The following is a 144,179-nucleotide window of genomic DNA, read 5'->3' as shown; positions in this document are numbered from 1 at the left end:
TTTTTTTTTTGGATTCTCTAACTTAACCTCCTTAATGTAAGTTTTCTAGGGGAACTTTCCAAAACTCTGTAGTTGAAGGACAAAATTTTCATTATGATACCACTCATTGGTCATTCACAACTCTAAGTGCCTTAGTGATTGATAACTCTCTACCAAGAACCATCTCCTCTTTTGGTAGTTTATATAGCTTTATCTATGGTTGCTTTCCTATCATGAGATTTGGATCCCATGGAGGAGAGGAAAATTTGACTAAGACCACCCATCTAGTCATCGAAAAAAGGAAATATATTCCTATATCTTAGATTATATAGTACCTCTCCACCCTCAAGGTCTAAAACAAAACCAAAAAAAATAGAGGCTTTCGGAGATGGAAGAGACATCGACGAGGAGGGGGCCAAACAATTGACCTAAGAAAAATGACCTTAGGATATAGATTGCATAACTTCATACCACAAAACCCCAGAATAAAAAACCCAATCATTTCCCAAAATTGAGAAGTAATTTGTAAGTATAGTAACAAAAGGAAGGGGAATAAGAGAACCTAGAGAAGGAGAGGCCATAGCAATCCTATCTTCAAATTCCTAGGGAAAGCATCGAACATTGACAACCTCCTCACAAGAGTGACTCCTTACATCCACTTGGCATGACCTAGTTGAATCAACTACCGTATTTACATGCTCCATGAGGCCTCCAACTCCATCCTTCAAGCACAATCCCATATCCAATAGGGGATCAACTTTCATTTTTTTTTTTTTCGTACCTCCCCCCTCACAAAACTTTTCTTGAAGGGAAGATCACAATGACTTGAAATATGGCCATATTTGTGACTCTTTTTATAATGGAACAATATACCTTCATAGTCAAGCACTTGATGCCACTTGTAGAAATTTCACCTGTAGAACAATCCGATATATGCAATGTGCTAAAGCATAATACTTGTTCTACTTCTACAAAACATTAAGCGGAAGCATAATTGAATTCATGAGAAACATCAAGTAGAAACATGCATAATTGATCAAGAGAAATAATCACACATAACACAAGATATATCCAGGGGAAAGCACCAACATAAAACCCCAACCATGTATTATCAATCGAGTGGAGATCCTCAACAACATACAAAAAGAATAAGCTCAATAGCTATCCCGCTCTCTCTGTAATCAAAAGATCCTGATGATCTTCAATCAGAAGATATGAAGATATATCTCATGAACCAACCAAGCCCTGTATATAAAGGCTTTACCTATGGTCCAATCCCTATTTCCTTGCGTAGTTTGCTTAGGAAATAATAGCAAAATCATATGCAATTAATTCCAAACATACCAAGTTAACCAATGGTCCAACTACGCAATCCTTGAGGACACTAGTTCCTCAACTATGCAAAAACTACTTACTAGAAATAGTCAAGCATCTGATAGTACAATGTCCCACATCTGATCTCAACTGGGTCTCTGACAGAACTAACATGCAACAGTTATCCATGAGTGAATCCTTAGTTATCTAAAATAACATTTGTCACATGCATGCAAGCATTAACAAACTATATTTAATTATTTTAACAACTTGTTAAAATAATCTAACTGGACTTGACTAGTTAGAACTAAGTCAACTGATTCTCTCATTATAGAACTCATACTTATTCCCTCAATCAGTGGAGGAAATTAAGGATAAATTCTTCAATCAGTGGGACAACTCATGTGCATGCTCACAAAGACTTCAAATTCGAATTTCCTTAACTAATTAACTCAACTGAATTAATTAATTAATATTTCCAACTGCTATTAAGACCAAAATTAATTTTACTTCTTGTAGATAGACTAGGGACTGCTATAAATAGGAAGGGGCCTAGAAATGCTATTTTTAGAACTTTCTATTTTTAGCAATTTCACCTCTCATCCAATGTGGCCAATGACCTCACTGGCCAAATTTCTATTTTTAGACACGATATTTTTAGAATTTCTTGCTGCACACTTTTCAACTTTCCCTCTCAACAAGAAAGGCTTCCTCTCAAATCCGATCCTATAACTTTGGAATGTTCTGCATGCAACACATCTACTCAGTCCACTTGCTCCAGCAACACTTGGAGCAAAAACACTCCCAATTGATGACTCTGTTGGGCTAGGAACATACTCTGATGCTGAAGCTCTACCTGCTACAGAAAAGTGCTCCCTCTCTGACATCTGCGCTACTGAAAAATCTCCATGCATCTCACACCATTGCACACCTCTCTGTGCCACCTAGAACTGTGCAAAACACTTGTGCCTCTTGCATTGCTACAGCCTGTTAGCTATGCGCTATCCTGGGATTCCCTGCACTGTCGCTCTCTCTGTCCTCCATCCGCATCTGTCTCTACCTAATCAATCAATTCCTCCTACTCCACATCGAGGCTCCTGTAGCAAGGTCTCATCCAAGAGGTTGGGTACCTCAAGGATCCTGCCCCTCCTCCTTGGGACGATCACTCTATATTGCCCCAGCTCCTACCTAGAGGTATGGCTGCATGTGATCCCTCAACCCACCTGGCTCGAAGTTTCCCCCTATTGGAGGTCTTTGCATGAGTAGATGTCTCTACTCGATCTCCACTCAGCTTCCCCTGTTATGGTTGCTCCACAACCTCCTGAAGTTGCTGCACCAATCGTGGCTCCTCCACAATCATTTGAGACTTCTTCTGGCTCTGCATGTTGAGAGGTAATATACCCTCCCTCTCAACCACCAAGTCTCCATCAGTTGCCTTACTGCTCAAGGCTTTGCATGCATCTTGAACCTCAAGAGCATATAGGTTCTTGACCCGTGAACCAATTTGCTTCACCTGTCTAGTGATGATGTGTCTAAGGAAAACCTTTCCCTTACTGAAGACTACATCATAGCATCTGTCTTCCAGCATCGCGATCGAAACCAAGTTTCTCTTCAGTCTTGGTACATACTTGACATCGGTCAAGGTAATGCGAGCTCCATGCACCTTCTGAAAAATAACCGTACCTACACCTGAGACACTATACTTCTCATCATTACCCATGGCTATGAGTATCTGGAGATATTTCTCCTCCAAAGTACTGAACAAAATCTTGTCGACGGTCATGTGGAAAGAAGCTCCACTGTCAAGAAACCAACCACTTCCCACCATGATGAAACCATGCATGCGAAGAGTGTGAAATCCAACTCAAACTGTGAAGCAAGTGCCTCACCTTCAAATCCTTCCCCTGATCCCTTCTTGGATTTCTTTCGTGGACAATTTGCAGCATAATGGCCTTTCTCATGACAACGAAAGCATCAAACTTTCGATTTGTCAACCTTCTTCCCAACATTGGAAGAACTGGATTCAGAAAGAGAAAAATTCTCCTTCCATGTCTTTGCCTTACTTGCTAAGGCACAATTCTCCTCATCATGCATGGTTGAAGAACTGTCTCTGGTGCTCCGTTTGATCTCCTCCTGCATCAAATCCGACCATAGTTCTTCCCAATCTGGCAATTTCTCCCTTCCATTCACTGAGTCCTCGTAGCTATGCTAACTCTTAGGAAGGCCAAGGAGTGCTAGACTCACCATATCCTCATTCGATGTCATGACCCCTACACTTGCAAGCTCATCCCTACATGTGATGAGCTTGGTCAGATACATAGAGATCGTCTCATCCCTTTCATAATTGGTCTTTTGAAGTTTTTCCTTCAATGCCAGCTTCCTCTGATCACTACTATTCTAATATAAATCTTTCAATGTTTTCCACATTGCATGCGGAGTCTCCTTCCCATGGAGGCTCGAGACAATATGATCTCGCACTCCCTCCAAGAGAATTCTCCTAGCTCTAGCCACACACTTCCTCCATTCCACCTGCTTAGTCTTGTCAGTAGGCTTAGGGATTTCTATATCAATGAAATACTTAAGGCCATTATCTTCCAAAACTACCTCCATGCGATCCTTCCAAGCTATATAGTTTGAGCTGCCATCAAGGGCATACTCAAGCCTCAAACCATAGAACGCCATTGATGAAATAGATGTGATAAGAACTTAAGATCTATATCCCGAATAATAAACTTCGAATTTCTCCTGCTAGTATATTGTTCTTGCTTGATCACCTGTGCTCCGATACCATGTAGAAATTTCACCTGTAGAACAAACCGATATATGCAATGTGCTAAAGCATAATACTTGTTCTACTTCTACAAAACATTAAGTAGAAGCATAATTGAATTCATGAGAAACATCAAGTAGAAACATGCATAACTGATCAAGATAAATAATCACACATAACACAAGATATATCCAAGGGAAAGCACCAGCATAAAACCCCAACCATGTATTATCAATCAAGTGGAGATCCTCAACAACATACAAAAAGAATCAGCTCAATAGCTATCCTGCTCTCTCTGTAATCAAAAGATCCTGATGATCTTCAATCAGAAGATATGAAGGTATATCTCATGAACCAACCAAGACCTGTATATAAAGGCTTTACCTATTGTCCAATACCTATTTTCTTGCGCAGTTTGCTTAGGAAATAATAGCAAAATCATATGCAATTAATTCCAAACATACCAAGTTAACCAATGGTCCAACTACGCAATCCTTGAGGACACTAGTTCCTCAACCATGCAAAAACTACTTACTAGAAATAGTCAAGCATCTGATAGTACACTGTCCCACATCTGATCTCAACTGGGTCTCTAACATAGCTGACATGCAACAATTATCCATGAGTGAATCCTCAGTTATCTAAAATAATAGTTGTCACATGCATGCAAGCATTAACAAACTATATTTAATTATTTTAACAACTTGTTAAAATAATCTAACTGGACTTGCTAGTTAGAATTAAGTCAACTGATTCTCTCACTATAGAACTCATACTTATTCCCTCAATCAGTGGAGGAAATTAAGGATAAATTCCTCAATCAGTGGGACAACTCAAGTGCATGCTCACAAAGACTTCAAATTCGAATTTCCTTAACTAATTAACTCAAATGAATTAATTAATTAATATTTCCAACTATTGTTAAGACCAAAATTAATTTTACTTCCTATAGATAGACTAGGGACTACTATAAATAGGAAGGGACCCAGAAATGTTATTTTTAGAACTTTTTATTTTTAGTAGTTTCACCTCTCACCCAATGTGGCCAATGACCTCATTGGCCAAACTACTATTTTTAGACATGCTATTTTTAGAATTTCTTGTTGCACACTTTTCAACACCACTCAAACCCCCTTCCAATTTTTATTGTTTGATACAATGAGACAATATAATTCTTGCCATTGACATATGCCTTATTTCCCTAAAAGAGTAATCCGCTTGAAGAAAAGTCCTAATGATATTGCCAAGGCATTTGAAGCTCTTATCATTCCATATGTGGGATAGGAGGTCAGGAAACCAAACCTAGGTTGGGACAACATCAAGCCTCTCATGGCTAAAATCAAATAATAGGCTCAGAAATTTAAAACTGACCGACATAGAATCAATGGAACAAACACAATTTGCAATGAGGGTAGCCTAGTAATCTGTAATGAAGGATATTAGTATCCAACCCTTATCCAACCTAAACATTTCTGGGAGGTGTTGAACCTTTTAGATATTTCTACCATAAGCAACTCTTAGAGAGTTCCTAGGCTAAATTTTTTACCCCTTGCCCTTCAAACCAAGGACTAAGTCACTAAGGATTTTGCCTATTCCATTTCAACACCATCACCAAAAATCATGTTGTATGGAGCATGGTTTTTTTTCAAATTTTGAAACCATATTCTTTCTTGGTTTCTATTTTGAGCCTAATGAGCCTTTCACTAGAGAATGAAAGGCTTCCTCCCCTCCCCCTTACTTAACCTATTCTCCCCTATCTAGAAACCCTAATCCCTGTACATCTCCATCCCTAGCCACCATGAACGAGTTCAAAAGTTTTCTTGTGGCTGGCTAGAACTCTTCCACCACCCGCTCAACAGATGAATTTTTTCCCAATACCACTACTATGTGCCCCCTACCACTACCAAGAAAGGTAAAGACCCTTCACCCCTTCCCTCCCCCCTCCAAAAAAAAATCCCAAGGGTTGACAAACCCTTCTTCTCGAAAACAACCCAATGTAACTTTTGGTGTTAAAAATCTAAACCCAATAAGGAATGAAGCTTCCAAAATATTAATACCTACATATGTCACTTTAGCTTAAACACCTCCTTTTACCAAGGGAGAAACACCTAAGGAATTTACCCCTTGATCTCCAACCACCTAACCCGCAAAAAGGATCACCTCCGAAGAAAAACCTCTTGTATTTACCATAACCTCAATCGAGTAATTGCCTACCTCAAATGAGGAATTTATGCAAACTCTACTTGGTTACGCTGAAAGAAAAAAATAACATGAAAAAATGAATATAAAATATTACACTTTATAATCCACATGACACTGACAGTCTCAAAGAGACTCTATGCTCTGATAGAGGTAATCCATAGTTCAAGTTCTATAGGCCAAGGGTTTTAATATTCCCAAAGTAATCTCTACATACCTAAATAATTAAGGCCTAGTCTTTTTTTGCTAAGCCCTACGAGTTGTTATAGAAGCCCTACACTGAAAGAAACAATAACGGAATGATAAAATGGATACCTCCTAACCTAGAATATAAGAATATTTAGCATTAGTTCTTCAATAGCCTCCAAGAATGAGATAACCAATACTAACTAGGAAATGAATAAGAGAAATTATTAAAAATTGATTTGATCCAGAGAAAGAAGAAACACTGAAATTTTAAGGGAAACAAATAGGGTTTGATGCATTGTTTATTTACCTAGATAAAAAAACAACAAAAGATGAATTTCCAATTTTGTAAATAGAGGAATACCTTATTAGTAGAAGAGGATTATGTATAGATAAATAAACTTGGAAAAACATAAAGAAAAAATTTGTAAGAAATCAAGATTTCAACTAGAGGCAAACACATGTAGCTACATATGATACCACTAAAAACCAAATATTTCAAATCCTAAGAAGGAATGATGGGTTAACCCTCTACTGTAAGGCAACTAGAACTAGATGAAGAGGTTTCATATCATAAGGTTTAGAAAAACCCCAAGTGAGAGAGGCCATGTACAATATATCTCTCAAAGTACTATAAACCTAGCGTCCAACCAACCTTGAACCTGCAACATAGCAGGGGAAATATAATTATCCCTTCTGAGTGAGAATGTTAATAGTAAGTAACAAATATATAAATGAAAATAAAACCATGAAGTAAGAAATCATAACTCGTAGAAAAGGGTTATCAATTGACCATACATGCGGGACAAGCTACAGTGTTGTCACCATGGAAAAAACCCCTTTCAAAACTACTTGGTAGCGATAGGAAAAGGAAAGGTATGTAAACTCCTTCTGCGACCAAAGAGTCGAGGGAAGAGAAAACGCTCAAAAATCCTTGAATGATGTAGATCCCGGAATACCAAACTCACGCAATGAAAATGTAAATGGAGTTGAGAGGGGAGGGTAAGGAGAGGCTAGTTACCTTAACCACCCATTGAGGATATCTCACCCTCAAAACCATCATATTTTCTCTAACACATTCAAACACTGACATGGCACATGGCCCAAAACATGTGGAATGCAAACCTTGATAGGCCACATGGCCTAGAACATGTGGAATGCTAGAAGCACACCACACATTCATAGCCAAAACCATATCAACTGTCACCAAGGATGTATTTGTGAAAGTGTCATGGAAATTTTATCACATCATGGTGTCAATCTATGGGAAGAGGTCATTATTATAAAGAAAATACACACACAAACACACACACACACATATTTGGTGAACTAAGAAGTGATGATAATGCTTATTTGAAACCCTTATTTTTAAGTTGTGAATATGACTTTAGCTTAGGCGGGGAAGCCTCAAGAGCTTAGAAGAAAATAACATGTAACTTAGGAAAAAAGATACTTATTCTAGGTAACTTAACAAAGACTTCTATAAATCCTTAGTCAATGTTGAACATATGCATACATAGAGTTGGGAATGGGTGTTTATCATTTAAGTACCTTTGTGAATTGTGGGGGAATTTGTAATGTTATTGTTTTCTCAAGAAACAAAGAGGTAATTATGAATTTTGTGAATAAAATATACTATATTGTTTTTATTTTTTAATTTGAGGAATCTATTAAAATTTATTTTGATAGATTTAGGTACATGACATATAGTATTGGAGAAATAGTTTACAAAACTATGGTGTATGAACCCAATCACAATTTTTGTTTAAAAAAATATATTCTTTGTTTTACACGAAGAGGAAAAGTAAAGAGAAGAAGGAGAATGAGTGATGGTGGAGCCAATTGCAAGAACACATATAGGAAAAGAGTAGATTTGGGTACATTTGGGAGAAAAAACACCATTTCCTACAATAGAATTACTGAACATGTTAGATATTTGAGGATGGAGTTAGATAGTCTTCATGCAAATAATGAAAAGTTGCTAAAGGCCAAATGCTAGACAAGAAAAGCTTATTAAAAATTTAATAGATAGATCTAAGCCAAAAACTGTGGAACCAATAATGGAAGAGGAAGACAAGGGAGAAAGCTTGAAAGGAAAGAACCCTAATAATGTAGATGAGAGTAAAGATGATAAATTTGAAGATGTGAAGGAATGTAATTGAGCTAAAGTTCTTTTTAATCATGGGAAGAAACCAGAAGTATAGTTGCAAGGGGAATTCAAGAAAATTAGGTCCCCAACTTATGACAAAGAGTCAAAGGAAGCAACAGAGGCATGGTTACTCAACATTAACTGATATTTACAAGTTTATGTTTATCCCAGTAATTTGAGGGCTAAATTAGCTACATATTAGCTACAGGGAAAATCATCTTTTTGGTAGGAAGAAGTCAAGATTGTACATAATTTGGAAGATAAGGGTTTTAATTGGCAATAATTTCAAATATTCTTCAAGGAAAAACATTTAACTAAAAGATATTATGACAATAAGGAAGAAGTATTCCACGGATTAAGACTTGGTCAAATGAACATGGAAAAATTGGTGACAAAATTTACTCACCTTTTGAAGTATGTGCTTATATTCATGAAGAAAAATCTAAGGTGCAATGATTTATCATTTGCCTTCCTCTCTCCTTTAAAGAGAAAATTGAATATGATAATCCAAAAATAATGGATGAAGCCATACAAAGGGTAAGAATCTATTATCAACAAGATAAACAAAGGAATGAAAATCTAAAATATTGGCCCAGTAAAAAGAGAGAGATTTTCACAAGGAGGAAAAGGGGTTAGATATGCCTCTTTTAAAAAATTTGGTAAGGGTCACCAGAGTCGGAATTTCAACAGAAATGGTAATTAGTCACAAAAGGCTCAAACTCAGATTGGAACTAGACATAGAAATCTAAATAGTAAAAGTTTTAATAGGAAGGAATGAGAATCACTAAAGTGTTGGGGTTGTGGGGAGCCTCACCTCCTACGCAATTGCCCTTACAATGTGAAATATGTTCAAAATTTGAAAAATATGTAAGAGGTTTCCATCATGAACGATGTGGCTAGAAGTGTTCACATAATTAATATGGAATTAGAAGAGTGTCGAGCTAAGAACAAATCCATAATGATTGAGATAGAAGGTACTCTATTTAACCAACCTATTTTTGTGTATATAGATCCAAGTGCCCATTTGAGTTACATTAGTCCCTGAATAGTGGAATAAATGTAAATAAAATTAGGAAAAGTAAAAAAACTCTTGGCTGGTCCAATTTTCTATGGGATTTGGTAGCTTGGGAGGTACTCCAAGCCCTAGGGTTTAGGGTTTGGATGTTGGAGAGATGCAAAAGAATTTTGTGGGCTTGGAACCCAAGATGTGGGCTTTGCACCCAAGCTTATGGGTGTGAAACCATGACGATGTTTTGACATGTGATGATTTAAAGTGATATAAGACCTCGATAGGAGAGAGAGGTAATGAAAATCACTCAAATCCAAGTTGTAGAACTTGGGATATTAATTTTTGAAGCTTATGTGTGGGCATGGTGGCACACTATTAAGTCAAATTGGTGTTTAGAGGCCTTATGACAGAATGTCAAGCCCAAAAGTGAAATTTGTAGGAGCCACTTGACATCATATAAATATAGGTCATCAAATCACATCCAAAGTAGCATCAAACATGGAAATACATATTCTGAAGATGGCCATAGAGCCTAGGATCTAAATGAAGGAGGAAAAGGAGTTCTTTTTTGTCTTTTCTATGACTATTTGGGAGAAATGAGTATAAGGAGAGGAAGGTTGGAGATTCAATGAGGAATTTTGGGTTGTTTTGGAAGGATTTGTGTGATTGTTTTCATATTTGATTAGGGTCGTAGGACTTTTATTCATATTGCAGCGAGATCGAGCCCTTTTAGGGCAACCTAAAGAGGGTTGTGACCCTTGTTTGAAGGAGAAAACTACCCACATTTGTTAAAGGATGTCAGCCACAATTTTTAGAGGGCTAGTTGGACAGTTTGCAAGGGCTAAACAAGGACTGTTGACTACCCTAACAAGTCTTCCATAGCTACAACAATTTATAGCAACCAAGGAAGTCTCAAAGGTATGTTGCATTGATTTATTTATGCTTTTTTATTCTAGTAATTGGGATCCTAGTATGGATAAGATTGGATGGTCCTAGTTTGGACATTGGTATTGGGAATTGAAGGTATATTAGAGGGTAGCGTGAGAGTGCCCAAGTCTGAGACGTAAGTACAACACCTTGATTAACAAAGGTGGTTGCTAGTAGTGACAATTTGGAGGAGCTCAAGGTTTGGACAACTATGAGCAGTTGTTGATAACCAATGTTCATTGTTGGAGAAGTGATATTCAATGATGATAGGTGGAAACCATGATGTCCTATGTTAGTCTTTATTGGAGTAGCACAAGAAGACTATAGTGGGAAGAAAATTCCCAAAAGAGCTAAGGGGCAACAATGGGTAGAAGTCTTAAAGTGTTGTTTCCTTGAAGGATGAAGGAGAAACTAGTGAGTGTGAATACCCTATGTGTTGGTTGTAGATAGAATTATGATCAACTAGAGGGAATATTGGATAGATGAGTTCAGTGGCCTAAAATAGTTGCTGCATTGATAGAGGTAGGTGCTGCAAAATGAAAGTGAAGGACTCAGTGTATATGATATGAAAAAGTAGTTTTGATTGTGCACTACATTATCTAGATCTTCAATGTATCTTCTATTTTGTATTCTTGTACTTGTGGATATTTGAGGGCCATTATCCCAAGTATGCGAGCCCTAGACTATTTCATTATTAGTTTGATTAATATAATGAAGCTGGCTTGTTGTATAAAATTGTAAAAGGTTGTGTGTATTTTGTGCACTAGTAGATTTATTGTTATTTATTGTTCTATTGTGCAGTGTAGACTTGTTGTGATAATTGGATTGGTAGCATCCGTGATTTAATGTTCTATCCTAGACTCCAATATCGTGGAAAACCAACATTTTCTACTAACATAAAGAGGAAGGTTACCACTTAGGTAAATGCTTGTCAAATTGAATGAAATTGGAATAAAACAACCATAAATATGAGTATTTTACTTATGATATATTGGTGGGGATGGATTGGAAGGAAAGTCATAAAGCAATAGTTAACTATTTATACAAACTTGTCAGCTATACTATGGATGAAGGAGAGGTACATATCATAAAAGTTATAACTATACCCATTTCTATCATACATAATTTCACCTACCAATTAAAAAGGTGTGCTAGAAAAGGGTGTGAGTTGTTTATTATTAAAGTAGAGGATCATTCACAAGAAATTAAAACAAGAACCTTAAATGACTTGGAAGTGATATGGGAATTCAAGGGATCTGTTTCCATATTAGATTCTCAGATTTCCAAAGAAGAGACACATTGACTTCTCAATTGAGCTAATACTGGGGGCCACATCAGTGTCTAAAGCGCCTTATAAAATGAGTGTGCTAATGTTAATAGAGTTAAAATAGAGTTAATCTGATCGTGTGCTTCATAACAGGAAGCACTAGTTTTGATTGTGAAAAAAAGGATGGTACATTCAGATTATGTATTCACTACATGTAGTTGAATAAGTTAACAATTAAAAATAAATATAGACTGCCTATAGTCAATGACTTATTTGATCAAGTGAGAGGGGCCATTAAATTCTCTAAAATATATTGAAGGATTGAATGCCACCAATTAAGTATTTAAAATGAAGATATTCCTAAAACAACTTTTAGAACTAGATATGGGCACTATGAGTTTATTGTGCTTCAGTTTGGACTTATGAATGCACTATATATTTTTATGGGCTTGATGAATAGTGTCTCAAGTCAATATTTGGATAAATTTGTGCTGATATTTATCTATGATATTTTAATTTACTCAAGGACACCAGAAGAACATAAACAACACTTAAAAATAATGCTGCAAACACTTAAGGAACATCAAATTTACACTAAGTTCAATAAGTGTGAGCTCTAGAAGTATCAAATACAATACTTGGGGCATGTAATTTCCAAGGGTGCGATATTTATGGATCCTGAAAAAGTTAAAACTAGTCTTAACTGGCCGGTACCTAATGATGTGGAAATTGTTTGACCGTTTATGGGCATTATGTGATATTATTGTATATTCATCAAGGTATTATGTAAATTGGCTCACCCCGTAAATTCCTTATACCAAACGAGGGTTAAATTTGAATGCACACAAAAATTTCAAGAGATTTTTTAATAGTTGAAGCATCTGCTCATTGTTGCACCTATTCTTAAAATAATTGACCCAAAAAAAGATTTCATAGTTTGTATTGATGCTTGTTTAGAAGGCTTAGGAGGAGCACTAATGTAGGAAAATCATGTGGTAGCCTACAAGCCTAGAAATTTAAAATACCATGAAAGGAATTATGAAATATATGATTTGGAATTGGCTATAGTCATACATTCACTAAAAATGTGGAGTCATTATTTAATCAATCAGAAATTCACATTATTCACTGATCATATTAGTTTAAAATACTTTTTTCAGTCATCCTAACTTGAATGTTAGACAAGTCAGATGGATGGCCTTCTTAAGCGAGTATAATTTTGACATTAAACATATTAAGGGGAAGGAAAATAAAGTGGTTGATGCACTAAGTCATAGTTTGAAGTAGGTTGTGAGGTATCCATAAGTTGTGCTAAAACAAATTTCATAGAACAAATACAAATAATAAGCTTTGGAAGATAAAGTTATGATCACATTTGGGAAAGAATGAAATTGACATTAATCAATTAGAAAATATAGAATATGTAATTAATGATAATGACCTGTTAACCTTTAAGGATAGAATTTATGTCCCTAATGTGCTCAGGCTTAAACAATTAATTCTTGATGAACACTATAAAAAGCCTTTCTTGACTCCACCAGGTTGTCAAAAAAAATATTTCAGCGCTTTAAAAATAATTATTCTGGCCCGGAATGAAAACATAGGTAGCTTTGTATTTAGCAAAATTCTGGAAGTTCCAAAAGGTAAAGGTAGAACATTAACATTTTGTAGGTTTTTTGAATCCTTTTCCTTTACCAAAATGGAAATGGGAAAAATTTCATTAGATCTTATCACTAGATTACCTAGGAATAAAAGACAACATGACTTGATTATGGTTGTAGAAGATAAATTGAAAAAACCTTCTCATTTTACACCTTTTCAATCAACTTATAAAATGGTTCATGTGGTAGAAATTTTTATGAAAGAAAAATTTCAGATTACATGAATTACTGAAATTTTTTATTTGTGACAGGGATGCAAAGTTTTCTTCCAAATTTTGGAGTACGCTAAACTTTAGCACTGCATACCATCGAGAAACAAATGGAAAACCCAAAAGGATCAATCATATTCTCGAAGACATGCTACACATGTATGTAATAAATCAACTCACTAATTGGGAGGATTATTTTCACTTGGTTGAGTTTTCTCATAACAACAGTTATTAGACATCCATCAAAATGAATCCTTTTGAATTCCTATATGGATGCAAGTGTCATACTCCCTTGAGTTGGAGTCAGCCCGAAGACAAACTTATTTTAGAATCAAATATTTTATAGGAAATGGAACAATCTATGAAAAAAGTAAAACAAAACTTAAAGGTTGACAAGGACAAGAAAAAAATTTATGGTGACTTAAAAAGTACATACAAAAAATTCCATGTAGAAGAACACATGTATATTAAAGTCAAACAAAAAAAGATTACTCTAAACTTAGGAAATTGTGCTAAATTAGCACCTTGATTTTGTGGAGTGTTTGAAATACTAGCAAGAATATGATCGGTGGCCTACTAGCTAAAATTACTAGCTCACATTAAGGTTTGCACTATTTTTCATGTGTCTCTTTTGAAAAAGTATAATCATGATCCAACTCATGTTCTTGATTAAGATGTTGTACAGGGTGAACCAGAAGGAAAATTCCAGGATGAGCCTTTGCAAATCTTATACCAAAGGGAAATGATACTCTAGAATCAAGCCAATGCCTAGGTTAAAGTGTAATGGAAGCACTTTGGGCCTGATGCAGCCACCTAGGAGATGGAGGAAGAAATGAAAGAGGCATTTCCTATGATTTTCCAAAAGGCATGAATATAAAAAAATACTGAGGATGGTGCTCCCTTTAAGGAGAGGGAGATGTAGTGCCCTTAATAAAAATAATTCTTATTAGAATTTTATGATTTTATTTTGATAAATATGGATGATGGTGATGAGGCTAAAAATTAAAGTTGAACATTTTTATGAGAATGTAAATATTTATTGTTATTAATGAAATTTTATTTTTTTTACTTATTGTTATTTTGAGAATAAAAGAAGAGCCACCACATGAGTAGTAAGGCTCCCAATTGTTAGGAAGCTGTTAAAAATTAGTTGTAGTCCAAGAGAAGATAACTGACACAAAAGAAAGAAAAATCCTCCATCTTTGGGGGGATTTTCCCTACCACCATAATTAACTCTATGGGAGGAAAAGGTCATGGGTGGATGAAGAAATATTGTAGGAGAAAAAGGAAATCAAAATAGTGAGGTTTCAGTGGGTGCGAAAAATTGAACCTACACAAAATAAATTACAACCCAGATTTAGTAGGACGTTGTTAGGGTTTGAGGAGGTAAAACTGTGAAAATTACTGGCTAGTTTCTTGACAAAAAAGGAGCCTGGAGATCAAGGGGAATTATTGAGACAACTATTCATCAGTTGGGGGGAGCATGGTACTTCCTATTATATTTTTAGAAGAAACAATAAGTACCTGGGTTGTTTTGTTATGATTTGTTAAGAAGTTAAATTCTAATATTTGCTTATGTCTCTATGTAGGGAGAAGGAATGAATGCAAGTACTAATGAGTACATGGTCTCTTGTTAATAAGGTTGTATTTTCTATTATAATTGAATCTAGGAAACAGGTTGTTTGTTTATGTTAAAGAAAATGTTTATTTTAAATTTTGGAAAGGATTCTGTATTGGAAAACATGAACCCTATGGGAGACTATCTTAGATGTGTTTTCTTAAAAAGTTTACACACACAGAGTCACAAACACAAACACACACACAAACATATGTGACGGCGTTAGCATGGTCATGAGTTAACACTAATAAAAGGATCTTGGATCATCCCTCAACCAATATGCAATCCCCGTCAAGTGACAAAATCATTTAGAATAATAGAAGTCTAGAAATTCAAAACATGAGAGTAATGTACTATAATATATATACAAAAGGACATATATATGTGTAAAATTGATCAATATGACCAGGCGAATAGTATTTTGTATTTAACATTCAATGAATTATGCACAAATTTAACAATTAGGAATAAAAGTTTCATGTTATAACTTGTGATGAATATATCGGGAAGACAAATACTCAACAAAAACTACGAAAGGCATGGAAGCCTCATCAAATTTCAAAAATATCGATATATTTGGAACATGTTATTTATACATGGTAAAAGAAAAATATTTCTAGAAAAAAATCAGTTAGAAAGCATATAGCCTCGGTTCTCCTTTCATAAAGATGAAAAGAAGTAACACCTTACATATAGAACAAAGAGTATATTCGATGTTGAACTCTGCTGGGTTATGCCAAGAGAAAAAATAGTGTTACAAAATAAATATAAAAGATTACACTTTATAATCCATATAATGTTGATAGTCTCAAAGAGAATCTGTGCTCGAATAGAGGTAATCCACAAGTCAATTTCAACAGGCCAAGCATTTTAATATTCCCAAAATAATATCTACGTATATAATAAAGGCCTGATCATTTTTGGCCTAAGCCCTATGAGTTGTTATAGAAACCCTACACTAGAAGAGACAAGAACATAATAAGAAAGTGGGTACATGGTAATCCAAAACGTAAGAATATTTAGCATCATCCCTTTGATAGCCTCTAAAAGGATACAACGTGTACTAACCTGGAAACTAATGGGAGAAATTATTAAAAACCGATTCCATCGAGAAATTTAGAAATGTTGAAAATTTTAAGGGAAAGAACTAGGGTTTGATGTGTTTATTTTTCTATAAAAAGAAAGTGGTGAAAGATCAATTTCCAGTCCATCAAATAGAGGAAAACCTTATTACTAGAAGAGGATTATCTCTGGTTAAATAAATTTAGAAAAATATAAAGAAATAATTTTGTAAGAAATCAAGATTTTGACTAAAAGCAAACACTTATAGCTACGTATGATGCTACTAGAAACCATAGATTCCGAACCGTAAGAAAGGATGAGTAGTTAACCCTTTGTTGTAAGCTAACCATAATCAAATGAAGAGTTTATTATCATAACTTTGAGAAAAACCCTCAAAACCTTGAGAGAGAGAGGCCATGCATAGTATAGATCTCAGAGTAATGTAAACCCAACCTCATGCCAACCTTGAACCTGTAACCATAATAGGAGAAAGATTATTTACCCTTCTAAGCAAGAAGGTTAAGAGTAAATAAAAAATAGATAAATGAAAACAAAAACACTAAAACAAGAACTCATAACTCGTGGAAAAGGGTTATCAAACTTACTTTGTGACAATAGGCAAAGAAAAGGTCTGTAAACTCCTTCTACGACCAAAGAGTCAAGGGAAGGGTAAACCCTTGAAAACACTCAAATAGTGCAGAGCTCAGATCATCAAACTCACCCGACACAAATGGTATCAGAGTTCAGAGGGGGGGGGGGGGGGGGGGGTGCGGCGGCCAGGGAGAGGTTAGTTATGCTAACTACCTCTTGAGGAGATACTCATCCTCAAAACCATCATATTTTATCTAAGCCATTAAAACCCTGACAAGCCACATGGGCTAGATCATGTGGAATGTAAAACTTGACAAGCCCCATGACCCAAAACATATGAAATGTTAGAAATGCACCATGCATGGTCAAATAAATTCACTGAGAATGGGATTCTTTTTCGTAGCCAAAACCATGTTGGTTGACACCAAGGATGTATTGGTGAAATTGTTGTGGAACCTTTATCATGTCATGTTGTCGAGCTATGGGAAGAGATCGTTATTATAAAGCGTGTGCACACACACAAAGAGATATATTTTCGGTGAACCAAGAAGTGATGATAATGCTTATTAGAAACCCTTATTTTTAAGTTATGGATATGACCTAGGTTTAGGTGGGGAAGCCTCAAGCGTTTAGGAGAAAAGAACACGAAACTTAGGAAAAATAATATTTATTCTAGGTAACCAACCAAAACTTCTATAAAAAATTAACTGATGATGAACACATGTATATATAGAGTTGGGAATGAGTGTTTATCATTTAAGTATCATTGTGAATTGTGGGGGAAAGGGAAGCTAGAATGTTAATGTTTACTCAACAAAACAAAGAAGTAATTATGCATTTGGTGAATTAAATATAATATATTATTTTTTGGCAAATTTAATATCGTAACTAAATAAAATTTAATTTTAAAATGCATTAATGATGTGTGGACCAATTGTTTTGTGTGAGATTTAGTCTCCAACAAATCACATGTTCAAATTCAGTATTGGGACTAACCCTTACCTAATTTGGAAATTAAGAATAATAAATATTTTTTGAGAAGGATGTATTAATTATTCAATACTAAATATAAAGTTGAAACATGGGATCTAAAAAAATATTCATAATAAATAGGTGTTTTCATTTTCATATATATTAAAGAAATAAATCCATTTTTATTACCTTATTTATTTTAATAAGAGTAAAGATAAAATATGGAATCAAAATATTTAAATAAGAAAATAAAATGTAAATATTAGGCATGTTTTATTAATGGTAAATAATTATAAATAGAAAGAAAAGTGTTTAAATCATAAATAATTGATATGTGGTATATATATTGATTATCATGATTTATAATTTATTTATTTATTTTTTAATTTAAAAAAATGACTTTTTTTTTAATTAAGATTAATTAATTGTAAATATTTATTATAAAATTATTATTAATAACATATTGAAAGGAGTTTTCTAATCCAATATGGAAGATATGTTGTAATATTATGTTACGTAATCATTTTCACTGAGTCAAATTAAGTAACAATAAGAATAAGAATAAGAATAAAATACAATTAAAAAAATAAATAAAATATAAATATAATTATTAATTAAAACATTTTGAATATGCAAAATAAAATAAAATAAAATAAATAATTATAATTATCAATTATTAATAATTAAACTAACCCCGGATGCGGGTGATGGCATGTCACACAGGGACGAGCCACATGCCCAGCATGTGCCGCCCCGTGCCAACGACGCAGAGTAATGGCTCACCGCCGCCGAGGTATAACATTCAGCAGCCCGAGCTATGGGCATTCAATGCTGAGCAGAGTGAAGCGACGGGGAGGCAGGAAGCAGTTATGGAGGGCTCTGTTCGAGGGAATGTTGAGAGATATTACAGGGAAGTCGGATCATTGCAGATGCATTGGCTTGTTAAGGTCTGGGTGGTGCAGGCTCGGAAAATCTCCGGACGGGTGGGCGCTTTCCTCCCTCAAAACGCAGTCACTGCAACCTGGTATTGTGAATTTGGTGAATGGCTCAGAAAGGAGCGGAACTCCAAGAGCAATTGGAGCGAATTTGAGGCGGAAATTGAGGTCTCTCGCTCGGGCAAAGTTTGCTCCAGGTTTGCTACTTCTGTGCGTGGTCTTTGGGCAGTGGAGTTCCGCCCTGCATCATCTTGGGTACTGTTATCCTTTGGCGGTCACAGCGGGGACTTCAAACCCACGCGCTCGGTCCTGGAACCAGCTGAAGAAGACGTGGAATCTATGGCTCGATTGCGGGAGAGACAACCGAGCAGAAGGGGACCAGGGCGAGGTGCTTCTTCTCGCCCCCCTGCAGCAGATGTGCACCATCACTGCTGCTGCTGCTACTGCCACAGGAGAGCGAAAGCCACCCCAATTCAAGCCAACCAGTTCATGGAGGTCGGCAGCTCCAGTGGAGGGGAGCCTGTGCTTCCAGCATTTGGCTCAGTCGTTTTCACCTTGGGCAGCTCGAAGGATAGTGCAGGCATCAGTGCACATATCTCAGTCCTCTTTACCAAGGTTCCTGAGGAGAATGAAGATGGAAAGCCACCAGTTTCGGCTGAGCTACTTCCAGAAGGCAATCGTGAGGAGAGTCCAGTGCTGCAGCCATCAATTGAAGAAGGAACTTCAGGGAAAGAGCCCAAGCAAGCCCCTCCCCAACTTCCAGAGCAGGAACCTCTGGCCACTGCAAAGGATCCAATGGCAATGTGGGCAGGAGTCCCTGAAGGCCAAGGATGGTGCTACGTCGTGGAGGAAGAGCCTGAAGATTGATCCCCAGAAGCACTCTCCAGCCCTCTCTTCTCTCTCTCGGCTATGGTCTACCTCAAAGGTCTCTCTCGGCTACGTTACTGTGTCTGTTTATTTTCAGTTCTTAATTATGTCTTGTATTCTGCGGTCATGCGTCTGGGCAAGGATTCACGTGAAGTTTTTTGAATGGAAGCCCCTGCGTGGGCCGTATCGCTACTGTCTAAGCTCAATTCTGTTTCATGTTCTGTTTCTTGTTCTGGTATAGCCGTGTCATTACTGTCTTTGTTTTGGTCTGTTTTGGAAGTGTTTTGGTATATTCAGGAGGTGCTGCCCCTGCGAGGGAGCATTTTGGTGTCAAGCTAAGTCATCCAAGGTGCCACAGTTGGCCCTGGACAGCCTGTCTCTCTGCATGTAAAGTTTACTTGTAAATATAATATAATAGATTAGCTAGTTTTACCGAGAGAAAAAAAATTATTAATAATTAAACCAACTCAGATCTATTCTTCATTCTGAATCTACCAAGTGCCGAGGGGGATCAAATTTCTTGAAGTGCAAACCAATTTTAGAGTTAAAAGAGATTTGGTCACTCTCAACGCTATGTAGATTTAGAATTAAAATAGATCTAAACTGATAAATATATCTATATCTATATATATATATATATATATATATATATATATATATATATATATATATATATATATTAAAAATGTTTAAATCAAAATTAATTAATCATAAATACTTATTTTAAAATTATTAGTTAGTTATAACAACATAAATTTAAAATTCAATGTAATGACTAGTTTTCTTTTTGTAAGTCAATCTTCTATTAATTTCGGAGAAGGGAGTACATAGCACTGGAAGAAGGTTCTTGTGGATTATACTCACCTGAAATCTGAGAAGGTTCTTGTGGATTATACTCACCTGAAATCTGAGAAGGTTCTTATGGATTCTTCTCACCTGAAATTTGAGAAGGTTCTTGTGGAATCTTCTTACCTAAAATATGCATGATAGTGTTAATACCAAGTATTTTACAATTTGATTCAACCAGAAGTTTAGCTAAGCCTCGTCCTTTCACCAACTTAGTAGGTTTGATGTCTAGATCAAACTCAAGTATCTTAGAAATCCATCTTCCCCTCTTTCCATCTGTATCAGGTTGAGTTAGAATTGTTTTTACTGCATTGTTGGGAACATAAGCAATTATAGGAGAATGTAAGACATAAATCCTAAATGCTTTCAAAGCTTGCACCAAGGCATAAGCTTGTTTCTCTATGATGTCATATCTTAGTTCAACATCTCTCATAACCTTACTGAAAAAGGCAATTGGTTTCTCATATTGATCATCATTTCTTTGTAGTAAAACAACTGTTATGGTAGTATCTGAGGCAAAGGAGAAGATACTAAAAAGTTTTGTGTAATCTGGACTAGCTAGTACTGGGGCTTCTGAAATTGCCTTCTTGATCTGTGAAAAAGAATATCTAGCATGTACTGTCCATTTAACTTCATGATCATTTTTAAGAATATTAGTAATATCTTTCACAATCTCAACATAATTAGGTATAAATCTTCTCAAGAAATTTACTTTTCCTAAAAATGACTAAATTGCATTTTTGTTTCTACGCAAATTGATTACCTGAATTGTTGAAATTATTTTTGGATCAATAACAACTCCTTCCTTTGAAATTATATGTCCCAAAATCTTTTTTTCTTTGATTGTGAAAAGTGAATTTTTGGGAATAAGAGAAATGCCATATTTCCTACATCTTTCAAAAACTTTCCTCAAATGTTTCAAGTGTTTATCATCAGAATTAGAAAACACAGTTAAATCATCAAGATAAAATACAAAAAATTTATTTATCTTACCAACAAATTCCATATCCATTTCTCTTTGAAATGTTGTTCCAATGTTGGTTAAACTAAATTGCATCTTGAAATACATAAATGTACCCCGTGGAGTTGTAAATGTTGTATTTTCTCTATCTTCTTGACTAACTAGAAACTGGTTATATCTAGAAAATGATCTAACATTGAAATCATGTTAGAACCTAATAGTATGTGAAGTAATTGGTCCATCTTTGGTAATGGATAATTATCCTTTAAAGAAAATTTGTTCAGATTCCTAAAGTCAACACATAGTCTTATTTCTCCATTTTTCTTCCTAACAGGTACTAGATTGGCTATTCATTCTGAATATCTTAAGGGAAAAATTATTTTTTCATCCAATAGCTTCTTTACTTCTTTCTCAATGATTGGAAGCAAGAATAGATTTATTCTTCTTAATTTCTGTTGAAATGGTTTAGCTTTTGGTTTGAGAGGAATTTTATGCTCAATAATGGCTATGTGATAGGTTTTAAATTATTCGTAGGACAATGCAAATACATCTCTGTAATGTTTAAAAATATTGATATATTTTTCTTTGATTTTTTGAGGTAAATATGCTAAAATTTTAACATCTCTAATTTCTTCAGAAGTACTAATATTACAGTCCTAAACATCTTGTTGTGAATTTAGCACACAGTCTTGAACATCTTGTTGTGAATTTGGCAGTGAAGTTTTTGAGACATCATTATGATAAAAAAATAAAATCAAGGGGAACTAACCCCTTTGGGATTTAATTATTTGATAATTTAATGATATCAATTTTCTATTTTAAATGTGAATATGGATCATCCTCATTTGATTTGATTTCATCAATGTCTTATTCTTCAAATTGCAAAACAGAAAGTTCATCAATTGCTTGTAATTTTTTTTTTTTAAAATTTCTCATCATATTCAAAAACTTTCTAGTGTTTTAGATTATCAGGAATGGAAGATCTGCATTTTACTTCAATTTGATAATGTAATTGTAGAGGATCAGGAATTAGCATCAACATGAATATTTTCTTCTCTTGGGATTAATATGATATTGAAGGCTTGAAAATAATTTTATACATGATCCCGAACTTCGTTTCTATAAGCTTTGGCCCTAGGATGCTTAGTTTGACAAAGATTTCTGATTTTTTTTACAATTAACTCTGAATCACCATATACTGAAAAGTTATGAAATTTCAAACTCTTCTCTAACTCTAATCCTAGAATTAGTGCTTCATATTCTACCATGTTGTTCGTGACTTCAAAATATAATTTACAATATTGGGTTATATTTTCTCATCATGAGAGATGAGTACAATTCCAACCCCAGACATGAAAACCTAGTCGAGGGAGCAGAGTGACGATTTTTGAGCTAGGGTTACAGGCTTGCAGAGTTTTTTCTCCATGGAAGGATGTAAAGGAGGGAGCTCCACTCCCTCCTACAAGCAGGCAGTGGCCAACAGAGGTAAAAAACCAATAGAAGATGATAGAGGTCCTTCAGATGGAAGGCAAAGAAACAGGGAAGAGGAGCAGGAGGGCTCTAAATCTAGGGAGAATAACAACACTAAAGAAAGCGAGGAAGCGAACAAGAAACAGGGAACAAAAGACAAAGCACAAAAGGGACCATGCAAGCCCAAAACTACAATCATGCCCAGAGTAGTTTTGAATGATCCTGCTCTGCAGGCGCATAGGGACCACATGCAGACATATGCAATCATTTGTAAATTCATGGGCTTATGGCCCACCGAAAAAGCTTTACAAACATGGATTAAATACCACTAGAAACCAAAAGGAAGCATAGAACTACATCTTGGGTCAAAGGGATTCTTTACTGTAGTCTTTGCAAATATTGAAGATAAGGATAGAGTGTTTGAAGGAGGGCCCTACTTTTATGCAGCTGCAGGCCTGTATATGTGACCATGGGTTATGAATTTTGTCCCAAAATGAGAAACATTTACCTCGGTCCCGATTTTGGTTAGACTCTACTCTCTACCTTTGGATTATTGGCAACTGGAATCCTTATCTACCATAGGAAATAAGTTAGGGTGTTTTTTCAAAGCTTCTGAGGCCACCAGAAGGGGAAAATACACATCCTTTGCAAGAATATGTGTGGAGATGGATCTTTCTAGAGCTCTACCGGATGAGGTAATCTTGGAAGTGTTTGACGAAGAATGGGTGCAAACAGTGGATTATGAAAACATTCCATTCGGATGTCGCAAATTCCATGAGCATGGGCACCTATTCAAAGATTGCCCTCTCAGTAAAATAGAAAACAATAGTAAAACTAATACCATGAAAGACACTGAAAGATTTAATAAAGTGGTCCGAAAGGAAAAGGAAGCAAAAGGGGATCGAAGCCACTTCAAACAGAAAAGCAACTGGCCAGTCAAAATAGGTTTCAAGCACTAAAAGAGGAAGAGGTGATAACAAAAGTAGATCAGGCCAAGGGAGGTAGTCTAGTGGAGGAGGAGAATAGAGATAATGATGAGCAAACACAAAACATCAATAAACAGAAAGAAGAAATGATGAGTGACACAGAACTAGAGATGGACTAGGAAATGACCTAGAGTGAGATGGAAATGGAAGACCACGAACTTCAGGAGATTCTTGAGAATGCGAATCTAGATCTAGAAGGATTCTTGAAACAAGGAACCAGGGAGGGAGTGGATTCGTTACCTCCAGAGGAGTTCAATAGAGTTCAATAGCTGTTCATATGGAAAACTCAGACCATAGGGCTGGAAAAGCAAGGGAAAAATGAAAGATAGGGCAGCGAAGGTGTGAAAGCTATGAAAACCACACTAGGATTAGCACCCCGGAACCTAGGAAAGAAAAGAGGTAGGAAAAAACAGAACGAGCTTTTGATGGAATGTGGAATGTTAATGATAGACTCATGTAAGATGAAAGACCTATCTAGTTACTCCTTTACAATCTTTAATAATGAAGTTCACTTCTTGGAATATTAGGGGTCTAGGCAATAAAAGAAAACAAAGATTACTTAGTAATAGGATGAAACAAGAAGCACCAGATGTGATCTTCATCCAGGAAACTAAATGTTCCATTCAAAAAATAAAAGAGATTCACAAAAAATGGCTCAATAGATTTGAGTTTCTGGAAGTCAAAGCAGAGAATAAAGCAGGAGGCATTCTCATGCTTTGGAACCCCCAAAAAATTGACATTATAGATGTAGATGCATCTAGGGATTATCTTTCAGTGGTCATTCAACCAATGGGAGATAAGGAAATTTACCTGGTCACGAATGTGGCCCCCAAATAATAGATGGTAAACTCAAGCTTCTAGATTCCCTACAGGATCTCAGGGAAAGACATGCAAGAATCCCTTGGATCTTAGAGGGTGATTTCAATATGATCAAGTCGCTGTCGGAGAAAAAAGGGGGTACCAGAATTCTAAGTAAAGACTCTTATGCATTTCAAACCTTCATAGACAATATGAGGCTAGTGGATATTGTAATGAATAATGGGACCTTTACTTGGAACAATAAAAGAGGGGGAGAATCTCAGGTGGCCTCCAAATTAGATAGATTCATAATCTCAGAGGATCTTATGCTCAAGGACAAGGACATAGTTGCAAGAGTTCTCCCCTTTGGAGGCTCTAATCACTGGCCGGTACAACTGGAAATTCAGGGCATTGGTACCCCCAGGAATAGACCTTTCAGATTTGAAAACATCTGGCTCTCCCACCCAGATTTCAGCAACAACATAGCCATCTGGTGGGCAGAAGATTTGAATATTCAGGGCACAAGAATGTTCCTTCTTCAAAAAAGACTCAAACATATCAAACTCAGGCTCAAGGAATGGAACAAGAAGGAATATGGCAATATTTTTGAAGCAAAAAAATTTGTTGAGGGAAAAATGTAGGAACTCAACCAAACCCTTATCATGGAGGGTTTTGATAAAGATAGAAGTGATCAGGCAACCAAATATCATCAAGAATGGGAGAACTTATGTAAACAAGAGGAGATTTTTTGGAGGCAAAAATCCAGAGTGCAATGGCTAAAAGAAGGAGAACGTAACACTAGATTTTTCCATAGATCCACTATGGCGAACAGAGCTCACAACAGGATTTCTTCGATCAAGGATGAGGGAGGTAACCTTCTCAATTCTCATGAAGAAATAGAAGCAGTGCTAGTTCAGCACTTTCGTGGTATTGCATAGGAAACCTATTCAGATAGAGAACAATCCATTAGGGTATATCAAGACATATACCTAAGCTGGTTTCCAGAGAGGACAATTTCAACCTTAATAGACTAGTGTCGGAAGAGGAGGTTAGTGAGGTCCTAAAAGAAATGCAAAATGGTAAGGCACGAGGCCCAGATGGATTCAATGTAGATTTCTTTAAAGCTTGCTGGAATATAGTAAAACAGGACATTCTGAACGTAGTGGAAGACTCCAGGAGGGACAAGACCATATTGAAGGTGCTTAATACAACCTTTATCTCCTTGATCCCTAAACAGGAATTGGCTCAAACTCCTGATAGGTTTAGACCCATTGCCTTGTGCAATGTTGTCTACAAGATAATATCCAAAGTTGTGGCCAATAGACTCAAACCTCTTCTTCCTACCCTGGTGTCAGTTGAACAATCTGGTTATGTGGAAGGTAGGCAAATCCTCGACAACATCATTCAAGCTCATGAGGTGGTGCACTCATTGACAATCAATAGGAAAGCTAGAATGATAATGCAATTGGATATAGCCAAAGCTTATGATAAGCTAAACTGGACCTATATCAAAAAAATTCTCATTGCTTTTGGGTTTGATAATAACTGGATCAGATGGGTAATGGCCCTAGTAACTTCTCCCAGTTTTTCAATTCTTGTTAATGGATCTCCCTCGGAGACTTTTATTCCTTCAAGAGGCCTCAGGCAGGGAGATCCACTCTCTCCCTTTCTCTTTATACTCATGATGGAAGGGCTGGGTTGATCTATCAAGCATGCTAAAGTAGATGGGAAAGTCAAAGGTATCCAACTTTCTGAAGATGGTCAGGCCTTAACACACCAACAATTTGTTGATGATACCATGCTGCAGGGTATCCCCACAGTCAAAGAATCTCTAGCTTATAAGAAAATCCTGAGAGACTTTTCCATGGCTTCAGGTATGGAAGTTAACCTCTCCAAATCTAAGATTTTTTTCTTTAACACTCACATTGCTATTCGGAGAAACATTTCTAGAATTTTGGGCTTTCAAAGGGAGATCCTCCCTTCAAAATATTTGGGAGTTCCTCTAAAGGGCAAACCTTTATACAAGAGCATATGGGAACCAATGATTAACAAATTGCAAGATAAAATCAGGAAACATACTATTAGATCATTAAATTTGGCTGGTAGGTTGGTGCTAACCAAGGCTGTCCTATAATCAATCCCAGTCTTCATGCTATCAGTGCTCCCGACACCAAAAGGAGTCCTGCATCAATTCAGAACCATACAAAGAGACTTTCTTTGGGGCAAGGGGGAAGAAAAAAGAAATGGGCCTTGGTATCATGGGAAAAAAATATGCAAACCTAAAAACTATGGAGGGCTTGGATTGGATGATCCTGAGATTCTAAGCAAGGTTTTAGGAGCTAAATTATGGTGGCGATGGGTAAAAGACCCAGAGGCTTAGTGGGCAATGATTTGGAAAGAAAAATATGCCAGCACTTGGAAAAACAATGATCTAATAAGAATGTTAGGATATAGAAAGGGATCACACATTTGGAATAAGGCATGGGATAACCGGGGCTTAGTCCAAGGAAACAGCTTCTGGGAAATCAGAGAAGGAAACCTAGCCCTATTCTGGGAGGATAGATGGCAACAAGAACCTATCTTGTTAAAAGAATATTTGAGGGATCTCAAGGAAGAGACAGATACCAAAGGGTTATCTAAAGTAAAAGACTTTTGGGATCAATGCAACAGTATTGGAAAATGGAGAAGCTGGAGGAACTTTGAGTTTAGGGATGACAGCCCCCTGAAGGCTGAAGCAGAGACTCTAAAAAAATGGTAGAACAAAGGAAGATTTTGAGGTTAGAAGGGCAAGACCAACTAAGATGGGGCAAAAATAATGAGGGTTCCTTTAATCTCAAGGAAGCAAAACTCATTCTCCTTGACCTTAATTCACAAGCTCCGGATAGGATTTGGCAAGACTTATGGAGACATCAAGGCTGGATGAAAATTAAACTCTTCTTGTGGCTGGTTCAACATAGGAAAATTCTAACCTAGGATAATATTAGGAAGAGGGGTATCTTAGGGCCTTCCAGATGTCAGTTCTATGAAGCCCAAGAGGAAACCATGGAGCACCTTCTCAACAATTGCATTTTCACCTCCAGTTTGTGGGATTCATTTGCCACCATTTTCCAACAGACTGATAGGGACAAAGGGAGTATCATCAATACCCTAAATAAATGGAGAAGAAACTTTTCAGATAATGAAACTCTTGGCTTAGTATGGGCCATCATTCCAAGCTTCATTATTTGGAATGTCTGGAAAGAAAGGAACAATAGAATCTTCAAGAATGAAAAGAGGCCATCCCAATGCCTTTTTGAGCAGATCTTAAAACAACTCAAGGAAACGGTCGACACTATTGTTTGAAATCTCCCTAAGAACCCACCTTTAGTTGCTAATTTGAGAATTCTCAGTGAGTTGGGTTTGTAGGGACTTATTCCTTATGGACTGGATAGGACAATATTCTCCCTGGATTCTGAGCAAGATTTCTGGCATCCTCCCCCTAAGGGCTTTTTGAAATTCAACATTGATGGGGCTTCTAAAGGCAACCTTGGCACTGCTGGTTATGAAGGTGTGTTAAGGGATGATAATGGAAGTATCCTTTTCATCTTCTACTGTCATTTAGGGAAATCCACCAATAACATGGGAGAATTGATGGCTATGGAGCAACGTTTAGATTTTCTCGAACAGGATAACCGACAAAATGTGATAGTTGAAGCTGATTCTGAGTTAATCATCAAATTGGTTAAGAGGATCAGCTGGGGAAAAAAGCCAGAAAGAGTCTCAAGGAACTGGAGGCTAATTCAGGGATTTCAATGGATTCATCATCACCTCCAGAGCCTCCATACAGTTAGCTTTAAACATGTTCGAAGATTGGCCAATAAATTGGCGGATCTTCTGGCCAATCAAGGTGTGATCAACACAGAGAACATGATTGTGTTGAGTTGGCAAGAGCTGCCTCAGAGTAGGTTAAAAGTGATTTTTCATGACCAGGCAGATGAAGACAAGTTCGTGTTTTGGAGTAGTGCCATGGAGATAGATTTCGGTTAATTCAACGATTCCAGGTGGCAGCCAGTCGGGTGGCTCTGGTTCTTCGAAGATAGGTAGGTTAGCGGGAGTTTCCTCTTTCCTCAGTTCTGGAGGAGAAGACATAACAGAAGATTGGATCCCGAGCACTCTCGGCGGCCTCAATACCTTGGGTTTTCTACCCATGAACGATATACTGGGTTGGGGGCGGTTTCTCGACGATCGCAGGCCTTGCAAGTGGGAAATGGTATTTTGGATTTTGAAGCGATTCCATATAGAAGGCTACATGTGGCGGTGGGGTTGGCTAGAATACCACCCTCATTGCACACTAAGGTTTGGTTATTTTGGTCGGTGTGATATGATCCTCTGCCGTTGGATCAAGCGAAGCGGATCAACGGCTGGGATTGATCGAGCAGGTTGGTTGTCTAGGTGGGTAAGTATCGCACTTCTTAACATGGCGAATTAGTCCTTTGCCGTTGGATTGGGTCAACAGGCTCAACGATGACGATTAAAGCGGCATGTCTGGAAGTTGGCGAGAAGCATTAATGCTCTTTTTTCTTGGCGGGAGGAAAATTGTTACAGGAGGGATGCTTATTGTTTTGGTTTGCTCTACAAATTGGCAGGTTGATGGGCCTTTCGAAAATGATATCTATTTTAAACCGCTGCTTTGGTTTTGATGCAAGCTTCAACATTGTTTTGATCTTAAGGGTTTAGAGGTTGGGTTTTTAGGGATAGGGGCTTTTGCCTCAGGCCTATTCTCTATTTTGTTTGTAGGTCTCTTACTTGGTCCAAAACTCCTCGTGGATTGATGTAAATTTTGTATTTTATTAATGAAATAGAAGGTCCGACTCTTGCTTTAGCAAAAAAAAAAAAGAGTACAATTCCAATCCAAACCCCATCTTTAGAAAATGCCCCATCAAAATACATTTTCCAAATGTCAGTGTTTGAAGAGTGAGGGGTATTGACAGTTTCTTTAATGCTGATTTTGAGGATTTGGAAGATCATTAGCAGCCATAGTAAAGCATCCAAAGTCTTGATCAATTTCATAAATGGGATGATTAATTGCCTGATTTTCTCTACAAACTGTATTGATAAATCTTAATTATTCATATAGTCTTAAATGTTCACCTCCATAGGTTGGGATTGTGGCATAAGGCATGTCCATTTGTAGACTTCCCCCTAACTTAACACAACAAGATCTAGAAAATAACATTCCAAAGTTTGGGGGAATATCTATAACAACAATGCTTAAGACTATGCTTTTCACGAGGATCTGAGCAAGTGTTACAACTAAATCCTTAATTAATCCCAAGAAAGGTACTTTCTTGGGATCAAAAGTATAAAATTCATGTATGGTTTAATGATTTGTAATTGAAGTTGATCCATGATCACTTAAGGCATTAGATTATGAAAATCACTAGAATATAACATAGAATTATATAAAAGGTAAAAATGATTTTTCAAAGTGACATAAAAAGGAGGTACACTTTCATCAATCATATCTGAAGTAGGACCAAAAACATCTAAGGGTTTTTCAACCTTTAAGCTAATGCCATCCCCCTATGCATCAACACTTGAATATTGAATCCATTTAGAGACTTGATGCTTATAACCTTGATTTTTGGAGAGTTCAGATAATGGAATTGGAATTTTAACTCTTTCTAACTCTTTTTCAACATTAAAAATAGTTGGAACAAATTTTTCAGAAGTATTATGTTCTTGTAACTAATTATGTGGTTGAATTGATGATGTTTGTGTTTCGGTTGCTTTTACTTGAGGTTCATCAAAGGTAACTTTTTTGACTGGTCTACCAGGTCTTGGTTTCGGTCTTAAGTCATACCTTCTATTTAATTCAGCAATGAGGAATTCAAAAAAATCTTGATACTTGGAAATTTGGGAGTTTTCTTGATTTTGATCAGAGGTTGATCTTGGCTGATTGGAACAATAGCATTCTGAGATTATGGATATTCAAAATAATTGATATCATTTGTATTAATAGGAACAGTTTCTTCAGGATCTTGATCATCAATCATTAGGGGAGGTTGAATTTGTTGATCAATATTTGTTGTTTGCAAAATTTGAGGTTGACAAGGTCTTTTGTATTGAACTTGTGGTCTATTTTTAACTTGTTGGGTTACTCTAGGTTGTGTTTCCATTCTTGAGATTCTGTTAGACAAATTTATGAGTAAAGAGTTTATTTCATCAATTTTATGTTCATCATTTTTAGTTTTTGATGGTGAGGTGCTTTCCTCTCTAGTTTTCATTTTCTTTTCAGCCTTTTCTGACTTAGATTTCAGTTTACTAAACGCTGACCTATTAGCTTCGACTTCAATTGCATTAGTTTCCATGTCTGCTAAACTTTCAAATTTTCTTTCTCTAAGCATTACAACAAAATCATCTTCAAATGCTTTGGAAAATCTAACTTTAGCAGTAGTAACTGGAGGTTTACAATCTGGGGGCATCTTTATATAAATTTATTTGAATCTCGTAATGAATTCAGTAACAGGTTTACTAGGATTCCTTCTCAAATATTAGAATTATGTTAAATAGTAAACATGATCCTTTTTTATTCCCCACTGGTTCTTGAAAATGTTGATTAGTTCAGCCCATGAATTAATAGAATTAGCTTGTAGCTATCTGAACCATATTCTAGCATTTCCTTCTAGAGATTGAACAAAAATTATTGTGTAAACATCTTCATTCTCAATATTCATGTTGTTAGAAAAATCTAGAAATGCATCCAAGTGATCTTCAGCTGATGACCCTGTATCTCCATTAAATGTAGGTAAATGTTTTAAATATCAATCAGGAAAAGCATGAATTTGGGTTGTTGGTGGAATAACTAATGTTTCATAGCATGCTGCTGCAATTGGTTAAAAAACATCCATTTAATATTGTAATGAAGTTGTATTTTTTGGAGAAACAACTTTACTGGAAGAAGGTTGTGATGAAGTTTTGTGTTTGTGGAAGAATTGAGGATTAATAACAAATTTTTGAACTTTGGGTAAAACCTTTTCAGGATCCTCAAAAGCTAGAGGATTATTATAAATAATAAGCTCCTCTTCACATTTAACAAAAGTAGGGGGATAAGTATGTACAAAAGAAGATTTACAATCAACTAGTTTAAATTTCGAAAAATAAGGTTTAGGATCTTCTTCAATGTCAAAAGCTTTTGAATGGGAATAAGGAAGTTCAAAGGCCTCAAGCTAATGAAATAATATTACTATTGGAAGATCTATTCCTTTAGAAAGGAGTTCTAAAACATTTGGAGGAAGATATGATAGTTCAGTAGGTATTGAAGTTGACTGTGAAGGGTTAGATTGTGAAGGTACTTCAGATAAAACAGAGGAAGAAGCAAGAAGAGAGGCTTCTAACATACGTCTAATAAATGCAATTATTACTAATCTCTCTGGATCTGATAAAGGAGAGAAAATCTATGGATGTGTGAAACCATATTTAATATGTAGAGTCACGAGGTGAAAGATATTAGCCTACTAGCCTCTTATTCATCGTTAAGAGGAAAGTCTAATTGTTTTACTAGGGAAACAAAATTCAATCTTTGTTCCCTGACAACGGCTCCAATCTAATGTAGTATCGTTGTAGACAGTTCTAGGCTGGGGAAATGCGCCAAATCATCTAAAGTAAGGTTTTGATTTAAACGGATGACTAGTGCATTAAACCTTTAAAAATATGTAATTTCTAAGTATTTTTGAGAAAAATAAAGTGATGATTTTCATTCATAATAGAATTAATCTTTAAATTAATTTGAAAAGTATAAATTAAGAAGGACCTATATGATTGTTAAACATTCATATTGAACAATTAATTTATCATATATAGTAGACACATGTAGAAGTTTTCTACAACCAAAAAAGAAACAATTAAGAGATGAAAAAAGAAAACAATTAAAAGATACAGAGGAATTAACTAAGACAAATTGTTCAGTTAATTAATTTACTTTAATAATTATAAATTTGCAGGGGCTTTCAGGGAGATTGATATTCAATCTAGCCTTGCTCCAACTTCGATGTTACCTTGAACATGTGCAGAAATTAATATGAAAAACATAATTGATAACAAGACAAACTCACATAGATACAAAATTTGTTCGGAATGAATCAAGAATCCTTCAATTATCTTCAAAATTAGCTTTGAACATTACAAGAATGTCACTAGTTCATTACAAGGGTTCAACCTTGAATTCTTCAAACTACCAAATACTTATAGAATCTAATTCCAAAAGTATCTTAGATCTAAGCCAAAATTTATTACAAAATGAGATAATATTTGAAACTGTTTTTGATTTACAAAAATATAACTAGAAATTATCTATTCTTAAACATTTTGCGTAATCAACACACAATTTAAGGGTGTCGTTTGATAACTATTGCCTTTAACTAAATTTTCTGCTTTTTGCTCCTCTTTTTCATGTGACTGGTCATTCAATTCTTTGCATTTTGTTTACTCAATGAGTTCAAGTAACTTATCCCATCTCTTTTCATCTGGGATAGAAAAAATTGTTACTTTCCTATATGCCTCATCGACTTTTGTGTATTTTCAAAAGTTGGCCTAGTGATGAACAAATGACTAACTTCATACTGAATGAAAATATCATACTCTAGAAATTTAAAGAATTATTTCCTACTGATTATCCCTTTAACTTTGGAAATTTGGTTCTGTCTGTTGCTATATGATGAAATTTTTACTCATAATCTTCTAGTGGAATCAATTGGCCACTAGCATGTCGTAGAGTTGGAAGTCCCTTTTGTTGTAGAATATTGGATTTTCTATTAAACTTTTTAATCTGTGCTTCCAAGTTTTGATGCTTGTTCTCTAATTGTAACATCAAATTTTTCTTTGTCAAAACTCTTTTTACCTATATGACAATATAATTTATGTCCTCAATTCCAAATTCTTATAATTATTCTTTAGTTTTAGAGTTGAGTACTTTAATTATTTTATTTTCTTCTCCAAGAATATGTTCCAAATCTTCTTTGATTCATGTGATGACTGCTTTTAATCTTTCCACTAACTCCTTCTGTTCAAAAATAATTTGAATAGATGTCCAGTATTTAGTCATGGTAGAATTTATATCAATCCAAATCTTCTCCTTTTCCTTGGCCAATGTCTGTGAAATCAATGACTCATTTTCATATTTCTTTATCTATTTGGTTAATTTGATTTTTTTTTGAACCTCGACCAGATATGTATTGTCATCCCTTATCTTGTCATTTTGAATTTTCTCCAGTAGAGTTCTAAGTTTTTCGATTTCAATATCTTTTAATGGCAGGTCACTCATAGCTTTTGACAACTTATTTTTTGAATTTTGGCTAGTGGGCCCTATTTTTGTTGTAGGCATTGTTGACGTAGAAATTGCTGGTGTTTAAGTCACTGCTGTAGAAGTTGCTACTCCAGTACTGAGTTGTAACTCTTTTTCCTTGATCAAATTTTCCATTTCTTCTTCCATATTATGTATCTGTATGTTCTGTTTAACGATCATTTGAAGCATGCTATCCTTCTCCTTCTCTAACTGACTGACTTCTTGATCCTCTAGATGTTCGGTTGTTGGTAGCTTCAACACTTTCTTCAATGCTTGAATAACAACATTCCTGCTCTTGATTATTTCCTCAACTTCCTTTATACCTTTAGGATCTAATCCTAATTTTTTAACTAATTATTCACTCACTTTGATTTTAATGTCCTTTGCTAGAGGTGACATATTTTCTAATTTTAATTGGGAATGAATGTTATTTAGAGAACCTTGTGGTTTAGAAGGTTCCAGGGCATAACTTGTCAAGGATGAATATATCATTTGTCCTGATTGCTTATGAAGGTCAATATGGTCAATAGGATGAATTTTCTTGGTGTTAAATGAAAATACAAAAGTTTTATATTCTTCAGCACTTTTAGGCACATGAACTTTGGTTCCAAGAATGCTAATTGGAACTGACCTTTTTCACTGTCAAGGGTAGAAATTAATCTTGTCTGAGTTGAGGAAGACTGGTTCCAGAATTCATATAGAAGTCTTTAGGGCCTTATTTTTCTTCTTCATTTGTAAGAACTTTGCAAAAATGATTTGGTTTTTTTGAGAAGTAGGAGAAGAAGGAGAATCCAATGTGTCTTCAGGATTCTTTTGTAATTAAGAAGGAGATTGTGCTTATATTACAACTGTAGTAAGTTGTTTGGACGTTTGAGCTTCTAAAGATTCTTCTTCATGATTTATATTTTTTCTCCTTTTGAATACTTTAAATGTTGATTTCTGTAACTCTTACCTTGCTAGAGATGCACTTTATCTTGGTCTCTTTAGCTCTTTCTCTATCATCTTTGGAGTTTCAAAGGTTGTTTAACTAGAAACTGGCTCCTCAATCTCTTGCAATGTATTCTCTGCCCATTTTTCTATGTTGGCATACTACTGAATTTTAGGTTTTTCCACATGCATATATGGTGCATATTTATGAGCATTTCTCATTAATGAGATTACTCCTAATGGATCATATGACCAATTAAAACTCAACTTAAAATTCATCCGAATCAATAAGCCTTTGACTTATTTCTCTGCATCTCTGGTGCTGACTATGAATGGATGAACCCACACTTTCAATATAAACTGAGCTTTTTATTTTCTAGAAACAAAATGAACCGTATCCATGTTCATCATTTGTCTAATGTACTCAAGTGAAAAAAACATCATGGGGAGGAACACTGGCAATTTGTATGGTTGAAGCTCGCAACCATAAATCTTGAGTTTAGTGAAATTCTGGTATAAATACCAGTCTCCAACCTTTGTCTTCTCACTTAGATGCAAGATTCTCTTCATCTTTGTTGAAATCCTTGGGCTGGATCACTATTTAACAAACAAGTAGCTATATACAAGAATTGATTAAAAAAATCACTGAAAGAAAACCCTTTAGATGTTTTCCTCACCAAATATGTTCAATAGATCACTGATAGAGGTTTATTGTCAGCATCCAACTTTTGTAAAGGAAAATTAAATCTTTTTGGCTAATGATATAAGAACAAGTAAACCAAGACTGGCTGATGCTTAAATGATCCTTCAACTCTAAACTGTACAAATTGATCATGAATAATATCGGAAAGAAACTGGTTGTAGTTGAACATAATTGAAGGTTTTTTTACGAGAAGAAAACACTGATAGAAAGCCCAAAATGACTTCATCAACCCGCTGATCACTGGGATACCCTAATATATAAGGCAGTAAGGAAATAACCTACCTCAACATCTTAGGAAACAATGGAGAAGGATAAGGTGGGTTAGTTTTGGGTAATTTTGAGTTTTATAGTAAAAATGAATCAAATATGTGAGATCTTTGTCAGAAAGAAAGTTTATGATAGATTTCCATTAGAGCATAAGAAGAAAAAGGGTGTAAAGAGTAATGAGGATTTAGTTGTAGGGCTTGGAACATTTACTCAGCTGTGATATGGAAAAGAGTCTCATTGTTATGAGAAATTATTGCTCTTTGGCTAGGAAGATATCGAGCTCCACACCAGGCTATGAATTCTATAAAATGATGGGTTTGAGGGAAGAAAATATGGGGTAGTAGGGATTCCCAAAAGCAGAACTCACCACTAGCATCTTCATATTTTTGAAATTCCCAATTGTGAATTTTGTATAGATCAATTCATAATTGGTCTCTAGAATCTTAAACTGAGTGTCAACTAGTGGGAGTCCATCTAGATTAATGATAGGGGGAAACAAAGGATTATCTACAGGCACATTTTCTTTTCCTCTATGGGAAGCCATTAGGAAAACAAAATTACTCCGAAAATCTAGAAAGAGAGTTACCAGAAATATGGTGGTGGTAGGAGGTCACTGTCTACTAGGATTCTTCTTGTGGTGGCATTCTGTAAATTGCAGCGATAGGAAGAAGTGACAAATAACCTATTTGAATAGGATAACCATGTTTATTAGGAGTTTATAATTATTTTTGTTAGTTTGACAGTTATTATCACTAGATATTTAATGCAAATGAACATTGGCGGGAAATATAAATCGACAACAGTCATGTTCAAGTTTAGTGAGAGAAATAGAAATGGTTAAATATAGTGGGATGTTCATGGATGGTGAAAATAACGGGAGACATATATGGCGTGAAATATGAATGTGACAGAGTGGACTAGCGGATAAGTGGTTTGAGGGGGGGTGTGAGAGTAGTAAGTGGTATTGAGTGGAGGGGGGATGCAACAGTTCTGGGGTTTCCATGTAGATAAAGTGGGATTTATAGAATGCCCCCCCCCCCTTCATTGTCGTTCAGGGATACGGGGGGTACCGCTATTAATCGGGGGTTAGAGATTTGGGCGAGCCTAATCTCCATCATTCATTGTTGTGTCAGTGTTAAATGTTGATGGGTGATGGTACAATCAAATGGATTTATTATATAAAAAAAATAAAAAACACAATAAATATGATGGCCAACATTTAAACGTGCATGCCATTTATTGGGATTTTTTTATTTTTATTCTTTTCTATCTCTTTTATTTCTTTCTTTTGACTTTTTTTTTATTCCCCTTTATTTTCTTTTCAATCTCTTATTTCTTCTTTCTTTTTCTATTTTTCTCTATTTTTCTATTTTTCTCTATTTTTTTATTTTGAACATAAAAGAAAAACTACAAAATATTAATAGGGTAAAAAAAAGTTACAACATACCTTAGGGTCTTTCTTTGGCTAATGGGAATTGTAAGCATGAATAGTTGGAGCAGGTAGATCATACAATAATGACTTGAATATAATCCAGGTAGTTTAACTATTTTGAAATCCAAACCTTCCTCTTCAGACTCCATAATGTCATATTTGATCATTTACCAAAAATATAATCTCCTTTATTAAAAATTAAAGATCATTCTCCACTTCTGGAACCATAACAATTGTACACATAAATACATATTACCAAATACTAAATGTTCACTTTCACAATGTTCTTTAAATTTCCACAGTCTCATGTTCTTTAAAATTTGTGAACTCTCGAAAAAAAATGATATTGATAATTAGATAGTAAATAACTTTGTTGGGAAAAATATTGAGAGGGAGGGGGGGTGAATTAGTATTTTCAAATCAATAAATTTTTCATTTCATATTCATATTTCTATACATTACTTTACTAAAAGGAAATCATTTGTGTACGTGATTGTTCTTAAGACAACTAGCGTACATCTAGTAAACTTGTGTTTCAGTTAATTCATCATATGTTTGCCTATATCTAGTGCATCAATACCTTATTAATCATGTGTTGTAAGAAAAAATAAGCCATCACACATGAGAAACATACATGAGCACCAGCATTTAACGCGAAAACCCAATGTGGGAAAAAACCACCTGTTGTTGTCGTCTCTGTCATCTTTTAATATAAAGAATTTTTTTTTACAATCTTGTACTAGTGCAGACTTATACCAGTACAAAAGCACCCACATGTAGAAGTCTATAGCCTTCACTCATTCTCCAACTCCTACTGGAAGGAAGCTCCAACCCCCTAATCTAATCACCATCTACTACTGGTAGGAAGCTTCGACTTCCTCACTAAAGGCTCCAACCCTCAGCAACATCCATGGACCACGTTTCATGAATTTTCACACTGGATCCACCTGCATCAACACATCATAACTTGTAGGCCATGTTTCATCTAATTTTAAGACTGGACCCATTATCAACATTTCAGCTCAATATCAAAAATCAAACTGTAACTCATCACCATAACACAAACATCCATCTTTGACACATTTGAATCAATCAATCAATGAAACCCAATCATGAATATCTGACATAATTGAAACCCAATCATTAATTTTTGAATCAACCAATCATTGGAACTTCTGACACAACTGAATCAATAAATCATTGAAACCTCTGACACAACTGAACCACCCAATCATCAATTTCTAATATAATTAAATCAACCATTCACTTAAAACCCAATCAACTGAAACTTAATCAAAAAACTCAATCAATCAACTAGAACAGTCAGATCACTGTAACCAATGCACTGAACTGAACCCAGAATACTGCATCAACACACAAAATAATTTGCAGTCCTGATCATTCAAATTGCAAAATGCATACCCTAATTCACTTAAAGAAACTCGTGTGCATATGCACTTTTCAGTAGAGAAACCCACGTACAGATCTTAAAATACAGAAAAATGAAAACTTGACTATTGCAATTCTGAAAATAATACTGGGCCATACTCAGATCTACTACAACACTCTGAACCAATCACATAACTTAACCTAATCTTTAATAATCAACAAGTAATATTAACACTATTCATAACCACATTCAACTTTATCATTCAATCAGATCTACTTAAGACATTAGTACTTAACCTAGGTCAACATGAGGATATCATTGACAGACAAAAGAGAAGCAACAACACTAATCAAGTTGATTACTCATTTATGAACATAAACCCTTGTTTTGTGTACGTTACTTTGAAGAGGTGAACCCACGTGTATACGTGATTTTCCCAAGACCAAGCAGTGTATAGATTTGAAATTTTGACCTAAAATTTTGCAACTCTTCAGAACTTCAGAAAGACCTAGATCATAATATTTAGAGATAAAAACATGCGTTAGTACTTCGATCTAGTCAATCCATGAGCAGATCATACAATGAAAATTCATTTCAGGTCTCATGATCCTGATCCATAATTTTATTCATTAATGCATAATTATTTCAGATCTATTAGATCTCATCCATCTTCAAAATCTCAGGTGCATACTTAGTTTAGATCAATCAAAGCATCAAAAACCCATAACATTCATATTTTCTTTTGATCTAACTCTTCATAAGTTTTCCATCACTTGCACACCACACACACTTTGATCTTCATCACCTCATATAGTTTTAGCCTTTTTCAATACCTCGGGTCAAAACCATAGTTATGTTGATGGTATTCTTTGACAGGATCAATATTATTTGTTGCACTCATTACTATGGGCCAATACCATGGTAAGAACCCAGGTATTTAGAATACCATGGTGCAAAATACATATGCTACTTTTCTTCATTGAACTCGCGTCCATACACGACTTGGCTTAACAAAACCAACATATAGTTCTTGAACTTCCAACTTTATTATTCTTATGAAATGATTCCTCTGAACTACCATGGATTTTTTCACATTTGTAAATGCATCCAATTAATTTACAACCTTATGATTCCTCTGAACTACCATGCATTCTGTCACATTTGTAAACACATCTTATTTATACCTTTCACCACTAGGTCAAAATACAACTTATTAAGTAGGTTTTCATCAAGGACAATTGATCAGGTAGGTTTCCATCAAAGAAAACACCTAATTCATAATGCCAATAATCTCCCTGTATCAAACTTCTGATTCTGATATTATAAACCTGTGCCCCATCATTTTGTTCCAACATTTGTCACTTCTCAACTAACCTGTGGATTCATCTAGTTACCATATACTTGTTCTGTTACAAGTGAGTTTCCATCAAGGACAACACATTCATCACAATGCCAACGATCTCCACCTTTCGACTTGATGGCAAAGATTTTGGTGTTTGTTCACCATAACCTATAAATAACATCAAGCCAAGCGCCAAGCTTTTCAAAATATCAAGCTACTCTCCAAACACCAAGCTACTCTCCCCCCTTTGACATCAAGGGCAAAGGGTTGACCAATTTTAAATGAAGAATTCCATATCTGAACTACTGAATATGAACACTAAACATGCTGAATGATCTAATCAAGCTCCCCCTAAGAACATGCCACAATCTCTAACAAATGTAAAATGAAGTACATGACTCTATGCCTCAAGTGAGTATGGCCTTCCTATCACCAAGGACCCATACTTACATCAATATTCCAACCAAGTGGGGATACATATTTGACATGTTCTCAAAAGTCCATACATGACTGAATATGACAATTATTACATCATAGGTCTTTACATGACCTTTACATCAAATGATATACATGAGATTTATAACAACAATCAAAGACTTAAACAAGATCATTATAGTTATCAACAACTAACATATATGATTTGCACCATAAGCATCTTTTAGCAACATCAAGAATAACAACATGTATATGTCCATCATCAATATGCAAGATAAGAAAATGTAACTTTCATATCATCAATATGTGACTAAGTATGTGTTACGGGTAAAGTTACCCTAGGGTCTTGGGTTGAGAACCCCAACAGAGCAGTGGGCTTACAGCATAAAGAGGCATGCAAACAAGCAGTCCTAATACTTAAACTACTGAAGTAGGAAGAAGAGGTATTACCCAGAGGTCCTACGTTTTAGGTTGTTCCCGTAGGTTCCAAACCCTCTGCTTCTTCCAATGCTTTAGAACTTCCAACTCATTCAAGAAAAACATATACAACAACAATAATAGAAAGCATGTTCATGATATAGGTGTTAGGTCATATAAGCATGTAAGCAAATAAGCATTAACATAAGATTCATAAGAAAATCATAACATAGATTAATGCATTAAGACCTTAAATATTAGGAACAAAACAACACCTCTTTATTGATGTAAACTAAAAAGTACAGAAGAACTACAACCTGAGTCGTCCACCGGCTCCAAGAAAAACCGTCCTTCGGATCCGTCCTGCCTAGACCTCAGCAATCCTCCTCCATCAGTATACACAAGGATGTCATAAAGGGATGAAGGACATCTCGAGAAGGAAACATAGGTTTCATATAACTTGGGAGTGCATAAGGCACATGTATTTCTTCATACTTGATTAGGGATGTAATCAACTATAATATCAATATCCAATCTTTTCTGCCGCTTTAGGTCTTCCCATGGATGTATATTTATACTTCTCTAAATTAGTTTTTTCAGTTAGGAAACTGTTGATGGGCTACAGTAGGTGAGTAACTGGTAAAACCCATAAACTCCACATGAATTTAAGGATATTATATATTTTTTAATGTTTTAACACATATGCGTGGGTTGGTTATAGATTGACCCTTGTGTTCATGCGATTTATACATGGAAAAATAGCGTATGGGATTTAAAACATTGTTTTTTAGAATTTGGACCAAGTCTAGAAGGGAAGGGTTGCCCTAGGCCATAACACAGAGCATCAAATATACCAAGGGTGGTAAATGGTGCTATAACAGATGCCACCTAATATTTGAGGTTAGAAGGGGTACATGATGGCCGAAATTTATTAAGTGTATATACGGAATCATGCAAGACCTGAGAGGAGTTCACCAGAATTCAACCTTCCAAGCTAGTGGAAGAGATCAGAAAGAAAGCTGTTGTTTGAGGCGGGCATACCCATGCTCGGAGATAATAATGCATGTTCGCATATCAAATACAAAATTGGATCCAATATGTATACAAGTATAAAAGGACTGAAAATACACAGTGGATCATCCGATCATATCCAGAGAAGTACACGTCTCAATATCACATATAAAGAAACGATCAATGATGCTGAAGTAGAAAGTTGTTCACTGAAGTCATAAAGTTGATCCAAAAAGTACCAAGTCAAATAGTGGAACAAATGGTATTACACACAACTCAGTTGCCAAAATATAGGATGCCGTTGTAATGAAATGCAAGATATAAGGTGGATGGTATCACTGGTAGAAACAAGAGGGACTGGCAAGTGAACCAAAAAATGTTGATGCAAACCCAAGGTCTTCACCAATCGTCGTGGTACATTTCTACACAATGGGAATAAATGATCTGAAGTCGACCATGTGAGAAATCATTTGATTACTAGTCATTGATGTATACCGTTAACAAATGCGAGACTACTCACCAATAATGATGATGAGACCCAAGGTACCTAGTATAATCTAATAAGTGCAAATAAATGAGCTGAAGTCGAACACTTGGAAGAACCTATCAATCATGAGACAATGATGTTTTCCCACTATCGATAGTGAAGGAGTATGCCACTGATGACTACAAACGCTAAGGTACTGCCAAATGGACTCTAGACCTTGTTCCTAGAGAAATGAGTTGAAGTCGATGGGAAAAGATCTACTGGAAGGAAGGCATTAAGGCATCCTTCATCAATCCAATGCGAGTGTAACCTGTAGGCCAATAATGTGGAAGGAATCGGATGAAGAAAGATGTAGTAACCCAATCAAAGCATGTTTCCTGCGTACACAAGATGTAGCTAGTGCACGATAGAAACCTTCTGAACTGGCCAATAATGAAGATGACACAGAGGTGAGGAATCCACCAATAGGGTCAAATGGAAACCAAGGTACTGCATGAATCACAATGTGTGATAATGAAAGATGACGTCGAACACAAGGGAAAGTACTCAGTCAAAGAGCCATGATACTGATTGACATTGAGCACAAGGTGACCTATTGTTGTTGGGAAAAGTATCCATTCGGAATGCCCCTATCCCACTCTAAGGTGTGATAGTGCCTTAGCAACAAACAAGGAAAACTACTTGATTATTTCTTCTTTATGAAATGTAAATGAGGAGAAAGGATGTGACTAACCTGTGTCTTCCGCTGGTTTGTTGATCCAATTGCTCCTCTCTTCAATAGCTCCCAGCTCCCTGCTCCCTTACCGGCCCAGCTTCACCAAATTCCTGCAAGATCACAAGAGAGAGAAACTACACAAAGATACAAATATACATTCATAAAAAGCTCAAGATCAGATTAAGCTAAACATGTAAGTATAACAAAACATCATTGATACACAGCATGTAGGAGAAAATCAAATAGTTTATTGATAGAATAAGAAAGTCCAAGAGGAGATACAACCAAGTGAGTTCCGATCCAGCATCTACCTCCCAACAAAGGAATCCCTTCCTCTCCTCCAACAAATTATAAATCACCCAATGTACTAATCTCAATCTCAAACCAACAGCAATTCTCTGCAAAGTACAAAATTCTAGCCCCTGGATCTCTGGGATGAGGGATCCATATATAGATGTAAGAAGAGAGGATGAGTCAGCTTATGTTTTGACTTGTGGCTTCTCTCTGTCAGTTCTTGCTTCCACTTGGAGGTTGAGAGCCTCTTACTCATCACTAGTCGAATTCATTGAGGCAAGTGTCATTGGAGAAGATTCTGGAAGCTTCCATGGTCTTTCCACCTCGTTGAATGAGATTTCCATTTGTCATTTCCCGCTCAGCGCACCCTGGTAGTGCATCCAAGTACGTTGCAATGCACCTAGCCAGTGCATTTGGGTGCTTTGCAATGCAGGCAGCTAGTAGAGCATCTGAATTGATCCTGAATTGACTGTTTCTGAGTGGTTTTTGGTGGAGAACTTCTGGGAGAAGCTGTCATTGGTTGACCTTGTTCCTTTAGGAGCTGTAACAACATCTTTAGGGACTTTGGACCCCTTGGATTATGGACATTTCATGCTTATAGCTGTAAGGCACAAAAATGTCTATAACAGTTGCCCCCTAAAGTATGAGGCTGTTTATCGGGTGAAATGCTTTATTAGGAGGATCCGAAGTTCATTCAATGCTGGGAGGAGACCTGTAATAAGATACAATACAATACATTATTTTTCATACTGTTTTCATGATCTAGCTGAGGCGGGCATTCCCATGCTTAGCTTTATAAATTCATTTTTATGTACATAGGACAGACAAATGTCTGATGGTAGACTGATGATTCTGATGAAATCATCATCCTTTTGGTAGGATGATTATCTGTTCTGCAGTGTTGTACATGTCAATGTCTTTATTTTTCCTGAATATATATCGCAGCCCGGATGGATGAAACTAGATCCAGGGTCTTCAATCTCGTCCGATCTTCACTCTAAGTACAAGTCGATCCATGTGAGAAATGTTTTGAAGTCGAACATGGAAAGACATCGCTTGATTACCAGTCAATGATGTAAGCTGTTAACAAGTGCGAGAGGAATCAACGATAATGATAATGACCCTCATGGTATTGCAGCACAATTCACGTGGTGTGAATAAAGGACTTGGCGTCGAACACCACGCAAAATCTTTCGATCGAAGGTCATTGATGTATACCTGTCGCCGGAAGTGAGAAACTTGCCATTGAGGTATGCAAGCTTCAAAGTATTGAAGGGGGTGTTCCTAGATCAACTTCTTGGATAATGAGCTGATGTCGACAAGAAGCGATCCGTCAAAGGAGGGCCTTGATGTATCCCACATCAGTGACATGGAACGGAGCAAATGATTTTGATGGAGGTGAAAACGATCTGATAATATATGGTTCAGGGTGGCGGTCATGAAAGAATGAAGTATAATGTATGGTAGTGGATGGGACACGGTTGACTTCTCTGGATGACTTCTCTTGAACATATCGGCGACACTTATGTGATGGATTGGTAGCATTTACCCCAAAGGTGGATGGTATGGCGAGACCATGGTGATGTGACCGGTGAATGAAACAACCCAACCTGACTCAGGCACGGAGTGGAAGTGTCATGTTCAAGAGCGACTTGCTACCAATAAAGGTTCTTTGAGTTTCTTCCCAATTTTTCCCCAGTCATTGCTGACCAGTACCTCTTTTTTTTTGTCAAGCTTGAGGAGGATAACATATGCTTGTTCTATAATTTACCCTTCGGGCAAACCCATCACTATGTTTTAACGAGCCTAGCGATAGTGAAACTCGTTCTCGTCTAAAGACAAGTTTGTCGCTATTAATCTTTTTAACGAGTCTAACGACAAAGATAACTCAGTCCTTTTCATTTTTAGAGAGTCTGAAAAGGTACGTAAAGATAACTCCAAAGTTCCTTTTTCGTCATCTAATCCCTTAAGTCCGAAAAAGTATAAAACAATACAGAAGGGATGAATTTTCGATAGTTTTAACGAGCCGAACAAAACAAGCGCTCGATCTTTTTGTGCAATAATCCCTCAGGTCCAAAAAGATTAAAATCTAGAGGAGGGATAGCTCTTCCTGTCGCTTTAACGAGCTGGAAGGCCAAAACTCGGCAATCTTTTCATATTTTATGAGTCAGATGAAAAGAGCTTAAAGAAGACTCGTCTTTTGAGGAACGAGTGATGAAATGGGTAGCAGCTGATTCCAGGTAAGGGTTGGAATTTTCCAAGCACGGCAGTGTCACAAGGATGGCTAGTGAAATCACTCTTCGTAGCAGTTCCGCAAAATGGGTAAACAATCAAATGGAGGTGAATGATCGGCCAAATGAAAAGTGGAGGTGATGGTGCAAACACGACCAAGGCTTTAATGGCCGATAATGTTACATTCACGGTGGTTATTTACCGAAGGATAGTTCATTTTTTAACGAGCTTAAACACGGGTTGAAACACTTGCTCGATCTTATGTTTATTTTTTAACGAGCATGAAATATGTGCTAAAACTGCTCGATAATCCAGTCATATGATAAGAATGTCTCATGTAAGATTCCATTTTTTATGGAGCTTGCGCCTTACAAAGCTATGCCCCGCATCCTTTCGTTATGCAAGTTCGGAAACGACTAATCCTACGAGTTTAAAGGGTTAGACCTACAGGTTTAAAGGGAGGACCTAAAAATTTAAAAAATAAATAGCCGCCCTTTGCTTGCACTCCAAAAGGTTTGCATGCCCCCAGGTATAAAGTATGATTTCAAGGTTACCCCTTCTTTAGTCCGTTAAAACATTTGTTTTAATGAGAGAGGCCTACCTCTTTCAGGTTACCAAAGATTGTTCTATTAATCTTTCAAACAAAACACTTCTTCGGCGATGTCTACCGAGATAGACAAAGGTGAGTGACAACGAGCGCCAAACACATAACTTTGAAAAAATAATCTTATTCTAGAATAACCCCTCTTCCAAGATGGACGGGGTACAGACTAGTCATATTCTCCCGCGGAAACCTACCCTATACTCGAAGTTTTCCTGCCGAAGCAGACCAGGACGCATGCCCCCTGGGTTCCAGTCATATCCCTCCGAATTACTCGCGCTCATCGGGACGATGGACCGTGGATTGAGACATTTCTTGCGTGAAGAGACCATTTAGGGAAGGTATATGACTATTTGTGATGCGTGATCCGGGAAATGAAAGCTGGTCCACGAGCTTGACCACTCTTCCTTCGTGCGGAAAACACATTACTCTAAAGAGTGAGGAGACGATGGCTCCCATGCAATATATATAGTCTCGTCCAAGGAGTAGGTTATAATCCAAGGGTCCTTGAACGACCATCACGTTCATTTGAACGGTCTTCCCTTTCAATGTTATGGGCACATTGGGCAGGATCCCTAAAGGTCGACTGGTTCCTTTATCAAAGCCTGTCATATTTCTCATTTCAGGCAAAAGCGATGGCGAACCAAGCGCTTTCCAAGCAATAGAGGAAAGGATACTCACAGATGCCCCCTCATCAATGATGGTGCTGGCCATGACCATTCTATATATTTGGACGATAATTCTGAATGGTATGCTTGCTGGCAAACGGGGTCTGCCTAGTTGGTTCCAGTCGAAGGAGACAACTAGGTTGCTTGGTGGTGGGACCGAGTAGACGGCCGGGTATCGCTCTGACGAACTTCCTTCCTGTGATAAAGGAATGGGGGAATTGCCCCCATGCTCGTCGGAGTCTGTGTTGATGAAGAGAATTTGGACGGTGTCATCATTATTCTCCTCAGTGACTGAATCATTCGAAGATAAAACCTCTGAAGGCAAGACCGGGTCAACTGTCGCCTCGACCTTTTGACTTTCGTCGGGTATGGATTCAGCTGGTTCATCTTCAATGACCGGCGCTTCAGCTGACCACTTGAGCGGGTCAGCTGGATTTTCAACTAACGAAGGACTTGGCAAGAGTTTTTTATATCCAGGAGGAAGTCGTAACGGTGAAACCGGACGATTATCCAAAGCTCTTTTCGCTTCGTCTAAGAAGGGACAACGGTGGACGGCGTGGTTGCCTTCGCATAGTCTACAGGGAGATCTAGCTCTCCCTTTTTGTCTAGGGACTTCACTTTCGCTAGTTGACGGTGTGCATTCAACATGGCTATCAGATGTTGACGCCACCGAATTGTGCAAACGGGGAGACCAATCCCTTAGTATCCGAGGGATGCAGGGACAATCTCTGTGAAAGTGGTCTCCCTTGCATATGACACATGGCGATTTAGGCCTAGTCAGTGCTGTGTGTGGATTTTCGTTAGACGACACTTGTTTGCCCCCAGTCGCTTTTGGCTCCTTCTTCTTCTTCTATTTCTTCTTCTTTTCCTTCTTCTCCTTAGGAACTTGGTTCTTATCTTTACCAGTCCCGTCAAGCGAAGAGTAAGGAGGAGAGGAAGAATTAGAGGAAGTAGAAGGCTGGTGGGTAACTCTAAACTGGTCTAACTGCTGATTCGACTGTTCAGGAATAGTGGTGTTCTGAATGACATTGGTTGAGAAGAGCCAGACTGGCAAGCCAATTGTCAGTCCTGGAAGCGACAATGTGGCCATATGGGGCGCACCAACATCTCCCCAAGAGGAGAAGGGACTAGGATTTCCACCAAGGGGAATTCCTTGGTTGGTAGGCTCCATTTTCTCAACCTAAAGATCAACGTAGGAAAAGGGTATGAATATTCCGTTTAAAATAAATTTTAACGACGCTTGGACACAACTTGCTTTTTCAATTTTAAAGAGTCGAGAAAAAGCAAAAGATGACTCTAGTCTCCTTCGATGTTTTAACGAGCCCGAAGTGACAAATGCTCGGATGGACTTTTTCCGTTATAGAGTCTGAAAAAGGCCAAAAGGAACTGCTCTGGAGTTCTAGGTAGAGGGTGTGCCAAACTTTTCGCAAAACCGCAGAATACTTTTTAAGGTACGGGCGGTCAATCTTCCCGAATGCTGTGTTCAGTGCATTGCGATCAGTAGGGCGGCCGACACGGTTTCCTATGGATAAAGGTTTTATGCCTATAGGGGTCTCCCAATATATACTCGACGGTACGTGGGAGCACAATCCGTACTGGCGCTTATCGTCTCTTAGGAGGAATCACCCAACCATCAGCGAGATCGACAGTCACCAGGTTTTACGACGCCGGAACACGTCTCTAGCCTAGACCTCTATGTTGTGCGTTAAGTTACAAAGCATTGTTAAGTTCATTCAATTTATTTTAAGTTGATCTTTCTTAGAAGTTTGCCTTTTTGGATCACCACGAGATGTATGATACAATTCCTAAATGCAGTCTAAAGATGATAAGCAAGCTTTTATCTCTTTTCAACAATGAAAATCCTAGCTACAAGGGGAAAAGAAAGACACAATATTTTCTCAAAGAGCACACTGTAAATGCACTTTTCCTAAATCAAAGCATGCAAACTATCAATATGCAAATGCACAAATGCATGTATTTGTTTTCACTTTCTTAATATTGATGCCTAAAAAGAAAGCTGTTGTACAAAATTTGAATTCGATTTCAAGTGAAAACACAAACAAGTTTCTTTTTGAACTCAAAAAGACGATTACGACACTTTGTGATTTTGAAGTAAACACTTCTTTTGACACTAGAAATTCATAAATTCAAACCAAAAGACAAACTAGCAATAAACTTACTCCTAAGATCAAAATGACACTTACGACAGGTCTAGATCTAAGGGCGACAGTATGACTAGTTTACTTTTATAATGGGAAACTGCAAATGATGTAACAAATACACAAAGAACAAATACAATTTCTTTATACAACTGAGGCAGAATTGAGGCAAAGAAAAGGGGTTTCAGATAGGTACACATACTGATAACAGGCTGCAAAAAACAGAGATAAAACTAAGCAAAAGGAAACAGGGAACCACAACTGCACAAGGCAAAGGCTGATCAACGCACCCCCAGCACAGAGAAACTGAACTTCAGCGCAGGTAGCCCTCTCCGGACCTGCGTTGAAATGCAGAACCTCTTCACAGAGCCTGCGCTGAAGCAGAAACGAGAATTGTCTCTGAGTTCTGGGTCACGGTTTGCAGTTTAATCTATAGTTTTTGGCCGGATAAAAGCTATCAATTAGGTACAATTAGGAGGATGATTTAAAGGAGGACTAAGATCTATCACAAAGGGCTGTTAGAGCACTTGTGGATCAGCTGTTCAGATCATAAAAACAGGCCCAGTGAATGGACTAGAGTAGCAGATCTCTACTTTGCATTTGTAAATGGCAAATGCAGTTCGATTCGGCACTCCTGAGTTTCTGAGAAGAACAACAATAGAAACACAAATAAACTAACTAGATACGATCCCCAGTGTTAGGACTCAGAATTGACCAATTTTGACCTTATATTTTTGCCATAATATTATCCTTTTCAGTCATAAGTTGTAAGCTTTGATTACATAATGACTTAATCACCCCAAGGTACGAAGTAACTTTCCGCATATCTATATGTTTAATTGTTCATTGCATATTCGTGAGTATCTTTATATTTATCTTTGAAAAGTTGACTAAGTTGCCAAGTAATTGTCTTAAGCCTGCAGGAATTATAATTTATAGTTGTTGTAACACCAGAAACAGCAACTACGCAGTTGCCGCAACACCAGAAACAACAACTACGCAGTTGCTGCAACACCAGAAGCAGCAACTACGCAGTTGCTACAGTCAGCAACAACAACCATCTAAAGCAGGCTATTTTGCAATAGCTGGGAATAACAAACGGCAACTATCTGAAGAATGATGACGCGGCATGATCAAGCAGCTGTCTAAAGCAGGTAGAACACAGTTACCATTGCCTAAATCAGGAACAGCATGGGGAACGATAAAGGAATGCGAGGATCCCAAGAAGACGGTCAAAGTCGGTTACCAGCTGTGTAACAACCAGAACCTAAGAAAGAATATATTATTATACTGTTGAAACAACATTCTGTAATTTTTATTTTTGATAGAATGGGTTAACTGAATGAACTGTAATAATCTATTGTAATAGATGTCTCCTCTATAAAGAGGAGACATCTACATTAGAAGGGGAATGATTGGTGGTCTGTAAGGGAGATTTTGAGAGACATCAACAAGTGTGAACTTTATTGTACTTGAATTTTTTGGCAGATGAATAGAAGATTGTTCTGAGCACTTAATCTAGCCTTTGTGTTCTGGGGAATCTTGTGAGAGGGACTGGGCCCACCTTCCTCACAAGATTCACCCATTTACTTTTCTGTCAAGTGTGTAAGTGTGTGATAGTTTCTTTCTACTCGTACTCTGTTTGGATTCTGTAGCATTACCTCTGGTATTTCCGTTTTGCTAGTACTCTGTTTCATTAATTGCTTGAAGTTGTGCAAGGATATTTCACCGGTGAATTAGAGTGCAGTGTGTGTTATCAATCTGGTTACAGGGGCAGGTGCTGAACGTCCTCACCTGGAGGATAGGGTCCTGATCCTCTGCCAATAGAGCATCCATCACTTTGCTTTTCAGATTTGTAATCTTAAGTAATTACTTTCATTTTATCAGTACTGTGATAACTTAGCGTAAGAATCATGTATACTACAACTTTTTAATGCTTTTAGAATTAAGTACATACAGTACGCGGTAGCCTTTGGAATAAAAAGACTTTCCCAGGTTGAAAATTAATGTGGTACTTGATTGTTTAATCAATAAACAATTCAACTAGCCAACATTTTGGCGCCGTTGTCGGGGAAGGCAACTAGAGATTTCTAAAGGCATTAACGATTTCTTTTTGAGAATAACAGATGCATGAGAGGACGCAAGAAACCTAATTTCACAGGCGGCAAAGGAGGGAGAAAAACTTATATTGACGAAATCATCTCAAAGGCTGAAACATCACAGAGGACAAGTTCCCGGAGAACTTAGATCCAGTATTCCTCACAGACAGATCGACAGACAGAGGAAGTACTAGGACCTGAAAGGAAGCTGGAAGTACCAGAATACACTGAGGAACCGGTAGAAGAACCTGAAGAAACAGAAGACACAGAAGATAAAGCAAGTGATTCAGGAAAAAGACCAATGGAGGATAACAGAACATAAGGAAGAGGGGAAAATTCACTCTCTACCCTGGAATTCCCTATTGGGGAGCTCCCGAGAGGAACAACCCCCATAAAAAACATTCCACTCTCAGCATTACCCAACTTTCATGGGTTATCCTCTGAAGACCCGGATGAATTCCTCTTCGAATTCGACATACTATGTAGGAGTTATGATTATGTGAGCGCTAATCAGAAACTAAAACTATTTCCAGCAACACTGAAAGGGAATGCGTTAAGATGGTTTATGAGCCTAGGAGCTCAGGCAATCACTACCTGGGACCAGATGAAAGAGAGCTTTCTGGCTAAGTATCAAGATTACTGCCGGACGAGAGAAAGGAAGGAAGAATTGTTTAAAATGGTTCAGAAAGAGGACGAGAATTTGGAAGATTTTGTGGAAAGATTACAGTATAATCTGCAGCGGTCTGACCATCCTAATATGAGTAAAGACATTCTGAAGACTATATTGCTAAAAGGAGTACGAGATGACTGCCTGGACATGTTAAACATGCTGGGAAAAGGGGACATTTCCAAAGAACCCTTTGATGAAATTATCAATCTCTGCATGAGATGTTCAAGGGGAGCAGTAGGCAGATCAAAAAGCAGAAATAATGTATATTCAAGAGTTCAGAAGTCAGCAAGCGGAGGAGCAACAAGGGCTGAAATAGGTAATTTATTAGAAGAATTTAAAACTGAGATGTTAAGCTCTTTTGCTTCACAAATTGATGCTCTGCAGGTAAAGAAGAAACAGGCAGAAGCAGAAGCTGCCCTAGCTATTTTTTGTTCCAAATGCAGAGAAAAACACCCACTCAGGGAATGCCCACTGGATAAGATACCTATCTGCACAATCTGCGAGAAGGACCATGAAACCCAACAATGCCCCTCTTTGCCTGGAATCAAAGCAGCATTGCAGTCAACTGAAGAAGAGGCTGAAGCAGTGTACCTGATGACACAGAGGAGGCAATGGCCACAAAGACAAGGTATGAGCTCTAACACAGCATTCAGTCGTTGGAATAATAATTCTCCTTTTCAAACAAACTACCCACCCATGAACCAAATGCAGTACCCACCCTTTAATACGATGAATTTTCCACTTATGCAGCAACCAATCTTCCTTTTCCTGATCCTACTATATGGAATCATTGGGCTCCCCAGCAACCGTATTTTAATCAATGGAATCCAAACTGGGCAGCCCAACATATACCATTTCCTCAACAACAACAGTCTCTTTCCTTACCATCCAATACTCCTCCAAATAACCAGGCAATGAGACCACAGCTGCCTAAACAACCTAACCCCAATCCAAATAACAATAAAGCCCTGCAAGTAATTGACATTCAAAATCAGCCTGTCTCTCCCCTGCAATGTAACGATATCCATCTTCGCTCAGGGAGAATTGTTGAACCCATTATAGATGATATCACTGACTCTGACAAAGAAGAAGTTAGAAAAGAAAAAACAGCTAACAATAATGCTGAAACAGCAGAATCAACACCTAATAATAATGATCAAACAATAGATCCACCATTCCCTGAACGGCTGGCTCTCACTAAAACACTTGAGCAACCTACCTTTAACCTTTTAGGAGAGCTACAGAATTTGTATGTTAAAATCCCATTATTGCAAGCATTAAGGGATGTTCTTATTTATGCTAGAACTATTAGAGACATTTGTATAAAAAAACTGGGAAGAAAGGCTAAGGATCCCCTCACAGTTCATGTGATGGGAGAATTAACTGCTTTAATAACCGAAAAAGATTATCCTGTGAAGTATGGTGACCCTGGTCACCCTACAGTAACAGTCAAGGTTGGAAAAACCTTTATCTCTAAGGTTCTAGTAGATTTAGGAGCTGCAATAAATATTATGACACTCGAAACAACACAATTGCTTCAGTTAAAAAACTTTATTAGGGAAACTCCAACTATCTTAGAGTTGGCTGACCGCTCTACAATTAAATCCGAAGGGTTCATTGAAGATCTTATAATTTCTGTAGAATCCTGGAATTACCCGGCTGACTTTGTGGTGTTACAAACTAAAACAAAGTTGGAGTGTCATCCGTTGATTCTAGGGAGACCTTGGCTGGCTACAGCAGATGCTTTCATCAGCTGTAGATCAGGATCAATGACCATCTCTAATGGGCAGGAAACTAAATAACTTACCCTCTATCCTCATGCTACACCCATGATTAATAATGAAAATTCTGTATGGGTAGACTATGAGGATGAAGAAACCCAACCTATATTGACTATTGGACAAGCCTTGACTTTTAAGGACTCCACCGAAGATGAATTAATCAGCAGCTTTATTTCTGAACCCTCTTCGGTCAGCCCTGAAACATATAATCACTTCACTGCAATCTTAGAATCTGAATCCCAGCAGAACATGAGAGATGAAAACTTATTTCAGACAGCAGTAGGCAGCCCTTCCAAAAGTACAACAATTGAAATTGAGCCTGGCAAAACATTAAATATAAATCCTGACTTGACTGATAATGAAAAACAACAATTAATAAAGTTACTCCAAGAAAATAAAGAGGCATTTGCATGGGACTACACAGACATGAAAGGGATCTCCCCTGAACTATGCACTCACCGTATTTATATTAAGGAGGGATCCCGGCCAGTCTGTCAACCCCAGCGAAGAATGAACCCCAACCTTAGAGAAATTGTGAAGGAGGAACTTCAAAAACTCTTGAATGCAGGATTTATATACCCTATATCTGATAGTGAGTGGGTTTCCCCACTTGTAATTGTACCCAAGAAAAATGGGAAATGGAGAGTATGTGTGGATTACAGAGCATTGAATAAAGCCACACAAAAAGACCATTTCCCTTTACCATTTATTGATCAGGTATTGGATAATTTAGCAGGTAAGAAATTCTTTTCATTCTTGGATGGGTTTAGTGGATATAATCAGATTAAGATTGCACCCCAGGACCAGGACAAGACCACATTTACTAGCCCATGGGGGACCTTTGCTTACAGAGTACTTCCAATTGGGCTATGTAACGCTCCAGCAACATTCCAAAGAGCGGTGATAGGGATCTTTTCTGATATGTTAAATGATTCATTAGAAATATTTATGGATGACTTTACCCCTTATGAAGTGACTTTTGAGGATGCACTGCAGAATCTTGAAAAAGTACTTAAGCGGTGTATAGAAGCACACCTTGCCTTAAGCACTGAAAAGTGCCATATGATGATGAATCAAGGTATTGTATTGGGTCACTTTGTTTCATTTTTAGGAATTCAAGTCGATCCAGCTAAAATACAGGTAATTCAAAACCTTCCTATCCCCAAAACACAAACTGATGTAAGAAGCTTTTTAGGACATGCCGGATACTATAGACGATTCATTAAGGATTTTTCCAAAATAGCTTCTCCTCTATTTGTGTTGTTAATGAAAAATGCTGAATTTAAGTGGACTGATGATTGTGAAAATGCATTCAATAAACTTAAACATCAGTTGTCCGCAGCTCCCATTTTGAGAGGACCTGATTGGGCATTACCCTTTCATATCTCCTCTGATGCCTCAGACACGGCAATTGGAGCTGTCCTGGGTCAGGAAGAAAATAGTCTCCCCTATGCCATCTATTTTATTAGCAAGAACATGACACCAGCTGAGCTAAATTACACAGTTACTGAGAAGGAATTTCTAGCAGTTATTTATGCTATTAATAAATTTCGACATTATATTACTGGCTACACTACTTTTGTGCATACTGATCACTTGGCCATTAAGTATTTAATGAATAAATCAGTTACAAATGCCCGAGTCACCAGATGGTTATTACTATTACAAGAATTTGATATCACAATTGTAGATAGGCCAGGAAAAGAAAATGTAGTTGCTGATTTCCTTTCTCGTTTAAAAACTGATGAAAATGCTCCAGTAGATGATTCTTTTCCTGATGAGTATTTATTTGCAGTATCTGCTCACTCACCTTGGTATGCAGACATTGCCAATTATCTAGTTGCAGGAAAATTACCATCACACCTATCACACAGGGAAAGAAGAAAGATCATCCAACAAAGTGTTAGGTACAGCTGGATAAGCGGGTGTCTGTTCCACACAGGAATAGATCAAGAAATCCGGAGATGCATTGGGGAAGACGAGATTTATGATATACTAAAAGCTTGTCATGATGACCCTTGTGGAGGACATTTTGCAGACAAAAGAACAACACACAAGGTACTTAGAATGGGTTATTATTGGCCATCACTTTTTAAAGATGCCAGAAAATATGTGAAGGCTTGCGACAACTGTCAAAGAATGGGCCAGCCTAACCATAGGGATGAAATGCCACTTAATCCCCAGGTAACTCTTGAACCTTTTGAGAAATGGGCATTAGACTTTATAGGTCCCATTAATCCTCCATCTAATCAAAGAGTGTACATATTAGTATGCACGGATTATATGACTAAATGGGTAGAGGCCAAAGCACTCATTAAAGCTAATGAAGAAGCAGTACTAACATTCTTATTTGAAGAAATCTTTGTTAGATTTGGACTACCCAGAGAATTAGTCACTGATGGAGGACCTCCTTTTAATTCTCATGGCTTCAAAAATACGCTCCAAAAATATCATATCAAGCACAAAATGACTACACCGTACCACCCCCAAGCAAATGGGCAGGTGGAAAGTACCAACAAGGTCATAGAAGCCATTTTAACAAAAACGATAAAGGAGAATAGAAGGGACTGGTTTCAGAGGTTGCCCGAGGCTCTATGGGCCTATAGAACCACTTGGAGGAATACAACAGGCTTTTCACCCTATGAATTAGTTTTTGGAAAGAATGCTATTTTCCCTGTAGAGTTTGAGATTAAAACCTTAAGAACTGCCTTAGCTGTTAACCTTGATTTAACTGATGCACAGACAGCCAGGTTGCAGCAGCTTCAGGAATTGGATGAGAAAAGACTGGATGCCGTCCATCAAACAACTATGATAAAGCAACAAAGAAGCAGATGGCATGACAGAACCATCAAGCAAAAGCAGTTCCAGAAAGGTAACTGGGCTCTACTTTATGATTCCCGTTTCGAGAATTTCCAAGGGAAGCTAAGAACAAGGTGGTTAGGGCCGTATGAAGTGGATGCTGTTTTTCCAAATGGAACAGTTAGAGTTTTAACAATTGATGGAAGCAGAACACCACTGTTAGTGAATGGCTACCGACTTCGGTTATATCAGCGGCCGGTTTCCAAAGAAGATTTTAAAGCCACTTGCATGGCAATAAAACAGTATTCTTTTCCATGGGAACTTGTTGTCCCTCAAAGCACTTGAGTTTCTATTAATTATGTAATTTTGTTTTTTTTTAGGTTAGATATTCTTTTTTTAAGAAACTAATAAATCCTGCCAAGGATTGCGATATTACATTTCAGTATTTTGCAGATTTTATCTTGGGAAGTAGCTGAGAACAAAAGCTTCAAAGGAATTACTTTGCGGACTCGGAACTCCTGTTGTTGCAACACCATTTCCCTGTTGCTGCAACACCATTTCCTATTGCTGCAACACCATTTCCCTGTTGCTGCAACACCATTTCCTGTTGCTGCAACACCATTCCCCGTTGCTGCAACACCACTCCTGTTGCTGCAACACCATTCCCTGTTGCTGCAACACCATTTCCATTGCTCCGACACCATCCCTGTTGCTGCAACACCATTTCCTGTTGCTGCAACACCATTTCCTGTTGCTGCAACACCATTCCTATTGCTCCAGCACATTTCCCGTTTTTTTACAAACGTCTAACATCATTCTGTTGCCACAACAACAATTTTCCATTGCTGCAACACCAATCCCGGTGCTACAACATCGCTTCCCGATCACGGAATACCCTTCCCAGCAAATTCCCTCACGTACGAAAACACCAGTCTTACCACTTCAGCCCCCAAGGAACAAATTTTGATAAAATATACCACTTCTTGTGATGATTACAGCACCCTACCATCACTTTCCATCATTATCATTACAAATCGCCGGTATTCCCATGCTTTTAGATCCGCGGTAATCATTATGATCCAGCAGAAGACAAGACAAGACTTTTTGACGCAGCAATCAAAAAGGTAAAATACGAAGGTACGCATGATTATGTGTGGACATTAAATAATAGATAATGCGGAGAAGTTGATAGGACTATCAAATAATTGTACTTCCAATCATATCATTTACACGTAGGAGGGGGGGGATTACCAAAGCAACTCTCATAATGACATACTACGCCAACTACCGCCACCCTTAACTCTCCTGGTAATATGTAAAAGCCACCCTATCACGGCATGTTACCATTTGCGACGTTTTACTCTGAACTGAAATTGGAAGCTCGGCTCTGAACTCTGAAATTTACTGAAACAACAGCTATGGGAGGAACCCTCATTACACATGAACCTGGCATGACAGCAGTCCTTGAACTCTATCCAAAGATTTATCAAATTTTCTTGCAAGCAGGATGGATAGAGTACTTCAGGAGACTTCCGGACTTTGACGCGCAGCAAGTCCTTGAATTTGCATGCAATTTAACAGAAGGATTCTCTATCGTCCAGGGAGTTCAAATCCCAGTCACGGAGGAAATTATAGCCCAAGTTACCGGGCTACCAGCTAATGGCACACGGTGGTTCAACAGAAAGCACTTGATTCTTAATGCGCAGCAGGATTTTCTCCTACCAGGCGAGCAGGTAGAGCCCAAAGGCAGAGGCGTAGCACTTCGGTCGTTACCTCAACCGTGGCCGAAAGTCACTGAATTTGTCAAGCAATATCTGACGTGCGAAGGCCGCTACTAGGTAATTTACCAGCACGAATTCGTCCTGTTGAATCATTTGAGAAATGGTCAGTTAATAAACATGCCATATTATCTATTGGGTTGTCTCAAAAACATGTCACGATATGCTGTTAACGTGAAGCGTCCACTTCTTTCCTTAAAACACCACCGCTTAGCCCAATTGCTGATTAATAGAGCCCTCGCTCTAAATAACCCTCCACCCCCCATTAATCCCCATCAGGAGGCAGAAATTCCACAGCCGGAACATGAAATTCCTCATCAAGAAGAGGAAATTCTTCACCAAGTTGAGGACACACCTCAGCAAGATGAAGAACTTCCTCAGCAAATGGAGGACATGCCTGAACAAATCCCTCTAGAAAACCCTCAGCAAGCAGAGCACATTCCTGAACAACTCCAGCAAACACCCCCGCAAGTTGCTGAGAATGAACAAGCAACAGTAGAAATAACCACGAGAACAACCCCATCTCCCAAAAGAACCAATCCTTCCATTCCCATACTTGGTATTTCTACTGATGACTCCGATGACAATATCCCTATTACCCTGCTTAAACGAAAAAGGCAGCAGGAAAAGAAAACCCCATCGAAAAGAAGAAGAACTAGGGTTTCAGCTAAGGCACCTGCTACTCTGGCTACTGTCCCCATCCTAAAGAAAGCTAGCCTGAAGAGAAAAATGCCTGAATTCCCTGCTTCTCTACCAAAGCGAAGAAATCGGTCATCGGTAGCAGCTGAATCTCCTAATTCCCCCAGTTCATCGCCCATCACTATAAGGATCCGCACTCCCACCAGTCCTCAAAACTCCTCTCCCTCACCCTCGGAAGCTGAGATGCAGAGTGTTCATAGCTTCATGACATCATATTTTAAGACATCTGACACACAAGAACCAGCTGCCGACACCCAAGGTAATAGTGACCAAATGGCTGCAACACAAGAAACAGCCACTACCCCAGGTGACACACAAGAACCACCTGTGGGGAATACTGATCAAAATGATGAAACACAACCTCTGCCTCCACTGGAATCTACTGCTCCACAAGACCAGCCTACCATACCTGCCCTGCAGGAAGAAATTGAATTTCTGAAATCTCAGATTCAGGACTATCAGGAGGAAATAATAAGGGTTAAGGAAGCATATCAGAATGAATTCAGCCTGCATGTTTTAGCACGAGTAGCGTCTGCAATAGAGAAAAGTAAGGATAATGAATATGTGTGTACCAATTGTGGTGAAATATATACTCAAGCAGGATATAAGGTAGTGGCAGAACCAATGAAGGAAGTCTTTGCTGTTGTAGATGAAACAAAAGAGCCTGCTGTTACACAGATGGAAATGCCACAATCCTCTGCTGAAATAAAAGAACCTGTTGACACACAAGAACCAACAGGCTCTCCAGAAAAGGTGCACGAAGAAGAACCTGTTGTCACACAAGAACCAACAGGCTCTCCAGAAAAAGTGCAGACAGAAGAACCTGTTGTCACACAAGAACCAACAGGCTCTCCAGAGAAGATGCAGGACCAAACTGAAGAGCTTACTGACACACAAGAACCAGTAAGTTCCCTAGAAACTGCACAAGACCAAACAGAAGAGCTTACTGACACACAAGAACCAGTAAGTTCCCCAGAAAATGCACAGGTCCGAACAGAAGAGCTTACTGACACACAAGAACCAGTAAGTTCTCCAGAGATTGCGCAAGAACAAACATAAGAGCTTGCTGACACACAAGAACCAGCAAGTTCCCCAGAAACTATGCAGGAAGAAACAAGGAATAAGAAAGAGGAGAATACAGATTCACCCCGGCCTACCCAAATTGCTATGGAAGAAGTAGTTACACAAGAATCAGGAAATGAAGAAGAAAACACAGACTCATCTCGGCCCACTCAAAGTGTCATGGAACGAGAGGAAGAAATAGAAGAAAATAAGGAAAAAGGTATAGACTCACCCCAGCCTACCCAAACTGTTATGGAGAAAGAAGAAATAGTTTCAGGAGGAAATGAAGAAAAATTGGACTCACCCAACCCTATTCAAATTGCCAAGGAACGAGAAGAAGAAGAAGGAAATGAGGAAAAAGGCACAGACTCACCCTGGCCCACCCAAATCACCATGGAACAAAATGAATCAGTACAATAGGAAGAAGAGACACTATCCAGAAATGAAGAAAAAGATGTTGGATCATCTCAGCCTACTCCAACAGAGCATATTATCCTTGTTGATGCCTTTACACAAACAGAGCTTCCCTCTGTTAGTGATGTATGCACAGAAACAGATAGTTTTCAAGCATTAAAAGGAAAGTGGTGGAGAGAATATGAGCAGTCACAAGGCAAAGCATTCCAATAGCAAAAAGGGATCTAGTTTAGTTATGCATACAAGAACTGGGAAGCACTTGAGCAGTGCAGAGCCCAGTATAAAGAAATCAAGGAACTAAAAGCCAGATTGACCCAGATGTTTGAGTTATTCCAAAGAATACTTGCCACAAGGAAACCCTCTTTTAATTATGCAACATTTTTGAGGGAAAGACTCACATTTTTACAGATAAAGGTTGTCAAAGAAGGTAGACCTCATCAGGTAGTTACATCAGAGCAGTTTATGCAAACCTTTGCAGAGGCACCTAAAAATGATCAAAATTTGTTATGCGAGCTCTATCTCCATAATGAAGCCATCTCCGAAGAAAGAAATATGAATATGATACCTGTAGTTGGCGACATACAGCTGAGAGCCTTTATCTCCTTTTTAGCTAACCAACTTACATGGCAGAACGCCTTTGCTTCAGCTCAACATAATGAACAGAATTGTCTTCTGTGGATTAGAGCTGAACCGCAGAACGCAGCCACCTTCATTGCACAACACCTGAGAATGGTAAGTGATCCTAAAATGAAGGACCACGTTAAGCAACTGCAAGCAATGGTCCTGAGAGACTGTCAGCATTATGTAAAGACTAAGGCATCCTTGGCTGTTAAGGCAAACAAACTGTTTTGGGAGAACTGCCCCAAGGAGAGGCAGGAATATCACCCTTATAATCCACCTAATTTGCAGGTAGCACTCTCAAGGGTACCTCATTATGTTAAATGCATGCAACACTGTGCTGAAAATTGGATGGGTTACAGATTTAAATTTCCACTTTTATGGCTATCTGGTGAACAATACAAGGGCCAGTTTGGATTATCCAACAGGGAAGAAGCAGCAGCATGGAGGCAAATACAGACTGTCTATGGATTCAGGAAGAAGTTTGATGCCACTTCCTATAACTATTGTCTCAGTAATCTACATTGTTCATCCCAGTACTCCGACTCAGACTCAGAGTAGGCATTGCATGGGGACATGCAATCTCTTCAGTTGGGGGGGATGTTAGGACTCAGAATTGACCAATTTTGACCTTATATTTTTGCCATAATATTATCCTTTTCAGTCATAAGTTGTAAGCTTTGATTACATAATGACTTAATCACCCCAAGGTACGAAGTAACTTTCCGCATATCTATATGTTTAATTGTTCATTGCATATTTGTGAGTATCTTTATATTTATCTTTGAAAAGCTGACTAAGTTGCCAAGTAATTGTCTTAAGCATGCAGGAATTATAATTTATAGTTGTTGTAACACCAGAAACAGCAACTACGCAGTTGCCGCAACACCAGAAACAACAACTACGCAGTTTCTGCAACACCAGAAGCAACAACTACGCAGTTGCTACAGTCAGCAACAGCGACCATCTAAAGCAGGCTATTTTGCAACAGCTGGGAATAACAAACGACAACTATCTGAAGAACGCTGACGCGGCATGATCAAGCAGCTATCTAAAGTGGGTAGAACACAGTTACCATTGCCTAAATCAGGAACAACATGGGGAACGATAAAGGAATGCGAGGATCCCAAGAAGACGGTCGAAGTCAACCGGTTACCAGCTGTGTAACAACCAGAACCTAAGAAAGAATATATTATTATACTGTTGAAACAACGTTCTGTAATTTTTATTTTTGATAGAATGGGTTAACTGAATGAACTGTAATAATCTATTGTAATAGATGTCTCCTCTATAAAGAGGAGACATCTACATTAGAAGGGGAATGATTGGTGGTCTGTAAGGGAGATTTTGAGAGACATCAGCAAGTCTGAACTTTATTGTACTTGAATCTTTTGGCAGATGAATAGAAGATTGTTCTGAGCACTTAATCTAGCCTTTGTGTTCTGGGGAATCTTGTGAGAGGGACTGGGCCCACCTTCCTCACAAGATTCACCCATTTACTTTTCTGTCAAGTGTGTAAGTGTGTGATAGTTTCTTTCTGCTGGTACTCTGTTTGGATTCTGTAGCATTACCTCTGGTATTTCCGTTTTGCTAGTACTCTGTTTCATTAATTGCTTGAAGTTGTGCAAGGATATTTCACCGGTGAATTAGAGTGCAGTGTGTGTTAGCAATCTGGTTACAGGGGCAGGTGCTGAACGTCCTCACCTAGAGGATAGGGTCCTGATCCTCTGCCAACAGAGCATCCATCACTTTGCTTTTCAGATTTGTAATCTTAAGTAATTACTTTCATTTTATCAGTACTGTGATAACTTAGCGTAAGAATCACGTATACTACAGCTTTTTAGTGCTTTTAGAATTAAGTACATACAGTACGCGGTAGCCTTTGGAATAAAAAGACTTTCCCAGGTTGACAATTAATGTGGTACTTGATTGTTTAATCAATAAACAATTCAACTAGCCAACACCCAGCGGAGTCGCCAATTGGTTGTTGGGAAAAGTATCCATTCAGAATGCCCCTATCCCACTCTAAGGTGTGATAGTGCCTTAGCAACAAACAAGGAAAACTACTTGATTATTTCTTCTTTATGAAATGTAAATGAGGAGAAAGGATGTGACTAACCTGTGTCTTCCGCTGGTTTGTTGATCCAATTGCTCCTCTCTTCAATAGCTCCCAGCTCCCTGCTCCCTTACCGGCCCAGCTTCACCGAATTCCTGCAAGATCACAAGAGAGAGAAACTACACAAAGATATAGATATACATTCATAAAAAGCTCAAGATCAGATTAAGCTAAACATGTAAGTATAACAAAACATCAATGATACACAACATGTAGGAGAAAATCAAATAGTTTATTGATAGAATAAGAAAGTCCAAGAGGAGATACAACCAAGTGAGTTCCGATCCAGCATCTAGCTCCCAGCAAAGGAATCCCTTCCTCTCCTCCAACAAAGTATAAATCACCCAATGTACTAATCTCAATCTCAAACCAACAACAATTCTCTGCAAAGTACAAAATTCCAGCCCCTGGATCTCTGGGATGAGGGATCCATATATAGATGTAAGCAGAGAGGATGAGTCAGCTTATGTTTTGACTTGTGGCTTCTCTCTGTCAGTTCTTGCTTCCACTTGGAGGTTGAGAGCCTCTTACTCATCACTAGTCGAATTCATTGAGGCAAGTGTCATTGGAGAAGATTCTGGAAGCTTCCATGGTCTTTCCACCTCGTTGAATGAGCTTTCCATTTGTCATTTCCCGCTCAGCGCACCCTGGTAGTGCATCCAAGTGCGTTGCAACGCACCTAGCCAGTGCATTTGGGTGCTTTGCAACGCAGGCAGCTAGTAGAGCATCTGAATTGATCCTGAATTGACTGTTTCTGAGTGGTTTTTGGTGGAGAACTTCTGGGAGAAGCTGTCATTGGTTGACCTTGTTCCTTTAGGAGCTGTAACAACATCTTTAGGGACTTTGGACCCCTTGGATTATGGACATTTCATGCTTATAGCTGTAAGGCACAAAAATGTCTATAACACCTATCAATAATGAAAAAAGGGCTAGGGTGCGGCTCTAGGTCTACTCTTAGAGAAATTTGTCGTATTTGATAAGTGCAAGACTCGCCAGCAAGAATTCGATGGAGACCTTCTCAAACTAGCATGAGCAAAAGGACTAGATATCTGATGTGATAGTGATCATGAATCTGACAACCATGTATGGCCGATTGAAAATGAGTCAAGAGACACTGCAAAAAGGCCGACTCTAGTTTACTTCCCTTGAACAAAAGCACGACTCAAATGTGACAATATGGTAGCATATGATAACTTTGTATAAGTTTGTCATGCAAGAGGCACGAACAAAATCTCCATATGATTGGAAACAATAACCAACCAAAGGATTACTGACTCAATAACAAGGTTAAGGCTCTCCTAAGTCAAACTAAAGCCTATCCCAATGGAGGAAAGACTTAATTTTGAGTGCTTTTTTCAAGGGCGACACAACTGACTCTAGCTACCATCAATCATGGAAGTAATGTCTCGTTCATTCCCTTTTTGGAATATGTAACTTTTTTGTCCTTTTTATATTTATAAAGCCTGAAAAAGAATAAAAGAGTTCCTATGGTACAACGAAAAGAACGAGTGTCCAAATACAGATGCGCTAGCTCTTGGGAGGGGAAAATTCCTATGCTCAATTAAAGGTGATGAAACTGGTCAGTGACACTCAAAGGAATGTTCTTTCCATGGGTAAGAGGGTGTCAAGTTGCAAAGGCTAAGTGATTACAAGGTTGATTTCGCAAAAGACATGGTCAAAAGGCAGCCTAAACATGAGTCAAAGTGAAGTCGGATCAAGGCCAAAAGGTAGAAATGGTTAATATGAAATGTAGTAGTACAAATCAACACAAAGGATCCTCTAGCGTATAAAGCCAAAAAAATAATGAAGAAGTAAGAGAACTAGTCTTCAACGCATGAGTCATGGTGAGAATAAAGAGGACTCCCGAGCCTACACGATATAGCAGCATAGGCAACACATGCTAGCAAGGATCTAACTAAGATGCCCATGTAAAGGTTGGCTCTACCATCATATCATGATTTTTATAAGTCAGCAAGCGAAAATGGTTTAAGAACCAAGACATGATGGGGTCGAACCTATGGAAAAAATATCGCAGTATGGAGGCTAGTATGCAAAATGCAGTGGAAAATGATATTCCCTAACCTATATTCCAGTAAAAAGTATGATACCTACCATGACGGGTCTGCAGTCATGGAATCAAAGCAATCTCTAAAGCATCTCCAAATTATCCTGTAAAAATGACCCATCCCAACACTCCAAGCCAAAAAGGTCATAAAGTCCATAAAAAAGAAAAATAAATTTTAGAAAAAGTAATTTTTGTATGTCAACTTATATAAGGACTTTTTGACTCACAATTCTTCATTTGTGTTCTAAGCAATTGGGTGAAGGAGTTGTGGATAAAAAACCAAGCAAGCTTAATCCATCAAATTCATCCATTCATTTAGCCTCCAATCCTCCAGGTAACCTTCTAACTAATTTTTTAATAATTTTTAATGATTTTTAAATATTTTTGTAAAAAATTTGACCGTGCAAATTTAGTTTGAAAATTTCACTTTGTGTACATGTGGGTTGGAAACATATGAACCTTGTATAGAAAATACCTATACGCGATTGTGTGAATACCGAACCCACATGTGCGTGAGTTCAAAATTTGCAACACAATTTTAATGATTCGAAACATCTTTTTTTTGCCGAATGTCAATTACTCGGCATGAAAGAGAGCATAGTGTGATTGATAATGAAGTAATGGAAGATCCAAATGCATTATATGCCTTAAGAGCATGTGGATTATTGAAAATTTTCAAAATGTCAAACATGAAGGCAAATACCAGGTTGCTTGAGATGTTAATCCACTACTGGGATCCAAAAGAAGATGTTTTTTTTATTGAGTATATACCTCTGAAGATTGAAATAGAGGATTTCTATTTCATCACAGTTCTTTCCCGAAGAGGAGAGAGGGTCAACTCAACAGGAAGAACAAGAGGTAGACTTAGTGTGGAAGACTATGTACACATCTATTGTCCAAGAAACATCAAGAAGATTGGAACCCAAATTCCAATCAAACATGTAGAGAGTCTATCCCTGAGAATCCTTATTTTTACCATTACCAGAGTAAATGGTTCAGTTTCTCTACATTAGGCCTTTCGTGTTTCAATGAGTCTTGCAGTGGAGTGTCTCACAACAACTTTTGATTGGTGCACACCCCTCTTAGCCAATATGAAAAACAACTTACCTCTATCCAAAAAGGTCAGACAAAGAACTATGGATATGGAACCATCCTTTGTTCCTTCTTCTTTGAGAGAGTACCACGGCTTCGACCCAAGGTATATCCACCGTCAGCAGCCCAAGGGATCCATGAATGGGTAGGTGGGCTAATCTAATGAAAATACTAGGGGGTTGTGAGGTCCCTAGAAATACATTTGATGACGAGTCCTTCCTTTGGTGGGAACAACAATCCATAGCGGTTGAGGAATACCACTATGCTAGCATGGACTTTAGAGGAGATCCATTTATGGTGTTGCGACCAGATGTAGTGTGGGGAGCCATAGGTACAAATGTTTTTTAAGTTTTTGGATTTTAAGTATGAATGAACTAAAAATATTTTTTATGAGACAAAAACTTACAAAATTATTGATCATGACACAAATGTTGGCCCAGTAAGACCTGAGGGTTTACCTCGACACATGATTCGTGGAGGAGACATAGAAGGAGCCATAGTAGAGACTAAGAGGACCCTCCATGCTATCTAGAGAAACTTGGTGAGGTTGACTCACCAAGTACCTATTGTGGCCATAGAAGACCTTCCAGAGGAGATGCAAAGACCTGTGGTAGGAGTACCACACAATTGTGTTCGATATTCTGATGGGTGGAAAATGCCATCATTTTCGTCTATGTTTCTCACCCTGAGAAGGAAACATAGATGGATGGCCAGATATATTTTTATTAGACATGATTAGGGGCATGAGTCCTAATTTTGTAGGACATTTTTGTCCCAATTTTGTATATTATTTTGGACATAAAACTCTATCTATGTACAGACGGTTTATCGTGATGATCATATATAGATGATACTTTGATTATTTTTTATTTTTTAATGTGATTAATGATTTATGTGCCAATATAATGCTTGATTAGCGATATAATCTACAAATGAATTTTCGGATTGTGGAATATGAATAACTGTGATATAAACAAATGATCTCTATAATAAATGCACTCTCAGAAATTGGTAATATAAATAAGGATCTCACACACGATAGATGTCATTCAATTGAGATAAAACCAGTTATGAATCCAAGTAAAATACTAATGAATAAATACCAAGAGATATTGCCTTAGATAGTAAATTAATGACAACAGGATATTCGGCGACATTATTTGAAGTGGGAGCGATACATATGCCTCTTGAAACCAACAACCAGCTAGATGGATAATAAATCACCAAAGCTACGGAAGCAAGGTTCCAGGTGTGTCTACTAGCACCATCGGCGAACCCTAGATATATCAAATCATCCATCAATACCTACCAAAGCAGATCAAAAATATCGACATCACTATAAAACCGATAGATAGATATGCACAAAGATACAATATTTACAACCAAGAAAATGCTAGGCCAAAGCCTAAGCAAAATAATTTTTAAGATAGAGCCCATTTTTGGGCTCCGCCAACTCGTTTCCCTCAAAATCAATCAACTCATAAGCTCCCTTTTTCAAAACCTTTTTAACAATGAAGGGACAGTACCACACAGATTTAAACTTTCCTTCCCCCAAGTTATCTTTGTCTTGGTCATATACTAGGACAAGGTCGTCTTCTGAGAAAACTCTAGGACAGAAAACCTTATCATATTGACTTTTTACTCTCTTTTTATGAGCTTTGTTGATTATGGCCGCATATCGAGGCTACTCATCAAGATGTTCCAAATGAATGAGGCATTCTTTGAGACTAGAAGTATCAGGAAGAAGTTAAATAGCTAATTTAAGGGAAGGAATTTCACATTCCATAGGAAAAATTGATTGCAACCCATACATTAGTTGAAAAGGAGTAAAACCAGTGGAAACCTTGACTGACATTCTGTATGCCCAAAGTGTCAGATATAACATAATGTGACAATTGGATTGAGATTTGTTAATCATCCTTTGCAGGATGATTTTTAGGGATTTATTCATGACTTCAACCTACCCATTGACCTGAGGATAATACGAAGATGAATGCTCCTGCTGGAAACCCAAATTAAGAGCCAATTCAGACATCATCTAATTTTGGAAATGACTGCCATGGTTAGTGACAATCTCTTTAGGAATACCAAATCGGGAAATAAATTGATTGAAAAGAAACAGGGTTGTTGTTTCACCATCATTCTTGAAAGTAGGCATAGCCTCGACCCACTTAGTAAAGTAGTCTACAACTACGATGATATACTTATGATTTCTAGTCGAAGGCGGATTGCAAGTAGTAAAATCAATACCCCACTTCGTGAAAGGCCCGACGATGATCACAGGGAAAAGCAGAGCTAGATGCGTGCACATTTTCCAAGTATAAACTTGAAAAGGGTGGGATATCTTGATCGCTTCAATACAATCCTTGAAGATCGAAGGCCAAAAGTAGCCTACACACAAAAAAAATTGGGTCGTTGCAAGCCTAGATAGATGACCACCACAAGCTCCAATGTGGAAATCATTAAGCATAAACTCATCTTCTTCTAGGTTAAACAATGTCTAAGGATTGAATCAACCATGCGACGATATTAAGTGTCACGTATAATAATATAGCTTTTAGCAAGGTGACGTAATTTTATACGTTCATCCTTCGAAAAAGTGAGCGGAAACTTCAAATTCTGGAGATATATAATAATATCTCCATATCAAGGATCTTGCGAGGAAATAAGAAAAAGATGTTCATTAGGAAAAGATTCCTCATAAACTATTTCTTCCTCATATGGAAATTTTGAGATCAATTTTTCAAATACGAAGGATTTCTTAGACTTAGTCAACATGAATTCAAGATCGAGTTATTGTAAAATGACAATCCATCTATTGTATTTTCCCCCAATCACTCCCCAACTGAGAAAAAATTGAAATCGATTGATGGCTGCTAAGATGAAAGTTTTTCAAAGAAGAATATAATGCCTAAGTCATTGGACAACATGGACAACTACCAAACCTAATTTCTCAATGGAAGAATAGCGCAGTTTAGGGTCCATTAAGCATCGACTTAGATAATAGATTCCATGCTCACAGAAAGCATCATCCTCTTGAACCAGAACCATGTCAATAGTTGATTCTGCTGCTACGAGATATAAAAGGAAGTCTTTGTTATAATCATATGGAATCAACAAAGGAGCAGAGGTTAATGCTTTTTTCAAAGCATCAAATGAGCATTGCGTGAAATCATCCCATAGAAACGGGACCCTTTTCTTAATAAATCTCATAAATCCTTTAGTAATCTCGGCATAATTAGTTATAAATCTTCTTAAGAAATTGGCTTTTCCTTGAAGACCATGAAGTTGATGAATAGAGGACAGGGGAGGCAACTGAAGTATTGCCTCAACCTTGAAGGGATATACACGAATCCCTTCATTCAACACGATGAATCCAAACAACTGACTAGATGTGATAGTGAAAACATACTTATTCGAATTCAACCAGATTTTATAAATCGACATCATTCAAAAATCAATAGAATATGTTTAGGATGATTTATTCTCTTTCAAGAACGAGAAGCTAAATCATCCAAATAAGCTTTGATAACATGCTTGATATCGTGAAAAGCATATGACATAGCCCACTAAAAGGTATCTCCAGCATTTTTAAGGCCAAAAGGCAGCTTTTTATATGCAAATGTACCCCAAGAGCAAATAAAAGTTGTCTTGTGTTGATCTTATAGACGAATAATGATTTCATTATAATTGGAAAACCGTCCATAATCGAGAAAATTTCATTACTCGCACATTCATCAACAATCTGATCAATAAAGGATGTGGGGTAATTATCATTAGGAAAAGCCTTATTTAGGTCCCTAAATTCAATGCATACATGGATCATTCCTTGCTACTTGTCTATGGGGACTGGATTTGAGATCCACTTAGTTAAAGTAATGGGGTATATGAAACCCGCCTTAAGTAACTTTTCAACCTCAGCTTTGATAGTTGTTTCTTTTCTAGGGTTTACCGGTCGAAGCTTCTGGTGAATAGGTTTTTCATTTTCATATGTCTTGATCTCATGCTAGACTATAAATGGATCTATCCTAGGCATTTCCTCATAATACCAAGTGAATACATCTCGAAACTCTTTAAAGAGATCGATATAAGTTTGAATTTCTTTAGGGGAATAGACAACTCCAATGAAGACATTTTCAATAATGTTGGGATTGCTAGAGATGTTCACTGGAACAGTTTGTGAATGACAGACATGTTACCCTCGGCCGAAAACTATGCTGGAGCGGAAGGATTTAAAACTGCATGAACATCACTAGTAGATGAAGAATTGGACAGACTTGATTCTACTTCTCGCGAATGAGGGAGGAAATATGACCGATGATGAAAATCATTCCACAGTATTTCAACACCCATCATTGCTTCTAGGATTGCTTCTTCAGATGGAAAAACAATATCTAAGAAATCCATAGAAAAATTCGAATCTAAAGTCTAGGCCGGAGCCACATTCCCATTGAGCTCCTCTACTGAAAAAGGAGTAGGATAGGGGTTTGCAGTGTTAACAATAGACTGATAGCAATTTCAGTTGCAGACATAGGGAATGTCATTCCACTTGCCTTCCCCTCATCTAATGTGGTGGTAGAAGAGGATAAGGGCCAAGGATCCAAAAAATAATGAGTTCTAAATAACTCTCTTCGAGAAGGTGCCGTGGAGGATGAAATAGCATTAATTCTAGAAATAGGAGCAGGAAAATCAAAGGTACCCATTAAGGAAGAGTACATTCCAACTCCTAGATTCTCTATAGGCTGATTCAGATTGCTCACTAACGAAACAATAGATTCAGAAGATGCATTGGACTCCCCCAAAGAATAATCCATATGATCAATTGTTACAATTCTCCCTTCATGAAGAAAACAAAGGATGCAGAATAACGATGATACAATAGCATCCATATTGTAAATCCAATTTCTACCTAAAAGGAGAATGTAATCCAAATTTGCATCAACTATTTCTACTTCAATATTTACAACCTTACCCCCAACACAGATAGGAAGGGCTACAATAATCCCATGTGGTCTATGAGAATGACCATCAAATGCTGTTAATAGTGTACGCGAAGGAACAAACTACGGTAATCCAATAGCCTTCCAACATGATATAGACATTACACATGTGGAAGCTCCCTCATCAACTATGGTTTGAAAGATATTGGTATTTTGATATGTAGACTTGATTTGAAAATCCATATGATGTGGGAGTCTCTTATTGATGTTTGACATGTCGAATGTAAGAAAAAGAGAGTTTTTTGGATCAACTTCTCCAATCGTAGTGAGAAATTCACTCCTTTGTGTTGGGCATGACTGGAGTCCCTCTGACACCGATATAGCACAAGGAATCTAAGCCAGATATTCTACAATAGAGTATTTTTGAGATGCCTTGGCATTGGGGTTAATTGTCAAGTGTTTTGTGGAGCCTTTCACATCTGAGGTATAGACTCAACTACGGGCCTCTCGATATGGAGTGGCTCTGAAAGATTAGGAGTAGACTTAGCCTTGGACGATTCTGATTCACTATAATCACGTGACCATGTAGACACATCAATATGTGAACTCATCATATAAACATTTGATGTATTTCCCCCTCCTGGCTGCCCCCAGTGGGGGTGCCAGTACAAGAATTCATGCCAGCAAGCAACTACTACCCTTGGGGAAAGGGTTAGCTAGCACATCCTGGGAGCTAGAAGACCCTTGCTAAACCAAAAAGCACTGAGCATATTGAATCTTAGGGAAAAGATGAGTCAAATGGTCACCATTTCATAACTTGCATGGAGACTCTACTTTCTTTTTAGACTCTTTTTTCCCCCTCCAGAATCATTGTCAGGTTTGTTTGCATTACCCTTCCTATTCTGATTCTTTTTCCTAGCACGTCCTTTCTTCTTCCCATCAGATTGTTGGTTTCCTTTGGGTTTAGAAGTTTGAATGAAATTTATAGACGAGGGTTGAGAAGGCATAGGCACTGATGGTGATGCCTTCATAGAGGAAGAAACTTGTAAATACAATTGTTACAATTGATTTAGCAGGTTTAAGTTGTATTACTATTAATCGAACTGACTAGCCCATTGGCATGGGGACCTAGCTTCGACTTGGCTAGATCAACCTTAGATCTAGGAGCATTAGGTAAAATTTTCTAAAGAACCCCAGATTGAGAATATATAAGTTCTACTTACTGAGCTATAAAAATAGCTCGTTCTTTGGTGAATACACCCGAGGGCGATACATCTTTAGAAATTTCAGGTTGCAAAGATTTGAGAAACCAGTCAAGAAGGAATTCTTGCAGAATATTAGCTTTAATGAGCCTCTTCCTTCTCCTCCATTCCTGGATATGATCTAAAATGTGGGTTGCCTGGTCCTGGTGGAAATTAGCTAATATCTCAGTTCCAACATCATAACAAACATGCAACTGAAAATGGTTTAAAAATATGGTAGCCAAATCACCGAACGAAGCGAAGGTGCCCCCTAGGAGTTCAATGTACCATTTAGCCACATTCCCAATTAGGGTACGCTGGAATAATATCAACCTGATTAAATCATCTATCTAGGAGTTTAACGAACACCTTAAGTGGAAAGTGGTTATATGGTCACCCAAATCTTCACTAGTCTTCCCTTCGAATTTGGGTATATCCGACGGAAATTTGGTTGGAACCAGAGGTCAGGCCGGGTTATATTGGATTGGATAATTAGTCAATTTGGGTATATCTGGCAAGTTTAAAGTTTCCAGGAAAGGTAAGCATGGAGGACCCTGAGGATTCCACCTTGTCTGGGAAAAAATTCCAACATTCTGAAAAGAATACCCTGGATTTGTGAAGGTGCCAGGTTGCCTGAAGTAATTCATAGAAAAGCCTAAGCCATAAGGAAAAGATCATGGCCCAAAAAAAATCAGAGTTTATCCAACTCTTGTCAAAAAATTTCCATATCCAGTGAAATTGTCCCCCAGAGAGGTGTTGAATGGAGGAGAGAGCCCTTGGTAAGGGTTCCATGCATTAGCATAGGGAGAAAAAATTTGGAATGAACTCAAGAAGGAATACATCATATTCCCCTGTTGGCCGAAAGAGAAATGATTCCCGGCTCCAAGTCCGCTAACAGTTGAGTTAGACCATCCTTGGAAAGGATTTTAAATTTGACCCATGGAAGGAAAATGTATTAATCCTAATCTTGGGTTAGAATGTGGTATATGACCACTCCCAAAAGGGAAACCTTGAAAAGAGGCTGACCCACTTTCCATGGAAGTCATAGATGTGGAAGCATATAATGGAAAACTTAACGGAACCGAAGGAATTATGCTTGTAGGAATTCCAAAGGGGAAAGAACTAGTGCTGGAAGCAAAAGATTGGGTGCCCTCACTCAGAGATGGAATGGAGGTAAAGCCAAAAATGGTAGTGCTAGGAGTGATTGAAGGTATGCAAATCGTACCTCCTCCTTGTAATGATAAAGGATTTTGTACACTAGTAGCACTCATAGTTGAAACCATGCTCCTAGCAGTGGCCATTGATGGAAAAGACCGAAATAGACTAGGGCTCGAAGGCCTTTGGGTTGGAGTCCCGACATATAATAAAATGTCCAGATAATTGGGAGGAAGAGGAGAAGTAGGAGTCAAAGGAGACTCAGGGAGTTCTTCAACCTCTATAATGTCTTCCAACTAGAAGAGGACTCTAGAAATGACTGGAGTGTTCCTCTCCAACTCTCTATTTATACTAGGTCTATTCTATGAATCAATAGCTTGAACCAGAAGATCAATCTCTGTTGCATTTGTTGCCACTGATTGGAAATCATCGACATAATTTCTCCTATGCCTTCTAGAAGAAGGCTCAACACTTGTAGGTGAAAGCCCACGAAGCCTCCTAGACCGATGAACTAGTTGATAAGCCACTTTTAATTATTTTTAAAATAACTAATTAAAGACTCAATTTTTTTTATAAAGCTAGGAAAACTAGGAGCATAGAGCACTCTCTAACAAATTCCCTAAAAGATACAGTCAATCAAGCTACTTCCAAGTATTTCCACTCCGAGTGATGAGGATCGGACACCAAAATACAAGAAAGTGAAATCAAGGACCTTCAAAAAATAGTCTGGGATAATGCCGGCCTAGGCCTACTAGTGAAGGTAACCAAAATAGTTACACTAACCTCAGAAAAAATTCTTTGCTAGTGAAAGCACCCAAGCTTCGCAAGGGAACCCTCAAGAAGTACTAATGAATGTGATGCAACGTCTACCTCAGGTGCCATGGGATTCCCCTCTGCAGCCACCTATATGATCCCTAGGAATAGCAACTATGGGCACCAGTTCATATCAAAATCTGGGCGGAATAGTCTCGGGGCAGGATCCAACAAGTAGGATAGGGGGTATCTCTCTTCCTTGCATTCACTCTCCCTCCTGTTTGAATCCCAGTCACGAAGCTTTCCTGTTCTTTCTTACAACACTGGATTTCACTCATTATTCAACATCTATGTTTGATAGTTTGAGTGGCCTTGGAGAGTTAACTCTCCCCTCACCTATTCTAAGGCCCTAAAGAGCTAGACTTGTTGGTGTAATTAATGACAAATTAAAAAAGTTCTAGTTCTTTTTATTTAAGCGCTTGATTTTAGAGGGTTGTTCTTTAAGTCACAGGTACAATGAGAGTGAAACTTATGGTGTTTTTAATGCAAAAGAAATCAATAGAAACTTAGCTATATGAAAATGCAACTATTTTCTTCAATGAAAAGAGATTTCTACTTGGTTCTACGAAAAAATTATATAAGAAAAATATTTCTTTTTTCTTTTTCAGAAATACACTCCACACACTCAAAATCTAACAAAAAGACTAAAAATGCTTACAGTGCAAACTAACCTAATGCAAACTATAATGATGATGAAATATCCTATGAATGCTCATATAATAAGAAAATGTGTTTCTTTACAAGTTCAATAGGCCAACTTGACCACAAAGAGGGCATGCATTCGATGAAAAGCTTCCCTTGAAACCAAGAAAAACAAATCGAAAAAAAAAAAGTTCACAATTGCTCAAAAATAAAAAAAGAAACCAAAAACAAAACTGAAAGAAAAAGAAAGGCAAGAACTCTGTTTTTGTCTTTTTCTTTTAAAAAAAAACCAAAGAAATTTTTGAGACCACAAAAGACTACTAAACTTCAAAGATCAAAAACAAGCATAAAGAGTCCCAAAATCCACAAATTATGCACATCACCAATGTAATGATACTTGAAATGATAAAGGACCACATAATTGCATAGATTGATATGAAAAATAGTGCAAAGAACTTCAGCCAACCAAAAGAACGTCAAGAAAGACTTTCAAGATTGCCGAAGAGGCACTCAAAAACCATGAAAAAAAATAGGTTAGCCAAAAATGAAAGCAAATTAAAGCAATCTGAAAATTGGGTTATAAACAAAACTGCAATCAGTTTCTTGTTCTTCCAAGTTAGGACAACCAAGAACTTCAACAAGAATCCTTGAACCCAAAGGCCAAACTGAAACCTTACTTAAAAATCAAACCCTAGGTTAACTAGGTTTTTCAACAAGAGGATGATTGAAGATCAAAGACTTGTAAGAAAGCAGATCTTTACAGACAGTGAATGACCACAAAATAGAAAAAACTTCCAGGAAACAAACTTAACTAGGCCAAAGATCTAAAAAATTAATTCAAAATAAGGTATACGCGAATGTGTAAAGACACAGAAGTGTGTATATAGGAATAAAACAGAGGAAACTCGCGTATACGTGAGTCTATTTGGAGAAACTAGCGTGTATACACTACTGTGTCCTCTGATAAAAGTGTATATAAATCTCAATCAAGAAAAACAAAAGTTCAAGCCTAATCTAAAATATCAGATTTGATTCCCAGGAAGTAAAAAAGGTCACAGACACTGTAAAAGCAAGTAACCGATCAAACAAGCCCTGATCAAGAAGAAACAACCCAATCAGGAAAAAAAAGAATGTTTTCCCCAACGGAGTCACCAATTCTGTTACGGGTAAAGTCACCCTAGGGTCTTGGGTTGAGAACCCCAATAGAGTGGAGGGCTTACAACATAAAGAGGCATGCAAACAGGCAATCCTAATACATAAACTACTAAAGTAGGAAGAAGAGGTATTACCAGGTGGTCCTATGTTTGAGGTCATTCCCCTTTGGGTCCAAACCCTCTACTTCTTCCAATGATTTAGAACCTGCAACTCATTCAACCAAAGCATATACAACAACAATAATAGAAATCATGTTCATGATATAGGTGTTAGGTCATATAAGCATGTAAGAAAATAAGCATTAACATAAGATTCATAAGAAAATCATAACATAGATTAATGCATTAAGACCTTAAATATCAGGAACAAAACAACATCTCTTTATTTATGTAAAATAAAAAGTACAGAAGAACTACAACCTGAGTCGTCTATTGGCTCCAAGAAAAACTGTCCTCTGGATCTGTCCTGCCTAGACCTCAGCAACCCTCCGCCATTGCTATGCACAAGGACGTCATAAAGGGATGAAGGACATCTCGAGAAGGAAACATAGGTTTCATATGACTTGGGAGTGCATAAGCCACAAGGATTTCTTCATACTTGATCAAGGATGTAATCAACCATAATATCAATATCCAATCTTTTCTCCCCCTTTAGGCCTTCCCATGGAGGTCTATTTATACTTCTCCAAATTAGTTTTTTAGTTGGGAAAAAGTTGGGCCACAGGCTACAATAGGTGAGTAACAGGTAAAACCCGTAAATGCTTCTCGAATGTAAGGATATTATATATTTTTTAATGTTTTAACACATATATGTGGGTTGGGTATAGACTGACCCACATGTAAAATGCGATTTATACAGGGAAAAACAACGTATTGGATTTAAAACATTGTTTTTAGAATTTTGACCAAGTTTGGAAGGGAAGGGTTTCCCTAGGCCACAACAGAGAGCATCAAATTAACCAAGGGTGGTAAATGGTACTATAACAAGATGTCACATATAGATATAAATTCATCCTCTTGACCTTATTAAGATTAAATTTCTCCCTTTCCTTAGTAGAAAAAAGCCTTATGTTTATAAAAAACATAGCCTTCCATGAATCAATTAAGCATATGCCATATGTCCAAGAAGTGATACAAAACCATTCAAATCATATTATATATATGTGAAAACACCATAGTCATCATTCATGACTATAACATCATCATCTTAGCAAGAACTAGATGATCGTTTCACAACAACACTCAATATATCAACCATGTATCATTGTTAGGGAGTTTTCCAACATCTCACATCTGATAAGAATCAACCATGATAATCAACAGATGTGAGAACCAAACCTATCATCACAAAGTAAGAATTCATCATCATTATGTGACTAAGTAAGTCATCTCTCAAATAGCTATGTCTTCATGAAACCTGCAATAACACCATTCTCTTGGCCAACCAACATTATTTACCAATGTGAAATTTATGTAATCATCCATGTATCCAGCATAGATATAGAAATATGTATCTAGCTTCTCATTAATGTGAAAACAAAACTATAAGCTCACAGTCATTTTGTCAAAATTTCTTGATACCATCAAGTGCAACAGTCCTTAACGACGTGAGATCCAAGAACTATAGGAATCGTCATCCATAACTGCACCATATGAAATTTATGCATCTTTGAAGGCATGATGAAACAACATAACAAAAATGAGTGAAACTTATCATCCAATAATGAAGATGTGTACTCAAGCTTTGTTTTTCTCCTTGAACTTATGAATATCACCATCTAAGCAACATAACATATTTACAATATGTATCATCAACAGAATCATCCATAAATTTGATTAAAAGCATCAAAACAACTATGTGGTTCAAGCAATATCTGTGATTTCAACCCATGAATGCATCATTTAAACACTTCAATAACATAAGTATCATCATTGATAAGCATCATTACGTACCAAGGACTTCTAAGTAAATATAACGCCAACAATGCATTATTAGAAGTTGTTGTGCTATTCAACAACCCCCCATTTATTAATATAATAGATAATATTTTATTAATAAATAGGGACCCTTGATAAAATCCTTCCATACAACAAATTTAGCATTTAGACACTTTCTTTTAAATTTTCAGAATAAAGCAATATATCAAGCTAAAACCCTTTTAAATCTAGAAATACTTGCCTTTTCACGTACCGTTGGACCAAGTGTGTCAAAAGCGTCCATAACAAGAAAAACACACAAAAAGCGAACAAAATGAATCACTGCGCTTAACTTAACTATCATTAGGTTTTTTCATTTAAAAATAAGGCCTAAGGCATTTCCTATTACAAACAAAAGCTTGTATTGCATATCATCATTCATAAAGGGCGCACTCTCACCAAGCATGTTGAAACATGCAAAATGTGATATTGCGATGAGGTGGTCAACCTTATCGCATCACGTCGGAAACACTTAAGAAAGGTATTAAAACTTATGAATCACGTGATGTTGCGAAATTCGATAAGATCCCGGACTTGATTAAAGCCTATGTCATAAAGTAGCACTTAAATCTGCCTCACAATAAAAAAAACTCTTTATAAGGTGAAAATTCCATCAAACAAGCTACGATTTAAACAATAAATAACACACCACATCTCTCATCCCTCAGGAAACTAAGGAACTCTAAAAAGGTGCACAATCAAATATGTGATAATGTGATTTGCGATATTGCATTGCAATTGCAAAATTGAAATTCTCGTAAAATAAAGCTCGCCAACTTAACATTTTTCTTCCCTATTTACGATGCAGAACATTAATGAGCCATAAAGGTAGCGATAACGAACCATTATTGGATATTTAGTATGGGTTAAAGGCATTTATGTTTAAAAGAGGCTCGACATGATACGATATATTTTCATCTGCATTTAATTAAAACTCCTTTCTTGTAACATTTTCAAGGTTATCTATATCATTTATCCTCGTTTTAATTCTTGCTTGTGTCTATCTGATATCTTCCGCTCTGTTCCATTTTAGGAAAATCCGCAGGAAGATTCATTAGAAGAAATGGAAAAGAGGGGAAAGGGAACTGTGTCTAAAAAGTCAGAAATGATTCCTCTTTTCTTTGATATTACATGCAGTAGAGATGGAGGAACTTCAACTTGCGAGGCCATGTATGATTTGTTAGAAGAGGAAAAATCAAGGCCACTAGTAGCAAAGGCCACAGTCGATGCTCATGATTCCTTTGACACCTCCTCCTTTGAGAAAACATTTTCATTCCTACACCACATAGCTGCAAGACCGAAGATAATCCCATACAGAGATATGGTAAAATGGATAATTGATGTGGTGGACGTCTCAGATAGAGAATTCAAGAATCACAGGCAAGATTTTATGGGATCTTTTTTAGCAGACAACCTACGACTAATGTACTATTTACCAAAGCCATGGAAGCTCTACAATAAATAGTTCCTTGAGAAATTTGCTAAGGAGAATGAAGACCTGATAGACGTCACATGAACCTGGATAGCAAGTGAAGGCAAGCTCAAATGGGATAAGATGAGTATGTATTCTACAACATCTATCTCTCCCCCTTATAGTTTTGCAGTAGCCATGCCATGTAGATTGTTCGGTAAACCCTATAGCACAAAATTTTCTCCATAATGGCTTCCATTAGTAGATGCAGCCTTGAATGCAATGATAATGAATTGGTCTCGAATTTTGTCTAATAATTTGGCAAAAGCCATTATGGAATATAGGAGAAAGAGAAGTCCCTCTTTAATGGTTTATCCCCCATTTTTCATGAGCGCTTTTGTAATGGACGCAATTTGTTTTAGTTCCAAATTTCCCATTATGGGATGGAAGTGGACCACTTATGACCTGCTTCCTATCCATGAGTACCATACGATTTTGTGGGAGTCTCAGTTTCACCCCATCCATAAACAAGTCTACAACACAACCGTCCCTAGGTTTTCAAAAGAAGCTGAAGTAGATATCTTGCCTCTAGCCAGATGGTTTGGGGAGGAAACATTTACCTATATCAGATTATTTGGGGGCATTGCTTCACTGCATATTCTCCCATACTATGTCCTCGACAAGTTAATGGCCAAGGAATAGCCTACCAAACGGAAGGGGAAGATGGGTTGAGAAAAGGATTGAAAGAGCATAAGAAGGCCATTTGGCCCACATTTCCATTACAATGTGGTGCATTTGTGCTACATAATTTTGGACATGCATGCAAATAAGTAGAGATCATGAAGTCTCTAAAATTAGCTACAATCCCGAGAAGGCAGTATGACCCAAATGGCACTGCTAAGGACTTCACTACTATGGCGAAAGTGAAACCATTCACCCATTAAGATGATGCTTTTGATGACCTCTTCCTACATAAAGAAACATTTTTAGAAGTGACGCATATGAAATCACTACTTTTTTCCCCAGATGATGTTGAAGCTTTCCATGTGTACAGAAAGATGAGATTATTGAAGGTCCCATTGGACCTACTACAGATTGAACCAATAAGGGAGCCAACTCCCAGTGTAAGCTTAGAGGATAGCTCCAAAGAGAATTACAAAGAAGAAACCTAAGAGATATCTACTCATGAGTCACAACACTCGGAGCACCAGCCTCAAAATGGGGGAGGCAATAAAAGTAAAGAGTATGAAAGGGACATAGCTGGAACTACACAGGAAACAGTCAAGAAAACCACGGTAAAGAAACAGGCAAAAGTTCACTCCACATCCACTCAGTTAGCAAAAACCCCAATTATTGTTTTGGAAAATGAATGGGAACATTTCAACAAGAAGCTTCACACAATTGAACAAACATCTGAGATGTAGACTCCTAAGTGGCCATAACACAAGTCAACTAAAGAAACAACAATAGAGAAAATTGTAGGCACTCAAGACGTTGAGATCATTCCTTCCACATCCACTTCAGAAATTATTTGGAGAATTGATGAAATTCCTTCACTGGATGTATTTTACAGTCCTACCCACAAAGTTTCCGTCGATAGATAGAGGAAGAAAAAAAAGTTAGATGTTGCAGCTATTACGACTCTTGACAATGAACTAATGGACATTGTATGGAAGGACTCGCCCATGGACCCCTCTAAAATCTCATAAGATTGTCACAATTCACAAGATCCTATGAAATGACAACTATTAACAAAGTGACAGAGGTCCAAATGCTTCTTAAAGAAAAGGAACAAAGAATTCTACTATTAGAACAACAATTGACTTAGGAGAAATCCAATCAACAAGCAAAATTACAAGTAGCCCAGCTCCAACAAGAATTTGAACAGATGTAAATACAACATCAGGCCATCCTAGCAGAAAGGGATGCGCGGATACAAGCTATGACAGATAAGTATAAATAAAATCTGCAAATCGATCAGTTCATAAAGGAAGAACTCAGTGTTAACTCACAATTGATGCATCAGAAGGAAGTTCTTTGCCAGAAAAATCTTGCAAATAAGTCTTTATTGCGACATCAGTGATAAGATAATAAGCCAAGTTGTTGACATGAGACTTGAGTATGATGAAATCCATAAAAATATTTCTGACTTTATCACGTGGCAAGAATCATAAGAAGGGAGAAAGGCTGATCTGCCAAAACTGGAGGAATTGCATAAAGACATCTTGTTCACAGATTGGGATTCTCGGCTCAAGCAAGCGGAAAGGGAAACAAAAATCACAGTAGAAGCAGCAAGCAGCATCATAGAAGCCATCAAAAAAAATTTGCATGGCGTCAACCTGGTTAAAGAAAGCATACCGAGATTTCTTCCAAATGCCAAACAATTAGAGCAGTAGTGGAGGCAGGCAACGAAGGAAAAGGAGGAGGTGATCAGACAAATGAGCAAGCTAATTTGGGAATCATATTGGCAATTCTTGGTAAAACCATACAGCTAGTGGATGACCTTGAGATGCTTAACAACCTCCACACAAAAAATGGTGTCAGTGCTAATAGACGCTATATTTGTTTGGCAGTTGAAATCTGCGATCTGTCACTCAAGCCTATGACAGATATTTGTGATCTCAAAGATCAAATGCAAAGAAATTAGTCACTTAGTTTATTTTTATTTTTAGTTTTATTTTCGCATAATTTGATGCAGGTTGTTTAAACCTCCTCAGCTATTTTTGTAATAATCTATTTTAGGACCTATAGTTTTGTACTTAAACCCCTCTCATGCATTTAGAGAGGGGTCCAGAAATTTTATCAAAAACATTCTTCGAAACATTGCACTTATTTACTTTTGAGGATTTTATTATGGAATGAATGGAACAGGATCTATTTTCTCTTAAATATCTAGCATGTTCTACTGAAATGTACTTTTGTACTCTTAGAATATGTTGGATTGATTGAAAGTTGGTCAATACTATTGAAGCACATGAGTAGGACTCGTCATTTATGGTACTTTTATATTATGATATTTTTTATTTATGTATTAGGCAATACTTCTTATTTTAATTGTTTTATGTGTGAAAGTATGAATTATAGTTAGCATTATTGCACTTTTGTATGATGTTGGCTTTGAATTTATTCTGAATACATGAACAATTTATATGCAATATATCTTTCACAATCGTTTTGGCTAACTATTTATCCAAAACAATTACTGTTAAATGATTTCTTTTCTCATTATAGTTGAATGATCTATATTACCAATTGTTGTAGGAAATCATTGTAGATCGCATATTGTATTTAATTCCTGGTTATATTTATATTTAAATAGTGTTTAAACTAGGATATATGCATGTGTTTAGTAGTTTAGATTAGATTACACTTAGCTTAATCATTCCCACATTACGTCATATATCACCCCATCAACACTATCAAAATCATTTTTGGGAAACTAGTCCCATTATCCCCTGTTGGAGCCACTACACCAAACGGAAAAGGAGCTGATAACCAAGTTTTGGACTGGGTAGTTCCCCCCCATGTTGTAGCAATGACTTTCGGGGCTTCAAAATTTTGGTGCTAGAAGGAGGGCCTAACTATGAATGGCAAGTAAATTCAAATCAATGGGCCATTCTAAGAGTAAAACCCCTTCACCACCTCCTCCAACTTCTTGATCGCATTCCAAATCTCCAAATCTTAAGCAAGAAGTTGTGAAGGAACCTTTAGAATCCACTACTGTGATTTCAAAAAAGTTAGATCAATCTTCTTCTATAGAAACCCCTGAAGTCTAGTCTTTGATCCATAAGCTACAAGGGATTTCAATATCTCAAGAAGAATCTGAGTTATCTCAAGCTAATGTTTCTTCCCATTTCCCCTCATCTCAAAGGTTAACTAGAGCACATAGCGAAAATTTTGGGATCCCCCCATTTGAATTCCCTCTACCAAACTGTAAGAGAGCTAAGAAGACACAATCTGAATCCCATAGTGAGGTTCTCTCATCATCACCTCAAACATCCTCATTCATTCCATCCATTTCATCACAAAACCAACCATTTGCCTCACAACTCCAAATCATGGTTTACACTGGTATTGGAGGAAAATCCTCCTCTACCCAATCACCTTCAAATACATGAACATCTTCCTCTGCACAGATACCTACGATGGCTCAAGACCTGCAGAGGCCATGGACAGATCCAGAAGCTGTACAGATGGCAGGACCCTTACATCCATTGCTAGCCCATCTAGAAAAGTGGTTACCAAAGTTCAATCCTGATGATGGTTTAGCAGCCGAAGAACACATAAACAATTTTATGTTGTCCATAAATCTAAACAAAGTAGTCGAAGAAGATGCAGTTGTAATATTATTCTCTTATACCTTACAAGGATCAGTAGGGTCATGGTACTTTTCATTACCATCAGGTTCCCATTAATAGTTGGGATGCCTTTCAAGAGAAATTCCTAACCAAGTCTGGAGATGACAAATCAACGACTACTCTTATCAATGATCTCTCCAATTTGAAAGTTGAACCTAGAGAACCAATTAAGGACTTCAATTCACATTTTAACAAGTTATTTAATAAGATCCCAACAACATCTAAGCCAAGCAATGAAGTCCAAAATGAATGGTACATCTCTACCCTTCCTTCAAAAGCAGCTATTTTTGTCGATAGGGATGCCAAACTAACTTTGGCAGAAAATATGAAAGAATCCATAGCTATAGAAACACGTATTCTATCTTTAGACAAGAAAAATGCATTAGAAGAATGCAAATCCAAGAAAGTAACTTTTAGGGGTGAATCCAAGAAAAAACCACCTAAATATCCTTTTGATCTTGAAGGTCTACAAAAATCCCTTAAAACCATGTCCAATGAAATGGTTGATATCAAGAAATAGGTAGCAGAGGCTTCCTCAAAGAAACCTTTTAGACCATACAGAAGAAATCCCCCCGCTGATACTATGCCTTCAAGTACCATATCAAATGTTGAATCAGATGTGGAGGAATATGAAGTCTTAACGGCTGAAGAGAAAACAAGTGATGATGAAGTAGTTGAGTTACAATGAATGTGGGATTTTACCATTCCTGATAAAGAAGCAGAAGAAGCACTACTTATTGCAACCAGGATTAGAAGCCCTATTGATTTGCCACAAACAAATTCAAAGCAGAAGTTATCAACTCCAGCTACCAAAGACAAAACAATAGGTAAGAAATTTTTGTCTAAATCCACTCAAATCACTCCTTCTCAAACAAATTATTCACCTTCAACTAAAACCATATTAGTCTCTGATGAAATGGAATACAACATAGTGGAAGATATGAAAAATACTAGGGCGAACATTACCTTTCACGAGCTTAGCAAGTTGAAACATCAACATAATCTATTGCTCAAATATATAAAAGCAGTCCCTACTTCTCCGCTTCCTGCTATTGTAATCTCACAAGATGCCCAAGAAATGGGAAGACCTCCTAATACCTCATTAGATAAAATCAGTCCTACTGATATTTCTATGATAGGAGGAAGATCCAAATCCCATACTCCTCCATTCCTTTTGACTTTTGAAGTTTTAAACAAGAATCTACACAACTGTTTAGTTGATTCTGGAGCTTCATCTAACATTCTACCATGAACAGTTTGTGCGAAATTGAATGTTGAGCTCCAAAAGTCTATTGTGCGCTTTGTGCAATTAGACCGATCCCAAGTAAAAGTTATAGGAGAGCTCAATAAAATCACTATCAGACTCTCATCAAACCCTAAAGTGTGTCAAGTCATTGACATTCTTGTGGCTGACATCCCCGAGTTCTACAGTTTAATCCTTAGCAGAGACTGATCACAAAAGCTACATGGCTATTTTGCAATTGACTGGTCCCACATGTGGCTTCCCTATAATGGAAAGCCCAATCAAATAAGGGTTTACCATGAAAAACATCAAAAGTATATCGTTACAGAACTTGAGGGAGAGAATGATCCAGTTGCATATAGCAACAATATCATCAAAAACTATTCAGTTGAATCATTTCTAGGAAATTCTAATGCAAATACTTCACCCTTCTTAGAAAGTTTTGTTATATCACAAGTTGAAATTTTTTCTCAAACAGATACTTCTAAGTGTATAAATTTTGTAGATAAATCTGTAGTTAATTCATTATTTTGAAAATTATTTTTTGATGAATCCAAATCTAATGATGGAGCTAGAGCAGGATGCATATTAGTTAGCCAAAAGGAGAAAAAACTATGCTAGCATACAGGCTTGAATTCAAATGCACAAACAACACTGCCAAATATGAAGTATTGGTTCAAGGGTTGTATAAGGCTATCGACCTTAATATCAAACAGCTTCAAGTGTTTGGAGATTCAAAAATTGTGATAAAACAGGTAAGAAATACTATACACTGTTTTTCTAGATATTTGAAACATTTCAATCATTAGTCGATGACCTCACTTCTCACTTTACATTGTTTAGTATTTCCCCTATCCCAAGACTCAAAAAACAAAGTGCCGATTTGCTGGCTAATGTTGCATCAAACTCATTCCACCAGAAGATTATAGCCCCAATTGATTTTCTATTGAATTTATTTTTAGGCCTTCTATTCCTGACAATATCACCAATTGGTGAGTCTTTAATAATGGTCTGGATATCATAAGTTTTCTAACATATGAAGGCTCTTATGACGACCAGATAATAGATGAAGATCAACATGACTCCCATCTTAAGCAAGAAATGACTATGAATTCCATACCTAAGTCTGTGGTTAAGCTGGAGGACTTATATGATCTCGAGGACACATTTAGAAAACCCACTAATTTGAAACTCAAAAGTTCAACTTTGAGGTTTGAATTAGTTAATCTTGGAACTGACCTTAAACCTCAGAACATCAATCTAGGACTTGGTCTTACACCTGATGAAAAATCAACCTTCATTCATTTGTTGAAGAAATACAAGAATGTCTTTGCTTGGAACTATGAAGACCTTAAGACATATGACACTTCTATAATTCAACATACCATCCCCATGATATTTGATGAAAAACTCGTGTAGCAAAAGCTAAGGAAAATCCACCCGAATTTAGAAAATCAAATCAAATCTGAATTGAATAAGTTGCTCAAAGCCAAAATTATATTTCCTATCAAGCACTCAAGGTGGGTTTCCAACCTTGTTCCTGTCATAGAAAATAACGGTGATATTCAAATATGTATAGGCTTTCATAATCTTAACAAAGCCTATGAGAAGGACAATTTGTCATTACCTCGTATGGAACAGATACTGCAATTAGTTGCAGGCTCAGAACTAATGTCTTTTTTGGATGGATTATCAGGTTATAATCAAATCTAGTACATCCAGTTGATCAGCTGAAGGCTACCTTTCGAACCAAATGGGGCACCTATGCCTATCAAAAGATGCCATTTGGGTTAATCAACACTAGTGCCACATTTCAAAGAGCCATGGACATAGCTTTCAAAGGCTTGGTTAATAAATTAGTGGTAATCTATTTAGATGATATAATTGTGTACTAAGAAAGGCATGGTAATCATTTGAAGGATTTAAAACAAATCTTTGAGCATTGTTAGAGGTATGGAATTTCTCTCAATCCCAAGAAATCTTTCTTTTCTCTAAGTGAAGGAAAGTTCCTTGGATTTACTGTATACAAAGAAGGGATTCACATAGATCCTGATAGGATAAGATAAATTTCTAGAATCCCTTTACCTCATAACAAAAAAGCCGTGAAATCTTTCCTAGGTCAGATAAATTTTGTCAAAATATTTGTCCCTAACTTTCCACGAATTGTTTTACCACTCCAATCTATGATTAAGAAAATTTCTCTTTTTAAATGGGGACATACTGAGCATGAATCCTTTGATCTGATTAAACAAGCAATCTTGAATGCTCCCTCACTAACAACCCCAAATTTTTCTAATCATTTCATTTTATATACCTTTGCTTCTGAGAAATCATATCCAGCTATATTAACACAGGTCAATGATGATAAAGCTGAAGCACCGATTTCTTTCTTTATCTCCAATTTGCAGGGGGCTGAATTAAACTACTCAGATGTCGAAAAACAAGTTTTTGTTGTTTTCAAATCAATAAAGCATTTTAGACCCTTTCTCCACAAAACCCAAACCAAGGTAGGACTCTCGTTCTCAGCAATGAGAAATCTATTAATACAAAGAGATGTAGGTGAGAAAAGGGAAAATTAGGTAACAACATTGCAAGAATATGACACTGAGATTAGACCAGCCAAAATTGTAAAAGGTCAAGGTTTTTGTAGAATGTTAGCAGGAGCATCCAACTTACTAACGCTCCAAGATTCAGGTGATGATATACAAGTATATGAGGTAAGCCTCAACGACACTAAATCCAAATATGCTGATATCATTTTTTATTTGAAAAATGGATATGCCCTACACAACTAAGTTACAAAAGAAAAAGGGCTTCGAGGTTAAAAGCTAGACAATATCAAATCATCAATATGTGTTGTTTAGAATAAATTATGATTCTATTTTGCTTATATGTCTTGAAAAATCTGATGCAGAAAAGGTTTTGCAGGAACTCCATGATGGACTAGCTGATGGAAATTTTGGAGGGGACACAACCACACATAAAATCCTGCATGCTAGCTATTATTGGCCAAATTTTTTTAGAGATGCACATGATTATGTAAGGAAATGTAACATTTTTCAAACAGCTGATGGGAGACAAAGGAAACTCACATTACCATTGCAACCAATGAACATTGAACAGCCATTTGAACAATGGGGACTCTATAGAATAGGTGAGCTTGTTCCTCACTCTTCAAAGCAACATAAATATATCTGTACAAAAATTGATTGCTTCACGAAGTGGGTGGAAGCAATTCCACTTAAGGTAGCCAATTCTGAAAAAATGATTGAATTTATTGATCAGTTTATTATTAGCAGATTTGGTCTGCCATCTTCTCTCATTTTTGATAATGCATCCTATTTTACAAGCAATGCTATGACATAATTTTCTCTTAAAAGAGGTTTTAAACTTAAATACTCTTCTAACTATTATCCTCAGGGAATTGGCTTGACTGAATCTACAAACAAAAGTATCAAAAGAATTATCAAATGAACTGTTGATCAAAGTCAAAAAGACTAGCACAAATGTTTAATATTTTCTCTGTGGGAAGATCGAATAACACAGAAGGCCTCAATAGGCACTTCTCCTTTTAATTTGGTCTATGGGAAAGAAGTTGTCCTCCCTACAAATATATCTATATCTATATATATATATATATATATATATATATATATATATATATATATATGTATGTATGTATATATTCCCTCTCTAGACCTAGTTCAATTTGTTGAAGAAACCCCTTCCTCTTCTATGCAAGTGAGACAGTCACAAATCCTTAAGCTCGAAGAAGAAAGGGAAAAGGCCAAAATAACACATGCAGATCATCAACAGTTAGTCAAATCTTCTTTTGATGAAAATTCTGTAGGTTCGAAATCCTTTCAGATCGGAGACTTGGTATTGAAATGGGATAAAGCACACGAGGAAAAATGTAAGCATACCAAATTCCAAACAATGTGGCTTGGACCGTTTCAGATTGTGTAACAAACAGGCCCATCAACCTTTTTATTGCAAGATCCATCAAGCAAGAGAGATTCTCTACTAGTTAATGGGTAGATCCTGAAGAAATATTTTTCATAGAAGATAATATCTTCTATTCATTTCATATTATTGTTTTTACTTTTTAGGAAAATAAAAGTTGAGTAGCATTTGCTTTTGGCCTTTATAATAATACTCTATTTTATATTTTGAATTTTCGCTTATATAAGTAGATATTGTTAAGAAGATGATTTTTACATTTGAAACATAAGCTAAGTTCTATCTCTCTGAAATTGCTTGTCCTCTACTAAAATTAGCTATCCTTTGGTGAAAACCAACTTTGTAAAATAACCTTTGTTCTACCATCAATTAAGAAAAGTATCTATAACAAAGCAAGGACTTTCTACAGAGAAATATCCTTAACTCTATAATTGTCATCTAGAACATCTTAAGAAGTCAATGATTCTCCCCATCTAGCGAGCTTTCACTTTTTATAGTGTAATTCTAAAATATGCTTAAACTTAAAGGATAAGAGGTCTCATCAAGAGCCGACTTACCATGATCAAAGGGAAGTAACAAGCTGACATTACCAATACTGCATACCAAAACAAGGTAATGGCTTGAGATTATGATTAATCAAAAGACAAGGGGTCTCATCACGAGCTAGCTTATTCGGTTAAAGTTACAACTAGTGAATGACATTGTCAATTTTGGCTACCAAACCAAGACAATGACCTTTAAGAAGAAAAATGCAAATTTTAAGAAAAAGGAATTGTTTAGAAAAGAATGAGAAAGCAAGTAAGTATGTGAATCTAAATTTATCTTTAAAAATTACACTCTTACCTAGATGGGATACTAAATCATTGTTAGTTAAAAGGTAACTCTGTCCAGGCTATGGACGCCTGCTAGTAGTAGAGGCTCTACCTATGACAAGTGAGTACATCTAAAAGCTAATTTGTGAAAGTCCCATGTTTTCATCTTTAAAACCCAGTAATGGCTGATGTAGACAAAGCAATTTTCATATTCAAGAGGATAATCAAATGGATGATAATTAATTAGATTTTGTTTTCATTATTCAAAGAAATTTTACTTATCTTATATTTCATGTATTTTTATTTTTTGAACTACCTTTATTTTGGAAGTTTTTAGCAATTTCAAAAAATAGTCAGAGATAACTGGTTCTTCCAATGAATCGCCAATTGTTGTGTTATTCAACAACCCCCCATTTATTAATATAATAGCTAATATTCTATTAATAAATAGGGACCCTTGATTAAATCCTTCCATACAACAAATTTAGCATTTAGATACCTTCTTTTAAATTTCAGAATAAAGAAAGATCAAGCCAAAACCCTTTGAAAGCTAGAAATAATCACCTTTTCGCATACCCCTAGACAAAGTGTGTCAAAAGCCTTGGTAACAAGAAAAACACATGAAAAGCGATCAAAAGGAATCACCATGCTTAACTTAAATATAATTAGGATTTTTCATTTAAAACTAAGGCCTAAGGCATCTCCTATTAAAAACAAAAGCCGTATCACATATTATCATTCATAAAGGGCACACTCTCATGAAGCATGTTGAAACATGTGAAATGCGATATTGCGATGAGGCAGTCAAACTTATAGAATTGCGTCGGAAACACTTAAGAAAGGTATTAAAACTTACGAATCACGTGATGTTGTGAAATGCGATAAGAACCTGAACCTAATTAAAGCCTATGTCATAAAGTAGCACTTAAATCTGCCGCACAATAAAAAAATGCTTTATAAGGTGAAAATTCCATTAAACAAGCTATGCTTTAAACAAAAAAGAACACACTGCATCTCGCATCATGCAGGAAACTAAGGAACTCTAAGAAAGTGCACAATCAAATATGTGATAACGCGATTTGTGATATTGCATCGCAATCGCAAAATAGGAATTCTCGCAGATTGCAAATTAAAACTCACCACCTTAATTTTTTTCTTCCCGTTTTACGATGCGGAACATTAATGATCAATAAAGGTAGTGATCATAAACCATTAGTGGATATTTAGTATGGGTTAATGGCATTTATGTAGAAAAGCGACTCGACGTGATATGATATCTTTTCATCTGCGTTTAATTAAAACTCATTTTTCACCTTTTCAAGGTTATTTGTATCATTCATCCTTGATTTCATTCTTTCTTGTGTCTATCTGATATCTTCCTCTCTGCTCCATTTCAAGAAAAATCCATAGGAAGATTTATTAGAAGCAATGGCAAAGAGGGGAAAGGCAGCTACGTCTAAAAAACCAGAAATGATTCCTCTTTTCTCTGATACTAGATGCAACAGAGACGAAGGAACTTCAACCTGGGAGGCCATGTATGATTTGTTAGAAGAGGAAAAACCAAGGCCACTGGTATTAAAGGCCACAACCAATGCTCATGATTCCTCTGACGCCTCCTACTTTGAGACAACATGTTCATTCCTACACCCATAGCCACAAGATTGAAGATAATCCCATACACGGTCAAATGGATAATTGATGTGGCGAATGTCTCATATAGAGAATTCAAGAATCATAGGGAAGAGGTTATGGGATATTTTTCAGCAGACAACCTATAACTAATGTACCATTTACCAGAGCCATAGAAACTCTACAATAAATAGTTCCTCACGCAATTTACTAAGGAGAATGAAGACCTGGCAGACATCACACGTACCTGGACAACAAGCAAAGGCAAGCTCAAATGGGATAAGACAGGTATGTATTCTACGACATATATCTCCCCCCCTTATAGTTTTGCGGCAACCATGCTATGTAGATTGTTCAGTAAACCCAACAGCACCAAATTTTCCCTAGAATGGCTTCCATTAATAGAAGCAGTCATGAACGCAAATATAATGAAGTGGGCTCAAATTTTGTTTGATAATTTGGCAAAATCCATTATGGAATATAGGAGAAATAGAAGTCCCTCTTTAAGGGTCTATCCCACATTTTTCATGAGAGCTTTTGTAATGGACACAATCTATTTTAGTTCCAAATTTTCCATTATGGGATGGAAGTGGACTGCTTATGACCCGCTTCCTATCCATGTGTACCATAAGATTTTGTGGGAGTCTCAATTTCACCCCCATTTTTATAATATTTTCCAAGGATTTATGCTACCCATCCATAAACATGTCTACAACACAACCGCCCCTAGGTTTTCAAAAGAAGCTGAAGTAGATATCTTGCCTCTGGCCAGATGGTTTGCGGAGGAAACATTTACCTATATCAGAGTATTTTGGAGCATTGCTTCACCACATGTTCTCCCATACTACGTCTCCGACAAGTTAATGGTTAGGGAGATAGCCTACCAAATGGTGGGGGAAGGTGGGTTGAGAAAAGGATTGAAAGAGCAGAAGAAGGCCATTTGGCCTACATTTCCATTGCAATGTGGTGCATTTGCACTACATGATTTTGGGCATGCATGCAAAGAAACAAAGATCATGAAGTCTCTAAAATTAGCTACAATCTTGAGAAGGCAGTATGACTCAAATGGCACTACTAAGGACTTCACTACTATGGTGAAACTGAAACCATTCACCCATGAAGATGACGCTTTCGATGACCTTTTCCTACAAAAAAAACATTTTCAGAAGTGACACATATGGCATCACTACTTTTTCACCAAATGATGTTGAATCTTTCCATGTGTATAGAATGAGGAGATTATTGAAGGTCCCATTGGACCTACTGCAGATTTAACCAATAAGGGAGCCAACTCCCAGCATAAGCTTGGAGGATAGCTCCAAAGAGAATTCCAAAGAAAAAACCCAAGAGAGATCTACTCATGAATCACAACACTCGGAGCACCAGTCTCAAAATGGGGGAGGCAATAAAAATAAAGGGTGTGAAAGGGACATAGCTAGAGCTACAGAGGAAACAATCGAGCAAACCACGACAAAGAAATAGGCAGAAGTTCACTCCACATCCACTCAGTTAGAAAAAACCCCCATTATTTATTTGGGAAAGGAATGGGAACATTTCAACAAGAAGCTTCACACAAATTAACAAACATCTGAGATACATACTCCTAAGTAGCCACAACACAATTCAACTCAAGAAATAATAATAGAGAAAACCATAGGCACTCAGGATGTTGAGCTCATTCCTGCCACCCCCACTTTAGAAATTATTTTGAGAATTGAGGAAATTCCTCCACTAGATGTATTTTACAGTCCTACCCACAAAGTTTTCGTCAAGAGATAGAGGAAGAAAAGAAAGTTAGACACTGTAGCTATTATGAATCCTGACAATGAACCAATGGACATTGTATGGAAGAACTCGCCCATGGACCCCTTTCAAAATCTTACAAGATTTTCGCAATTCACAGGAGCCTATGCAACAACAACTATCGACAAAGCGAAAAAGGTCCAAATGCTTCTTAAAGAAAAGGAACAAAGAATTATGCTATTAGAACAACAATTGGCTCAGGAGAAATCCAATCAACAAGCAGAATTACAAGTAGCCCAGCTCCAGCAAGAATTTGAATAGATGCAAATACAAGATCAGGCCAGCCTACTAGAAAGGGATGCATGGATACAAGCTATGACAGATAAGTATAAAGACAATCCACAAATTGATCAGTTCATAAAGGGAGCACTTAGTCTTAACTCTTAACTGATGCAGCAGTAGGAAGTTCTTTGCCATAAAATCTTGCAAATAAGTTCTTATTGCGAGATCAGTGATAAGCTAACAAGACAAGTTTTCGGCATGAGACTTGAGTATGACGAAATCCATAAAACGATTTCTGAATTTATCACCTGGAAAGAATCAGAAGAAGGGAGAAAGGATGATCTACCAAAACTGGAGGAATCACATAAAGACATCTTGTTCATAGACTTGGATTCTCAGCTCAAGCAAGCAGAAAGGGAAACAACAATCACAACAACATCATAATAGAAGCCATCAACAAAAATATGCGTGGCGCCAACTTGGTTAAAGAAAGCATACCAGGATTTCTTCCAAATGATAAACAATTAGAGAAGGAGTGGAGGCAGGCAACGAAGGAAAAGGAGGAGGTGATCAGAGAGATGAGTAAGCTAAACTGGGAAGCATACTGGTAGTTCTTAGTAAAACCATACAGCCAATGGATGACCTTGAGATGCTTAACGACCTCCACACAAAAAATGGTGCCACCGTTAACAGATGCTATATTTATTGGGCAGTTGAAATCTACGATCTGTAAACTGAAGCAGCTCAAGCCTATGATAGATATTTGCAATCTCAAAGATCAAATGAAAAGGAGTTATTCACTTAGTTTATTTTTATTTTTAGTTTTATTTTCTCATAATTTGATGCAGGTTGTTTAAACCTCCTCAACTATTTTTGTAATAATCTATTTTAGGACCTATAGTTTAGTATTTAAACCTGTCTCATGCATTTAGAGAGGGGTCCAAAAATTTTATCAGAAACATTCTTCGAAACATTGCACTTCTGTACTTTTGAGGAGGTTCTGATGGAATTAATGGAACAATATCTATTTTCTCTTAAATATCTAGCATGCTCTAATGAAATGCACTTTTTTACTCTTAGAATATGTTGGATTGATTGAAAGTTGGTCAATATTGCTGAAGCACATGAGTAAGACTCATCATATATGGTACTTTTATCTTATGATCTTATTTTATTTATGTATTAGGAAATACTTCTTCTTTTAATTGTTTTATGTGTGAATGTATGAATTACAGTTAGCATTATTGCACTTTTGTATACTGTTGGCTTTGACTTTATTTTGAATACATGAACGATTTATATGCAATATATCTTTCACAATCGTTTTTATCTAAAACGATCACTATTAAACGATTTCATTTCTTATTGCAGTTGAATGATCTATATTACCAATTTTTGTAGGACATCATTGTATTTCGCATATTCTATTTAATTCCTGTGTATATTTATATTTGAATAATGTTTAAACTAGGATATATGCATGTGTTTAGTAGTTTAGATTAGATTACGCTTAGCTGAATCATTCCCCCGTTACATCATATATCACCCCATCAACACTATCCAAATCATTTATGGGAAATTGGTCCTATTATCCCTAGTCGGAGCCACTACACCAAACGGAAAAGGAGCTACTAACCAAGGTTTGGACCGGGTGGTATCCCCCATGTTATAGCAGTGATTTTCAGGGCTTTAAGAGAAGCATAACAAATGCTCCCCCTAAACCTCTAGAAATTGTTCACTATCAAATATGATATTTACATATATCAGTAAGAATCATCAAGGCATCATCATCAACCAGTTATACATCAAGTCATAAACAACTTATGAGGGTCAAAAGTACTTCTAAATAACGTCCACAGACTGTAATCATCAACCATCAAAACAGAAAAGACAATTTATAATTATCTAAACCAAATCATACCCTTTTTATGAGTTCGTCCCACTGATTCTTCATCAAACCAACATATACGTGATTGTGCAGTTTCTAACTCGTGTATATACATGATTATACTTCATAAGATCCATGTATGGAAGGTGGAATACTGCAATTTCATACTTTCAATTCCCCCTGCGTTTGTTTTGAACGTACCTAATCCTAGAACTTTTTCTGAAACATAGATTCCAAGAATATCATTACCATGATGGTTCTTCATTAGAGAATCCATTTTACTCTTATCTCTAGTCATGTGATGAGAACATCCACTATCATCTTTGTCTTCGAATGAGCAGAGAGAAATACCAAACCTTATCTGATCTTCCTTTTCTTACCTTTTGGTGGATTCATATTTTTCAGTTTTTCTGGTATCAATGTTCTTATTTGGTTGCTTACCATAATGTCTACAATGATCCATAGACTTGTTCCTGCATTATTTTACTATATGCCCAAACTTGTTACAAGCATAACATCTTATATGTTTCATATTCCTTCTATAGCAATCAATGACTTTGTGACCAAACATATTGCAAGAAAAACATTATCCCTTAAAGTACATAGAAGATGATGATGTTTTTGTGAGATAGTTATTATCTTGAAACATTCTACTTCTGCACCTGGGTGCAACATGTCCAAAATTATAACATATAGAAAATTCAACATTATTGATTAGAGGAAAGAATCGATTAACACTTCTATAGTTAGGAGTAAATGATTTTCTTTGAAGACTTTCTTTCCTTGGTTGTTGATGGGGTTGACTTCTTATCTCCTTGTTGAGAATTTCAGATTTTGCATTAGAATTCCTTATCTCAGCTTGAGATCTAGATTCACCTTTAATAGTTTCAAGGAAACCAAGACCATATTTGATGGTAGGAGACCTTTGACTACTAAGAATATTATCCAAAATTACTATCTTAAAATCATAAAAGTTTATCCTTTTCTTCTAATTTACCTTTTAGGATATTTACCTCAACTTAATATTGCTTTTCCTTTTCTAGACACTACTTCTTCATGATTTCTTCAACCTTTCTTCCTTCCTGCACTTTTTGTTTTAATTTGAGAATCTCATTTTCTTGTTCTTCAAAATCTTGAAGTAATTCCTCATTCTGCTTATTTGATTTCTCAAGATCTTCTTTTAGAGAGACGACCTCAGCTTCAAGACCTTCACAATAACTGGTTCTTTCTTTAAGTTCCTTGGTTTTTGTATCATTTTCATTCACTTCATTTGTCAATGATGTCACTTCATCCTGCATCCTTTGACATTGATCTTCATTTCCTTGTATTGGTTCCTTATTTTGTTTCCTTCCTCCAACTGAGTTCTTAACCCAGTAACCTCATCTTTATAGGTACATTCCCTTTTATCAAATAGATCTTGTTGATCTCTAATTTTATCAATGAGCCTTTTAACTTCTATTTCAATTATATTTCTTTCACTTACACCCAAAACATCAAATTCAGTAGTTTCACTATCACATTCATTATCTTCAATATTCCATGAGTAGAGAAATGTATCACCAAGGACCAAAAATCAATACCAGATAATTATTTTGCTTGTTCTTATTCATTCTGAGGTGATTCTGAATCTGAATTTTTCTTCCATCTAATATCCAATCGTCTCTAACGATGTCATTGTTTCTTTGATATGTCTTCTTATTTTGAGGTGATTTCTTCTTTTTCTTCTTTCCCATTGTCTTGAAGAATATCCTTTAAGCGATCAAACTTCTACCAAAGGAGCTCCTCTAATACAAATTGTTGGGAAAAATACTAAGAGGGGGGGGTGAATCAGTATTTTTGAATCAATAACTTTTTCATTTCATATTCAAATTTCTATAGGCGCCTTTACTGAAAGGAACCTACATGTGTATGCGACTATTCTTAAGACAGCTAGCATACATCCAATAAACTTATGTTTCAATTAATTCATCATATGTTTGTCTTCAGCTAGTGCATCAACACCTTATTAAACATTAGATAAATAGTAATCATGTGTTGTAAGAACAAAATAAGCCATCACACATAAGCAACACACTTGAACACCAAGATTTAAGGTGGAAACCTAATGCGGGAAAAAAACACCTATTGTTGTCGTCTCTATCATATTTTAATATAAAGAAAAAGGTTTTTACAATCATGTACTGGTTCAGACTCATACCAGTATAGAGGAACCCACCTATAGAAGGATACAACCTTGCTCGTTCTCCAGCTCCTACTAGAAGGAAGCTCCAACCCCCTGATTTGATCACCAACTACTACTAGTAGGAAGCTTCGACTTCCTCATTGAAGGCTCCAACCCTCAACAACATCCATGGACCATGTTTCATGAATTTTCACATTGGATCCGCCTGCATCAACACATCATAACTTGTAGGCCACATTTCATCTAATTTTCAGACTGGACGCATTTTCAACACTTAAGCTCAATATCAAAAACCAAATTGTAAATCATCACTGTAACACAATCATCCATCTCTGACACGTCTAAATCAATCAATCACTAAAACCCAATCATGAATCTCTGACATAACTGAAACCCAATCATCAATTTCTGAATCAACCAATCACTAGAACTTCTGACACAACTGAATCAATCAATCATTGAAACCTCTAACACAGCTAAATCACCCAATCATCAATTTCTGATATAACTGAATCAACCATTCACTCAAAACCCAGTCAATTGGAACTTAATAAAAAACTCAATCAATCAACTAGAACAGTCAGATCATTGTAACCAATACATAAAACTAAACCCAAAATATTGCCTCAAAACACAGAATCAATTGTAGTCTTGATCCTTCAAATGCAAAAATGCATATGCTACTTCACTTAATGCAACTCGTGTGCATACACGCTTTTTAGTAGAGAAAACTGCGTACAAATCTTAAATACAAAAAATTGAAAACTTGACTACTGCAATTCTAAAAAGAATAATGGATCATACTTAGATCTCTTGCAACACTCTGAATCAATCACTAAACTGAATCTAATGTTCAATCACAATCAACAAGTAATATTAACACTATCCATAACCACATTCAACTTCATCATTCAACATACCTACTTCAGACATTAACACTTAACCCAAGTCAATATGAGGACATCATTGATAGACAACAAATAAGTAGCATTAATTATAAGGTTGATCAGTAATTTATGAACAGAAACCCTTACTTTATATATGTTACTTTGAAGAGGCGAACCGTTGTGTATACACACTTTTCCAGAGACCAACCAGTGTATAGATCTGCAAATTTTGAACTCAAATTTCATAGCTCTTCAGAACTTTAGAAAGACCGAGATCATAATCTTTAGAGATAAAAATATGTGTCAGTACTTTGATCTATTCAATCCATGAGCAGATCATACAATGAAAATTCATTTCAGGTCTCATGATCCTAATACATCATTGTATTCATTAGTGCATAATTATTTTAGATCTATTAGATCTCATCCATCTTCAAACTCTCAGGTGCATACTTAGTTTAGATCAAGAAAAGCATAAAAAACCCATAACTTGCATATTTGCTTTTGATCTAACTCTTCATAAGTTTTCCATCACATGCACACCACACACACTTTGATCTTCATCACCTTATAGAGTTTTAGACTTTTTCAATACCTCGGGTCAAAATGATAGTTATGCTGATGGTATTCTTTGACGGGATCAATATTCTTTGTCATACTCATTACTATGGGCCAATACCATGGTAAGAACCTAGGTATTTAGAATACCATGGTGCAAAAACCATACGCTACATTTCTTCCCTGAACTCACATGCATATGCGACTTGGGTTAATAGAACCCATGTATATTTCTTGAACTTACAACTTTATCATTCTTCTGAACTAATTCCTCTGAACTGCGATGCATCCTATCACATCTATGAACAGATCTTGTTAAGTTCCAACCTTATAGCTTCTCTGAACTGATTCCTTTGAACTACCATGCATTTTATCACATCTGTAAACACAACCTATTTATACCTTTGACCAGTAGATCAAAAGAAACTTATTAAGTAGGCTGTCATCAAGGACAACTCATTAGGTAGGTTTCCATCAAATACAACAACTAATTCATAATGCCAAGAATCTCCCTGTATCAAACTTCTGATTCCGATCTTGTAAACCTATGCCCCATCATTCTGTCATTTTGTTCCATCATTCTTTCACTTTTGAACTAACCTATGGATTCATCTAGTTACCATATACTTGTTCTGTTACAAGTGAGTTTCCATCAAGGACAACACATTCATCTTAATTCCAACAAACTTGATAAGGTCCGACTTTCACGTTCTTTAGATTTGTGTAGTCTCTAAATGATAGTGATAGTTACATAATAAATAAGGGATGCTGGTAGCAATAGTCCCTTATGATAAAAATGTAAAATGGGAACAACAATTGCCATCTCAATGGAATTATCTCTTTTATATACTTGGTAAACCATATTTTCTTGGAGGAACTTGACTCTAAGCCATTGTGAAGGATACCTCTGCAATCAGCCTCCTGATTGGAGAATGAACTCATGGTCTCTGAGATATCTATCTTCCATAGATGATCTCAAATTTAACAAGATGACTTTTTTAATTGTAATAACCTAGAAAAACAATAGCAAAGAAGAGACTACCATACAATTTAATAAAATATGAAGCAAACAAAAAAGAAAATGCAATTATTTGTGGTGTATATATGATGACAATTTCACAATAAAATCAATTAGCCTTGCTAAGTGTACATACTCCATGATGGACTGCAACCCATATAGACTTCATTACAAAGATTATATATGTTTTAGTGGTGACTTCATTACAAAGATTATATATGTTTTAGTGGTAAAGTATGGTATGCCAAGAAATAATACAAACTTCGTTATAGAGATTATATTTATTTTAGTGATGAAGTATAATATGCCAAGAAATCTTCAACTATTGTTTCCCAATTGTAATGACTACAACTCCCATGAAGGCAACAATTGAAGTGTGCGATAAGAAATCAATTTGGAAACCAAGCTTGTTGAAAAGAACTAGCCATAAATGATAATTAAAAGAGTACAAATTAAATCATTTTTCATATACATGTATTGCATAGTTGTCAATGAATGTTTCAAATCGGAATGTATTTACTTGTTAAATTAACAAGCAGTAGAATTTGACTTAAGTAAGACATAGCTTGTCAAAAACTTACTTGAAAATGGCTTGGGTAGACATCCACCTAGGAGTAACTTGGAAACTTGAAAAACACGACACCAAACTCTGGAATAAGGTGGCCAATAACTCTCCAGTCAACTAGTGGCCAATAACTCTCTAGTCAATTGAGTGTCAAATTGAATGATTCAGTCGACTTAGGACCAAGCTTGGAGGGTTAGCCAACTCGTAAGTCAATCATGCAGACTCAAAGAGTATGATAACTTTGATGCAAATAAGATGTCCATGGAAATAAATCATGTTAGGTACACAAGGTTCTGATAGTGAGTAGAGGCAAGAAAATTACATAAGATCGAACTGCCATTTTCAATTTCGTGTAACAAAGAAAAACACGACATTGTTGTTGTAATTAAAAATGTTTTCCACTAGCAGTAGCCTTCTAACATTTTTTTTATTCCATTGCTCTGCTAAACAAGGGTTTGGCTTGGGTTTTGGTACTGGAAAGCATTATAGAGAATAGGTCGACTTGAGTCTACCTAGCAGAACAACTCATTGTATTTAGTGAAGTAAAAAAAAAAAATGAAATTACTAAAGGTGTGAAACTCCTCACTCCCAATTCACTAGTTCCAGCGCATTGAGCTAGATTCAATAATTTTAAACTGTAGATTGATATCTCCAACTATAAAAATAAAAGCTACTCAATCAATTATCTACGTAAATCTGCAATGATTCCCTATTTAAAATATTTAAAGTAGTTTTTTTTTTAACAACAAATTCTCATCATAAAAATTCAGACCCAAAAAGAGATAAATAAATATGGGTGTTCCTCTAGTCAAAGAAGTGAGACTTTTGTAAGGGAAAGTTAAAGGAGAAATGCCTTGAATGTTTTTTGTTGTGCCTTAATCCAATAAACTTGGAAAATTCATTGATGCTAGTCATGGAAAGCAAAGATTTGTTTCCAACAATGATGACCCAGGCTAAAATCCTGATAGGTTCACTCATGTTAACATAATCTTCTACACAAATCCTAGTTGAGTTTCACAAAATAGATACCCTCAATTGTGACTCTTAGCTAAAGGTAGCCTAACTGTAAAGAAGGGAAATATGCTTCTAGGAATATGTTTTGTAAATTAATGATTGAAACTAAAATAGCACAAGAGGAAAAATGATGATGACTCAAAATAAAATATTGTTAGTCTGTCAAGCCAAACTCTCCATGATTCCACAAGCAATGTATTAGATTATAATATCCAACATCTTGTTGGAGAGTTAATCTGCTATATCAAACTGGCTGTCAGAAATCTTCTATAGCCCATGAAATTGTCATGCATAAAAAAAAAAGAAACACCACATAAACACAATACAATAAAACGGTAATTGGTGAGGGTCATGCCTGTGATGGACCTTTAAGGTCCGTCACCAATGTCGCATATGGTGACGGTCTTTAAAAAAGCATCATTGTAAGTGTATATAGTGATGGTCCTTTAAGGTTTGTCACTAAAGCCATTTTCAATGACACTTTTGGTGAGGGTCGTTAAAGGCCCGTCACTAATTCTCTCTTTGGTGACACTTTTGGTGAGGGTCATTAAAGGCCCATCACTAATTCTCTCCTTGGTGACACTTCTAGTGACGATCTTTTATTGACCATCACCAATGATCTTTTTGGTTACTTTTGGTAACTGTCAATAAATTTTTGTCATCATTGATCATTCCAATGAGTTTTTGATGATGCTTCATGCTCGTGATAGACCTTTAAGGTCCGTCACCGATGTTGCATATGGTGACAATCTTAAAAAATCATTGTTGTTAGTGTATATAGTAATGGTCCTTTAAGGTTTGTCACCAAAGCTATTTTCAATGGCACTTTTGGTGAGGGTCGTTAAAGGCCCATCACTAATTCTCTCTTTGGTGACACTTTTGGTGAGGGTCATTAAAGGCCCATCACTAATTCTCTCTTTGGTGACACTTCTAGTGACGATCTTTTATTGACCCTCTCCAATGCTCTTTTTGGTTAATTTAGGTGTCAGTCAAAAAATGTTCATCATCTTTGATCATTTCAATGAGTTTTTGATGATTCCACGTACCTGTTACTATATTTTTTTCAAAAGATAACGATTTAAGACCATTTTTGTGGAGTATTTTTCATTATGTGTCCAAGGTCATAGTGGTTATAATAGTTAGTCAATTTGTTAAGAATTAATTAGTGTGTATCATTTCCCTCAAGTCATAAGAATATAGTTTTCATATGAGTCAACACATGATTCATCTTTATTAGGTTTATTATCTAACAAATTTCCTTTAAATAAACTAGTGTGTGTAGGAACTATTTATTTAATACATAATCAAGATCCATCAATTCTATTAATGAGAGAGACCTAGCACTCCTTAACACTCATGGCACACCTTAGCATGCTTTGGAACAATACACTAACATTCATTGGCACCTCGCATGTCTTGGAACATCTTTGTACCTAGAACATCTTTCCATGAGTAGGACACCCAAGCACATGTTGGCATGCCCTAGCATAGCATAGCACTCCCCTATCATGTGTTGGCATGACCTGTACTCCCTAGCATGCCTTGGAACACCTTGGCATAATATTGCATTGACAAACATTAGCACTTGGCACACATTGGTAGTTGGCATGTATTGGAACATATTATTAGTGTGCCTAGCATGCCCCTTTTGTAAAAGATAATGTCTCAACTTATTAGCCCTCTTATGTGCTCATTTCCTTGCCTTTTAGCTTGGTTATTCCTTTTGTTTCCTTGAAACTCCTTGACGCATATTCGCATACTCTGGCACCCTACACATCCTAGCATGTCTTAGAACCTAGCATGCCTTGGCACTATTTGGCACATGTTAGCACACCCCAGAACTACCTAGCACACTCTAGAACTTCTTTACATTCCCTAATATTCACTAGCATGCCTTATCCGTGCTTAGCATACCTTGTCACTCCCTCCTTCGCATGACAACTAACACTCATTGACACTCCCCGACACACCCTCATATTCATTCACTTCCATGCATTTTTACTAAGAGCTCCCTTTTGTTATCCTAGTAATGCCTACCTCAGCATGCATTGGCACTCTCTAGCACACCTTAACACTCTTCAATATGCTCTACCACATCATAGAATGCATCACACTCCCTAACGCACATTGGCACTTGTCACATGTTGGCACTTGGCAAGTATTAGCATGTTTGGCATGTGTTGATATGACTTAGTATGCTTTGGCATGGTTTAATATTAAAGTTATTTAATATCAATTATTGTAAACTAGATGAGAAGAAGCGAAGGAAGATTTGGCACCTAGAATGCATTGACACTTGGAACTTATTGGCACGTAGTGTTGGTGCCAATACCCATTTTGCACACCCTGGCACCTGGCACATCTTGGATGCATGTTGCCCTGACATTCTAGCATGACTTAGTACTGCCTATTATACCATGTCACTCCCTCCTTAACAGACCTGGAACTCGCTAACAACCCTTGTCACACACTCTTATTCATTCATTTCCATGCATTTTTACCTAGTGCTCTCTTGTGTTTCCATTGTACTCCCTAACACTCCTTAGCACGCATTCACACACCTTGGCACTTGACACATCTTGGTATGCTTACCTAGAATTCTAACTTGCCTTGGATCTACCTATCATACCTTGTGACTCCCTCCTTAGCACACTTGGAACTCACTGACACTTCATTTCCATGCATTTGAAACTGGTGCTCCCTTGTGTTTCTGTGGCACTTCGCCTTCACACTCCCTGGCACACATTCACGCCACACCCTGGCACCTGACACACCTTGGAATTCCTATATTACCTTGGAACCATCTAGCATGTGCTAGTACTTTCTTACATTTACTAACACACCTTTGTACTCCCTAACTTTCATTCCCTCGTAGATAGCCTTACTTTTTTTGTGACTTGGGAACCCAACCAAGTCATTAGAAAAACAAATGTTGTGCCCAACCCAAAATCTCCCTTTGTTTGAAACTACTTTGTCCAACCCCTTATTATAACCATATGATTTCCTCCTAGAAGTATTATTTTTACCTTTTCCTAACACACTTTATCCTTGAGACACTTGGAATCAATTGACACTCCTTGGCACACACTCTTATTCATCCATTTCCATGCATTTTGACCTAGTTCTCCCTTATGATGTTTTGGCACTCCATAACACTCCTCAACATGCATTGAAACTATCTGGCATGTGTTAGCATGCCTTTTCATTCCTTGGCACACCCCGACACTCCTTAATTATCATGCCCTCACAACTACCCTTACTTTTTTTGGGACTTGGGAACCCAACCAAGTCTTGCCTCGACTACAAAAACCTGACCAAGTTATGGTTACTACAACTAGATTGTGCCTTGTTCACCTAAGAACTGAATATAACTCATCTTAGGCTACTCATGTCCAATTTCAACTTATCCCACTTAACAAGTTACAAGTTACCAAGTCAAGGCTCACATCTAACCATGGCCATAAAACAACTAAGAAACATAGTTTACATCTTGACATGCCATAACACCTGCCACGTCTAACAATCCCTTGGCAACATAGTTTACATCTTCTTGACTTGGGAGTTCTTATTTTGTAAATGTGACCCTTGACTATGCCATGAAAACCCTCCAAAACATTCTTAAATGATGGGAACTCCTCTTCATGTGTGAAGCCAGTGAAATATTTGATTTGTGCCTTAGGGAATGTAAAAGATACCCTTAATAGAAAACATGCATACAAATTTGTAGCCAAGTGCCCTAAATGTGAGATGTTTCCACTTGTGCAATTGTGCTTCCAAATATGTAAACTCAACAACAAAACACGCCTTAAAATACATAATGTCTCTCAACATGTGAAAGAAAAAGCAACCCTTACCCTAGTCTTCCTCCATTGGCAATTAGGGCCTTTTGTCACAAGGTATCTTCTCTTCTTTGGAAAGAGGACATAAACAATCTTTTAGATGTTTCTAAATGTAGTAATATTCACCTATGTCCTTCTCCTTTACGCCACGTGATACAAATGCCAATTTTCATATTCTTGACTATGTCATTCTTCTTGTATACATGTGACCCTTGACTATGCCTTGAAATTCTCCAAAATATTCTTAAAGGATGGGAACACCTCTTCATGCATGAAGCTAGTGGAATGCGACAAGTCATCCAAAATTCCTCCAAATATGTGATTTGTTCCTTAGGAAATGTTAAAGGTACCCTCAATGGAAAAACACATAGAATTTGTGGCCAAGTCCCCTAAATGTGAGATGTTGCCACTTATGAAATTGTGCCTCCTTTTGATGCTCAAATTGGCACCCTAATTGTGCAAGACTCACAAGGTGTCACTTTGGGTCAACTCAGGGTTGTTGGCATTGTCACCTTATCAACGAATCCTCTAACTTCGGATTACTTATTGAATATTGGGGGTATCCCAAAGCACAAATTTATGGGGTCTTTTATGTGACTAGATCACTAGCATTGAAAACCATTTTTACATTGGATGGCTCAACATCTTGATGATCCTTATCCTATTGACCACAAATTTTGTATTCATTATTGCTTTAAATGCAACCCCTCCATTAGATATTGATGGTGTTCATGAGCCTGTTTCTAGTTCTATTCTTTATGGAAACAATATTATCTCCAATGTCATTATTCGATGAATGGCTGCACAACAGGGACCCTATGGGCCAATCGTTCATGCTGTCGATGTAGTGCCCACATGACACAAACATTCAATGGTCTATCATATCCAAACACTCTATGATGGGTTTCAAAGATACCCAACCTATGACAACAAGCTACATTCTATTGCCAAAGCCTGTAAGCAGTGGAAGAATTATATTTTACCGAAGGAAATGACCATCCACACCAATTGTAGGCCTTTGCCTACTCTAGATAATCCTTCGGAGTTAGTGCCCTTGGATTTTATGTCATGTTTTCGCTCAACCGAGCATGGTAACAAATTTTTTTTTGTTGTTGTTAATTTCTTTCTTAGGATGGGATTTTTGGCACCTTGTAAGAAGATTGTCGCAACAAAATCTACTCATAAGTTCTTCTTTGAGCATATTTTGGTTCACTTTGGGTTTCCAAATACCATATTTCTTGATAGGTATAATAGGTTCCTTATTATTTTTTGGTTTAACCTTTGGTCCATGATGGACATCAAGCTTGACCAAATCCACTACCTTCCATCCCTAGATTGATAAATAGAAAGTAGTATTCAATAGGATTATTATAGATGTATTTAGAGTATAAAATTCTGAGCATCCACATACATGTGTTGAAATCCTTCCATATTTTCAACATAAATTCCACATAACTCTTCATATTTCTATTGCCACGAGCCTTTTTAGGTGTGCTTAGGGTCCCAAAAATCGGCACAATTTGATGTAGCTATATTCATGGTATAACACATGAAGATACCTCCTATACTTGGAATGAGATAAGTAAAGAAACCAATTTTGAGGAACGTATCCGAAAAATTCAACAATGAATTCATGATATTTTGTAGAAAGTTGCCAACTCCAAGTACAAGTAGATACACAATCCATTGGGTTCGACATAAGTTTTAGGTTGGTGATGAGTTATGGTTGGACTTGCATAAAGGGACATTGACAAACTCCTATAAGAAGATCATACCACTATGACACGAGCCTTACACTATCAATAACGCTATGGGTGATAATTATTTTGATGATAGCCATAGGATGATTTATATTACTTCAAAAGTAGGTATAATGATTTATGCTTGATGGGGTGTAGGTCTAGAAAAAGTTCCTTTATAAAAATAAAAGAAATGATCACACCATTACCGACATAAATTATTGTGATATACTACTTGACAATAAATAACTACACAAGAGATTTTAAAAATTGACATTTTTTAAATTTATTTTATATCAAAGCATATGGATCATTATGACTAAATTTTTTAAATATTACACCGCTCTAATATTATTTCTCTTATGACTAAATTTTTTAAATATTATCACTCTAATATTATTTCTCCTATGACTAAATTTTTTAAATATTATCACTCTAATATTATTTCTCTTACATGCTCCAGGTTCGAGAGCTGAGAAGACCATTGCAGGTGGGCCATATCTCTGCCTTTCTTGTTTTACAGTCCTCTCTACCTCGGATTTCCATAACCCAAAACATTTTTCTATCCATTTGGGGGATGAAATTTCCTCCACCAATGCGGGAGTGGGAGTGGGAGTGGGAGGGCGGTTGAACCACTCTTGCAATCGATCTTGATCTCAAACCATACCCAGATGCAAGCATAGACGAATACGAGGGATCGGATTTGAACCCCACCATCATGGTTGTTGTGATGGTGTTGTTGAAGGTGTTAGGGCGAAAATGTGAACTGAGATGGATTGAAGAAAACTCCACTGCGTGTTGCCAAGGCATTCAAGGATGGAACAAGAGGTATGCATTCAATATGCTTGTTTCTAGATTTGATGGCCTCCTATTATCTATTACTAGTGTTGTTGGTACCTATTGAGGACAAAGATCAGAACTCTTTTCACTTATGTTCTCGTACTTCTTGGAGAAATGCTCCTTAATCATGGTCTTTCCTGTGCCATTTTTTTACCAAGAAAAGGTTATATTTTTATTCATGGATATTATTCTAAAATACAATACCTATTCATCTCTAGACGTTACCTCTAAAAAACTATGTGTCTTTTGCTTCTTTTTGTTGTTGCATACTTCTAGGTAGGCTAGTGTACTGTTCTGATCCAAAAAATTTAAACAATCCTCTCATACAAAAAATGTACATTAAATTATGAGAAATAAAAGAAGAATCGAATATTCCACTGATCAAAGGAAAGGAAAGTGGGAATATTCAGTGTGTAGCCCATTTAAATATTCTTAAACAATCCATTCCCTAAGCTAAATCTCGAGACCTTTCAACAGGAGATCTGCCCCTTGACTTCTTTCTCTGAAAATGTGAGCAAAGGAAACCTAGGTAAGCCCCTCAACAATACTAATAATTTCCTCATTAGTGATGGTAGATATTTGTAGAGTATACTATCTATTGAGTCATTTTATAGCACATTGAGAATTGCCAAATATTAGAAATTCTGGAACCCCATATTTTGTTGCCATAGTTTAGATTCGATTTAGTGCCATCAGCTCAGCCTTGTTGTTGAACCCTTTACCAATCCCTGCCTTAAATCTGATTACTTGAGACTCATTGGTATGCAAGATGCTTCCTGCCCCTCCCAGTAGGGCTCACCTTGAGAGGCACCATCAAAATAGGCCCAAGGCTTTGAGTGATCAATTATGTGTTCTACAATAGGAGTGGAGTAGCACATTGGACAAGCTTGGTCATTAAATATTTCAAAGTGGAATGGTCAGTGAAAAATTGAATGGGCCTCCTAGTAAACAATTTATGAATTTTTGGAGTGAATATACCATCACAAGTGCCTCCATCTCAGTTGTAGTATAGTTCTTTTCTGCTGTAGACCATTTTCTACTGGTAAAATAAATCAGGCGGTTGAGGATGCCTTCCCTCAACTGAGCCAAAACAAAACCCATAGCAATGCCTGATGCATAAATGTTGACATGGAACTGATTGTTCTAGTCAGGGTAGACCAGGATCAATGCAATTACTAGTTTTTCTTTTTGTATGTTGAGTGCACCCTCACATTCTTCTAACCAGACGAATCATCCAACATTCATCAATATCTTTTCCATAGGTGTAGTAATCAAGGCATATTTGCGGATAAACCTCGTGTAGTACCCAGTATGTCCCAAGGTGGATTTGAGATGTTTTACACTTGCAGGTGGGTCCATATTCATGATCACTGCAACCTTAGAAATATCTACACATACTCCTTCTTTGCACACTATGTGGCCCAAAAGTGTGCCAAAAGGGACTGCAAATATAGAGTACTTCTTCAAATTTAGCGAGGTTTGTAGCTTTTTACATCAATCGAACGTGATTCGGAGTAGACCGGAGTGTTTGTTCAACATACTATAGACTGGCCAGTCATCCATATAGACTTCTAGAAACATGTGGATGTAATCTCTAAAGGTGGAAATCACAATTCTTGACAACACCGCAGGTGCATTCTTGAGATTGAATGGAATAACATGATAGGAATAGGATCCCCATTTCATGGTAAATGTAGTTTTCTTCTTATCCTCTTCTGCGATCCTAACTTGGTGATAACTAAAGAATCCATCCGTAAAAGAGTAGGCTTCATTCCCTGCTACATTATCTAGAACTTCATCACTGAATGGTGTAGGAAAATGATCATGCACACAAGCGTTGTTCAGACTGTGGTAGTCCACATAGACCCTTATCTCTATAGTGTATTTCTTTTTTCATATCACAATTAGACTTACCCACTCTGCCTCATCCATCAGAAATATAAGCCCTACTTCTAGCATCTTGTCTATTTTTTTTCACTTTCTCCTTAACCCTCGGGTTCAATGGGTATGGTAGATGCTTTACTGGCTTTGCATCTAGTTTTAGCATGATTTTCATCTCCCCTATATCTCCCTTGATCCCCTTCATTTTCATGACTGATGAAGGGAACAAGTCTTCATATTCTCTCAAGAGGTCGAAAAATTTCCTTTATAGTCTGCTTATCCTAAAAATATTCAATTGAGGCTAACTTGGGTTTGTCATTGGTCCTGATGTTATGTTTCTGCAACTTCAATGGGAGTAAATGTGGATCATCATTGACAAGTCCATCCTTGATATCCCTTTCCCCTTTGGTTTCCTGGAATGACAATTGTTGTAATTCCTCAAGATCATCTTTATCCATGTCTTTGTCCACCTTCCCACAGGATATTTCTACATGATATTGGACTCATAGATATGTTGTAAAGTCTTATGATATATGCACCCCTCCATTAGTTGACTCGAGGTGAGAAGAACCCACTTCACACCCTGCAACACCTCAGTTAGCCTCATTTTGTGGTCTAAAAATCAAAATCTACTACAAACAAATCAACCAAACTGTCCCAATCTCTAGTATGTTTCCTTATTTCTTCTTTTACATACCAAGATTTTGGAAAGGTTCTCAGGGTGTCTATAAAACCATGCACCCATAACTCCTTTGGAACTCCTTCCCAATTCCATCTCTCCTTACAATTTTGCAAATGTTGTCAAGGATTAGGCCCCCCCCTCTATTTGAGAAATCTTGAGTACTCCCCCACTTTCCAGAATCTTACTTCCATGGCTATTTTATCTTCTCCCATTCTCGGAGGTAGTTGCGGTGAACTCCCCACCATATTGGTGGTGTCACTTGTAATGTGACATTTAGTAGAGATACTTTATGTTCTTCAATAATCGTTCCATCAATCTTGTTGATAAATGAATTTACTGAATCTATACAATTAAAGATAGGGAAATCTCATACCTCAGTGCATTTCCAATTGATTTGACATATTGTGGTGAAACATCTAGTGTTGATTTCATATCCATTCCATTTCCAATTATCCCCATTTCCATTGGTGAGGGTGGGTCCCTATCACCTTTCGGATGCACTTTGGTTGCGGTTGTCTTTTCCCTTCCCACTGAATTTCCTTCCATACTTTCTCCCTCTTCTGGATCTCTTAACACCACTCCCGCTTTGTGCAATTCCTTCTCTCACCTTTTAATCACCTGCATGGCACTTAGCCATTTCTACACTATTCGTGCTCTCCTTTGCGCTCTTAGATCCCTGGCCTTTCATAAGTCATCTGCCTCTATCGTCGTGACATTCTCATAGTTCTCTGCTCAGTAGAATCCTTCCCTTTAATTCCTTCCCCCATTAATAGGTGTTTAGAATGTCATGCTTGGATTCTGGAACACCAACAATCGCTCTTCCGCCATCAAAACCTTAATCCATAGGGTAACCTCTTTTTGTAGCTTCCCTTGCAATCTTGATTAGAACACGACTTCATATTTCAAAAAATACTTATGACTTTCTGTTGCAAATTCAATAATATACCCTTCCACCATGGTCTATACCCAGAAATATACCACACTCGTCATATTTGTATCAAGGCGATGTAGCGTAGGGATATCTGCTTGAGTCCAGGCGTGACGAGATGTGTTTTTTCAATTGGACTTTCCTTTCACTTGCAATGTCTACAACTAGTTGTAAATTTCTTCTAGGAACTTGCACCAGAATATCTCGTATTAATTACTGGTCAGCTTCGAATATAGGATTTCTTATCCAATAGTTAGTTGGCAAACTTGAGCTTGCTAAGAAACAAACTAGTCCACTTTCACATTCCATTAGTTTGGCAGTTCTTTCTTAAAGATCCTCTATACCATATTCCAAACCCCCTTTTCAAATTTCAAGTCCTAGCAATGAAACCATTTGTTGGCACATAAGTAGCAACAAGTTTGAGACCCCGAGTTTGGGCATAAGGGCCAACAAGGATTTGTTGTATTCTAGCACAACAACATCATTTTCACCTTACCTAGAATGGGTAAGGAGTCTCACTCGAAGCATGTCGTGGCCTTAGTTAGATGGGGGTTGAGATCTAGTATCAGGGAGAATCTTATTAGAGAATCGAGAAAGAGAACACTGAATCATTCTATAAATCTGATCGCAACAGGTCATATATACTATAATAGACAGACTACTTAAAATATGAGCCTACATAAAAATCTTAAAGAACCAAAATAATATGCAACTAACACACAATGGTCCCAATAGCAGCCTTCATCATTTAACTGAGTGGTGAATACCTTACATCAGACTCAGGGCATCTTTCTCAACATAAAAATACACAGTTTTATGGACTGATAGATACAAAGAAGTCTCATAGCTCCGCAACAACAATGGTAACAACATCAATAACAAAAGCAACCATTTATGGTTCTCCTTTCAACCTTTTGACGCATCTCTATGTGACAACTTGAACTGCCAGTTCCTTCTCACGATCTTCAACTTCTCCCTTGCTTAGATTTCCTTGCTCTTTTCCTGCTTGGTTGTATCTAATCCTTCCCGCCATCTCTCTGCAACTGCTACTCTTCTGTGATTTCCTTCCTTTTTCTGGGTTGTTATTCCCGCAAATCTCCAATTTGTTTCTAGTAATGTCAACATTTCAACAAATTCATGTAAGAAATATCACTAACATTAAAAAAAAAGAAGATACAAGAATAGTTCATGCATTGTGGATGGTTCCATATTTAGATGATAATATTTTTTCCCTCTAACCTTAATTATGATGTAACCAAAATCATGGAAGGTGTGTGCACCAAAAAAATAAGATAATGAGGCCATTATCTATTCACCATAATATTCATGGTAATGTTGAGGCCATATAGAGTAATTTGATAAGTTATTTATTTTAGAAAGGGCATGTCCAAAGTATGATTTGGAAGGAACACTGAGGCTTAGTAACTCTATATGCATGTGTATAGCTTCCATTCTTAGTTATATATCTATTACCAATCAACTCCAAGGAAACCACAATTGTGGAGGAGAACCTGAGGCACTCCTTCTCAAAGATAATTATAGAGTGGGGCAATAAAGTCATTACAAATCCTGGGATAGTAGTGAATATGCTTCAAATTCTAAATATTTTGGCAAAAATACATTGATTGCAAGATACATTCTACATCCAACCCAAAGGACATGTTAGGGAATGGGTTGAAAGAACATACTTAACAATCCAATAGGTAGGAGAACATAAATAATTTGAAACATTAACCAAATAAATGATTCTTGAACTTACCTATTGCATGGACCAAGTTGTTGGAGATGATCTCCACCTCATTGAAGATGGTTTTGTCTTCATAGATCCATAGAGCACAAGGATCCAATTCTTGTAGAAATGGGTTATGTATTCCTCTCCATATGATATGCTTATTAGAACCATGGAATCTTAAATTACCAACTTGAAACTCTAAGTGGAGTACCACCCCTAGCTAAATTGCTTGAATGATTTTGATGTTATCCCATTGCTTCATTAGTGTTTTAGTGGTCGTTGGTTTCTCTATAATCTTAGGCTTTCATTGGTAGCTCGCAATGTCAATCCATTCAGATATCTCAAATCTACTTACTAAGTGTGACCTATTTTTGTTATCAACAATAACATTCCTCCATGAATGTCAATAAAGAGGGATAAGATTTCCATTGATTGTTCCAGGTATTTGTTTATAATACTTTGAAAGGCCTTGTTCATGAGAAAGTTAGTGAAAGATAAACATTGTAAACTTTTACAATATTGAACAATTTCTCCCAAACCTTCAAGTAGAGGTTGCTTATCACATGATATAATTTGTTGGGATCAATAATATACATTATAAACAAGTGAGAAGAGAGAAATTTATTTTCTTGCAACAATAACCAAAGTTTCATTTGTCATTTGACAAAAGAAATTAGTACATAGGTGAGGCTAGGCCAACCCCTTAAAAATAACAATAAGGTCTTACTCTTTTGTAGTTCCCTAACCCCAAGCGTCTAATTGAAAAACACATAGTTCCTTTAAATATTTATAGGTTGAGGCAATCGCTTCAAGCACTCGAACTTCAAGATAATCCAATATTTGTAATTTTTACAATAATAAATCCATTATGCACACTCCTCATCATAGAGCTGGGAAGAGAGGGAGAATTCTTGATTGATTCCAACCTTGTAAATGAACAACCTTACCTACTCATTAGTTAGACTCTCCACCACTAGTTGAAGAGGTATATGTGTCCTGAATCAAGGACGATATCTTAACATGGGTTATTGACACTTGAACATAGTTTCCATGGATCTCATGGACAAAATATGGAGACTCTTTCAATCTTAGGAAACATTTTCTCATAATATACTTAATCTATAGGTAGTAGGGCTTCAATTGTTTCCATTTACTAGGAAATCTCACCCAAAACGTCAACAATTGAAGAATCAATGCTATGCTAAATCGAACCTACCTTCTCATTTTTAATATCTTTGTGAGCTTTCACCTATGACCCTTAAAATTAGTTCCATTTAGCACCTTGAGTGGTGGAATAGAAGGCGTTTCAATAGGAGGAAAACTCCATTGCCCTTTACCTTTGTCAAGACCTTTAGAGACACCTGCAATCTATACCCGTCCTCTGACTCAACATGAAATTTTGTTTTTTTTTTCACTTCTTTTAAAAACCCTCCCTTCAAGGGCATCCTCTTAGGAAGAGCTTGTAGTTGAAATATTATGAAAAAATGGGGCACACTATCTCTTTACAGGGTTTCAAGGGATGGGTATTGGAAAATAATTGTCTTATCTTCTATAACCCTTAAGACCTTCTCAACACATAAGTGAAACAACAAATTAATAACTGGACCGAAAGATAGATCTCAACGTTCAAGTCCAATCTCAAATAGAAATAATCACACCATGGACTAAGCATTGGAATTAGGTTTTGGTAGAATAAAGGACTTCCTTTCAAGAAAATGACCTTGTTTTTAGCATTCTCAAATGGAAGGTTTAAAACCCACATTAAAAATGGGATATTTTAACCTTAGCCTTTGTAACTTTTTCCCAAGAAAAATCTATTTAATGGACTATCTTGGATATGTTAGGTCTTGGATTTATAGAGTACCCAATCATTGCTTTTGAGGCCAACTCCCTAGATCTAACTAAAATTTAGTCCTATTGAATAAGCAACTTGAAAAATCCTTCTAATAGGAGAGCTTTTTCCTTCCTTTTGATTTATTTACAACAAACTTTAGTGCCTCTCCTTTCTTATCTTCCTTTTCCATTACCCAAAAAAAAATCATTCATCTTATATCATAAACACTCTATATAGGCAAGAATTGGAATAATTTTCCTCAACTCATGGGGTACCTTTACACCTCAACCCATGCAAGTGGACCTAAGTCCATGGTACAACCCATCACACTCTAAGATGGTTCTAATTGTCTCTTCAAAACTAGGGCATAACACAACTTACAATGTGAAATGGTTAAGCCATCTAAAACTTGTGTGCTTTTTGCCTTCGTGGAACATATTCTAGCTAGTGTTAATCAAACACAATGCACTAACACCACTAACATGTTGGGTTGTGTTATATTCTTTCCACGACTAGCCTACGTAGTGTACGGAGGGTTTAGAGGAGGGCTGGAGGCCCCCCTTCATTGCGTTGACTGAGCAGTGGGGGGGTCAGAGGGGTTTTGAGGGGGATGGTTAGTCTCCTTCTACGGGGTCTGGGGCAGCGCCCCGGGGAATTTCTTTTTGGACCCTATATTACATTGGGCGGACCTACCTATGGTTTTGTGCATGGTTTTCACACATGGTTTTGGATGCGATGATTTTCAGTCCATGGTTTTGGACGTGATGGTTTTCGATCCATGGCATTGGATGCTTCAGCGTGTATAAATATGTATTGTAACTTTGAAAGGAACATAATGAAAAATCAAGCTGGTAGTCCTAGTTTTGGGATCCAAGGAAAATCTCTGTGTATATGTGTTTTATGTGTTATGCTCTTGCATTGTTTATTTTCTGTGTTTTAGAACTCATATGCAGGTAATTTCTGTATGGGGTTAAAACCTACATTTGATATTGGAGTTGTTTTGACTTCAAGGGGATGCTTTTGTTGCTGATGGGTTTTGCTCGGGCCTGTGGTAGACCCTGTTTAGTGGGAGATCTATGGGATCGATTTTGGTGGTGAAAGAAGATGGTGAGCAGTGGAAATATATAGATTGAGAAATTTAATGGTTAGAGTTTTTAGTTATGGAAACTCAAGATGGAGGATCTGTTGGTAGATAAAGATCAGTGGATCGCAGTAGATCCGGGTATTAAACCAACAGGGGTGTTCAATGAAGAATGGAAGAATTTGGATCGGAAGGCAAAGAGAAAAATATGATTATGTGTCTCAGATTCAGTATTGCTGAATGTATCAGGGGAAGCTATGGCGAAGGCTTTGTGGGACAAGTTAAGGACTTTGTACCAATCTAAGTCTCTAGTGAATAAATAGTTCCTACGGAAATAGCTGCATAACTTGAGGATGAAAGATGGAGACTCGGTGACAGAGCATTTGAATGCATTTAATATTGTGGTAAGTCAGTTATTGTCTGTTGATATTAAAATTTCAGATGAAGATAAGTGCATTAGTTTTTTGTGTTCTCTACCAGATTCATGGGATAGTCTGGTTATTGCAATAGGTAGAAATGCAATTGCCTTGCAGTTTGATGAAATAGTCTCATCCTTGCTCACAGAGGAGATGAGATAGAAAAATATAGAGAGCCAGAATGGTGATGCCTGGTCTATATGATGACAGTCCCAGAATATAAACAAAAATAAGTCATTGAGTGGGAGATCTAAATCTACAGGGAGATCTAAATCTCCAGGAAAACCTGTAAAGGTGGTGTACTGGAAATGCGGAAAGGAAGGGCACTACAAAAGGGACTGTAAATCTAAATATCCTGAAAACGGAAAGGGATATGATGATGCTCCTAATGCAGAGGCGAAAACCACCTCAGATGAAGGTGGGGATGTGTACTTGGCTTCTTCAAGCACACATGTAGATCATGAGGCATGGTTGATTGACTCAGGTGAATCCTTTCACCTCACTCTCCATAGAGAGTGGTTCTGCGAGTATGAGAAATATGATGGTGGTGATGTTTTCTTGGGGGATGATAGGAAGGCTAGAATCATTGGTCGCGGAAAAGTAAAGTTGAAGTTGCAAGGTGGAAGGGTTAGAACACTTCCAGGTGTTCTGCATATTCCTGCATTGGCCAGAAATCTGATTTCCGTAAGCAAGCTGGATGATGCAGGTGTAAAAACAACGTTCGAGAAGGATACCTACAAGATGGTTTGGGAAGCATTGGTATTAATGTGGGGAGTGCGGATTGGAACTCTATAAAGGTATAGTCCATCTTCTTTCTGTTCAAATTTTTCTTAATATGTTACTGATGATGATCTTAGAACTATGAAGGAAGCAGTAGATTCAAAGGATGGAAAACTCTAGAAAGAAGCCATGGTTGATGAACTGGCATCTTTGCACAAAAATGAGGCTTGGGATCTGGTGGAGTTGCCGGCTAGAAGGAAACCCATTGGCAGCAAATGGGTGTTCAAGAAGAAGACAAATGCAGAAGGAAAGGTGGAGAAATACAAAGCTCGGTTGGTAGCAAGAGGTTATTCCAAGGTGCCTGGAATTGATTTTGGTGATATTTTTTCTCCTGTTGCCAAGGTAGCTTCTCTTAGATTACTTTTATCTGTTGCTGCTGCTTTTGATTTTTAGGTTGAATAGATGGATGTGAAGGCACCATTTGTTCATGGGGATCTCGAAGAGGAGATCTACATGAAGCAACCTGAAGGCTTTGCAGTGAAGGTTAAGAAAGAACTGGTATGCAAGTTAAAGAAGTCTTTGTATCGATTAAAACAATCACTAACGATGTGGTATCAGAAATTTGATACATTTATATGGGGACTTGGCTTCACCAAAAGCAAACCAGATCACTGTGTGTATTTTAAATTAATTGGTGACCATGTTATTTATCTGGTCTTGTATGTGGATGATATGTTGCTGGTTGGAAATGACAAAGAAATTATCCAGGATTTCTAGACCCAATTGTCCTCCAAATTTGACATGAAAGATCTTGGTGCTACAAACTATATTTTGGGCATGGAAATTAAAAGAGATCGAGCAAAAAGGAACTCTAGTTAAACCAGAGGAAGTATATTGAGACAATACTACAGAGGTTTAATATGTAGGATAGTAAACCGGTGAAGGTTCCTATTCTTGTAGGTGTAAAGTTATCTGCCGAACAGTGTCCCAAGACACAAGAAGAGGAAGAGGACATGTCCCATGTTCCATATGCAAGTGTAGTCGGTAGCCTGATGTATGCAATGGTCTATACTAGACCAGACATTGCACATGCAGTGGGAGTATTGAGCAGGTTTATGTGAAAACTAGGAAATGAGAATTGGATAGCAGTGAAGTGGGTTTTTAGGTATTTGCATGGAACTAGTGATTATGGTTTGTGCTATCAAGGAAGACTAGGATTGGATAGAGTTTTGATATTTGTGGCTTTGTTGATGCAGACTGGGCTGGAGATTTGGATTAGAGAAGATCTACAAGTGGGTATGTTTTTAACCTATTTGGAGGTGCAGTCAGCTGGATGAGTAAGAAACAACCTGTAGTGGCATTATCAAATACAAAGGCAGAATACATGGTAGCCACTCATGCAAGCAAGGAAGCAGTTTGGTTGCAGAGATTGTGTTCAAGTATGGGGTTATTATAGGGAGCTATAAGGATAGACTGTGACAACCAAAGTGCAATTTTCTTGGCAAAGAACCCTACTTATCATTCAAAGACAAAGCACCTTGATGTTCAGTATCACTTTGTGAGGGATATGATAGAAGACAAAAAGGTGTTGCTGGTAAAGGTGGACACTTTTAAGAATACTGCAGATGCATTGAAAAAATCTGTGAGCTCTGAGAAGTTCTCTTGGTGTAGAGAAATAATGGGCATTTTAGGGCTGGATAAATGACTAGCTCTCTTGTGGCTCCCTGTGGAAAGAAAACAACAAGTGGGAGAATGTTGGATTGTGTTATACCCTTTCCACGACTAGGCTACGTAGTGTATGGTGGGTTAGAGTCGCCCCTTTGTTGCGCCGACTGCGCAGCGGGGGGGTCACAGGGGGTTTGAGGGGGGCGGTTAGCCCCCCTCTATGAGGTTCGGGGCAGCGCCCCAGAGAAATTTTCTTTGGACCCTATAATAGGTTGGACGAACCTACCTATGGTTTTATGCATGGTTTTCGCACATGGTTTTGGATGCGATGGTTTTCGGTCCATGGTTTTGTGCATGGTTTTCGCACATGGTTTTGGACGCGATGGTTTTCAGTCAATGGTATTGGATGCTTCAACATGTATAAATATGTATTATATAACATTGAAAGGAACATAATGATAAATCAAGATGGTAGTCCCAGTTTTGGGATCCAGGGGAAAATATCTATGTATATGTGTTATGCTCTCGCATTGTTTATTTTGTGTGTTTTAGAATTCATATGCAGGTAATTTCTGTACAGGGTTAAAACCCACATAACGCACACCAAAAGTCTAAGATAACCATAAGATGTGGCCCACACCCAAGCACTTAGACTACACCTCCATAAAATGCACCTTCAACTTTGGATATCCAAAAAATATTATTCTAATCCAATATGGCCTATTTGTCATAATTTTGTAATTCAATCTTTATCAAATCCTTGCACCTCCTTAACACCCCATGAGAAATATACTCCAATGGTCACCTTCCAAGTTCCAATACCTCCTTCTACAACATGAAAAAACCACCTATATATGTTGCAACAACCTTGCCAACCTCTTTAGTGGGTTGCACATATATTTCACATTTCTTCTTCATCTTGCAAAGTGGTAGTGCAAGGAGAGGCTATCAACTTTGATCAAAGAATGTTCACTTAGTATCACTACCAAATTTCCTTTTTGCAACTTGTCAAATGTCTTAAGTTAGCTTCACAACTTCTCATGGTGCATAACTTGATTTTTTACACCTCTAAGTGAGACCACAACCCCCCAACCCTTCTAACTATTCCATATCTTCAACCCTTGTTAGAGTCTTCTTGGACATGCACCCATGCCTCGAGTAGAACATAACACTAGCATCCAAAATGTGCATGCCCTTTCCATCTTTTAATGCCTCGTGGAAACCACATCATCACACTACTTAAAATGAAATGTTTACATCTTAAGGCAAAGCACCTACTTTGCTTATGAAAACCTATACTATGTGAGTGACTCGGAGAGGACTCCATTTTATCAAGATAAAAACATATGGTCTTACAAACCCATTCACACAATAATTTGAATATATTTAACCTAGGGTACATACCATACTCCTTCCAAATTTTTCATATGAATTTTAAGAAACTAACACATGTTTTTAATTATTAAATCAGCTTACTAAATACTCTCTTTTGTTTGCACCCACTTAATATGCAACAACACTTAAATATTTTCAATACAAGCAAGTTAAGAGTACATGTTTCCTTCTGAGATGTCTCACATTCAAATTCCAAAAATAAAGTATGTCCACCTCCATAAACTTGCATAAAAACAATAATCTTAAAATTAAATTATTGTTATTATTATGATAAATACGCCAAATATGCAAAAAAAATGTTTTCAAACACAACAAAAAAAATCCCCAAGGGAATTAGTTTCTTAAATACAACTAAAAACATACTATCCAAGAGAAAATAAAATAATGTATAATGTATTTAAGTGAAAATAATATAATGTATTTATAAAATAAAATAATATATTTATAAAATAAAATAATGTAATTATTGTTTTTTTAGGAGGGAAAATTTTAGCATATTTGAAAATCCCTCCTAGCCCCAATCTTTGTTTAAGTTCTAGAACAAGTAGTATATGTTCACTTTTCACAAGGCCAGAGTGAAAACTAGATTTAAGAGAGTTGCGAATTAGGGTTATCAAACCCCACCAACTGATCTTCACTCCATTGACTGCACCAAGGTATGTTTCATTTTCAATTTCATTGCATTTTCAGTGTTCCACACAGAGAGGAGATTCACTACATTTTCAGTTTTCCACACAGAGAGGAGAGGAGTACACACAACTTAGGTCTCTAGTTTAAAATCCACTACTTTTTTCCTTCACACTTGTATGTTTAGGCTTTAATTCCGATGCTACATTTTCTTATTGTTTGCAGGGAGGGTGTTGGAATTTGATGAGTTTGAGAAACCATTTATCATAATAAAGGAGCAAGAGTAGAAAACCTGAATGATGTCAGTCCATAGCCTTGATGGTGATGTCACCACTAGTATGTTCCTGTTCCATTTATTCATTCTCTATTTTTAGGTCGGTGAAAAACCTTAAATTATGAAAATAAATAGAAATTACTTAAAAATAGTATGATTTATAAGTCAAAATTAGTTTTAAAAAGATCTGTAGATATTCTGCAAGGAGTGAAATAACCAAATACTCTGTGATCTTCTCACTCTTTCAGTGAAAACCCTTAAATTATGAAAATAAGTAGAAATTACTTTAAAAACCGTATGATTTATAAGACAAAATTACTTTTAAAATTTTTGTAGCCGCTCGCAGCATAAACTAGTTATCTTCCCACAGTAATACAAATTCAATCGTTCATCAGCCTTCAATTTTTTTTCTCGTTCCTTCTTTAGCTCCATCCTATTTACTAATATGATCCCGTAAAGGTAAGAGTTGCTCTGATGCGGTTGAAGATCAAATTTATACTTTCATTAGTTAATGCATGAACCTTTGGTAGGTGCATTAATGAGGCTCTTGTTTGTTCAGCTTGTAATATCTTGTCTAATTGCTTGAACCTCTACTCAGTGCAACTAGTCATTGTATTAATAGCCAATCATTTATAGTGTTGTCATCGCCTTAAGGCACTTGTCAATAGCCAATAGTGGGAGTACTTGTTGGAAGCTCTAGTAAGGGTGGCATCAGTCATAGCTGTCGTTGCCTACATGATATCGTTGTTTCCTAACCCCTCGTCTTGGCATCATCATATGATCGGTATCAATAGTATGGTTAGTTGAGCCCCACCGAGGAGTGATCACCTCAACCAAAGGTCCGCTGGTCTAATGTCTTCTGTGTGATGGGATGATTGTGGCCATTGTGTGACTGTGGGTAGTCAATAAAATATTATGTGATGGCTCACAACATCTATAATCATCAAAAGGGTTGCAACTATGGATATTAGAGGGCTTGGGTTATTAGGGTCATATCAGGGCCCACAACGATGACAAAAAACCACCATTCGGAGTTGGAAACACATGCTGGTGCATTGTGAAGCACGGGGGTTGGACCATCATTTATATATATGCTCGAGAAGGTTGAAGGGCCTACATGGGGGAATAAGAACTAGGCACCAGATATGAAATTTTGGGTCCTCATCAAAGGCCATCATTGAATTTATCACATCCACAAGGAGTAAATCAGATCTATGCTACAGATAAGTTTGTTTATATATATATGGTCAAGAAGGTTGAAGGGTTGGCATGGGGGAATAAGAAATAGGCACCAAACATGAAATTTTAGGTCCTCATCGAAGGCCATCATTGAATTTATCACATCCACATGGAGTAAACTAGATCTACGCTACATATTAGTTTGTTTATATCTATATGCTCGAGAAGGTTGAAAGGCCTTGTTGCAGATCCATTTGGGCACATCAAATCCCAACATTCAGATCAATGTTTCAGGGCTCATCAAACCCTAAATTCAGTTGTTTCATGTCCTAAACAAGTCAACCATTTGAATGCCTCCTTCCTAGACAGTTTCATGACTTGAAGACATCCAAAAATTGCCTCTAGAGGGACCAGCACAGGTAATCCCTTATGAAGGTTCGCTGCAGAGTAGTTAAGTCCACTGCTAGGGTGCTCTACAGAGCACTTAGGCTTCCTTTCACTTGTGTTGGATGAGAATGAGTGAAATTCACATAGGGTTTGGGGAATATTCTTATCTTTTGGAGTCATATAGAAATTTCCTTGTCTTATCAACTACTATGAGCTTGAAAATGGGTGAGGAATGAGTTAAGGAGCATCCTATCCTCTCATACCTTCCTCCACGGAACTAATTCTAAGTACGGAAGGCCATTCAATGTCACCATCAATGACAAAATCTCCTTCATCTTCCTATAAATTGACCACTAATCTAAGTGATTAGGGGCTAGCTAGATTATGTTGAATTGTAAGGAGATAATGCTGCTATGAGACTTGACTTTGGAGCAAATGATGTGATGCAACAAGCTTATCTTGCTTTTGATGTGATGTGGATGGGATCCAAGCTAGAGGAATGACTTTGAATCAGACACTAATGGATGTTATCCATTCTTCTATCTAATAAAGTGTTTGAACCTTTTTCCATATGTTGTGTTCTGTCATAATGCTTATATGTATGAATTGCTTCTGATTCCTTTCATTTATATTCAATGGATTGTATGCTTTGATTGGTTTTCGTCTTTTTTTGTGTTCACAGGTTACTTCTCAAGCAGATTAAGTACAGGAAGGAGTGATGGAATCGATACAAGGGAGACGAGAGGAAAGCGTAACTACAGGTAGGCCTTCTGTCCTCTCTTCTTATCTATTGCTTATAGGAAAAGTCTAAAACACTTTAAAGCGTAACTACAGGTAGGCCTTATGTCCTCTCTTCTTATCTATTGATTATAGGAAAAGTATAAAACACTTTAAACTATTGTTCTAGGCACAACTACTTGTCTAGTGAATTAGTATTTATCTGTAGATGCTAAATTCTCCAAAACAAATTAGCGACTCCGTTGGGGAAGAATCCTCTTTCCTAGTAGCTTATCCACCTCCTAAGACATCCTTGTAGACCTTGTTTGTATTCATTGATTGTAATTCAACTACTTACATTGAATTTTGGTCAAAAATTGAGGTTAGATGACTCTTGAGTGGCCTCTTAGAAATCAACGCAGGCTTGGTCAGGGGACAGTGCTTTGCAGAGCACCCTTGAGTGAGAGATAGTGCTTTGTAGCATAGTTAGGTCCTCTTTGACCTGTGATGATCAAACTTAGGTCAAATTCCCACCTTTGGAAAGAGTTTTTGCCAACTTTTCTCTGTTTGATTGTTTGTTGATTGATCAATGAATGTTATGTCTCAAAAAATGAGCCTCTATCTCGTCAGCTAGCCTAACTTTGATTTGATTGATTGATGTTTCTTTAATTTTTTCTTTGTCATTATCAGTCTATAGTCAAAGTTATAATATAGTTGATTAATCTTCGTTCAAAAGAAACTGTCGTGAATTCTTATTTTCCTTCGAAACGGAAGTGTCGTAAAAGTCTTCGTTCTTATAAAATATTGATTGATTATATGTGCATATTTCCTTTTGTTAATATTCACATTAAGGAAATCGAAAAGAAAAATGTGCATCGTTCATATTGTAGTTTTTGAATTCTTGAAAGGAATAGCTAGGGAGATTTCATTAGATGTGCTCTTTGTTCTTTGTCAAAGATCTGATTACTCTATCCCTACTAGCTAAGGTTTTCATTGTTGAATTGAATGAAAATAATGCTTATCATATTAGTTGCATTTTAGGAATTGAAAACATACATCACGTGGTGAACCTTGAAAGGAAAATTCTAAAGAAGATCAACTTAAAATTTATCTGAATTTACCTAATGGAGCATTTTCACCTAACGAAAAACATTTATAGGTCTAGGCTAGAGACGTATTTTGGTGTCGTAAAACAAAGCAGTTGTCACTAACTTGTCTACAATACATCCCAAGTGTGATACCTGATTCCACGTACGTGAGTATATCATATCTCATCCACGTACCTTCAGGTATATAGGGCGGTGTTACAGTACATAAAGTATATGGGAATGCTCTCATTGTGCGGTTTTGCATTAGACAACGCTTATACAGATTGGGCCTCCACGTACCTTTCGATATATATGGGAGGACAAATATAGGTTGTTATCCATCCTTAAGCACCCGAGTCGGTTGCCTTGTAAATTGTGATACACCAAACACAACATTCGGGGAGATTGCTTGCCTGTACTTCTTGGTTCACTAGGAGGTATTTTGCAGTTCACAGTTACTTGGTAAACTTTTTGCCTAGATTATCCATCTTTTGTTTTGTTATGTTACATTGATTAAAATAAATTTAATTGACCGCGGATAACATCCTCCACACTCGCTCCTTAGTTGATCTTAGATTGAGACATATGGCGACAAATTCGGAGTTCACTGATCAAGGAATTCCTTTTGATGGGAATCCTAGTCCTTTTCCTCCTTTCGAGAATATTGGTGCTCCTTATATGGCTACATTGTCCCTTCCAGGATTTACTATTGGCTTGCCACTATGGTTGTTTTCAACCTCCTTGGTTCAAAATGTCGTGATTTCTTCGCAATCAAGTACACCTATAACTAGAGAAAATCAACCTCCAGTTGATCTTAAAGTTAACCCTTTGCCTTCTTCCTTGGTTGTTTCTTCCTCCCCTTCTTCCTCTTCGCCTGGTGAAAGTATTGGTACTAGTACCCAGGTGGCGAAGAAGAAGACAAAGAATCAAGTTCAACAGAGGGGCAACCAAGAAACCATTGCTTTGAATGCAACATCTGATGAGAAACCGTCCATCAAGCCTCACAAAGTTCGTTATCTGTGCAAACTTTGTGCGGGAGACCATCTTCTTCAAAATTGTCCTGATATTCCTTAGATATTAAAAGAATGATCTTCTCGTTCACATCATCCTGTGTCATCAACTTCTGTATATCATGTTGGTGACACACCATCAACTAGTGGTAGTAAAGTTCATGGAAATAAGGGGAAAATTAAGTTTCCTTGTAGGTTATGTGAAGGGAATCACCCCATTTACCTTTGTCCCTATTTGGAAGAAGCCCAAAAAGTGTTGGATAACCGTCCTCTTCACCGCAACGACTTCCATCTGGTTATAGGAAACTCTCCATAAATCCTTCACTAGTTGATGAATTGACTGACCAAAATCAACCGTCGGTCAAACCCACTCTCTTTGAAAGTGAATCCTATGAGTCTATACCTGACCCAAATCAACAGGTCGAGGTAAAAGTTGACCCGATTTCACCTTCAGGAAATCATACCTTTCCGAAGAGAGTGAATATGATACCACTCAAGTTCTTTTTGTTTCTTCAGATTCAAATGAGGTTGGGGGAAGTCCTCATGTTCCATCAACATAGGAGGAAAATCCTCCCGCTCTCGTAACTCAAGGGGTTAATTCTATTATTTCTATGGTACTCCCTCCAGGTAGTTTGGTCACTTCCTTTGATTGGAATCGACTGGCAGGATTCCTTCTTCCTTCTTATGTGCCTTTCCAGATCATAGTACAAGTTTGTAATATGATTGTACCTAACACTATTATAGATGAAGGTGCATCTGTGAGTATCCTTTCCTCAACTGCTTGGCAAGCACTCGGTTCGCCACCACTTGTGGATGTTACCCAGAATCTATTGGATTTTAACAAAGGAACCAGTCAACCATTAGGGATCCTTCCTCAGTTGCCTATTACTTTGGGAGTAAAAATCATTTATCTAAACATGATGGTAGTTCCAGGGCCTTTAGATTATAATTTACTTCTTGGGCACGACTATGTTTATGACATGGGAGCTATTGTTTCAACACTCTTTCGAGTGATTTGTTTGCCGCATGAAGGCAAAATTGTCACCATTGACCAGCTTTCATTTCTCGGTCCAAATATGGCTCCTAGTCTACCATCTTCCCTAATTGGTCCTTTTGTACCAATGGTATCATCCCCGCCATGTGTTAATTATGTGGCAACTCATTCCATGCCTACATCAACGGATGATCAATTCCGTGATGTTTTACATCATGTACTGGGGGCATTGGAACTAGATCTCTCCTTCATGACCTCTTATGAGTTGTGAAACAACTCCCATGAGGATAGTTCTTTTATTGCGTCAACCTCATTAGAAAATTAAATAGGTATACGAGGATAGTTCGTTGTCTTGTGTCAACCTCATTAAAAAATGAAATCAAGGAGTATGAGGATAGTTCTTTGACTGTGTCAACCTCATTAAAAAATGAAACAGCTCCTATGAGGACAGTTCTTGGTCTTGTGTCAACCTCATTAAAAAAATGAAACAAAGGGTCTGAGCAGAGTTCCTTGTCTTGTGTCAAGCTCATTAAAAAATGAAACAAGGAGTATGAGGATAGTTCTTTTACTGTGTCAACTGCATTAAAAAATGAAATAGGTCCATTAGGAGAGTTCCTGGTCTTGTGTCAACCTATTTAAAAAATGAAGCAAGGAATATGAGGATAGTTCCTGGTCTTGTGTCCACATTGTTAAAAAATGAAACAATGAGTATGAGGATAGTTCTTTTACTATGTCAACCTCATTAAAAAATGAAACAACTCCTACGAGGATAGTTCCTGGTTATGTGAAGGGAATCACCCCATTCACCTTTGTCCCTATTTGGACGAAGCCAAAAAGGTGTTGGATAACCGTCCTGCTTCACCACAGCGACTTCCATCTGGATACAGGAGACTCTCCCTTTCATCATGCTGGGGGCATGTAAACTAATCCAAGCATAGTTTTTCATTTCAAGCTTGTGTAAACATGAAACTGAATCCAAGCATAGTTCCCTATGGTTCAAGCTTGTGTAAAAATGAACCCATCTCCATTTTAACCCTTGTGATTGCCATTCTATCAGCCTTTTTCGTTAGATGAGCCTTGGTTGTTTTCATCCCATCACCACCATCCCTTTGGCTGATCATACACTTTCAATTGGTTGTTTTACCCTTTTTGAGGAACAGTTGCAATGGGTTGTCTTATTAGCTAGCCTGTTCACATAAATCAACATGTTTTGAGAAATTCAAACATCACCAGAACCAGTTGCTATCCTAGACACCACTCGTTCCTCAAAATGGAGTCCTCTTTAAGCTCTTTTCAGACTCTCTAAAGATGAAAATATTTCCAAGCGCTTGTCCTTTCTAGCTCGTTAACGAATTGGAAACGACATCTCTCTTGTATTATTTTATGATTTTCGAGCTTGAGAGATTAATTTACGAAAAATAACTTGTGGAGTTTTCTTTTTGTACCTTTTGAAACTCTCTAAACATGAAAAGGACCAAGTTATCTTTGTTGTTAAACTCGTTAAAACATCAAATAACGACAAACTTGTCCATCTAGACAAGACCGAGTTTTACCTTCACTAGACTCGTTAAAACATCAAATAGTGATGGATTCACTCGAAGGGTGAAATTATACAACAAGCATATGTTATCCTCATCAAGCTTGATAAAAATAAAGAGGTACTGGTCAGCAATGATTGGGGAAAATGGAAAAAGGGGAAAACCACTTTATGGTAGCAAGTTGCTCTTGAACATGACACTTTCACTCCATCACCGTGACTATCTGGGTTGGGTTATTAGCTTGATGGTACACCATTGGTCTATCATACCATCCATCACTTTGTTTTGGGTCAATACTACCAATTCACTTTAGTTTCGCCGACATGTTCAATAGAAGTCATTTAGTCAAAATCCATCTTTTGCAATACCATAAACCTTCATTTTCATTACCGCCATTCTTGAACCTTATGTCGTTAGTCAAATTCCATCTCTAAAATCATTAAACTCATTTCATGTCGTTGATGTGGGATACATCAAGGCCCTCCTGTGAAGAGTCGCTTCTTGTCGACATCAAATCATTATCCAAGAAGTCGACTTAGAAACACCCATTCAATACGTTGAGGCTTGCATGCATCAATGGCTGTTTTCTCGCTTTCAGCGATAGGCATACATCAATGGCCTTCGACCAAAATACTTTGTATCGTGTTCGACACCATAGAACTAGGCACCAAACATGAAATTTTGGGTCCTCATCAAAGGCCGTCATTGAATTTATCACATCCACAAGGAATAAACCAACTCTACACTACAAATAAGTTAGTCATTCTAGGAGTTCTCGATATGAAATATCATACCAGATGTGCAATTGATTGGCTAGATCCATTAAGAGAGTGCAACACCTATGTAATCACAATCACACCAGACCATTATGGTAGCTTCAGATCAACAATTATTTAGGCATGTTTCTGATTATGTTAATGGCAATGATAATTTACAATTCTATTTGTTCTATTATTTGTAATTGTTACCTTGTGATGAATGGTATCCCATGCTTGCAAACAAATTTATAAAAGAAACCCCTAAAACAATCTATTCCTATAAAATGATCCATACACTTAGTAGTCAACCGATAAAAACCACACAATCTCAGTCAACAAATCTTAAAAAGGAAAATGAAAAGAGAGAACTAGTGTTGTCATCTTGCACCTCATAGTGACCAGGTACTACAACTTGCATTTCATAGTGGCTGGTTACATTACAGTGGTATCAGAGCTAGTGATTATGCGAGCTTGTTGATTAAGAGGATTGAATTTTTCCAAAGTACACTGCATATATCACCTACAAGAGATAGAGAAGAAGGGGAGGTGATCATTTCCCTACCAAAACATATTCAGAAGAAGGGGAAAACATGGGAGACATACATGAGCATCAAGGAACAACACTTTGCATATACTCAATGATCTCGATTTGGCAGAACAAAAATTGGATATAATTGAGGAAGGTTTCCTACATGTACACCATTTCCTCAGCAAAAATTTAGGTGTGGTGTGCATTCCCTCCAGTTTTAGATTGTCATTCAGGATTCTGATAATCAGTTGCATGAGGAGACAAAAGAGTCCACAACCTATTCGCAAGAAGTTGTTGTTCGTATTTCCATCCATAACCTAGACAGTAATACAATACCCTAAATTAAAAGCTACAAACGCCATAGTCAATAGAGGTAGTAGAAATTGGTGCTCTTGTTCACCATCAGCTTCATCATCTCCTACACCACCTCTACCATTGCCATCGTCATCACCATCACTACCCTTACCACCTTCTATTGGCCCGCTTGTGCTCTCTCTAATCCTTTCCGCAAGGCCATTCAACATACTCTTGGCCCAGGGACTATACAGAGCTTGGTTTCAAACTTTAACTTCCTGCTTCTCTTTCTAAAGGACCACCTAGAAAGGGGAAATTGTCATCCCAAAAGAAAACAATACAAGATGAATGTGCTAATAATTTCCCAAGGCCTAACCCTAGCCTTGCAATATTGACATTAGGACTCAATCTGTGGTTAATCTCATCCCAAGTGGATTGGTATAGAAAAGGTTGCAGTGCCATACTAGAGAAACTAGGGTTTGCAAAATGGGTATGGACATTTCTGCGCCACCAGTAAATGCTTCCACTACTATACTGAGCCATTGTTGTCACTAGCTTATCCTCAAGTCGATTCAGACATTCTATCTCATGGTGTGATATTTAGATTGTGGAGAATTTGATCGCACCAAACATGTATGTATTCTATTTTTTTTGCCATATATATGTACATATTCCATTGCATGTCTGAAAATTGTTGGGTTGTGTTATATTCTTTCCATGACTATCCCACGTAGTTAACTAAGGGGTTAGAGGGGGCGTCACAGGGGGTTTGAGGGGTGAAAGTAGGCCCCCTCTATGGGGTTCGGGGTAGCGCCCCAAATTTTTTTGGTTTTGGACAGTATATTAGGTTGGGCGGACCTAACTATAGTTTTGTGCATGATTTTTGCACATGGTTTTGGGCGCGATGGTTTTCGGTCCATGGTTTTGGATAGGATGGTTTTCGTTGCATCATATTGGATGCTTTGGCACGTATAAATATGTATTGTAACATTGAAAGGAATAATAATGAAAAATCAAGCTGGTAGTCCCTGTTTTGGGATCTAGGGGAAAATCTCTGTGTATATGTGTTTTATGTGTTATGCTCTCGCATTGTTTATTTTCTATGTTTTAGAATTTGTATGCAGGTAATTTCTGTACGGGGTTAAAACCTAAATTTGGTATCAGAGTTGTTTTGGCTTCAAGGGGACTCCTTTTTTGCTGAGGGGTTTCACTTGGGCCTGTGGTAGACCCTGTTCAATGGGAGATCTACGAGATCGATTCTAGTGGTGAAAGAAGATGGCGAGCAGTGGAAAGATAGAGATCAAGAAATTTGATGGTTAGAGTTTTGAGTTGTGGAAACTCAATATGGAGGATCTGTTGGTGGATAAAGATCAATGGATTGTGGTAGATCTGGGTACTAAACCAACGGGAGTTTCTGATGAAGAATGGAAGAAGTTGGATCAGAAGACAAAGAGAACAATATGATTGTGTGTCTCAGATTTAGTATTCCTGAATGTATCAGGGGAAGCTACGGCGAAGGCTTTGTGGGAAAAGTTAGGGAATTTGTACCAATCTAAGTCTCTGGTGAATAAACTGTTCCTACGGAAAAAGTTGTATGACCTGAGGATGAAAGATGGAGACTCAGTGATAGAGAACCTAAACGCATTTAATACTATGGTAAGTCAGTTATTATCTGTTGATATTAAAATTTCATATGAAGATAAGTGCATCAGTTTGTTGTGTTCTCTTCTAGATTCGCAGGATGGTTATTGCAATAGGTAGCAATGCAACTGCTTTGTAGTTTGATGAAATAGTCTCATCCTTGCTAGCGGAGGAAATGAGACGGAAAAACATGGAGAGCCAGAATGGTGATGCCTTGTCTGTACAAGGACGGTCCCAGAATGAAAACAAAAAAATGTCATCAAGTGGGAGATCTAAATCTAGAGGGAGATATAAATCTCTAGGAAAACCTGTAAAGGTGGTGTGCTGGAAATGCAGAAAGGAATGGCACTACAAAAGGGATTGTAAATCTAAAGATACTGACAAAGGAAAGGGATTTGATGATGCTCCTTTTGTAGAGGCAAAAACCACCTCAGATGAAGGTGGGGATGTGTACTTGGCTTCTTCAAGTACACATGTAGATCATGAGGCATGGTTGATTGAATTAGGTGCATCCTTTCATTTCACTCCCCATAGAGAGTGGTTCTGAAAATATGAGAAATATGATGGTGGTGATGTCTTCTTGGAGGATGACAGGAAGGCTAGAATCATTGGTCGTGGAAAAGTAAAGTTGAATTTGCAAGGTGGAAGAGTTAGAACACTTCTGGGTGTTCTGCATATTTCTACAATAGCCAGAAATTTGATTTCTGTAAGCAAGTTGGATGATGCAGGTGTAAAAACAGTGTTCGAGAAGGATACTTACAAGATGGTTCAGTGAGCACTGGTATTGATGCGGGGAGTTTGGGTTGGAACTCTATACAAGCTGCAAGGTAGCACTATTGTTGATGGGTGCAACAACTTTGTAGTTCTTGAAAGTGGAGCAGAAAATCTAGTGGTCTCTGGAGAGACCATGCTGTGGCATCAAAGGCTTGGACATTTTAGAGAGAAGGGCCTTCGGATACTTCATGTTAAAGGCATGGTAGAAGGTATGAGTAATAGATCTTTGGATTTTGATTTCTATGAAAATTGTGTATATGGGAAGCAGAATCAGGTGAGTTTCTCCTTGGGTGGTAAGAGGGTGAAACAGATATTAGAACTTATGCACAGTGATGTGTTTGGACTTGTGAAGGTTCCATGACTAGGTAAGTCTATGTACTATGTATCATTTATAGATGACTTCTCAAGGAATACATGGATATATTTCCTTAAGAAGAAATCTGAAGTCCTTGACAGGTTTAAAGAATTTAAGGCTCTTGTGGAAAACCAAACAGAGAAGAAAATAAAGGTGTTGAGGACAGATAACAGTGGAGAGTTTTGCAGCAAGGAATTTGAAGAATTCTGTAAGAAGTGTGGTATAGCATGACAGAAGACTACTCCATACACACTTGAGTAAAATGGAGTTGCAGAAAGAATGAACAAGACGTTGATGGAAAGGGCAAGAAGCATGCTCAGTGGTGCTGGGTTAGGACAAGAATTCTAGGTAGAGGCAGTGGAGACAGAATGTTACCTGGTCAATATATCACCTTCATCAACATTGGATGATAAGACTCCACAAGAGGTATGGATTGGTAAGAAACCATCTCTTTCACATCTGAAGGTATTTGGATGTGATGCATATGTATATGTTCCAAAGGAGAAAAGAACCAAGTTGGATAGTAAATCTAAAAGGTGCATCTTTATTGGGTATAAGGATGGTTTAAAGGGTTATAAGCTTTGGAATCCAGTAACAAGGAAGGTTGTGTACAACGAGATGTGGTGTTTAGAGAGGTGAAAGATGTTATTAAACATGAAGTCCAACCAAAGGAACCTAAGAAGATATAGTTTGAGCTTAAGGAGGAAGAATCAGACTCTACAGCAGAGGAGGAATTAGAAGATGAAGAGCCACAAACTCGGGGCGTGAGAAGATCAATTCGAGAAAGAAGGCAGTCGGAAAGGTATAGTCCATCTGATTTCTGTTCAAATTTTGCTTTATCTGTTACTGATGATGATCCCATAACTATGAAGGAAGCAGTAGATTCAGAGGATGGGAAACTCTGGAAAGAGGCCATGATTGATGAAATGGCATCTTTGCACAAAAATGAGGCTTGGGATCTGGTGGAGTTGTCGGCTGGAAGGAAACCCATTGGCAACAAATGTTTGTTCAAGAAGAAGACAAATGTAGAAGGAAAGGTGGAGAAATACAAAGCTCGGTTGGTAACAAAAGTTTATTCCCAGGTGCCGGGAATTGATTTTGGTGATATTTTTTCTCTTGTTGCCAAGGTAGCTTCTATTAGATTACTTTTATTTTTTGTTGCTGCTTTTGATTTTGAGGTAGAATAGATGGATGTGAAGACAACATTTCTTCATGGGGATATGGAAGAGGAGATCTACATGAAGCAACTTGAAGGCTTTGTGGTGAAGGGTTAGAAACAACTGGTATACAAGTTAAAGAAGTCCCTGTATGGGTTAAAACAGTCACCAAGGATTTGTTATTAGAAATTTGATACATTTATACGATAACTTGGCTTCACCAGAAGCAAAGCAGATTACTATGTGTATTTTAAATTAATTGGTGACCGTGTTATTTATTTGGTCTTGTATGTGGATGATATGTTTCTGCTTAGAAATGACAAAGAAATTATCCAAGATTTGAAGACCCAATTGTCATCCAAATTCAACATGAGATATCTTGGTGCTACAAACTATATTTTGGGAATGGAAATTAAGAAAGATCGGGCAAAGAGAAAGCTCTAGTTAAACCAGAGGAAGCATGTCGAGAGAATATTGCAGAGATTTAATATACAGGATAGTAAACTGGTGAAGGTTCCTATTCTTGTAGGTGTAAAGTTATTCGCTGAACAATGCCCCAAGACACAAGAAGAGGAAGAGGACATGTCCCATGTTCCATATGCAAGTGCAGTCAGTAACCTGATGTATGCAATGGTATGTACTAGACCAGACATTACACATGCAGTGGGAGTATTGAGCAGGTTTATGTCAAAACTAGGAAAGGAGCATTGGACAACAGTGAAGTGGGTTTTTAGGTATTTGCGTGGAACTAGTAATTATGGTTTGTGCTACCAAGGAAGACTAGTATTAGATAGAGTGTTGGATATTCGTGGCTTTGTTGATGCAAACTGAGCTATAGATCTAGATCAGAGAATACTTACAAGTGGGTATGTGTTTAACCTATTTGGAGGTGCAGTCAGTTGGATGAGTAAGAAACAATCTGTAGTGGCACTATCAACTACAGAGGAAGAATACATGGCAGCCACTCATGCAAGCAAGGAAGCAATTTGGTTGCAGAGATTGTGTTCAAGTATGGGGTTAGTACAAGGAGCTATAAGGATAGACTATGACAGCCAAAGTGCAATTTTCTTGGCAAAGAACCCTACGTACCGTTCAAAGACAAAGCACATTGATGTTCAGTATCACTCTATGAGGGATATGATAGAAGACAAAAAGGTGTTGCTAGTAAAGGTGGACACTTTGAAGAATATTGCAGGTGCATTGAAAAAATTTGTGAGCTTTGAGAAGTTCTCTTGGTGTATAGAAACAATGGGCATTACAGGGCTGGATAAATGACTAAGCTCTCTTATGGTCCCCTATGGAAAGAAAGCAACAAGTGGGAGAATGTTGGGTTGTGTTATATTCTTTCCATGACTAACCCACATAGTTAACCGGGGGTTTAGAGGGGGGGTCACAGGGGGTTTGAAGGGTGTAGGTAGCCCCCCTTATGGGGTCTAGGGTAGCGCCCTGGAAATTTTTTTTTTTGGACCCTATATTAGGTTCTATGGTTTTGTGCATGATTTTCACACATGGTTTTGGGCGCGATGGTTTTCGGTCCATGGTTTTGGATGCGATGGTTTTCGGTCCATAGTATTGGATGCTTCGGCATGTATAAATATGTATTGTAACGTTGAAAGGAATAATAATGAAGAATCAAGCTGGTAGTCCCAGTTTTTGGATCCAGGGGAAAATCTCTATGTATATGTGTTTTATGTGTTATGCTCTTGCATTGTTTATTTTCTATGCCTTAGAATTCATATGCAGGTAATTTATGTACAGGGTTAAAACCCACAGAAATTATGTGACAACTCTTTGAATATAGAGTAATATTATTGCAATTCCCCATTGCCTTTGCCTTTAGTTTTTGATATTTGTGGTTCTCAAAGCACGTCAGAGTAGAGGAGACTACATAAAACCATGCCCTTGGGATTGAAAATTGTCATGAATTAATATTTACTGTTCCACACAGCTGATGCTACGACTCCCTTCAACTTGACTATGGAGAATGATCATTCTCACCTCCTTACACATGTTCCAGAATAAGATAAAACAAAAATTCAAAAGCATTTGTGTATAATAATGGTGCTAGATCCAATGGATCTTTATGTAATGCACGCTTGAATTCTCATATCTGAAGATAAACTAGTTCTAGGGAAAATACATTGATTTGTTTGATGTAAGATAATTCCACCAAGACACACTCCACTTCCTGATCTCACTTCTTCGATACCATGTTGAAAAACCTTTTCTAATCTACAGATAATTACTTGTGATATTATTTACCATTAGTTTAGCTTATTCAATTTTCATCAAGTAATTATACATTAGAAATGATTATAGCTATAGTCTAAGAGATTTTACTTGAAACATAGGAACAATTATATGGGAACAAAGGCAAATTTGGTTGTAGCTACTACAACTAGAGCTTGCACAGCTGTGATAACACAGGTACAACTCCTTTTCTTCCTGCTTTGTCCTAGTGATTTGGATTTTCTAGCCAAATTTTGGTATTTTGACTTGTACATTTCTTGCTCAAATTTATACATTCACCATATGTTGTGTGGTGGTTTATTTTTTTTTGGAAAGCCACTAGACACAACTTCTACTCAGATGTAAACTAGCGCATTTGGGAAATCAAAGGGACTTGGAAAACTCTTACTGAGGTTTCTTGGAAAGAGGCATTCGATGGACTTGGTGTGTCTTTACTCTTGATATCAAATCCTGCTATATAGGTACTATTAACACCACACTGTCTATTCAGTTTTTGAGTTAAAACTTTCCATTCTGCATTTGTATATCCTTTATCCATTCTATTTTACATGTTTATCTCTGATTGATATGTTCTTTGTCTGCTAATGGTTTGTTTTATTTCTTACTTGGTATGGAAAAATTCATAATTGAAACTAAACTATGAAAAATATATAAATCCAGAAAAAAAACCCTTTAACTACATTTCATCATGATCAAAGCCTATGTCTTTGCTAAAATAGGCCTGCAACTTTAACAACAGAAAAACTAGAGACTTATTGTAGGTTGAACATGGATTTAAGAATTATATAGCATCAAATCAACACCTCTGAGTAAATGCAGATGTAAGTCAATTTCCTTTCAGTCTTGGAGTTTGAAACAATATATTTTCCCATTGAGATGAATTTTCTTAAAACCATGCAGTAAATTTTGTCTTATCTATGGCAAAGATTTATACTTTTTTTGACTTAACTCTATGTCTTCCCACACTATTCACTCTTTTAAAGATCCAATTTATCACTATGGTAATTTTTTTTTGATCAGTTGATTCATATCCTTTGTTATATTTTCTACCTTGTTTATCTCTTATAGTCTTCTCCATAGTACCAAGGTGCACTTAATTTGCAATTACAACAGTAGTAAGGGTGTACTTTTTGCAGGTCCATACAACAGTAATAATGGTAGCAGATTGTCATGGTTCCTGTGCACATTATAGTATGAGGGAGGTGTTGTTATGTAAGAGAGTAGACGGTATATTTCCAGTTTTTCTACCCTCAACTAATTTCAGTTTTCATGTTGTTTAAGATTAAGAAATTCCATGTTTTCTTCAGTTCAGTTTAGTTTGTAGTTCAGATTCAGTTCAGTTCAGTTCTACATGCATGATATAATATTTGGAGGGCACAAAACCCTAGATAATCAGAGCGCTTTTGCATGATAAGGTTCTAGTCTAGGTAGGGGGCACAATTCTCAAGGAAGGGGATGCATGCTTCTGTTTGTCTTCCAGTTGAGATGCACTTACTTGGAACACTTATCCATGCAGCAAGGGTACACTAAATGATTAAAATTAGGACAACGTTTGACTGAGTCACCTTGAGTGCTTCATGCATTTGACCAAATACTTTGTATGTTTTCTCATCTTCCTATTCTATAAAGGAGATGTAGTGAACACTTTTGTGTTGGTTAGCAAGCTTTTGGATTTGAGGTATTGCATTGTATTTTATTTTCTTTGCATTCAATAGAATATAGATGTGATTGAGAGTTCAAATCTATGTACATGCTCTTATTATTTTTTTGCAGTGTGTTTTTGTAGATTCTAGTATACCCATCAAGGGCTTTAAATTACCTAGGATCTTAGAAATATTATTTTAGTGCAAAATTTACTTACTATTGTCTTCATTACATGGTATTGGAGCACTTTCACTGAAACTAATAGGAATTTGTGCATGGATAGGATTGCAACTTGTTAGAGGGAGTTGTTGAAGGGTTTCAAGGGTTGGATGCTCGATTTTCAGCAAGTGAAGTAGATTTCGATTGGTTAAAGGTTGTGGCCCAAGGGGTGTGATGTCCCAATTGATCTAGGGATTGGAGTGTTATTTTGCATGTTTGCGAAGGGTGGCCTCCACCTATATGAGGTTGAAGGTTTGATTCATAGTTATCGATATGTTTTCATTTTTGTTTAAAGAGTTGTAATCACAAGTAGTTAGGGTCTTTAGGATTGTCACATGTTGGAGGGAACTTCCAACTCTATTATAGTTAAGGATGTAGCATCTCTTGGAAGAGGTTGAATTGTGGTACCTCGTGGAGAAGGAGATTTTACTTTCAATAGATACCAAGGAGTTGGCTGAGCATGATTAGAAATTGGTCAAACTGGAATAAATAGTTTTGGATTTCATGAAGAATCATCTAACCCCTTTCATTGTAGAGAAAAAGATTGATAGGGAAATGCATATTACCTTGATTACATTGTATTGGAGCGAGAACATGTCTAGGAGAATGTTATTAATGAAGAAATCGTCCATTACTTGCATGAGAAACACTACTACAATAGTTATCTATCTGATAAATATCAAGATTTGAGAGAACAACAAGCTACACTTGATGACAAGGTAGAAAATAATGGACTAATTTGGATTAGTTTGAACGGCTTTGGTTCATCTTGGCACCATTTTGTGCAATTTGTATGTGCTTGTGAGAAGCTACCCTCAATCAAAAGTTTATGGGATGCATTTATCGAGGAGGAAATGAGATTGGAGATGGTTTTAGCCAGTGATGAGGATGTACCAGAGCTAGTTCTCATTTGGAGGGTGAGGAAAGAGGAAATAAAATAGGATTTGTGAAGGGTTCAAAGAAGAAGGAAGATTCAAGATCTTCTAACTAGCAGAAGAATAATTTGAGCCATATCAAGTGCAAGAAGCATGGCCAATATGCTTCTCAGTATCTTGAGATGTAGGGGAAAGGTAAGCAATAATAACATTAAAATAGTTTACAAGGATTGTAGGAGCTTCAAGTATGGATGGCCACTATGCTTCTTACTATTCTAAGAAGAAAGGGAAGGGTAAACAACAACATCAATAAAAACAGTTTCCAGGAATTCCATAAGCTTCAGGTTCATACAAGTTCATTGACAGGTGTGGTACAACCTTTTCCATTGTGTCATGCCTTTCCACCAACACTATTTCAAGTGTTTGTGGTATGTTGAGAAGTGTGGCCTCAAGACATGACAGTAAACAAAATAGATTTTTTCAATTTTCCAGATGAGTATACCTCGCCACTTCTAGTCAATGTTATCTACCTTTAGGACAAAGTAAACAGAGCACTCCACATGAGGTACGTGATGCTATATGCTTTTAGCAAAATGTAAATAGAGCACTGCACTCCAGAGCCAGGTATATTTAAATTTTACAACACTTGCACACACAATTAACCTGCATGATTTGGACATTACCTCTTCAATGATCCTTAATAACATGCAAGATATTTATTATAAGCATATATTTGGATGTGAGTAGAATTCATCTTACATATATATTTAGTGAAGGCAACAATATTACTAGGAGTCATCAAGGCCAACTATATGTTTGAAGATATATTTGTTGGACTTGATGACTCCTAGTAATATTGATTTTCTATTGGAGTTTCTAAAATACATAAGAATTATATATGATGTATTGGAATTTGAAAAATACATAGGATGTCACAAGTAATCCTAATAATCAATTGCCATAATGACTAGGAGACCTTAAAACTCCACTAGTGGTTTTTGCACTAAATGTGGGTATCATTTATTGATAAAAGTGGGATCTCAGGGAGACTTGTGTGGAAGTTGTCTATAAAGAGCAACTAAATTTAGAATTAAAACTTTGGCACAAGTTCACTCTAACAAAACTAAACAATTTTCTCTTTATGCTTTCAGGGTAGCCCAGGACACCCATACAGATTGGTAATTATTAATTGTACATTCTAATCTCATCGGCATATTTTTTTGTCATTTGTTTGACATCAATAAAATTACCTTTCTCTGCTTACTGCAAAATAAAAATGTTAAACAATTGTAGCTTGATATGAATGCTCTAAAGGAAGGTCTCCTTGTTGTTGAACCTATTATGCTTTTCTCTTAAATAAGATAAATGACCACCAATGAATTCCTTCTCCAGACCTTAGTTCTCCTACAATTGAAGTCCTTCCTTTGAGAGAGTATACGTTTTCCTATAAATTTCTCTGAACACATGAGAGGTTCTGATCATCTGGAACTGCCTAGAGAGCTCTTTCATATAAGTAGCTAAGGGAAATAAGGAAGTATCCTGAATTTGAGATTTTGAATTCATCCAATTAACATCCAGTGCTGAGTGCCCAAAGACCTATATATGAACAATATCCTTGTCAAAGGGAGATGTTAATAAGGAAAATAGAGCCTTCAACTTCGCCAAGTTATTTTTATCTTTATCCATGTTTTCCTTAGTTTGGAAATAGTGAGTGTCATAGCAATAAAGCACAAATATATGACTACAAATATGATGAGAGTCTTGGCAAGCAATTCTACATGTAATAAATTTTTTGTTTGTGTTTCAGCTGTATTCCTTTTAAGTTATCAAACTGTAGTGTTATCGAAGGACAATAGATACATGTGTTGATGATAATTATCAAAATTGTAAGATATTCAACAATAAAAGTTTAAAACCATTTTTGTGTGCACTGTGTTCATTTAGTCTCATTTGTGTTATTGTTTTCCATCATATAGAGTCATCTTATTCTTGCTGCTACAATTTACCTCTGTCAGAATCTTGACAAAGACGAATTATTTAAACTTTCATGCTCACATATATCTAAAATTATAGCCAATCAACTTGTGAGTTGTAGAATGGTATAATGAATCAGTTGTCTCTCAAGGAGGCCACAGAGTTATGCCAATGACAAGGTTATCATGCTTCAGTCAGCGAGCAAGTTCAATATGCCACAGGGTTCAGATATGAGCCTTCCAGATAATAATAACAAAGTATGCATAGTTACTGCAGCTTTCACCAATAGGAATATACTATAATTTCACTGCAACAATGATCTTCAATGAGGTCGAGAGATTGTGTAAAATGACCATCGAGTGCCAAGTGTTGACTAATCGAACCTTCCTGTGCTCAGATTGTTGATAAAATTGTTTTAGGTATACCTCCAACATAACCATAATATGTCTCTTGAGATCAATATGATCCTTCTTTAACTTTTCTCTTATGCAATCCCTCAGCCTTATTCTTGTAGCAAGTTAGATGATTTGATCCTTCAAGCAAGGCATCATAGTGACTTGACCTTATCACAAAAAAATTATATCTTCAAAACGAAATATCCTTCGAAAACCAGAGGCATTGATAGAGAGAATAGGTGTTGAACAATTGATACTAATCAATGATCATGGTGATCATAATCAGAATTTGATGGAGGAATTTTAGATTCTGGGACCCTTCTGAAATATGTTTTGGTCTAGGATTTGGTACACTTGATCGATGTCCAAGACTGTAACTTCTTAGGAAAGAATCTCAGATTCAAAATTTATGATAGAACGAATGTAAGCCTATACTTGTTATCTGAAGTAATTCGATATATCTTAGATAGATATCTCCTACACTTGATCAGTCCTCTAGAGATGAGAATAGTATTTTAAACAGAGATCTGTAGAGGACTAACCTTACCTCCAGGGATCATAGAAAATATATTTCCATAAGCTTGCGATGATGATACAATTTTAAGCTTGATGAGTAGGATTGTTATAAAGTACAAGAACATACCTCTTAGATCCATTCAATCCTGTAATCTAGGCAGTTTGTTCATAGAGGACAAATCATATTATTGTACAAGATCAGTGTGGTTAGGGCAACAACAATCCACTTCTTTCTAAGTTTGCTGATCCAAGAATCCTCCTTTCCACTACGACCTTCCTTATTTCACATGATGCTCACTTTCACTGGCTTAAGGAGATGGTTTATGAAAACATTAAGGTCACCGTTGATATTATCTTTGTGGTTCTATATTAGGGCTTCTGAAGCATGCTGATCTAGCCCTTGAATTATGTAAACAATGCAACCTTTTTATTCTTACAAGGGATATATTATTTGCGGTATTCCAAGCCTGTTTTTAAGTTTCCATGTCACCCTAAAAAAGAACCTAAATACTATCATATAAGGTCAATGACTTTTTGTTGTATTTCAGCTTCCCGAGCAAGTGATTCAAGGCCTTCGGTCAAGCTATGAGAATATCTTCTAACTACAACCAAAATACAGGAAGAAGTCCAATATGAAACAAGTCACAACCCACATATAAGATTTTCCTTAACCATAGTGAAGCACTGCTTCCAAACACAAACCTGTTATGACAAACCCCTAACCAAAACAATCCCAACAATAACCGAAATTTATCCTCCTTAATCTTCGTTGCCACATAGATATATTTTTAGTTTGATTGATGTGTCCCAAATGAGAGAGAATGCTCCTCTATATATACAATTCAGTGGAGTTGAGGGGACATGACTTTTGATCTTCTTAAGTCGACATATAGTTGAGGCCGACCTAAATAATTTACATGAGAGAAACATAAATTCAAAATTCCACTTCTACTTATCCAAGTTTGACGATTGTTAGATCGATTTTGGTCCTCTCCAAAAGAGAAATTCAATGCCACAATTGTATTCCCCAAAGGAGTTGTTCAAAGTGGAATTTGTCCCTAGTTTCCATTTTTTTTAAAAATAACCATCAATATTTTTTTCTAGCATTTTGGGTTGAATTCAGAATAGTATGCTAAAAAGTGTCATTTCAATATCTGGAAATTAGGATATATAAATATGAGATATATAATATACATATTTGGGTTATCTCCTTTTCAAATCTGAGTTTTTTTAGGCTACATGTTAATTGTTTTAACTTTGAACTTTGAAGAAATTCTTGAATGGACTTCGTAAATACTTGAATGAATGGACTTCATAAGGAAATCGTACCATAAATTGTGTTATTTCAAAAATTTGACTTCCATATTTTCTCAAAATACAATGTCCTCAATAAATAGTTATATGTATAGATACTTATGTTTAGGATTATATCTGCTGGAGCAGTTCCTTTGTGTTTTACTATAATCTTGATGTTGACAAGTTTTAGCTTACTTTTTCCATCAATTGCTCATAGAATATGAAAAAGGAAATGATTGTCAAAATGTGGAAAAATTTACATTTCTCTTGATTTCTTTTTTTATTGTTCATGACAGAATAATCATGTTGTAGGAATGAGTTATCCTACAGTCTGTTTCAGTTTTTGGATTTTTTTTTCCTCCCATTTTTTTAAAAGGATGTAGATTTCATTTTCATGTTGATGGTTTTTGCATGTATCTTATCTAGCCCCAAATGATGGTAATGGAGTAGATCTTGAGAAGTAGTCACGGACACAGACTCTATCAGAGGTTAATGTTACAATACCACTTCCACCTGGTATCAGAAAAAGTTTAATGGTCTATGACATAAAGAAGAGTTATTTAACGATAGGGTTGAAAGGGCAACCTCATGTCTTAGTTGAAAGTCATTTATTTTCATTTCTTAGCTGTAAGTCATCTATTTGATTTTGATCTTTATCACATCGATTATTTCGCTAATCCAATATGCATGGCCTGTATTTGTTGCCTGATGTTAGTCACTTCACATGGTTGATTAACATTCAATTCTAGGCCACTTTTATTTTAAGTCATAGATTTTATTGATTAAAAGGATGTTCATATTTTGATTGGTTTACTTGGAGCTTGACTTAATTTTTTTTTTAAATTCCATGTGGATGTTATTTTTTCAGGGTGATATTTTTGCACCAGTAAGGTCGGATGATTCCTAGAACATAGGTATACAACAAGTGCATCTTTGGCCTTTGTTGTGTATCTGTTATTCTTTATATCATTGATGGATGGTTATTGATTGATTTAAAACAAAGTATGGGAAGGTCCTACCAATTATCTTCACAAAACAAAATCAAATGGAGTGGTAGAATTGTGTTTTAAAGGGTGAGCCAAAAATCAACACT

General features: G+C 37.0%; 1 pseudogene; it reads right to left on the bottom strand.

Moving 5' to 3' along the window:
- Positions 1-29,751: 29,751 nt before the first annotated feature.
- Positions 29,752-130,533, bottom strand: LOC149262902 (uncharacterized; annotated as a pseudogene).
- Between the last annotated feature and the right edge of the window lie 13,646 nt (positions 130,534-144,179).

The sequence above is a fragment of the Pinus tabuliformis genome, chromosome 6 (genome assembly GCF_031772625.1).
Source record: "Pinus tabuliformis cultivar Carrire ecotype Pingquan chromosome 6, CPIR1, whole genome shotgun sequence".
Lineage (NCBI taxonomy): Eukaryota > Viridiplantae > Streptophyta > Pinopsida > Pinales > Pinaceae > Pinus > Pinus tabuliformis.
Note: the sequence above shows the minus strand (reverse complement) of the source record. Positions and strands in the feature narration are given on the sequence as shown.